Source organism: Podarcis gaigeae, assembly GCF_964106915.1.
Source record: "Podarcis gaigeae genome assembly, chromosome: 17".
NCBI classification, from domain to species: Eukaryota; Metazoa; Chordata; class Lepidosauria; order Squamata; family Lacertidae; genus Podarcis; species Podarcis gaigeae.
In genome coordinates, this window is record NC_139694.1 from 21,271,285 (window position 1) to 21,415,463 (window position 144,179).

Sequence of the window (144,179 nt, forward strand, 5' to 3'; positions counted from 1 at the left end):
TTGTGCAGAATGGCAATGGCAACTGCAGTGGGGAGCATCCTGTTGACTCTCCGTGGCCGCTGCTGACCTTGGACAGCTCGTAGCAGCTGCTGGAGAGCTGAAGAGGAGGAAGAGAGGCTGCTGCCATAGCCCAGTCCTGTGTGACACACGAGGTTTGAGAGACAGGCAGAGGGCAGGGTTACCCTGGGCAGTGCCAGATTTATGTATAAGCTAAACAAGCTATAAGGGGTGCAGGTGGCGCTGTGGGTTAAACCACAGAGCATAGGACTTGCCGATCAGAAGGTTGGCGGTTCGAATCCCCACGACGGGGTGAGCTCCTGTTGCTCCATCCCTGCTCCTGCCCACCTAGCAGTTCAAAAGCATTTCAGAGTGCAAGGAGATAAATAGGTAGCGCTCCGGCGGGAAGGAAAACGGCGTTTCTATGTGCTGCTCTGGTTCACCAGAAGCAGTTTAGTCATGCTGGCCACATGGCCCGAAAGCTGTACGCCGGCACCCTTGGCCAATAAAGCGAGATGAGCGCCGCAACCCCAGAGTCGGCCACGACTGGACCTAATGGTCAGGGGTCCCTTTAAACAAGCTATAGCTTAGGGGCCCACTCTCTTGGGGGCCCCAAAAAAATTAAAAGGGGGGAAAACTGCATATACATTTCCAAAATATAATATAACAAAACAAATAAAATAAAACAGCAACAGTGTTTTGTGTTGTGTAGGCTCCTGTGATGTATGTAATGGGCCCCGCCTGCTACAGTACCTGCTGCCTAAAATATCACTGGTTTGCTCGTTTCTTTATATAGGGTGCCTACATTCTGCATGTGCAAATGGCTTTAGATACCTATTAGGTCCATAAATTACCATATAGCATATATTCAACACACACAAAACAGCGACAATTTGTTGTTGACAAAGGACAGCTGTACATAATAAGGGCCCCATTACCTTCAGTAGCTCAGGGCCTCATCAAACCTTAATCCAGCCCTGACCCTGGGCAAGAAGAAAAGGGAAGCGGAATGCAAGGAGCCATGATTTTTGTTTTAAAAAAAGATTTGTGTGTCTGTGTCTAATCTTGCCCCTTTCTAAAATTTATTTATTGGTGTGCATTCTCCTTTTTATAAATCCGCCAAAGAATAAAATAAAATCAGAAATGGGGGGGGCGGTTTCAGGATGGTGGAGTGTGTGTGTGCGTGCGCAAAAATGGGGGATTGAGGAGATTCAGTTGGGGAGATAAGAGATGTCCCTATTTTCATCTGAGGAATGTTGGAGGGTATGCCTTCTCCGCTTCGACATGTGGAAAAGGTCCGATCTATTCTGGGGTGAAGCAGCAGCAGCAGGTATTTATGGATTTGATGTTGATGCGTCTGGTCCTTAGGACCCCGTTTTAAACCCCCTCAATCGAGGCCTGATTGTTCCATTTATTTCTGTTTTTAACAACATGCCTTTGTCCCCAGCTTCTTTGTGATGACCCTTCAGTGCTGACTCTGGTTATTCTAGATTAAGAATCCAGAAGCACACTATTAAGTGAAGTACACCATTAAATTAGTTTTAATGATGGTGAAAAGGGTACAGCAAAGGGTTGAATTTAAAAAAAGAGGAAGAAGCCTTAAAGTATGTTCCTTAACTTGTAAAAATTAGGCTTAATTAAAGAGCACCGAACGAGAGCTTCATTCTGAATGTAGCGTGGTGACCACTGATGAGTTAAATTCCCCATAGGAAGAATCTTTGCAGATTTCATGAGATCCTGCAGGGAAATCAATGACATTTTAATCTGTATTAGATGCCGTTCCTGCAGAGAGGAATCTAACCGTGTTGGTTGAAAGCTGCAGATTCAGTTCGGCAGCAGAACCTTTTTCTTGTACAGCAAGCACCCTTTTTTTACTGTTGTGGAAACGTGAGCCACAATGCAGTTTTAGTAAGATCCTCTCTATTCTTTAGCAAAAGCAAAGAAAAGCATTAGTTTAATATTTTGAGTAAGGGTAACTACAAGCAGTCTAAAGATTATTATTTTTTCTATCTGATGTTTTGAAGATTAAAAGACATCCGTACCTAATCCCTCACTGCTATCCAGACTGCATTTCAAAAAATGTTCTTCTAATTATCCAAAGACTAGGATAATGTAACATCATCTGATCGTATCTAAATTATTCTAAGCAGAAATGTTGTATTAAACAAATGCAAGGTAGAGGACAGAGATGGGAGGGAAATTTGGTTCAGTCTGCATTTCAGTGCAAAACTACTTAGTTTGCATTTCATGAAACAATACGCAAAATAAAACACAGCTATCATTTGAAATCTGAACTTCTCCAAATTTTACAGTGAATTTCTCCAAGTACATTATCCACAAAAAGTGAATTGCTACAGCGTGAAATTTGTGAGGTTGCCCTTCAGGTAGAACCAAATGTAAAAGCTCAATTGCTCACTGGTGTGGAATATAGCCATTGTATTATGTTGCTGGAATTAAAAACAACAACATTGCAGTGGCTGCCAGTTCTAGTCTAAGACCAAGGAGTTGCACTGATGCACAAAGCAATATACAGCTCAGGAAGAAGATACCTACACTGGATTTGAATATAGATATGTATATATTTACATATATATTTACATGTGTGTTGTTGTTTTCAATTGTTATTGCATCTACAGTTAAATTATATACAGGCAACGCCCAATTTGCATGGTCAATGATCGCACGGCAATTGAACATGCACAAAATAGTCTCTGCCTGTATGCAAATGCTTTGACTGTTTTTATATATGCGATGATTCTATATATGCTTCGATTGCATTGTAAATGGCTTTGGGATGCCACATACAAAGCGATTCCATAAATAAAATAAATGAATAACAACATAGAAACACATAGATTAGGATAAAGTGTGCATATAATGCATCAATGGCTGAAAATACAGAAATGTATATTAGGGGAAATTGCTTGCAAAAAATGTGTTTTAGCTAGCTCCAAACAAAAATGTGTATAATTAGGAGAAATGCACATTTTAATTCTGCAAAAACTTCATGAAGGCTTAAAAAAACCCCGTAATGCAGGAATGTGAGAATTTAAGATCGGGGAAATAAGAAACTGAGATTTCTCTATGCTGCTATGCTTTTCTTGCTAACCAGAGCTTCAGTCTACATTCATTTATTCATTGCATTTGAATCACATCTTTTTCCCACCATGGTGTCCATGGTTTTCTCCTCCTCCTCCTCATTTAGTCCTCTCAAGAACCCTGTGAAGTAGGCTTGCCATATGTCAGGAAAATTCCTGACATGTCCTGCTTTTCAGGTGTAAAAATGGCATGGGGGGAATTTTGCCAAATTGGCAAAATGTCAGGGAAACCCTACTGTGAGGTAAATTAAGCTAAGATCAAGTGATTGGCATAAGATTACCCAGTGAACTTCATGGTCAATTGGGGATTTGAGCTTTGGTCTCCCAGGTCCTAGAGTGAAACGCTCTAACCATTACACCACGCTGGCTCTCACCTGAAGTATATTTTTAAGTACAGTAAGAAATCCAGCTTTTACACGTGAAAACTTCAGCCCATCTTTCCCATTAATCCTTTGGCACAACCCTCTAATTCCAGTGCAAGTACTGCAACCAAGTCTTAGTAGCTACAACTGCGATGATTAAAGAATAATTCTTCCCCTGCTTCCCCTGTCTTCTTCTATGATTTGCCCCTTTTCAAATTTCAGATGGTAAGGTCACTGAGGCAAGAAACTGTCCTCATTCATTCTGCAAATGGCCATGCACATGGAGGATACAACATGAATGACGATGACAATAAAATAGTGTCAGTAAAATGACAACAATAACATATTGAAAATTCAGTTGGAAGGGGAACACATACCACTTCACATGCAAATGGAATAATGAGAGAATAACTGGAATTGCTTTGTTTAGTCGAGTTGCAATTGAAGAGGGAACAAAGAAGGGGAACCATAGAATAGGAATTGTGAATAATTAGCAATGTAAATCTAGAGCTTTGTGTGATTGTATCTATTGTAGTGCCAGTATACTATCCTGCTAACATATGCTAACTTTTCTATATAAATGGACAAGTTTCTCTCTCTCTCTCTCTCTCTCTCTCTCTCTCTCTCTCTCTCTCTCCAATATAAGCACATTCCTCTTTTCCACTAACATCTATATTTCCTCAATGCAAGGTGAGTTAAAAGATGTGAAGTCTCATACCCATGTTCTGGCTTGCTCTGGCCTTTCAGATTATGAAACTGTTCCCGTCTTCATATATTACACATTTCTGCTTTCTGCATGGTTTAAAAAGGTAAAGGACCCCTGACAGTTAAGTCCAGTCGCAAACGACTCTGCGGTTGCAGCACTCATCTCGCTTTACTGGCTGACGGAGCCGACATTTGTCCGCAGACAGTTCTTCCGGGTCATGTGGCCAGCATGACTAAGCCGCTTCTGGCGAAACCAGAGCAGCACACGGAAATGCTGTTTACCTTCCTGCCAGAACGTTACCTATTTATCTACTTGCACTTCAACGTGCTTTCAAACTGCTAGTTAGCAGGAGCTGGGACCGAACAACGGGAGTGCACCCCGTCACAGAGATTCAAACCACCGACCTTCCGATTGGCAAGCCCTAGGCTCAGTGGTTTACACCACAGCGCCACCCGCGTCTGCATGGTTTAGGTGTATCTTAAACCCAAAAGGTTGCCTCCTGTGTCCTCTTGTTTTAAGCACAAGGTATGTGTGTAAATATGTATGTATATGCATATATGTGCTATTTATTCATATTTTCCTTCTCTCCCTTCACCCTTTTCCAAATCCAGGGAGGTTGGTTTTTTGTTTTTTATTTTGTCTGGTGTTTTTACATTGAGACCATTCAACCCTGCAATCTTCCACCTCTGCGTTCTGAAGTCCTGCAACCCCAGCAGTGCTGGGCCATACACTTGTTATGTGATTGTTTGGGGTACTGTTACCAGACATCCCCATTTCCCAGGGACAGTCCCTGGATTTACAAATCAGTCCCCATACAAAATCCATTGAAGTTGAAAAGTGTCCCTGGATTCATTGAAAAAAATCTGGTAACCTTAGTTTCGGGTCCCTCCTTGAAGCTGGGAGAGAATGCGATTCCACAACTTCCCTGGAAATTTTTCCTGTGGGCCTTGTGGTGGAAATGTGGACCGATTGTGATCGAGGAGATGTACAATTAACCCTTCATTTAATACTGACCTACGTGCTTGCAGGAACAAGCTCAGTTGGTTCGAGCTTAGTGCTGATAATACTAAGGTTGCAGGTTCGATTCCCCGGTATGGGACAACTGCATATTCCAGCACTGCAGGGGTTTGGTCTAGATCAGGCATGGCCAAACTTGGCACTCCAGCTCTTTTGGGACTACAATTCCCATCATCCGTGACCACTGGTCTTGTTAGCTAGGGATGATGGGAGTTATAGTCCCAAAACAGCTAGAGGGCCAAGTTTGGCCATGCCTGGTCTAGATGGACCCTAAAGTTGCTTCCAACTTTGAGGTCCAAAGTTGCTTCCAATACTATGATCCTATTCTTGGAGATGGCCCAGCTGGGGCTCGATTGCTTTACTGGCTTGGATCAGGGGACTTGTGTGCCAGATGAAAGGACTATCCATCACTCCAGCTGGAGGCAGTTGAGTCATTAAGCCTTGCCTGCCTGGAGCAGATAAAAACTACAGGGCTTGAGCCAGACACTGGGGAGTTTTGATGTACACCTATGCTGTTGTGGGTGCTGCATTGCTTGGCTAGATGAAAGGTCCATGCTGCTGCCTTCCTTGAGGCTCGCTGCAGCTGGAAGGAGACATTCTCTTGGTAGTCTGCTGCTGTGCCCTTGTAAAGAAGATGGGGTGGTTGGTTGTTGGGTATTTAGTTCCTCTGTGTTAACGGTTTGTTGATTGTCTGCCTGTTTGTTTGACCCCCGGGTGAGGCTTTGCACACTTGCATCTGAGTATAAAGCCCTATCTTGTTCAATAAAAGCAGTCTTTCTTCTCCACTCATGGTCTGTTGTTACTTCAAAGATCCATTGAGAAAGAACTGTTTTGCATTTGGCAAAGCAGGCCTGCAGTGATATATTGGTGGACATGGGATTAGTTCATCAGGCTCTAGAGAAGGACTAGAGCAAGCCAGCAAGATTGAACACAGTGAGTCTGTAAATGACCGTGGAGGCCAATTCTGGATCCACACGTCCTTCCACAGTGGGGACATAGGTTTCCAGAAGCGAGTTGATCATGCTGAGGGTTTGCCAAACGTGCCTTCCTCTTAGCACATTTCTCCCTTTTGTCCTGAGTTCGAGAGTCTTCAGAGTCCATGACACCCTTTGGTAAAGGCTGTTCTCCTATTGGAGCACTCCCAGGCCAGTGTTTCTCAATTTTTGGTGTTTATGCTACATTTTTAAACATTTGCCTTGAGTGAGTCTTCAAACCTCTTTTGTTGACCATGAACACTACGCTTTCCATTTCCAGTTTGTAATAAAGTAGTTGCTTTGGAAGACGATAATCAGGCAACATGACCAGTCCAACAAAGTTCTGGCACCTGCATGAGGGCCACTCTGCCTCAGTCCAATTGAGGTAAGCTGCAGGGATGCTGGTGAGGAGAGAGCAGATCCATTGTTCTGCCTCATCACAGCAGCCGCTACTGGGAAAGACAGGGAAGAACACAGGATTTCCAAGACATTGAAAACCCAACTTGAAAATATACTGAATGGATTCATTTGCACCAAGCTTTATGAACTGGAGTTTTTTTAAATTCCCAGTTTAATATTCTCCATCATCCACACTGCCATGCTAGTTAATTATTTGTTCTTTGCCACAGGAACAGAAAGAGAGCTCCCTTGTATTGTCTGAGGGAGGACCAGGGTAAATTCCTGCTCCAGAAGAACAGCAGGAGGCCTGGACCGGAAGCACTGCGAGTGGTTTGTCTTGTAAATAATTTGGCAGCACAATGTTCCTGCTGAGTATATGAAGTGAAATGATCCTGCCATGCATTTTCAGGTAATTCTCTTTAGTAAGCTGCCCTGGGAGGGCTTTGACCTGAATGGCAGCATATAATTGTTTAAAATAAAATAATAAAATACTCCCAGTTGACCTCCTTAACACACAGCTTGACAGGGCATCCCACATGACAAATGTCTGTTAACATTTTGTCACACTGCCCTCCCCCCCCCTCTCTCTCACACACACACACACACACACACACACTGGTTACACTATGGACAACTGAGAAGGGCCCAGTGGTGTAGCGTGGGTTGCCAGTTCCGGGGCCACACAGAGGTGGGAGGGAGGAAAAGAGATGGAGTACACATGGACATTCAACATTCATCTGCATCACGCAGGGGATTGCAGCTGCGGAGATAAGAAAAGAAGAGTCATTGTGTTGTACGGAGAGGTCACTTCCTGGTTTGCATGGAGAAGCCATTTTCAGCAGAGCCCAGCGACAGAACACTCAGCTGTACTGAGGCAGCACCAGGTGTTGAAATTTTGCATCCAGGGCAACCGCCCCTGTGGCCCCACACACTACGCTACTGGGAGGGCCCATAGCCTAGTGATAGAGCGCATGCTTCCCACATAGAAGATCCCAGGTCTTCACATCTCCATTTAAAAGAATCCAAGATGAGAGGGCTGGAGGAAACATCTGCCTGAAGACCACAGAGGGCTGCTGCCAATCAGAGTAGACAATGCTGGGAGGGGAATATAGCAATGCCCTGGCTCAGGGTCAAACTAGTTAGGACATCACTAATGCAAATACTTGGTTCTAGTTGGTGGACATCTAGCAAGAACAAAAATTAAACAAACCACACATACTTCCATATGCCTGAAACTTGCCATACCTGTCCTAGATCTTCATCCCCATTCCACCCCTGTGTATATTTCTATGAGTAGACATGCTGCAGTTTAGGAACTTCTGAAATCATTTCCAGGAATCAAGCAAGAAGTATATTACACCACAAAGAGACATTTTAGCTAGGCATAATATGGCTCAGTCAACCATAACACCTCATCACTAAATCTTCCTTTGACCTTGTCTGTGCAATACAATGTCAAACGTTGCTTTCTGTGCACTTTGCAAGAGATCCTGAGCATTTTAGAGGCATGCTAGAAAGCAGAAACACTATTTTCTCCCTTCCAGCCTTCTTTTGAATAATAAAAAATGGCTTAAGAACCCTGCAGAAATTCCAATTAAGTATTTCCCAATCATAGACATGATTGATTGATTTACATTTTATTTTTCCAAAATTATATTCTGCCTGATTTTCCGAAAATTGAAACTTGAGGCAGCTAACAAAGGGAAATGTCACAACAATAATAAAATATATAGCAACCCTCAATCCCAAACCCAATCACACAGTCAAAATAGTAAAATAAAATCCAGAATCGGACTAAAAGTTCCAAACAAACGTCAGAATGAGGACAGGAGAGTAAACCAGAAAAAGAAAATAACCAGCTGTAGGCCCATTGAATCAGCTAAAGCATCTTTACCAGGTGCCAGTAGGGTTTCAGTCAGGGGACATTCCCAGCCCTACCTTTTATCAAGGGGCTGTCAGGAATGCAGGCTTCTCCACAGGTCAGGAAAAGGACTCAAGGTGCAATCAGCTTTTATTCACAAACGTTAAAGCACAGCAGAGTTCATCTAGGCTAGTCGCTTGTAGCTGAAGATGTTGCTGGAACTGGTGTTTGGGCCTTCCTTCCGTCTCTCCCCCCCCCCCCCCCCGCTCTAGACTCCCCTCTAGTTTAGCAGTCATAACCATGGCGAGGAGGAGGAGGGACCCCTGCTCTGGGCCTGTCTGGCCCGTTGCTCAGCTATGTGCAAGGCTCTTGGTGATCTGGGTGTCTGTGGAGGAGGAGAGCTGGCTGAAGAGGAACTGTCCAGCTGCTGAAGAACTGAAGTAGTGTCTGGTTCCTCTCTGACAGGGTCTGCGCTCACACTGCAACCCCGGGTGCCCAACCCTGTCCTGGAACGGCTTTCCTCTTCAGACCTCCACATGTTCCTTCAGACCTGCTTCTATCACATCCCAGCTTGTCATTTCCACAGAGTGGTCCTCCATGTCCCACCACCACTGACCTGGGTCTAAGTCTCCTTCCTCTGCGTCATCTCTGGGGCTTCTTGGGCTGGTGGCGCCCACCACTCTTCCTCATCCAGCCAGTTCCTGACACCTTGAATAGCCAGGGACTGAAACCGGAACCTTTTGCATGCAAGGAAAGCTACCCAAAACAAGGAATGTGGCTTCCAAGGGATATCATTAGGAGTTAGGCTATGATGTCACTGTGTTTCGGAGGTGTGACTATTCCAACAGATACGCACAATTCCCTTTTGCAGCCAGAAAACAAGAGCTAGGCACTCGCACTTTAGAAACGTACCATTTAACCCGAAAATGAAAGGAGTCATTCTATGCAAATTGGTCAAGTTAATGTTGCTGCAGGGAACTGAACTTTTGCGCTGACTTTTTATGTTGGTATTTAAACAGTCCCACTTAGACTTGGAAGTTCACACTTCATTAAGGTAAATGCAGTGAAGGTTGATTTCCCATTTTACAGCAAGCGACTGTTTGTCTGTGTAGAACACACCAATGGTCTGCAGCCTTTTCAGTTGGCACTAGAGATGTAATATCAAAGAATATAAACCAAATGGCAAAGGAGACAGAGGGAAAGAGGGATTTGTGAGTTTCTTCAAATACGTAACATTCTTTTCAGGAAGTCGCACAAGGTTTTTGCTGTATTTTGTGGAAACAGTCTTCATTTCAGCAAGACCTGGATAGCCTTTTTGGAAGGGGCCTGATCCTAGGCTACTTGAAGAGGCTGTGGGTGTCCCAATTTGCTGTTGAACTGCAACTGAGCATAGCTGTAGAGATCAGGCTGGGCATCATTAAGCACTTTTAATCTAAACAGATGCCCCAGCATATCTGCATTTGTAGGATAGATGTTTTTTGGCATGGAATCTAAATGAATTTAAATGAATACTCAAAGTGGGTTTTCTCAATAGCTTATAACGTACTGCTTATAATTTTCCCTCCAAATTTAACAAAGCCTTTTCATCAGGGCTATGCATATCTGTGCCAAATTTCGGGCTTGGAATGCAAGGCTGATGTTTGTTCCAGCAATGTTAAAAATATGTGGTCACAGAGTTTTGGTGTTTTTTACAATAAGGGAAAACCACAATTCTCCCACTCCCTCTTTTCATCTCTCATAATTTGAATAAAGCTGGAAAGACTTTACTCAGTCTTTTCTAAGAAGACAGAATCTTGCCCCTTCACTTCAGTTGCGTTGATTTGGGGGGGGGGGGAGTCTGAGCCTTGAACAAGAAATTGAACAAGAGCTACTGAGACTGTGGGATGTTAAGAGTTCATTTGATGTACAGAAGGGAATACAGAGGGAGCAACACCACCAGATGAAGCCTCTGAATTAGCCAAAGGTAAAGGGACCCCTGACCATTAGGTCCAGTCATGACTGACTCTGGGGTTGCGGCGCTCATCTCGCTTTATTGGCCAAGGGAGCCAGCGTACAGCTTCTGGGTCATGTGGCCAGCATGACCAAGCCGCTTCTGGAGAACCAGAGCAGCGCACGGAAACGCCGTTTACCTTCCTGCCAGAGCAGTACCTATTTATCTACTTGCACTTTGACGTGCTTTCGAACTGCTAGGTGGGCAGGAGCAGGGACCGAGCAATGGGAGCTCACCCCGTCACTGGGATTCGAACCACCGACCTTCTGACTGGCAAGCCCTAGGCTCTGTGGTTTAACCCACAGCGCCACCCGCATCCCTGAATTAGCCAAGCTTGGTATAAATACAGTGGTACCTCGGGTTAAGAACTTAATTCGTAGGGCAGAAAAAGTCCATCACCTCCTTGAGCTCCTTGGAAGGCAAGGCAGGATAGAATTGTAATAAAAAATATTTTGTGGATCTTTATGCTATACAGTGGTACCTCGGGTTAAGTACTTAATTCATTCTGGAGGGCCGTTCTTAACCTGAAACTGTTCTTAACCTGAGATACCACTTTAGCTAATGGGGCCTCCCACTGCTGCCGGTCTGCCACCGCACGGTTTTTGTTCTCATCCTGAAGCAAGGTTCTTAACCCAAGGTACTATTTCTGGGTTAGCGGAGTCTGTAACCTGACATGTCTGTAACCTGACGTGTCTGTAACCTGAGGTACCTCTGTACATGCATTCCAGCATATTGCAATGAACCTGGGAAGCTCACCAACCTGGGAAGGTTGTCCATCTAGGAGATGGAAAACTCTCCTCCTAAACCTTCATTGCCTCGAAGGATATTTTTTGGAGAAGAAAAAGCTAAGGAGCAAACCCTACACAAATCCAGAGTCCCAAACAGATGGATGGTGTCTTGTAAGTCTCCTTCCAGCAATTCCTGCGGCCAAGTTGGTGCCAAAGGTGTTGCTCTGCTTTCCTTTGGACCACGTCAGCAAGACTGAGAGGGGGGTCTTGTATGGGCAGCCCAGGGTCTCCATACACACTGCCCAGGTTGGCTCCCCAGAAAGGTCACTTCAGTGCTGCTAATGCAGCAGTTTGACTTCATCTGTGGAGGAGCACGCCATTTTCTCTTGAGACAGATGGGTGCCAACAACAAATGATAACGGCAGGCTTGAAATATCCATATTTTCTTTTTTCAGACGGGTTGCTATGTTACTCTGTTTCAGGAAAAACAACAAAGAGACGCATTTTGTGGACTGCAGTCCACTTGCATCTGATGAAGTAGGCTGTAGTCACGAAAAAATTCGTCTTTAAGATGCTGCAAGATTCTTTCCCATCATTTATCATTGAAAGGCAGGGATAAGTAAGAAAAAGGAATTCTCAAATTTATTGTCCTTTTTTTTTTTTTTTTTTTTTTTGCAAGGGGCAAATTTGTTGAGATCATTTCACCATTTTGCGGGTGGAGGCAAATTCTTCACAAGTCTTGTATGGAGGGGAAGATGCTTATCCTTGACAGTGTTGTCGGGCCTTTTAAATTTTTAATTTAATATTATTTTGACTCCAGATTGGAAACAGTGTTATCTTTAGGATTACAAGAGGCATGTTTTGTAAGGTTGGGGATGAGGGTCAGAAGTTATTTAACCACCATGGGTCGTTTGGGTAGGTTAATTCAAAATGGCAGATTTCAGAAGCAATCACCATCACTTTCCAGAGCACAGTTCTACACACTTGAAACCCGATTGCAATCAATATGATTTTAACACATGGAATGGTGCACAGAACTGCAGCTCATATATTTAATGCTTTGAAGAAAAACAAAGCAAAATGCAGACTCCCTGCAAAATTATTGTTATTATTAACAACAACAACAACTTATTTATATCCTGCCCATCTGGCTGGGTTTCTCAGCCGCTCTGGGCGACTTCCCACAAATTATTAAAATACAATAGTCGTTCAGATATAAAAAGCTTTCCTAAAGAGGGCTGCCTTCAGATGTCTTCTAAAAGCCTGGTAGTTGTTTTTCTCCTTGACATCTGGTGGGAGGGCATTCCACAGGGCGGGCGCCACTACCGAAAAGGCCCTCTGCCTGGTTCCCTGTACCTTTGCATCTCACAGCGAGGGAACTGCCAGAAGGCCCTCAGTGCTGGACCTCAGTGTCCGGGCAGAACGATGGGGGTGGAGACACTCTTTCATGTATACAGGACCGAGGGGTAAGAAATCGATATGCTGTGAAATAAAATAAGCTGTTTTCCTACACACACACCAATTGGGTTTATAAAAGTTTATGGAACCACTGCAAGCATGCAGTTATTACCTGACGCTGTGATAAGGACTTTCTGTATATTTCCTAAACAGGCTGAGGATGATCTACCAACAGCAGCAGCCGGTACAGCAGCATGGGTGGTGCAACACTGCTCTCCTGGCATCTAAACACAGTGCGTCGCTGGTGCTTCCTGGAGGGGGTGGCGCAAGGAGCAAGGCACAGCACATTGGCTTCACTTCACAGTACTGAGCTCCCTGCACCTGACCTGCACCCTGCTGCCTCTTATAATCATGCTATGTTTTGAAACCAGGAGAGCAACTTTGCCCACCTACGCTACCACAGCAGCTGCTAGTGACTGCCAGTCTGACACAATGTGCCACAGTTAGATTAAATAGAACAGGGTGGAAATACCATCGATACTACCGTAGTTTTGCATGTATAAGACGCCCCCATGTATAAGGACGGCCCCTATATCTTTTTGAACCCTAAATTGAGAAATCAATATATTAAACACCCCAGATCACCCAAACTTGTGGAGCTTTTTGAGGGGGAATTCACCCAAATTTGAGGCCGCTGAGGGAGGCAGGGAGGCAAGTCAGGTTAGAGTGAGCAACCGAGTGATAGCTAGTTATAGGGAGCAGAAGAAAGAACCAGAGCTAAGCAGGACATGAAGATGGCAGAAGCCATCTTTTTCCATGACCATATTTTTCTGTGTATAAGATGACCCCCATGTATAGGACGACCTCCTATTTTGGACTTTAAAAATTAAGCAAAAAACATCATCTTATACACAGAAAAATACAGTATCTTCCTTTCTAGGATGGCCATGTGACCCACTTTACATAGACTGTCCTTTAAAAAAAAATGCAACCAGTCCTCTATTTGAAGAGCTGTCTGCTCCAAGTTTGATTTAAAGATGAAGAGCAGAGGTCTTGAAGTAGCCCATCGGCAGATAGCACTTGGAAAGCAAACTTTCCCCCTGTGGTATTTACTACATTTAAATCATAGCGATTCTAATTTGACATCTATGTATCTATCTAAATTCACATATGTAAATTTTGTGGTAAACTGCCTTATTTTGGGTGGATGCATTTCTTATTTTTGGTAACGTGTAACCCAATATCTTTCTCCATGCAACACGTAGATTGGTAAATCTGCCGAACTAATTCTACTCTCTAGCAACCCTTGGGCATAAGATGAAAACGGATTCTTCTGTTCTTCTTGTAGGCTTTTATAATAAATGCTAATTTCAACCATACTGCACATGAATGATAAAACGAGGTGGTGAACTTTCTGCATTTTGTCAAAGGGAAGTGTTCTCTGATAATTATTCAGATTGCCTGGAGATAAGAGTGACCATGTGGGCTTATACCACATTGCAGGTAGCGAAAAGAGCAAGTAAAGAAGGAAAGCAATGTGCTTTTCAAAAGGGAAACAAAAAAGCCCAAACTAACAAATGTTAAGGAAAAATAAACCCTCGTCTTCGGAATGAGGAATGAGAACACTGTCCAACCATCTCATCCTCTGTCGTCCCCTTCTCCTTGTGCCCTACGTCTTTCCCAACATCAGGGTCCTTTATATAATAATAATAATAATAATAATAATAATAATAATAATAATAATTTATTTATACCCCGGCCCATCTGGCTGGGCCTCCCCAGGCACTCTGGGCCGCTTCCATAGAAACCAAAAATACAGTAAAATATCACACGTTAAAAACTTCCCTGAACAGGGCTGCCTTTTCCAGGGAGTCTTCTCATGAGGTGGCCAATGTACTGGAGCCTCAGCTTCAGGACCTGTCCTTCCAGTGAGCACTCAGGGCTGATTTCCTTCAGAAAACATAGATGGAGAGCCATTTTTCAGCCTGAGAGCTGAAACAACATTCTGTCAGCTGTGCCAGAGGCAAATGAATGTGGGGTGAAGGGTGTGGCTTCAGGGGAGTTTGGAGAACCAGATAGGTCTGGAGTATCTATCTCCTGTGCCTGAGATTCCCCACCGCTGTGTCAAAACTGAGGAGATTTCACCCCTCCCATATTCAAGAATCTGCTGATGTTCTCTGCTGATTCTCCAGAGAGGAGGGGCAGTTTTCTGCTCTCTACTTATTCCGCTCCAGCCTCACATCAAAGTGTCGGAGAGAGAGGCTGAGTGTTAGAGAGAGATTGTGTGTATAGATAAGGTTGCTGCTAAAAGCAGCTGCAGACACTCAGTGCAGTTCAGCATTTTTCGTTTAGACCTCATTTAGTTCTGTATATAGTTTGTATGATAGTGTAGATAGAATAAAGAAGATATTCTACAGAGCTGCTCTCCGAGTCGTTTATGCTCTGCTATACTCTGCTTTGCGGCCACTGTCTTCTTGTGGAAGTGAATCAGGTGCTCACAACTCTAAGCTGTGAGTCCACAGCACTTTGACCTGTTCCTGTGCAGAAGGTAGTCTCTGGAAGTGTTACCCAGCTCGCCTAGCCCAGTCGGGGCTGAAGTGCGTGAGTCCAGTTGGTGACACTGGCTCAAGGGCGATGCTGACAAAAACATCGTATACCCTTGCCCAACACAAGCTGAGTTATGCTCAACTGTAAAATGACTTCACAATTCCCTGTTCGTTATATCTGAGTGACATTGTTTTCTCGGGTTAACCAATAATTACAGATTAACAACCGCTCTTGTGAGAAAAAGCCCAAATTAAAATACACAGAGATTCATACTTATCCATTCTTCTCTTCCTAGCACTAATAAAGCAAAGCACCATGAAATTTATTGGGTTGGTTGAGTGGGTTTTTCGTGATGTTCACGGTGGTAATGGTGGCAATAAGCTGCTTTGGTCTCCCATGGACACCAGCTGCCCTTCATTGGAAGAGGGGCAAACCCATTTTTTTACACAGCAGATCTGCAAACTCAAGTGTACACCACAGCAAGCATTCTACCTAATGAAAAGTGGGGATCCCCCTGACCTGAACAGAAGGGAACCCCAAGGCATCTGGGTACCACCCAAACAACAACAAAAAACATAGCATACCCTCCAACATTTCTCCGGTAAAAATAGGCACCTCCTATTCAATAATAATATCAATAATTTAGTTTTTTATACCCCACCCAGCCACTCTGAGCAGCTTTCAACATATATAAAAACATAATCAAACTAAACATTAAAAATAAATCTTCCTTATGCAGGACTGCCTTTTGATGTTCGGGGAGGTGGGGAGGGTTGCATAACTCCATACTGTACCTTCCAACATTTCTCCAATGAAAATAGGAACGTCCTAAGTAAAAGTGGGACATTCCGGGATCAAATCAGAAACCAGGATGGATTCCTTAAATCAGGAACGTCCCTGGAAAATAGGGACACTTGGAGGTCCGACATAGTAACTATAAGATGGGTGTCCCACTCAGTATAAATGGTAAGGACAGGAAAAGAAGCAGTAGAAGGCCTCATGGGAATATGATAATATTCAAAGACTTAGGCCCTGTTGTGTTGCATAAGAAATGCATACTTGATTCATGACTATTTGAATTACGCTGAAGATTCCATACAGTATTCCAGATATTTCAATTATCTTTTTTCTTTTCTTTTTAAAAAATGCTTCTTTATAAGGTCAAAGTGTCTTGCAACATAGAAAACAATGAACATCCATAATGATGTAGATAGGTTCAGGAAAAGGAGTTTCATGTAAGATTTTGATGCAGACAAATAAACGCTTTCCATTGCCAAGAAGGAAAAATATATTCCACAGATTCCATAAAGAGTTTGGTGGAATTTAGTCTCCTGTACATTCAGAGCAGCATCATACCATTTTTAAACACTCATCACTTCCCCTAACAAATCCTAAGAACTATTGTTTGTTAAGCGTGCTAAGAGTTGTTTAGGAGACCCCTATTCCCCTCACAGAGTTACAATTCCCAGAGTGCTTTAGCAGTCAACCCCTCTTCCTGGAAACTCTGGGAACTGTAGCGCTGTGAGGGGAATTGGGACTTCTTAATAACTTGCAGCATCCTAAACTACATTTTCCAGAGTCACTTGGATCTGGGCCAATATTGATAATACACCCTGTTAAATAAAGTCATCAGTGAAAACTTTTATTTATTTCATACTTTGCAAATTTATAACGAAAGTATGCATTGTTAGAATGCTTGGGATGGAAGGATCTGTCACTTTTGGATCTCTTGAGTTTCTCTCTCTTTTTTTTCCAAATCTCACATTCAGTTCTCCACATTTTGCACCAATTTTCATGGAAAACCCTCTTCCGCCCTCATGAAAACCCTCCAGCGTTTTAATGTGAATTTCTCCTGCATTTTCGTATGCAGTTTATGATATGATGTGCATATTTTTGCAAGCAATTTTCCCTGGTATAATTTTTTTCTGTATGTTACTTCCACTAATATATTCACCTTTTATTGACCTTTTTCTCCAATGTGAGCATTTTTGTAAACATTGGTTGGCTGGAAAAAATTTGGATGAGTGTGAATTTCAAAGGATGGGTAAGGTTTCGCATATTGTTTAGGAAACTGCAAATTTGATAGATTCAGCTTTAAATGCATACCAAATCAAATTTCTCTTCCACACCTAATGAAAGTTGTTGGAGAGAGAATGAGGGGGAAATACCCAATACGTCTTTTTCCTTATTCGTGCCTCTAAAAGACGTTTTGGGTAATTGCCCCCTCCTTTCCCAGCAATCTCAGTTCTATGCATCTCTTCTCAATGCAGCCTTTACAAATTGTATAATCTTCTATCAACCATTTAAAACAGTCTCTCTCTGGACATCTGATGTGTACTTCTATAGTGATACCCAGAAATTTCTTCTGAGCTGGATCCATCCCACCATTTTAACAGCATTCAATTTACTTGATGAACACAGAGATGAGCACATCGGCATTTACCCTGAGCTCAGATTTCTTTTCTTTTCTTTTCTTTTCCTTTCCTTTTTTGTTTTCTCCAGCTTGTCATCCCCCCTGCCCCTCATAAATGAGGTTTATTGGCTCTCTTCTGCCTTTGATTCCTTTTCATATTTAAATTAATATTTTAAGAAGACTCGCCACCTCCGTACCAGAGTTCTCCCAAAGTTTCGATTTAGTTTTTATTACAAGCTGGGCAGCCCAGTGCCAGACTGTGCACACATATAAACAACAAGAATTCTCTCAAGGGAGTATAGAGTTGCAAGCTGCAACATCTATATGCAAATGAGGCTCTCTGTATATGCTATCAGTTACAACAGAAATTTTCCATTCAGTCAAAGTGATTTTTTGGGGGTATTTTTTTTTATTTTTAGAACCTATCAACATCACAGACGAGCCCTGAAGAAACTGTCTCCTCCTCAGAATCGGCGGCGGATATAGAACTTTCTCTCCCTTTTCCCTTTTTTTTAAAAAGCACCAACATATCCTTAGGCAAGGTTATAGCATGACTGTATAATCATCCAAAAGGAATAGCAGGTAACATTGAAAGTCCAACAGTCAACACTGCTGGAAAAGATACAGGGAGACGTTTGCTGCATCGCAAAGGGAGAAGATGCTCTGAAGAGAAACACAAACACAGGTTCTGAGCAATAAATAAATAAATGGTAAAGCTCAGAGCGCTGCATGCATGGAGATGCAGTTTTAAGCTGCTTCGGCTGCCTTCTCTGACATGGCTCCTGTGGGAAACTGGGAATCCCTAGGTTTTACAGCCTTTCATGTAGAGAAAAGCTTTAGTGCGGCCCAGTAGACCTGAAGGAGCGTCTCCACCCCCATCATTCAGCCCGGACACTGAGATCCAACTCTGAGGGCCTTCTGGTGGTTCCCTCACAGTGAGAAGCAGAGGTTACAGGGAATCAGGCAGAGGGCCTTCTTGCTGGTGGTGCCCTCCCTGTGGAATGCCCTCCCATCAGATGTCAAGGAAATAAACAACTATATGGCTTTTAGAAGACATCTGGAAGCGCCCTGTATAGGGAAATTTTTAATCTTTGATGTTTTACTGTGCATAATGTTTTCATTCGTTGGAAGCTGCCCAGAGTAGCTGGGGCAACCCAATCAGATGGGTGGGATGATGGTGATGATGATGAGGATGAGGATGCACGTCTTGCCCTCCCCTGTGTCCCTGCCAGTAAAGGTTCGGCTAGAACCGTCCTTGCCATCTTTCAGACGACTCTTGAAACCTGTCTATTTTAGACAGGCCTTTGCAATTATGATTTTCTCTGTTTAACCAACCCCTATCTACGGATGTTTTATCGGGGTCTCTAATCATGTTTTGTAGATATTTATAGACTGGTTTTATTTTATTTTATCTTGTAATTTTACCTTGATATGTACGATGAAGGTGCAGGTCATAGTGCAGGTCAAACAAATAAATGCAGGCCCTTGCATGGGGTCAGAGTCATTTTTTAGAAAATGAAGGCAGCAGCCAAATGCAGACCAGGTGCTTTACATGCCCTGCTAAGCAAAATGTGTTGTTGTTTTATTAATGAAGGTGTGGAAGACAAAGGAACCCCACGGCTGCCTGGTAAGCTTGGGGTGGGGAAGATAGTGAGAATGATGGGCTGAGGAATCAGCAAAGGTAAAGCAATCTTGCATTCAATGTGTATCAATTTTTAGGCACTTGTTTCAACCAATGCTTCACCTCAGGCTTCCACCATTGACAGGGCTTCTATGTATCTCAGTACCTCTGAGCTCAGAAAATCCAACTTCTACAGTTTCTACAAGTGAAGGCTCCCTCTTTCACTGCTTCTCTAGCCTGTTATGGCCTGCACAGATCCTAAGTTGCTTTAACCATTTCCTTCTGTGTGGTCTATCTTTGGTTTCTAGGGCTCAGCTTTATCACATTAACACTGAGGTCCAGCGTTGAGGGCCTTCTGGCGGTTCCCTCACTGCGAGAAGCAAAGCTACAGGGAACCAGGCAGAGGGCCTTTTCGGTAGTGGCGCCCGCCCTGTGGAATGCCCTCCCACCAGATGTCAAGGAGATAAACAACTACCTGATATTTAGAAGACATCTGAAGGCAACCCTGTTTAGGGAAGTTTTTAATGTGTGACATTTTAATGTATTTTTAATCTTTGTTGGAAGCCACCCAGAGTGGCTAGGAAGACCCAGCCAGATGGGCAGGGTACAAATATATTATTATTATTATTATTATTATTATTATTATTATTATTAAATCTCCCCTTTCCAAATATCATTGCTTTTTATCTGTCCCCTGTCCTAAATTGTGCTGGGGAGCAATCATGATTGCAGGTACAGTGATACCTTGGTTCTCAAACTTAATCCATTCCGGAGGTCCATTCCAAAACCAAAGCATTCCAAAACCAAGGCACACTTTCCCTTAGAAAATAATGCAAAATGGATTAATCCATTCCAGACTTTTAAAAACAACCCCTAACACAGCAACGTAACATGAATTTTACTATCTAACGAGACCATTGGTCCATTAAATGAAAGCAATAAAGAATGTACTGCAGTCACATAATGCATCAATCAGTAGCTGAGCTGGGTTCCACACAGTCACAAAAACAAAAGGGAAAAAAGCCACAAAAACGCAAAATAAATAGCAAAAACAGACAGACCTCAGCGTAACACTCATAACAGAAGTGTAACACTCAAAATGGAAGCGTGGCACTCAAACTGGAAGCATAACACTCAAAATGGAGCACGTTCAGCTTCCGAAAATAGTTCGCAAACCAGAACACTTACTTCCATGTTTGCAGTGTTTGGGTTTCAAGGTGTTTGAGAACCAAGGTACCACTGTATAGTGATGAAGGAGGTTTTTAACCCCTTTCCACTGCACAAAAGGGAGACTGCCCACTTGGCTACAAAGTGTTAGATGGGATCCTGGTCCTGATTGCAGGCATGCTCTCAACCTGGTTCCCCCCACCCTGGCATGGGTGGAGCTATCGCCCTCACGCCGGGGTGGCACCATAATCACCCAGGGCTATTGCCCAATCATGTCAAAGGGTGATAGTTGGGGGAAGTATAAAAGCAGCAGTGCAACGTGTGCCAGGCTCCTGCTTCATGCTGCCAAACACCTGCCCTCCCTCCCTTTAATTTAGGTGTCCTTTGGCCTTGCTTTGGACTTTGGTTGGTTGGCCTTCTTGAGTTGGGGACCAGGTAGGAATTTTTCCATTCGGCAAATAGGCACAGGCCACTTGGTTTTTGCCTACCTCTTAGCAATCGTCACAACTTTGTAAGGTTTGGCGCTTAGGCATCGGCTTATGGTGAATGGGGGAGGGGAGGTCGGCCATCGCCTGCCCCTCCATTTCAAGAGTATTCCTCTAAAGGCATCCAGGGCCTGGATCCTGTCCAAAGTCCGCTTGAAGGATGAGGGCCATGCCAGGCCCTTGGGAACACCAGGGGAGATGCAGGCAGGTTCCCCTGAAGCAGTTTCCCTTTGGGTGATTTACGCTTACAGACTTCCTGCAAAGGGGGCAGGAGGCAGATATAGTCTTGCCAATGCCTAAGCCAATACCACTCTCATTCCTGTAATCAATAATGTTTTGGCGAAATTTTTGCCCAAAAACCTTAAACAACATATCCGTGTCTGTGTGAATTTATTTACCCTAATGGGGGGTTGGCTTGAGGGTCTTGCCATGCAACAGTCTGGAAGCAGAACGTTATCCCACTTCCAGCTTAAAGCAGAACAGCAATGAGTGCTCGCTGCTAAATCATCCACGGCTGGAAATGCTCTTGTTCATTTTCACACAGCTCCTTCCTCACAATCTCCTTTTGCTCCCCTTTGAACCGCAGGGCTGAACTTATCCCTCAATTCAATCCATCTCTCGCTTTCTCTGTCCAATCCCTCTGCCCAAACATGCTGGCAGATAGATTGGAAAGGCAGAGCTTTCTTTTCCAGGAACAGTACTCTCCACCCCCACCAAATAATACAAAACTGTGCAAAATACAGCCAGCGAGCTAAATGCTCATTGTGAATTTGCAGCCACCTGGGTGCTGAGCTATCATCTGCAGTCAGCAAAGTGCAAGCGTTGAGCCACTCGCAGTGCTAGGGCACTGATAACTTATCCTCCAGGTCACCGACGTGCCACTACTGTCTGAAAAGGGTCCATTGCATGCAGCTGGAGCCTTTGAAAATGAGATGGCAGCCGCATGGAACATCAGCACGGGCAACTGCTTCCCCATGTTTTGATATGTCTTTGGTACAGTATGTTTAAATCTAGCTTAAAAGTGTACTATACCATTCATGTTGATTTACTACAGCAATACAGTTTGGGTAAATTTTCACATTCATTCAGACGGGCAGCTATTCAAGCGCTGATCCAGTTATTTTAAGATTATTTTAAGAATGCTATCACAGAATTAGCATGCATGGCCTCATATTGATAGACTCTATATTTCATAAGAAATAAGAAAACCACAAGAAACCCAAACTTGGAGTTTGTGGGTTCAAATTGCACATCAATCAGACCCTCCAAGTGTCCCTATTTTCCAGGGACAGTCCTGGATTTACAGAAACCATTTTGGTTTCTGATTTGATCCCAGAATTTTCTGCTTTCCCTTAGATAAAGGTAAAGGGACCCCTGACCATTAGGTCCAGTCCTGGCCGACTCTGTGGTTGTGGCGCTCATCTCGCTTTATTGGCCGAGGGAGCCGGCGTACAGCTTCCGGGTCATGTGGCCAGCATGACTAAGTCGCTTCTGGCGAACCAGAGCAGCGCAAGGAAATGCCGTTTACCTTCCTGCTGGAGCGGTACCTATTTATCTACTTGCACTATGACGTCCTTTCGAACTGCTAGGTTGGCAGGAGCAGGGACCGAGCAATGGGAGCTCACCCCATTGCGGGGATTCGAACCACCGACCTTCTGATCAGCAAGTGCTTTCCCTTAGGATGTCCTTATTTCCATCAAAGAAATGTTGGAAGGTATGGAGTTATGCAACCTCTAAGACAAGGAAACAAGTAAATATATAACCTTTAGACGACTTTGGAAGGCAGCCCTGCATAGGGAAATTGTTTAATGTTTTATTATGTTTTTATATGTGTTGGAAGCTGCCCAGAGTGGCTGGGGCAAGCCAGTTAGATGGGTGGGGTATTACTACTACTAATAATAATAATAATAATGGAATAAGATAAAGGGACCCCTGACCATTAGGTCCAGTCATGGCTGACTCTGGGGTTGCAGCACCCATCTCGCTTATTGGCCGAGGGAGCCAGCATACAACTTCCGGGTCATGTGGCCAGCATGACTAAGCCACTTCTGGCAAACCAGAGCAGCGCACAGAAACACTGTTTACCTTCCCGCTGGAGCGGTACCTATTTATCTACTTGCACTTTTGACCTGCTTTCGAACTGCTAGGTTGGCAGGATCAGGGACCGAGCAACGGGAGCTCACCCCATCACTGGGATTGGAACCGCCGACCTTCTTATCGGCAAGTCCTAGGCTCTGTGGTTTAACCCACAGCACCACCCGCGTCCCAATAATGGAATAGGATGTCCTTATTTTCATTGGAGAAATGTTGGAGGCTATATACACACCAATAACCCAAAGAAAGAAAGAGAACAAAACGGCCTAACCCATCCTCTTGCTGCCAGAGTCAGGGGAATTATATACTAGGTGTGGCTTATCTTCCCCGCTGGAAAATCTTTACAGATTCATCGCAATCATCTGCGTTTGGATTTTCATTACATATTTTTATTCTTTCACCAGACCCACGTAATGGCTGTGCAATCCAAGGTGCCTGTGTTCCAAAGAAGCTATGCATGGAGACAATAAGCTGTGGAGGGCATCCATTGTTTGTGTTCAAGGTACTCCATTGCCCCCTTGCACTTTTCCCTGCCCCCCGATCTAGGATGGAAGAAGCAAACGCAGACTGGCTGCCTGACAAGGTGGATTGCTAGCTCGGCACATCCGAGCTGAGAGGAAAGCGACAGTAATCTTTCCATGATATTTCTCCTCTCTCAGATAGTCAGAGCCCAATTTAAATGTTCCGCTGCATGTCGGTAGCTGTCAACCCACAGCATGGGGGTGGAGATGGGGCACCCCAGGAAATCAAAGCAAACTCAATTATCTATCTGCTGACAATGACAGAAGCATTTCATTCCTTGGCTCTTCACAGGCTGCGAGGGGGGGGAAAATTAAAAGCGTGAACATTTTTAATGAGAGCAATTATTGAATCATCAGTCACACAGTCCATCTGCTTCTGAGCGTTCCAATGACTAGCAAAAGAGTGAAATACTGCATTGCCTTGTGGCATCCACACAGACACCGCCACTTTCTTTGAGGAAGAGCTAATGATATTCATATATCATGCCCATCACTTTCAGTCACTTACAGTTCTCCTTTCGCTGGCTTTGTTGTATTAATTGCTAATTTTGCATTTTGACACCAACTTGGTGGAAATGTGCTGGTTGTGGCAAACACACGGGTAAGAACTAGGCCGGGTGCTGACATTAAAGGCAGGCGAATGAAATGTTCATAAGATAAGCGGATGCAGGGCTTATCTCCAATTTAGCTGGGCGTTCTGTGAGCCGAAGGAACTTTTACACCACAGCAAAGCAAGATGGACTAGGTTTTAACATTTCCTTTCCCCGATAAATCCACTTGGCTATGACAGTGTGTCGGCAAAGAAGAAAAACCCACCCCATGGAGTTCAAAGCCCTTACAGGGCAGACAGGAAAGGTTCAGAGATATGTATGAACTCAAACAGTATGATAGATCACAGCCTTCCCTCCAGATGTTGGATGCCCAGTTCCCATTATTCCTGATCCAATGCCTACGCTGGCTGGGAATGATGGGAGTTGCAGATGAACTATGGTAAATCTGAAGGCCACAAAGCCACAGAACATGGTGACAGAATCCAAACCTAGTTTGGATTTACTATCCTGAAATCCATTTTCGACTGGCAGAGAAAGTGGAGATTTGGATCTCACTTCATGGACAGTCATAGCAGTATACTAACCCTTTAGGCTGTGTGGAGAGAGTCTCTTCCTTTAAATTCCTAAGTTTATCTTAGTGAAGACCTTACTTGGAAAATAAATACAACCCAGGTGGTCAAGAAAGCCCATCAGAGACGCCATCTCCTCAGAGTATTGTGGAAGAACGATGTCAATCAAAATCTGATTACCTCCTTCTACCGGTCAACAATAGAAAGTGTCCTTTCATACTGCATTATGGTGTGGTACGCTGGTTTGACATCATCTGATAGGAAGTGCCTACAGAGGGTGGTGAATACAGCACAAGATATTATGGGCTGTCCCGTGAATCCTCTGGGTGTAATAGTGGAAGAACGTTGCCTCAGGAGAGTGAGGAAAATTCTCAGGGATGATTCACACCCTGGCCAGCACTTTCTTGATCTCCTGCCCTCAGGCAGAAGATATAGAAGCATGATTAGTCGCACCAACAGGGTAAAGAATAGCTTCTATCTGTAGGCTGTTAGGCTGCTGAATGAAAAGATAACAACTGGGCAACTGACTTTTGGGTTTAGTGGGTGTGCGTCAGTAAACAAGGGGAATTAAGACTAAGAGAGCTGAGTAGGTGGTGCTCAAGTAATCTCACTGTATACAAGTTTTACAAGTAGTGACAATAAAGTATTTCAATATAGTATCTCAGGATTTGTGTGAGAGAATAAGGAGAAGATTGGCTGTTGCTGGATAGAATTGCAAACAAATGTGATGCATTTCAGGCTTCCTCTAATAGTATTCAGCTGAGATTTACCTAGCTAACAATAGCGTACATTTCTGTGAGATGTGTTGTTGGTGAAACCTATAACAAAGCCAGCATCAATGCATTTTGATAGTTTAGGGTGGCTTTAAAAAGAACAAACAAACCAAATTATTCAATTCAGGAGCTGGGAGTAATGTGGTAGTGAGAGATTTTGGAGGGTGTGCGTGTTTTGGTTTTTACAGAGGGAAAGAGGCAGGGGGTTACAACGAAAACAGCTAAATCCCTCTTCAAGTCTGGAAACCTTTTTCCTTGTAACCTTTCATAATCCAAAACAAAACTTGTGTCTTGGAATAATACAATCCACGGCATGCGAGCCCAAATTAAAGTCCGCTGGTGAATTAGCAGCTGTTAAGTCTGAATTATTCATGATGTCCACTCTAACATTAATCCCAACATTAGAGCTAAATCCAGCGAGACCTAGTGCATGCCAGCGTAATCTCCTTATCCGTTTTCAGTGACAATACATAGAGTAAGTAAGTTATTGTGGGGTTGTTGTTGTTTAAAAAGTGTTGCATTATGATGTTTGCGGCACACAATAATTATTTGTTGCATTTTCAAACTCGGCATGATCTGATAAGCCGAGATGAAACTACTAAGCAACTGGCTGGTGTTATCAGCGTCATCCAGGTTGTCTCAAATCAATATGCTGCTCTCTCCTCTGCTCTCCTTGTCCCTGCTTATACCTCCTCAGCCGACAGTGAAAATGATCAGCATTAAGGACGAGAGGTAAGCAGTGCAATAAATAATTGAGGAGTGTGCTGCTAAAGTTGCTCCATTTGCAAGAATTAATTAAAGAGGATAAAAGTCTGCAAGTGACTGTAATCTGTTTCATTGATTTCTATGGGATTTCGGCCAATGTATGTTTACATGGAACTGTTACATTGTGCCTCATGTGAATATTCACGGTCTCGTGTGGGGGGTTTTTAGGAGACGGATAATTCTTGGAATTATTTGATGTATTATCGTTAAAGAAATCCCAAGCAGCTGATCAAAGAAATTTAGTGGTCAGCCCTAGACCCTACATAGTGCCATAGAAGGCTTTGAGGATACGTCAGGAAGCCAGACAAGACCTGCACTGTCTCTTTAACAAGAATATGGCAGCCCCAGGAGATTCCTGATTCAGAAGCAATGAAATCCAATAAATCCACTATCCAGCCCAAAGGTCTCAATTTGGCCTGTGAGGCCTTTCCCCCCAAACCAGACCCTCCTGCCCACCAGCTGACATCATATCAGGACAGGTTATAAATGCGTTATAACATGGTGCCACAAGATGGCGCTGTAGAGCTAAGCTCGCAACTCAATAATATTTTCAGTTGTGAGCTTTCCAACAGTTTTTTGCACAGCATTTGCAGAGCATTTTTAAAATAGTTGTGTAGATCTAGCGTTACAGTCGGATCCTGATAGTGCCTATCAACGCTAACAGTAAGTCCCATTTGGATCAGCTGAATTATGGAGTTCCCCTTCCAAAGCATTTTACTGAGGGGGGCCTCACCGTCTGCACCCATCAGCTCACGGGTACTGATAGTGTGTCTTGAAAGAAGCTCACAGCAAATGGTGCTTTATCCCTTTGCAGGTGCAGTTTGTATTCAAACCAGGCCTGCAAATACAGCTTTCCCCTCTGAAGACAGTTTAGTAAGTCCCATTATGTGCTTACTGGCAAATTTGCCGGGAAAATCCGAAGCCTCCCATATTAAATATCTTTTGAAAGACAAGTCAAATGATATTACACTGGCTGTGGCAAAATTTCTTTTGGAGCTTATAAGAAACAAAGATTATTATGCCCTAGAGCAGGGGTGGCCAACTCCCAAGAGACTGCAATCTACTCACAGAGTTAAAAACTGGCAGTGATCTACCCCCTTTTGGGGAGTTCAGGTCCAAGTTGTTGAACTTTTTTAGGAAGGAAAGCCCTGTTTTAGGGGGGAGGGAGATCCAGGGCAAAAATGTTGAACTTTTTTTAGGAGAGCCAAAGCTGTTGAGCTTCTTTTGGGGGAGCCAGTGATCTACCAGTGATCTACCACAGACGTCCTGTGATCTACCAGTAGATCACAATCTACCTGTTGGAAGTGCCTTCCCTACACAAAACAAAATGGCTGCCTTGGTTTCTTCCATCTGTCTGTCTGGTCGCTTTAACTGTATCTTGTTTTGAAATGGTTTTGTGGGTCTTTGGACCGCAATAAAGTTTTGAAACATGATGTGCTTATTCCCAGCAGGTGTGCAAGGGACCAAGTCCCAGATAACTGCAAGAACTAGTAAGGGCAGAACTTTTAAAAATAAAAAATGCAGTGGTGATCAGTGTCAAAGAACTTGGTATGCCAGCATACTGTGGTACCTCAGGTTACAGACACGTCAGGTTACAGACTCCACTAACCCAGAAATAGCACCCCGGGTTAAGAACTTTGCTTCAGGATGAGAACAGAAATTGTGCGGTGGTGGCGCAGCAGCAGCGGGAAGCCCCATTAGCTAAAGTGGTACCCCAGGTTAAGAACAGTTTCAGGTTAAGTACGGACCTCCAGAATGAATTAAGTTCTTAACCTGAGGTACCACTGTATGTGGAAATTTCTGTGCTGAAAAGTTGATATAGCGATAAAGATACTGAACAAGTTCGGGGTCAGGGAGGGCGAACAGGGCAATGCATAGTCTCTGCTGTGGAAAGATTAGAGCAGTGGTTTCCAAACCATGGTCATTCAGGTGATCCACAATATGTAAAAATACAATTAAAAGTCACCTAGCACAGAGCCTTACAATTGCTACTATAGGCAGAAAAAATAATTAAGATGTCCACCCTCAGCAATTTTCAAGTGGTTCATTGAACTCAAGAACAAGACACCAGCCAGGAAGCTGGGCAAAAACTTTATGGTGTTTCTTAAACACAACACAGAACACCAATCAGATACAATTAGATCCAGTGCCACCTAGTGACTAAACTATATTATGACACTATCCACACAGTGGAGATACTGCTGTTGTATCTCTGAATTGCTAAACTGCTGCAATATTAGCAGAAATCAAACATGGTTAAGAGGGAGGGGAGAAACGTAATAGCTTCTTTGAACTGTAAGGGAAGGCACAGAGAACGTTAACAAAGAATGTAATTTAATACCTAATCAATTTACTGATTGGATTTTCCATGAGATTAACTTGGGAGCCCAGAAATGAATTGCAGTGATCTCAGGAAATAGCTGTAATGACCATCCACTCTATGAGGGTACAGTCGTATAAAAATGATAATGTCAGAGATTCCATACAGCTTCTGTGGTTAATTAAATGCATTCAAATAACATTACAGGGTCAAGAATAAACCTATAATAGCAAAGGAAGTCTCTGTCAGTCAGCATGTATTACAGCAAATGCATCTGTTAATAAAAGCCATGGATGATCTCCCATACTAAGAAGGACAAATCCTGCACTCAGGTAAACATGCAAATTCCCCCTGGCTCAATAATAAGTTATGCTTTTATTAAATGCATAAGGGTGAGTTAACAACAAATTGAATATTTGCCCCAGACAAAGGCTTCGAAATAGATCATGCTCAGTGCAGCTTAGGAACAAGAGCTGGCAGAAGCAGATTTTAATTAATTTTAAGCTACCTTTCTCCCCTGGTTTTGGATAGGATGCCACCTAGCTGATTTCAAACTTACCTGACTGGTGTCCTCCTTCTTCTTCCAGAGAGTCGTGTTGTTGTTTTTCAAGTTGATCCTAAGCTCTGCACAATGGTATATATTTATAATATATATATGTAACATTTTATTTAACTCGCTCTTTTCAGTGCCTGAAATAAACTCATTAGTGCTTTTGAATGTGAACTCAAAATGCTTGGATATTAATAAAGGCAAGTGTGCTTTATAACACGAATGGAGTGCCTTTTATTTCAATAAGCACAACCAGATTCCATGAGTCTGGAGTTAGGCATGCAGGTATACCATGAGAGCCAACCGCACATGGCATTAAACATGCATTTGAATGTTGTATCCTTCCTTTGAAATCTTTTAATGAGCAGCCATAGCAAGGCCTGATCAGGTTTAGGGCTGAGATATGCAGGGAATGGGGGGGGGGGTTTAACCCTTTCCACCCATTCAACAGTGCTGATGAAAATAGCCTACCTGAAGCTCCTATTTTGTGGAGGAGGAACCCCCCCCCCCAAAAAAAAGCATGTGAATCTTTCACTAGCGTGACTCTGACAGGTCATTAGTTAATTCAGAGGGCTTCAACTAATGCATAACAAACATTGGCTACAATGTTATCTTGCACAACCCCTAATGACATGACTATTGTAGATATTAATAATATGATGGATGCATAAGAACTGACTCCTTTCGGAAGAAATCATTGTCCAGAGCCATAAAAAAAAATATTATTCAAACTTTTACTTGCAGAACTCTTCAGAACATAATCATCTAAGATACATCCAAAACATCCATGTAATGGCTTGTGCTGTCCAGGACAGATTCAGCATCTTAGAAATAAAAGTTAACTCCAGAAACCTAAACAGTCTCTCTCTCCCCCATTCCAGCCTGCCTTAGGCTGCCTAAGGCTATGCTGCTTTTGGAAAGCCATTTAAATCCTTCTGTTCTTTGCTGTGTTCAGAAACAGACTAACAGCCACCACCCTTTCAAGATGGTGAATTTGCAACTTAGTACCTTTATCACCTGATCTAAGGTTACAACACTCACATGTTAGCTGGCAGAAACAACCATTAGTTAATTAACAACTCAGCAAGAGCTCAGAGTCCACTTAGAAAATTACTGTGGATAAACCCCAATGTTAACAATACACATTTAGTCATTTTCCAATTTAAACATTAATTAATACACATACATTCTCATTTTAGTGTCAATTAAACCAATTATACTTTAAGAATGGCCAGGCACTTTGTTTCAATGAGGCTTGTGAACTACCCCTGAAAGGTTATATCAATTGATGCTTTCACCACTACTGTGGAGAACCTGTGGTTCCCCAGACAGTGTTGGACTACAACTCCGATGCTTCCTGATTTTTGGCCATGCTGGCTGGGGCTAATGGGAGCTGGAGTTCAACAACCATCCAGAGATGCTAAGATGGTTTCCTCAGATCATTGCTATCCACCACAAATGATAATCTTTGAATATATTTTCCCATATATTTATTGGATTCTGTGCTTTGCTTTAAAAAAAATCATATCCAAGATCTTGGAAGGATCTATGAATCTTGTTTGCTGGGCTTAGCTTTGCTATATAGTGCAGTAGAAAATGAGCAAACTGAGACCAAGTAATACGCAGGGCTTTTAAACCCAAGTCTCTGGTTCTTTCACTTGACTTCTGCAAAGCTTTTCAGCTTTTCTTAAGCCACTGGGACTCTCTTGTTGCCCTCATCAGGAACTGGAGAGAGGACGAGGCCATAAAATAGACCCTTAAAGACCCTTTGTCTGAAGACTTGAGCTAAGGTTTTCCAAAGGCCTATTTGGCAAACAGAGAAATTGGACAAAAAAAGACAAATTGGGCCCGACTGCGAGTAACAAGATGAAAGCTCAGGAGTTCCTACGTGGAGAAATGATCTCTGCTTATTACTGGTAAATTGGTTCACTCTATTTTAAACTTCAGCTCATGGGAATCCAAGTCTCGTTTTGTTCACAGCAGACCATGACCTTCATCAAAGTGAAAAGGGGCATGATGTGACTAATGCTCTTGCACCTCTCTTGTAGCCAGTCTATTCCTGGAGAGAGCCTGGAAATCTGAGGGAAAACACTTCTAGAGCTTACATTCTGGAGAAATAAAAATGTGGTAGAACCATGGGATGAGGGAGGAAGAGAGGGAAAGTACTGATTTATTGTTAGGTGGATATTTAGAACCCATGAGGCCTAGGTTCTGTGTGTGTGTGTGTGTGTGTGTGTGTGTGTGCAAAAGTGGTTAGGAATGTACGTGCAGAAGCCTTTATTTTTAATGTTCAATCCATTGTTTCTGTGTGATTGAGGAAAATATTAAAGCGTGCTAGAGGAGGAACAGGAAATGATATGTGGGTTAATGGCTGTGCTTGTAATAAGAGGGACTGAGGATGTCCCAGATGATAAAATGCTTGTCTCAGCATGCTGTCTCTTCCTGTGGCTATTTAGTGATCTCCATCGTAAGGTTTACTCCCCACCCCCAGTTAAGCATGTATAAGATTGAGCTGTTAAGTACGTACTTCTGTAGACTTATATTTTAAGAGTGGGATTATATTTGGAAACCATTAATTTTATATTTATTTATTTATAATTTTATTTAAGATTCCACAATAACAATAAACCAACAGTAACTAATACCTCAATTCACTACAGTTGACCATCTTTAACAATAGTTAACAAACTACAAAACGTCACTTCAAGATAGTCAACTTTTCATATTTAACGTTATCTCTTTCTTAGCAGATCCCCCCCCAAAAAAGGAGACCAAGAAAGGAAAGTGAGAAGAGAGAAAAGATTAAGAAAGAAAGAAAAGGAAAAAGAAGAAGAGGAAAAAGAAGAAATTAATGAAGAAAGGATTAAAAAAGAAAATAAATACATTTAACTTCCGAATAGACTCATTGTATTATTATTTCCATTGTTCTTTCATGCACAGTTCCAAATTACTGTATTACTTTCTTTGTTTTTATCAGTTAACAAAAACATTATGTTTCTTATTTTATAATAATCATTTTAGTTCTGCCAGGAGATGTTTATTATTACAATAATTTTCCAAGTATTCTTTAAAGATTTTCCATTCTTTCAGTACTCTCTGTTTTGGATATCCTCTGACTCTCCCTGTCATCATAGCCAACTGCAGATATTCCATCATTTGGACCTGCCACTCATTTATCGTAGGTGTTTTGTCACTTTTCCAGTTTCTTGCAATTAAGATCCTGGCTGCTACTGTCGTGTACATAAAAAGTGGTCTAACATCTTTTTAAATTTCTGGTAACATTATACCGATGAAGGTTTCAGGTTTTTACTTAAATAACTTTTTAAAATTCATTGTAGATGTTATTCCAGAATTCCTTAATGGCTGTGCATTCCCACCACAGAATCCATTAATTTTGAGAAGAACCGCCTGCTATAGGGCACCCTCTGTTTTTATCAAATGGGGTTATTGAGTAAGCCAATATTTGGGATTGCCTCTGAGAGTCAGATATGCATGGATAAAAGAACAGAACCAAAACTCGATGAGAAATGCAGGTGATATTCCACTTGAAATGAGCATAACCAATAGTTACATAAGAAACCTGGTACTGAACTTGATCCCTATTCTGGCTTAAGTGAATAACTCAACCAAGCAATGCTAGAACTGCAATATCATCAAATGGATTGGATTTGCCGAGCAATTCTGATAGTCAAATGAGAAATTTTACATAAATGGAAAGCTGCCAACCCCCAAAGGCACTCTGTCTAATCATTCCCAAACCTGAATGTGCTCCTGAAGATTTGTAATTAACCATGCTCTCTATTTCTGGTAGAAATAAATGTTGTTAATGGCAAATGAATCCATGGCTCCCTGACCTATTCTCCCCATTCCCAGTGACTCCAGGGAAGGGGTCAGTTTTATAACTCATGCATTTTGCATAAAAAATATATTAAAACTCAGTCAACTTTATAAAAAGTTTATTGGGGAGAATGTATACACCCCAATCCAGGGATCCCTCCCGGGTACATGGGCCCAGAACACTTTCAGCTGCAAGTGGTGCTGTGCTGAAAAATTCTACCTATTCCCCACCACCACCCTTCTCCATCAATGAACGAGAAAAGTCTTATATTTTACAAGTTATTATCATGTCCTCTGTAGTCACTATTCTGCAGCCTCCCTGGGTGCTTCAATCAAAGTGTGGGGGGAAATCTATTATGAAGCCACCCTTTCTTTGGGGCTTGCTCAGATCAGGAAGCATGGGGGGCAGGGAGGCTGCTCAGTACTAGGTGGGGTGGGGGAAACATATAAGCCACACTTGGCCACCTCACCATGATAAGGTAAGCTCAGAACCCCGCACCCATCGAAATTCTAAATAAGTGTGCTAAACAGAAGCCTCTTTCACAGAAAACTTTTGAAAAGCTGATTTTGGCAAAGGTGCTCTATTCGAGGAAAAGGAACGCTCTGCAAATGCAGGCCTGCATACATGGAGCTAATGTTCTGTGCACTCCTCAGTGCTTCAGCCTCAGTGCAACAGAAACCTATAAAAACTCTCATCTTCTAGTAAAGGTAAAGGGACCCCTGACCATTAGGGCCAGTCATGGCCGACTCTGGGGTTGTGGTGCTCATCTCACTTTATTGGCCGAGGGAGCCGGGACCCCTGACCATTAGGTCCAGTCGTGGCCGACTCTGGGGTTGCGGCGCTCATCTCACTTTATTGGCCGAGGGAGCTGGCGTACAGCTTCCGGGTCATGTGGCCAGCATGACTAAGCCGCTTCTGGCAAACCAGAGCAGTGCACGGAAACACCGTTTACCTTCCCGCCAGAGCAGTACCTATTTATCTATTTGCACTTTGACGTGCTTTCAAATTGCTAGGTGGGCAGGAGCAGGGACCGAGCAATGGGAGATCACCCCGTTGCGGGGATTCGAACTGCCAACCTTCTGATCGGCAAGCCCTAGGCACTGTGGTTCTTCTTCTTCTAGTAGAACCCAGTAAACCCCGATAGAAAACATTTGCTTCCAGATGCTACACTTTGTGCAGATTCAAGTGCAGAGTGTTTGAGGACCGAGACATTTGCAGGGAAACCAAAATGCTTGTTTACAAAGCTATTGTACTACCAACTTTACTGTATGCTTGTGAAACATGGACCACTTATAAACACCATCTCCAACTCCTCGAAAGATTCCTTCAACGGTGTCTCTGAAAAAATTTACACATCACTTGGAAAGCCAGGTGAACTAATACCAGTGTACTGGAAGAAGCAAAGATCACCAGTGTTGAAGCAATGATTCTTCAACATCAACTTCGTTGGACTGGTCATGTTGTGCAGATGCCTGATTGTCAACTTCCAAAGCAACTACTCTATTCTGAACTTAAAAATGGAAAGCATAATGCTGGCGGTCGACAAAAGAGGTTTAAAGACTCTCTCAAGGCAAATCCAGTGTTCCTGCTGGTGCTGATTCTGTTTGCCCAGTAAGTAGCCACAACTCTGCTCTGCTGGGCAAGTCACTTCTGTAACAGCTAATGTATGTACTGTATACCATCCCTAGTTGCAAATGGCTCCTGAAATTTTCCATGCCATTTGTGGGGAGAGAAACTTTGAAGATACCACTTCACCAAATTTATCTAGACAAACAATAAATTATCCAGAAGGTTTCAAGGGGTAGGGATCACCATTAGCATGGCAGCTGTCACAGCTAAGGTGCTAGTTGTTGTTGGTGGTGGTACTGCAAACAGCAACTGTGTAGACAGCTTGGCCAACATTTCTATGCTCTACAATGCCCCAGACCTAACATTGCCCCAGAGCATTAGGGGGAGGGGAGGGGAGAGTGGTGGTGGTTGGAAATAAAATGGCTAATGTTCCGAGAAAGTTCTGCAAGCTGAGGAAAATAGAAGGAAATATCAGGGGAAAATATATTCTGGGAAATTTCAGCTCTAATATAGATGGGGTATAATATGCATGGGTTTGGGGGAGAGAGACATATGACCCTCGAAGGTACCGCTTCAGGCTGGGCTTTTTTTTCAGCCAGAACTTCATGGAACTCGGTTCTGGCCCCTCTTTTTCTAGTAAAATAGCACTGACTTCAAGTATGTAAATATTACTTTGATTCTTTCTTGTACTGGGAGTTTTTATATGGATGTGTTTTGCCATACGTGAAATAAAGATGCACCCTTTTATTCTGTTTTGATGTGAAAGCAGTTAAAAATTGCCTCAGGTTACTCTTTTGAAATCACTGTGATATCACCAAATGAGAATTATGCATGCTTATACTCTAAATTCTGCTAGGAAAATTGCTGAATGCTCTGTGACATTTACCTCACAGTATCTTCACAGAGGGGACGCAGGTGGCGCTGTGGGTTAAAGCCTCAGCGCCTAGGACTTGCCGATCGTAAAGGTCGGCAGTTCGAATCCCTGTGGCGGGGTGCGCTCCCGCTGCTCAGTCCCAGCGCCTGCCAACCTAGCAGTTCGAAAGCACCTCCGGGTGCAAGTAGATAAATAGGGACCGCTTACCAGCGGGAAGGTAAACGGCGTTTCCGTGTGCGGCTCTGGCTCGCCAGAGCAGCGATGTCACGCTGGCCACGTGACCCGGAAGTGTCTCCGGACAGCGCTGGCCCCTGGCCTCTTAAGTGAGATGGGCGCACAACCCCAGAGTCTGTCAAGACTGGCCCGTACGGGCAGGGGTACCTTTACCTTTACCTTTATCTTCACAGATGTTAGGCAAGTCCCCATTTTTCATTTTAAAATGCTTTTGCATCCTAAAGTTCTGTCTCCGGGAATACCAAATGGCCTTTAGAGTATTCATCACCGTGGCCCATACAACTACAAGATACCTGTGGATGGTTTTGCTTTGTTTCCCTCATAGTCAACAGACTTCAAGACCCAGCTTGTTAGTTTATTTTGCATTTTTTTTCTTGTAACTGTAAAAAGTGTTAAGTTGTGGGTTGACATAGCAGACGACACAGCAAATTCTCCAAAGCAGCTCTTTATTTTGTAAGCTGGAACAGAACTAGGCTGAGGAGCTCAGTCAGCCTGCTTATATAGAGCTACAGAACAATTGTAACTGTTGCAACGTTCTAAAACTATCCAATCACTGAACGTCACTTTTCGATCCTTCATTTGCATACAAAACTATCCAATCATTGAACGTCACTTTTTTATCCTTCATTTGCTTAACTATCTACAGTATCCCCCTGCTGGCCCAGGGTGAGAACTTCAGTACATAACAAAAAGGACAGCTATGAACATCCAAGATACGGATGAGATTCCCACAGAAAATGCTTGAGCTATGTGGCAGCCACACCTCCATTCCTCTCGTTTCTGTCTCACCCATTCTTTTCCCGCCATCCCTTTTGTGCTTTGATTGGACTGCAATTTGGCATGCATAGCAAAGGGAGCATGGGAAGATGAGATCTTCGGTCCATCCACCTCAGGATTTCAGCCCTACCTGGAGATTCTGGGGATTGAACCTGGGACTTTTTGCAGGCAAAGGAGATACTCTGCCACTGAGCCATGTGTTGGGATATTCCATTCCACCTTAAGAACAGACGTGTGGAATTGTTGTATGTCACATGTCTGTTTACATTCCAGCACAGCTTGCTGGGAACTTCCGTTTGTGTATAGCTTTTGCTTTAGCTGTCTTGCTTTGGATACAAAGGAGATCAGACACGTTTCCTTTTCTCCTGATGTATGCCAAATAAACTGCTTGCAAATATGTTCACACAACTTCTCCTGCCACTTCTGCTGTGTAGTGCCCTGGATTCAGCCTAAGCATAGATGCCTGAGCTGCTGCCGCCGATATCTCTGCAAAATAGTTTTGTGGAGAGTTGGGCAGCAGGCCTGACCAGGATCACTGTCACTGAGGGGAGCATAGCTGCCAACAGGGCCAGACTGAGATGGGGAGCAGCCAGGGCAGTACAGGCAGCCCAGATCTTGCTGAGAGCCACTTCAAATCTGGTAGCTCTCCTTAAGGCATGAGGGGAGAAGTCAGATCCATTGTATTACCTGGGGACCGATCACTCTTGAGTTTTCCTGCATCAGTAGTTGAAAGCCTCACACCCTATAACCTCATGGCAGTGGAAACAGTTCTGGGTTCCCTTTGCAGTCAAGAGATTCATTGCAGCAGCTAGAAGAGTAGGGCAAGAAAAGTCTCCCCTTCAGCATGTCTGGCTGCAGAAGCGGAAGCCTTAGCCAGAAAGCAGCATTTTAATGGCTGAACATGTTGATCTTGATCCAGAGAAGCAATTCATCCGCTCAAAATTTGCCATTTTTCTCTCAGCGCTTGAATTCTTCATTTCAGCAACATCCCATTGCTGAGCACTTTGCTGAACAGTGGGGAACACGCCTGTAATTCTTGAATTGTTTGGGGTCCACATTGGTGCTAGTTTCTATCTGTTACTTCATTAATTTATCCCTGTGAACCAAATGGGAAGACGCTCTTCTCTGGTCATTTTTTAAATTCCACACAGCCATGAATTTGAAAGTCAGAATGTTGAGGGGGGCAGGGGGAATTGGTATGTCTCTGCTTTTGGCATCAAATTTTAACTTTACTTCTCCACTCTTTCAACTCTTTCAATTAAAGTAAGTAGCAGGGGGAAAACAGGCCTACTATTCTGAGGAAATCCATTATTTACAAACATCCACACAGACACTTGCTCTCTGTCAATATACTTATGGTATATTGACAGTCTGGCAATATACCATAAGTCTTTGACGTCCTGTTACGCATTCACACAGCATGAGGGACCTGGGAAGCAAAATGTCTTCCTAATGGCACTTTCTCTCCAGTTAATTTGGATCCATTCGAGTCACTTGCTGTCTCACCAGAGTCTTCTGTGTGACTTAGCACCCAACTGTTCATAGTGCCTTAAAATCCTTGGACTTTCCCCACATCCCTTTCCCTGCAGTGTATGGAAAGACATCTTGCTGTGGAGAAAAAACAACAACAACAACAACAACAACAACAACAACCAGTGGACAAAGGAAATGTCTTCCAACCTTTCCACAAGCTTTTCTGGGAATAGCCTTCAGAACCTTCCCCTGTCAAGTCATTGTGCCGTAGCCCCTATGCAGGAATCTCAGCTGAGCACTTGACTTATTTTTTAGGAGAAAGTCTACTTATGATTTCCGGGAGCAATGCACATTTGTGATTCATATTTATAAATGGCAACAGTGGCCACTGAATTGGACATAATTTGCCTGAGGGGATAATAAGGTTTTATGAGTTCTTGCCAATATTTGCTTATTTGCAGATGTGATTAGACAAGGGCAAGTGCCTTCTTAGTACCGAGACTCCGTGGAGGGAAAACAATACTTGGGAGCTTACTGCATATTAATAAGGGGGAGAAAGGCTTATGGAGATTTATATGCTTTGAAAAGGAGTCTTTAAAGTGCCACGATGAAGCATCCATACTTGATAGGTGCATTGCGGGTGGTGCACTGTCTAAAATTCAGAAAGCACTCTGAATAAAAGCAGGGGCAGACTGCAGTCTCCCCTCATTTGCAGACACCGCCACACACCCTTGCTTTGTGAGAACCACTAATGCTCCATTCTAATGTTTCGCTCTACAATGGAATAAAAAGCTGTGTATTTTTAACTGCATGTGTATGTTGTTAGACACAACCAGACAAAGGGCAAGTCCTACTTGAACCTTTTTTCGCACTGGCTGGCTGCACTCTCTGCCTCATTTACACACACACACACACACACACACAGACAGACAGACAGACGTTTCCTTAAAGCAAATGGCTTCCGTGCCCTATTGCGGCGGAATAATAATTTGTGCGTCCTTAGATTCATTTGTGTTTGGGTAGACATAATCAAACAATGGCAAATTCTATTTGAATCTCACTTGCTTGTCCCCACCCCCCTCCTCGCATCCCCTTTCTATCTGCACAATCCTGCAGCGAAAGAAAGTGCCTTCAAGGCTGGCAGCCAGCTTGAGCACATATTCGTTTGCTACAGCTCCAGCAGCCGTGGAGAGCAAATGGCTGAAAAGGAAGCTTCCCCCATGAGGTGAGCTCTTGCTTTCAGACACCCTCAATTAGCAAGGGATTCGGGGGGGGCATGTCTTGCTGGCCCTCAGTGCAAATTCCTCCCAGGGACAAAGGAGACAGGGATGCCTGTCTTCGAGAAGCCCTTGCGAAGAGGTGGCCTGCAGAGAGAACCAATTTGGGAAGGCCCCCAATGGAATTATGAATTCGTTTTAGGGATATGTCATGGATGGAAATCAGACTTTGGTGAATTTCAGTACAAATTGACCTGATATGTACCTTCTGGACTAATGTGTGGGTGGAAATTTAAGTGGCTTTCACATTTCTCAAATGTTCTTGGCTCAAAAGAAAACCAAACCCCAAAATAAAACCAAAAAACCTACACACTTTATATTGCACTTATAATTATGTGTTTGGAGAGAAAATACATTGAAAAGAATTATTTATATTGAAATTGATCGGTTCACAAGAAGAATCCAGAAGAAGTTTAAGAAGGAATGGGGAAGATTCATAATGTACTTAAGGCTGTAAACAACTAAAAACTTTGGCAGGATTTGAGCAATGCTTGTAATGTATGAAAAACTATGGAAAAATGGATTACTATTATTTTAACAAATGAGAGAAAATAAGATAAGCAGATGAAAAGAACGACTGATAATGGTAACCATGGAAGGGTAGAAGGAATTCAGTGGATTCAGAGAATCCTAAATGAGAAGGTGAATGATATGTTTGAATTTAAATTTGTTATGTAAAACCTAATAAAAATATATTTTAAAAAAGAAGAAGAAAGATTGGAATGGAATGGAATGATCAGTGATCACATGCAAAAGCAGTCATGGACAAAAACAGGCAAAGGAATCCTGGGTAAGCACTGGAATCTCTCACTGCTACGAGATGGCGGTGGTGTGTAATGGAAGGAAGAATTCACAGCATCCCTTAGCCAGACCCCTGCAAAGATGGCACACAGCCTTCCCTGGGACAAAGGTTCAAGACCCATCTAGGAAGGGGAATACTATTTTGATAGGTAGCCAAAGCCAAGGACACAGAACAAGCCATTGTGAGAGCACACTGATAACAGCAACCTCCAGCGGCTCACCAAACATGGCAAGATGTAGTGCAGAAACCGGACTTAGAGCTCCCTAGAACAAAAGGGTGGAAATGGCTTCAGTCATCTTTTACATACCTGGCCAAAAGAGAAGCAAAGGAGAGGGAGCTCCTGAGACTTGAGCCCCACAAAGCATTTCTGTAATCATGCAGTCACAGTAGCAGACAGGAATTAGACACTTCATAGGGCATTTGTCTCCCTCCTGGCTCCACCATCTCAACACCCTATCATTTAGGGAGCATTGCAACATGGCTCCCTCTCTCTCTAGCATCAGACAGCAAAGAGAAAGAACAAAGGATAATAGTCCCACTTCACTTCCCACTCTGTGAAGTCAAAACACACACCGTCATGTGATAGACAACAATCCCATGACTGCAATCAGGGAGCAGGAATTCTAACAATTACACCGGGGGGATTTGAATTGCGTTGATATGCCACCGCTCATCAAGGATAATTCATGCCAAGAAAGAGGCTTCTGCATATACAGGGTCTTCTGCCTCAAAATCCAATCAGTTCTTTGGGTTGGGTAGAGAGGCTGAACATCTATAGAGATCACATTTTGGGAGCATGTGCCAGAGGATCTTTGGATCAAGTTCCTAAAACGTAATTCTAATCTGTGTGCCTCTGTATGTATGTATATTCCAGTGAAAAACTACTCTGCACTAAGTCTCTTTCGAAGGCTGCAGAACCAACATAGTCCTGTTGTCAACTCAGTCATTTATGTGGATAGAGAGAGGTAACCACTGGTTCAGTGTAGGCAAATGTGTATGGCAAGGTTCAAATTAAGGCTGCAGGCACACTAGACATTTAAAGCACTTTCAAAACACATGTTTCCTCCTTGAAGAATTCTGTGCGCTGTAGTTTGTTAAGGTTTTGGTGCGAATTGAAACTCTGTGAAAGGACTCGCCCCCTTTTATTCCAGCTCGCTCAGTTCCAGGAGGGTGTGGGACCTTGCCACGCAACTACAGTGCCCAGAATTCTTTGAGGCGGGAAATGTACCTCAAACGTACTTAAATGGTATAGTTTGTATGCAGTCGCAGTCTATAAATAAAAGAATTATAGGCCTAAATTATAGGTCATGGATTTTTATACCGAAACTCTCTTTCTTCACAAGACAAGGATGGGTGTCATGTAGAAACAGGTTTTTGCTGGCCTATCTCAATGTTATAAGTACAACATTAGAAAATTGGGTATCTTTGCAATATTAAGATAGAAAGGCAATTATGTAGTAGCAGAATTACTGATTATTTGAGAAAAGGAACCCACAATAAATTATCATTGTTGCTTTAATTGAAATTTTTAAATGTCAGTATTTTATGTCGAGCTCAACCAGTCAAGTGGAAAATGAAGAATATACTGGACAAAAAAATAGAGAGAACAGGGCCGTTTCATCATTTAGCAGTTGTTAAGTCAGATAACTGTAGCAATGCACAGTAAATGTTTAAAACACAAAAATTATGTCTAATTTGTTTAATGTTTCTTGGAAGCAAATGAGGAAACAAATCATATTTAATAACAATAAAGCGTAATTGCACATTTATTACTGATGTAATTTGAGTTAGGAAGTAGCAGGGATTATCCTATAGTTCATACATCCTAAATCACAATGGAGCTCTTGTAATAATCAATATTTAATTAGCATATAATTACTCACAATAACTGTATTTTAGATGCAAATTAAACAGTGTGAGACATTTTGAATGTTATTTATTTGTCCTAATAGGTCATTTTACCCTGTGTTTAGATCCAAGAATTATTCTTATTGGTAAAGAAGGTATTTGCATTTTCAAAAGAGGAATATTTGACTAAAAATATGGTACAAGAAGACTGAATAATTTATCTTATGTAGATTTTTTCTCAAAATTACTATCCTATTATTTTCTTGCAACTGTCACGTAATTCAATTCCTTCAGATAATTCTTTTTAAATCACTGAAGCTCAGTGCAAGTCTATAAATTATAGGAAAGAGCCCAGCCACAGTGGGCAGCATGTAGTGTGATCCTAAGTAAGGTTATGCAGATGAAATTCCACATATTTCCATAGGATTTACTCCTTAATGTGTTTAGGGTTGCAGCATCCAATTCAGTTGGAGAACTGAGCACACATCCATAGCACTGCTGCTGCAAACTGTTATGATCCAAAAGTACTTTAATTTGAGATGGACTGTGCTTGGAAATTTCACAAGGAAATCACAATTCAGCTGTGACATGTGCCTTTTCTTTTGGAAGGTAAATGGTGCCTTTTAACTGTGGTTGCAGCATTACAAAGCAATGGCTTGTTTGCATCATAATTCAGCCTCAATATACAGTACAGTACTTTGTGAATATGTCTAAAGCTTCTGGTGCGTCAGCACCAAGAATATTGGTGGCTAAATATTGGAAGGAGGAACACATACCCACCAAAGAGGAATGGTTGTGTAAGCTGAGCGAGTACTTGGAACTTGTGAAGCTGACAGATATAATAAGAGACAAGTCAAATAAGACAGTTAAGAAAGAATGGGAGTACCTAAATAAATATCTGATGAGTCAAGGTTCAGCAGTGAAGATCTGGTTGTGTCTAGAATAACCCTGCAAAGGTAAAAAGCTCCCTGGTACCAAGATGAGGGATGTACTGAAATACAGATAAGTTGGTTTCAATTAGGAATAATGAACTGTCGTGAGACTGCCGGAAGTCCAAAGAACAAAAGAATATGAAAAATGAAACACCTAAGAAGTGTCAGCTTCTTAGGAAAACAGACGATATGTAAGAGGTAACTGTTTAAAATGTATGTATTTCGTTTGCAAAGTCTTAGTTTAATAATGAATGAATTAACACTGTTCCATCTATGATTTTCTCTTATCTTCATTAAGATTTAATTGTATTAGTTTATGTAATTTATTTTGATTTCTGCTTTTCTTCTTTCTTTTTTCTTTTTCTTTCCTTATTTGCTATTTGTAACCTTTTAAAATCTTTATTTCTTCTTTTCACGTTTAAAAGTTTTGATTTGTACGTATTTGCAATATAACTCAATTAAAAAAGAAAAAAGAACCTTCTGGTGCGCTCTTCCTTCAATCTCTTGAACGTCACAAGTACCTTGTGGCTCTTTGAGGTTCTCTAGGGCTTATGGGGGTCACAGAAGCCGACACAACATTGATCTAGCTATTTCATATTATGGTATGGGTTTTTAAGGGTCATCCTCAACAATTTCTGAAATGTGTTTTTAGTGGAACATAAAATCCCATAATTGTTATGTACTGAAGTTCTCACCCTGGGCCAGCAGGGGGATACTGTAGATAGCTTTCACCCAGGTCCACATATGCAAATAAGGGATTGAAAGTGACGTTCAGTGATTGGTTAGTTACAGAAAATGGTTACTGTTGCATTCTAGTGGAGCTCTATATAAGCAGACTGGCTGAACCCTTCAGTTCTGTTCTGGCCTGTGAATAAACAAGAGCTGTTGAAGAATCGCTGTGTCGTCTGATATGTTCACCCACAACTTAACAATAACCATAGTTTGGCACTGTGCTTATTTGCCAACAATCTGCATTGCTTGATTATAGAAATGGCGGAACAAGAAAAATATAGAGTAGGACAGAGGAAGAGGAGGAGGAGAAAAGGAAACCTGTGGTCATGTCAAGAGCTGGAGGCCAAATGAAAGACTGGGGTAATTGTACATGTGCTATGTTGGCTTTTCTCTGCTGCTGCAGTTTGTTTAAAGTTCTAGTCACCTTTCATGGGGATTTGCAGTATTTTATCTGCCGTCTGAGCAAAACTGGAGATGTAACAGAGTACAAATTATGTACCGTTTCTACAGAAGAAGATTTGGGATGGACAGGAATACCGGAGGATTTGAATGTGCTAGGTGAGAGGAAAGAACAACTTCTGAATATCAATCCTGGCAGAAGAGTGATCAAACTAACAGTATGCTGTCTGAATATAAGGGGAATAGTTGGAAGGAAGAGAAACTGAGAAAGGAGTGTTGACTCAGAAACTTGGCTTAAAAAATATGGTCTATCAGCCTGATTGTATGCATGCTTGCCTGAAAGTAAGCCCCATTGAGTCCAGTGGGATTTGTCCCAGACCCTCCAAGTGTCCCTGTTTTCCAGGAATGACCCTGATTTATAGAAGCCGCCCTGCTGATTTCATCCCGCAATGTCCCACTTTTCCTGTCTTCCACTGCCTCCCACAGCTTGGTCAAACTCATGCTGGTGGCTTTGAGAACACTGTCCAACCATCTCATCCTCTGTCGTCCCCTTCTCCTTGTGCCCTCAAGCTTTCCCAACATCAGGATCTTTTCCAGGGAGTCTTCTCTTCTCATAAGGTGGCTAAAGTATTGGAGCCTAACTTTTCCTTAGGATGTCCCTATTTTCACTGGAGAAATGTTGGAGGGTATGGAGTTCTCTGACTCCCCAAGCCATCTGAAGGCAATCTTGTCTATGGAAGTTTTTTAAAAAATGTTTTCTTGTGTTTTTATATATGTTGGAAGCTGCTCGGAGTGGCTGCAGCAACCCAGTAAGATGTGTGGGGTATAAATAGTAAAATTATCATTATGGAATGGGCTGTCCCTATTTTCATTGGAGAAATGTTGGAGGGTATACTGTCCTATTCACGTGTTAATTAAATATTGGGTATAAGTGTACAGAATAAACAGCATAGTATGTCTTCAACATAAGTGTTTTTCAACAGCAGCATGTTGTGAGTGGCTGTGTGAAAAGAATTACCAACTTTGCATAACTAGGAAACCTGGTTGTGTGGGTATTAAGTGGACCTCCTATCCCTACATTGAGCTTCCTCTAAATGAAAGTGTGCACAACACACAGTTGTTGAAAATATATTTATATATTAACAACCTTTTTTGTTGTTGTCAAAAAGTGTGGTGCTCACTGTAACAGCATCATGGTGAGTACTGACACCTATTCTTCTTGGGGGGGGGGCACTGGGCCTGCTCCACACTCCACAAGTGTACGCATTACCCACAAGTTAGTCTTCAGCAGGGCTTAAGTGTGCACAGGATGGTCAAAGACATGGGAATCTCAGAATGTTGAAAGACTTGCAGGGTCTCTCATAATATACTCAGCTCTGCATCCCTACACAAGGATACAGCTAAAATCCAGTCTGCAGTATCTTTGGGGCAAATAGGAAGCAATGTGGATTTAGGGATGAATCAGGAAGCCAATTAAGCAAACCTACGCGGACACATTTTCTAGCTAAGACAGCATTTGTGAACTCAGTTAAAAATGGAGGAGGAAATTTAAGAAGATCGTAAAACGGAAAATTGCTGCTATCGACACAGGGGATAATGAGACATTTTAATGCCATCTGCGGCTAGGTGTCAGGAAACCTGAGTATACATTGATGCTTCCTGAGGAATGGCAGGCAGCATATTTCAACTGAACCAGCAACACAGGGTAGAGCTCGTGAATTCCGTTTAATCCTGTCGTTCTTTCAAATTCTACAGGCTTTTTAAAAAGAGGTAATTCTAAACCCTTATTCGGTTTCCAGAATCTAGACCAGGGGTTAGCAACCTTTTCCAGCTGTGGGTCGGTCCAGTGTCCCTCAGACCTTGTGGTGGGCCGGACTATATTTTGAAGAAGAAATAAATGAACGAATTCCTATGCCCCACAAATAACCCAGAGATGCATTTAAAGAAAAGGACACATTCTACTCATGTAAAAACACACTGATTCCTGGACCATCTGCAGATTGAGAAGGCGATTGGGCCGCATCCAGCCCCTGGTCCTTAGGTTGCCTACCCCTGATCTAGACAGTATCGTCCCCCGTGTTTCCAGATCTTATTCAAATTGCTCTTTCTGAGTTGACACAAAGACTCTCAGTAAATACCCACGTCTTCCCCGTCTCATCACTATTTACTTCTCAGCACAACACATCATGGTTCAACATACATTTTCAAGATATTCTGAAAAGTCAACTAGTTTTTTCCTTCAGTCTGAGGAAAGACCAGATTGCAAAAAAGGACTGTAGAGCAGAAATCTCCAAACGTCCCTCCTTCCCACTCTCCCAAGGCCACCATGTTGCAAGTGAAGGACTTTATTAAAAGACATTCACTAATACCAGGGAGCGTTCCAGCTTGATTTATAACCAACTTCCAAAGCAAAAGAGAGATCTGTTCCTGTTTCTTGGCTGCATTCGCCTGGGCACTTTTACAAGAGATGGTTAATCCCTTTGGAATTTCCCATGCCTCATGATCCATTCAGCATTATGCATGTCAAATGTTAAATCATATTTCCACATTCTTAGAAATATCACCAATTGTCACTGTCTAGTGCTATTGAGATAGCTGCTTTCAGAATCTGCTCAGCTCTTAGGATTTCAATTTTTGAAACTCTCCCCCCTATTTGTGGACAGAATTTGAGGGAGGTCCATTTCATCAAATTTCTCTAGCGGGAGGATAAATTCTCCAGCAATTTTTTGTGGGGGTACTCCTCATCAGCCATCATAGGAGCCTGGCTTCTGTAAGCAACAGCGGCATTGTACAGGAATACAAAATGGTGCCAAACTGGCCACCATTTTGTATCCTCCACAATTCCCCAGCTCTAGCAGTTTCAGTGGGGGGTGATAGGTGCCACACACAAAAAAAATGTGGAGAATATTTGGAGAAAATTCTGAAAATTTCTAAAAGGGTAAAGAAAGAAATAAATCTATCAGCAAAATATCTTCTGAGAAATTTCAGCTCATCTCTATTTACAACTGCATGAAGTCCCTGCGTGGCCTAACAAATATTACTTTACTTCTGTAACACACAGCTAAAGCTCTCCTGTCCTTCATTATGTTTTACAAAATGCGAGCTATTAAAGAAGAACAAATTACTTCAAGCCTTCATAGACTGTACTTTTCAGCTGATAATTTAACGAGAAAGTCAGTCTTCATTCATGCTTATTTGCCCAGTGCACCAATTCTGTCAATTTTAGAAGAGTTCAGCATCTGGTATAGACTTCATTGTTCATTCCTTAGGCTTGTTCTTCTTTTGCTGCATGGCTACTCAGAACGTGAATTTATGTATGTGAAATTATTTGGGGGAGTACTCCTAGAGCTGTCACTATCTATTATTATTATTATTATTAATTATTATTATTACTACTACTACTACACACGGAAGAAGAGGAGGAGGGGGACACAAAGACTAAAGCCTTAGACCACATCTTCTAGAGAAGAACAGAAATTTCTGTCAGTTGCCTGATGCTTCCTCAAGACTCTCTATGCTAATTATATTCAATAAATGTCAGGTAAAAACAAGCAGTTCAGAAGAGGTGGGTCAGGGACCAAAGACTTGTTCTACCATTTTGTGCTCCTGGGCTTTGTGTCTCTCAGTCAAGCAGCAGTAACGTTGCAATCATCTTTTGCAACTAGGAGGATTTTCAAAAGCAGCTTGCTTTATGGTCCCATTGTCAGTTGTATCTGGCCTATTGATTCCAGGTACTGCCACTGTTCATACAACTCCATGGCTGGACTCTAAAATCAGGCCAGCAGCAATGTTTATCCTAGTCAATGGAAATGGTAAATCTAAAGGCTGGAATGCACTTATGGAAATAGTGCACAGCTAATTTTCTCCTGTCCCACCTCATGTTTCTTTCCCTTCCCTAATATGTCTGTTTTTGCTGCAATGTAAATTAATACCTCAAGTATATTCAGCCATAAAATGCTGCCCCTTGATTTTAAAAATCTAGTTTCAAATGAACGATAGAGCACATCCTTTATAATGACCTAAACCTAGCATGCACAATAATGCACTGGGATGATGAACTCTAAATTATGAGTGATTATGCCTAAATTCACTGCAACTTTTTTTTTTTTGACATTTTTACAGCCTGTTTAATTTTCTTCCCACCAAGCTACAGAAAGTGATTACCCGTGATATAAGCAAAGTCACACACTTGGCAAATGAATTTCTAGGTTTCCTCTCTTGCTATCCGACACTAAACGATGATTCACATCGTGTTTCCTCCCACCTTGGCTTCACACAGAAAATCCTCTAGTGGTGAGTTTGTTCCACAGCCACGTTTCTTGGTGGGGGAAACCCCAGAAATTACTCCATTAAAGAAGGTTGTTCTCTCCTCCCCCACTTCCATATATTAACTCTGACTTAGTAACGATCAGTTTTCTCCTCAGGGCAAGTTGTTAAGTCTAGCAGAAATATGGTAACAGGGTTAGCCTAAGATATTTTGCTGCCTGAAGTGAAGGAAAATACAATATCTTCCTCACTCCCTAGGCATTTACATCTTACCTAAATATGAGTGATGGTTCCTTAACCTCACAACAAGCTCACATTAGGGGTGCAAGGCAGGTTGCCTAGCGCACAGCTCAGTCAGATCTCTGCCCCTCAGCACGAGTTGCTTGGCAGCTATCTCATGTTGCCACATGGTAAGGCTGACCTTGACTGATAACCATTGTTTAGGGCATGTTTACATTACCAACTTAAACCATTTTTAAACAGTCAATAAATGCTGGACTGTAGTACTGTGCTGGGGCTGCTCTCAGTGGCAAGCTATACTCAGTTTAATTCTCAAGATTAAGAGAGGCATTACAAAGAGGCAGCAGAGAAAGAGAGAGAGGTAATGCTATTCTAGGCTGCACCAGCAGAAGTCTAGTGTCCAGATCAAGGGAAGCAATAGTCCCACTCTGTTCTGCCTTGCTCAGACCACACCTGGAGGTCCCCTTTCCCCATCTGGAATTAATTCTCACATGACATTTTGGTTTCTGGATACTTGAATACAAAATACTCAGTTGGGAATGAGACAATTCAGAGTGGCATGCATGCACTGAAGGAACTGCTTGTCTTTGTGCGATTCATAGAAGCGGCTGCTCAGTTTTTCACAGGTTGTCAATTCCATGTATTTTTCAGCAAAAAGCCCTGGTTTAGAATGCAGGTATATGCCATTTTCAACCAATGCAACTGATTTTGGAACAACATAAACGACTCTTTCCTAGAGTTTTAGGTGGATGAGATGGAAGTTGGGTTTTGTTTTTTTTTTTGTTCTGTTGAAACACAGGAAACTGCCTTACACAGAACCAATCCACTGGGCCATCTAGACTGGTATTGCTGACACTGAGTGCCAGCAGCTCTCCAAAATTTCAGGCCCCATGAAAATGCCAAGGGGTGAACCTGAGACTATTTGCATGCAAGACAGATGAGCTATAGTAATGGTACCTTTGTCATTTATCACCATCATTTGACTCTGTCTGTAAACAAACCATGTATAAGCAAGAATAAATGCCTCTTTCAAATGCATATATATGCATTTTCTAGGAGTCTTGTGCTGTTCTGCCAAGAACTCTGCAGAGACCACTTGATATTGGAAATAGAAGAGAATAATGTTTTGTTTGAGCATCCTTTGTTTCATAAGCACAATATGATTTGGGAGCTGTTTTCATTTGCCGTAGTTCAATACAATTACAGTTGTGCATCGTGTAAAACAGATCCTTCCTCCCCTGTTTGCAAGTGGATGATGGCATAGCTGGGTGACGAAAAGGCCCCTCTGTATTCTAAATGGATTACCACACTTAACACAGAAAGGCTATTTCACCCATGTTACATTATATAATATCAGAAGGAAATAATCAAAGGCCACAGACTAAGAACTAAATAAAGGGGCTCGGGCAGAAATCTACCCACACAATGTCTATGCGAGAGATGAGACAGATCCTTAATGAACTCTAAGGAGGGACAGGCAATTTTTGAAATTAAATTGATTCCTACCAGGCTCTTATCATCTTGCAGATAACAATTGCATTAAGGATAAAAGCGGGGCAGGCATGGGGTAGAAGGGAGACAGCTGGCCTTTCTCTTCTGGAGATGACTTGTGCTGGGGAGCTAAAACCCTGTGCTGGTAATAGCGATTACCCTAACCAGCCTATGGCTGACAAAAGCCATGTATCAGTTCAGGAGCAGAAGCAGTAGTCACTCTATTATTTTGCCGTGAAAGAAAAGCTGGTGTTAGCAGATAAGTGACAGAAAGCTTGACTCGTTGCCATTTCCCCCTAACAATAAGTCCAAAGAAAAGGCAAGGCTAAGAGTGTGCCATTTTAGCATAATATTACCGTCATACACATGCACGTACATAGCTGGAAGTTTTGGGTTGCAACTTTTTAATCTCTCTCTCTCCCTTTCTTCCAGTGCAGAGCCACTGTCGACAGGGAGGTTTCTCTCCTATGAAATGAGCGACAAAAATCCATCCAGCTAGGGAGCTCTGTTTGCACGGTGCTGCTGCACCTGCAACAAAGCATGTTCTCCTTCATGGAGAGCACGTGTTGCGGTGGGAGCCGCCAGGACACTCCAAAGTTGTGGGGCGGGCTAATTGATCGTTGGCCACTGATGCGATTGGGCTTCCCTTGTTGTTGCCATTTGTTGATGGACAGCCAGAAATGCTAAAACTCCTTGCACAAGGCTAGGGCTTCCTCTTTTCGCCCGTGCATCGGATTGCCCGTCCCCCCTCCCTATATTTAGGGTTGTTCGTTTTGACCTTGCTATGCCTGTCATGGGGTCGACTGCTCTTGGGGCAGGGGCCCGGTAGGAATTTTGTCCATCTGGCTGATTGGCTGGGGCCATTTGGTTTTTGCCTACTGTGTAGCAAATCGTCACAACTTGTAAGGTTGCGGTTAGGCATTGGTTTATGGTTTGGTTGGTTGAGGGGCATGGATTGGCTGTGCCTGCCCCTCTAATGCTGCTGCTGCAAGGGATTCCGTTAAAGGAATTGGGGGCTAACTATTGCTTGTCCACCCTGTCAAAGGGGCTCGGGCCACTGCAGGAGCTCCTGGCTGCATTTGGGGAGGGCTGAGGGCAGGTTCCCTGCTCCATCGCTACCCCCAAGTGTATTCCCCTTTTCTGACTTTCGCAGGCGTGCGGAATGTCAGTCTGTCCCCCACGGTGGGGGCAGATAGTTGCAACCAATGCCTAAGCAACCACTCACATGTTTGTATTTTAATAAAGTTGTGGCCAAAATTATGCCAAAAACCTTTAACTTGGTGTGATGTGTGAGTTATTGGGGTGGTCCTGGGGACCTCGACATGCAACTAAATGAAATGCAAGTTGCTTCCTACCGCTTGTAAGCCACAAGATCTAGAATCTCTCTCTCTCTCTCTCTCTCTCTCTCTCTCTGTGTGTGTGTGTGTGTGTGTGTGTGTGTGTGTGTGTGTGTGTTCCTCCTAATTGCAAGGGGGGGGAAGGGTTCAAAAATAGGCAGCAACACCTGGCAGAGTCTCAGAAAGCAAAAGGACCCTAGGCAGAAGGCTTCCGTGCCATGCCTTGTTATCTGTCTCTCCTGTTGGTGGCTGCTCGTTCATGTTTTCCAGTCCCTACATCTCTCTGACCCCCGCCTCACCTCTCATCAATTGTCCTCACTGCCCTTCTCAAAATATCCAGAAAACCGTGAACACCCAATATAACAAATGATGCAAATTAAATCTCATTTGCAAAAAAAATTGGTGCAATTTACATAATTTGCTCCCAGCATAGAAATTAGGCTTCTTTTGTGTGCAAGTTGGATTCTTTTTTAAAAAAAAAATGTAGAATATTCCTTGCCCTGATGATCATGGACACAGAAAAAGAGACTATTTATCAGCTCTTCTTTTCAAAATAGGAATGAATTCAAGATCCGATGTGTGTGCATGCACTCGGATCTAGATGCAGAGTTTTATAATGACTCTCCTGTTCTTACATTCAGCCTTGCAGCTTACAGCAGATTCTGGGACTGAGACCTTGAGCAAACAAAGTAAGGCATGTTTAGCACCTATGCATTATCAAAAAAGTAGACAAAGTGTTGTACAGTGGTACCTTGGGTTAAGAACTTAATTCATTCTGGAGGTCCGTTCTTAACCTGAGGTACCACTTTAGCTAATGGGGCCTCCCGCTGCTGCCGCACCGTGATTTCTATTCTCATCCTGAAGCAAGGTTCTTAACCCGAGGTACTATTTCTGGGTTAGTGGAGTCTGTAACCTGAAGTGTCTGTAACTCGAGGTACCACTGTATGAGGAAATTCATGGATTTCATCCTTTTACTCATGCTGTTAAAATGTTGCTTATTTTTCTCTTAGGAATAGTACCTGAAGTATATGCAGGAATCTAGAACATGGGTAGGCAAATTAAGGCCCGGGGCCCAAATCTGGCCTAATTGCCTTCTAAATCCGGCCTGCGGATGGTCCGGGAATCTGTGTGTTTTTACATGAGTAGAATGTGTCCTTTTATTTAAAATGCATCTCTGGGTTATTTGTGGGGCATAGGAATTTGTTCATTTCCCCAAAAAAATATACTCCGGCCCCCCACAAGGTCTGAGGGACAGTGGACCAGCCCCCTGCTGAAAAAGTTTGCTGACCCCGGATCTAGAATAATTTTACTCAGTTACCCCTTGAAACTTAATAGTTCTAGTAACACTGAGACAATGATAAAATCCTAGCAGGAATTGTAGCCTGATTAGCGCTGTAATTTATTATTATCAATAAATTGCAGTCTGTAGTTTCAAAGCATGAAAAACCTGGAGATTTTTTTAAAAAATTCTACCACCATGGAAATTGAAGTTGGTGACTTAAATGGAAAAGGCAACTTCACATCCACGTGACACAAAAATAATTTCACTCTTCTGGAGCAGTGGTACAGTAATGCAATATTAGACCATACTATGAGTATTGTGTGTCTCTGTTGGGAGGGGGAGGGGTTCCTCATAAGATGGTAATGTGTGTAATAACTTTGTGATGGCTAAGTACACATCATACTTTTAAAGGACATTTATTTAAGCACATGGCTTTCCCCAAGGAACCCTGAGAACTGTAGCTTATCCCTCGTTGTTGTTGTTGTATAGTTGTTTAGTGGTGTCCAACTCTTCATGACCCCATGGACTAGAGCACGTCAGGCACTCCTGTCTTCCACTTCCTCCCGCAGTTTGGTCAAACTCATGCTGGTAGCTTTGAGAACACTGTCCAACCATCTCGTCCTCTGTCTTCCCCTTCTCCTTGTGCCCTCCATCTTTCCCAACATCAGTGTCTTTTCCAGGGAGTCTTCTCTTCTCATGACGTAGCCAAAGTATTGGAGCCTCAGCTTCAGGATCTGTCCTTCCATTGAGCACTCAGGGCTGATTTCCTTAAGAATGGAGAGGTTTGTTCTTCTTGCAGTCCATGGGACTCTCAAGAGTCTCCTCCAGCACCATAATTCAAAAGCATCAATTCTTCGGTGATCAGACTTCTTTATGGTCAGCTTATCCCTCACAGCTTATCCCTCACAGAGCTACAATTCTCAGCACCCTTAACAAACTACATCTCCCTTGATTGTTTAGGGGAAGTCATGTGCTTTAAATGTACACAGCCTTTTGCCAAAGGTGACAATCCAACCTTCTTGTATTTACTGGCCTCCTAGACCTCTTCTCCAAAGTTCTGCCCCGATAGCACCATTGTTCAGTGGTATAAGTACATGATAAGTGGTATAAGTACATGGAGCCTGCAAGCATTCCAATTGGAGAACAGCCTTTACCAAAGGCTTTGAAGGCACTAGAACTCAGAACGCAAAGGAGAAACGTGCTAAGAGGAAGGCACGCTTGGCAAATCCACACCGTGATTAACTCCCGCCCGGAAACCAATGCCCCCACTGTGGAGGGACGTGTGGATCCAGAATTGGCCTCCACAGTCACTTATGGTCTCACTGTTAAAACTGTGTTTATGGAAGACAATCTTACTCGGCTACGAGTGATCGCCAAAGAAGAAGACATGATACGACTTGACAGCAAAGACTCCCTTAAAAACAAACTCCCTTTATTACAAACCTGCTTCTTATACGCTGGTCCAGAAAGAAGGCTTATGAATGGGCAAGTGGAATGTTAAGCTGAACAGATTTCATGTAAAATGTACAGACGTCAAAGTAGGTTTATTATTATTCTTATTAAAGATCATTCTAGAACTCTCATTTCCTTTGCATATGTACAGCTGTACACTAAAGGCAATCTTGTTCACAGTTTCTGGGCCATAAGTCAAATGTCACTTTCAGTCACCACTTTGAGATGTGGCAAAGCACCAACCTTAATTCAGGCAGTCAGCAATCTGCAGGATATGCCAGTTGAAGGATATGTCACTGTCTGATGTGCCTTCATCCACCATCTTCATTTCAGATGTGAAGGTGATGGAGGAAATAAGCCCCAAATCAGACAAGGAAAGAAGACTAGGCTTGTGGGTTCCCTTTCTGCATCCAGGCCAGTGTGTTTTATTATTACAGACTGTTCAGTTCAAGCCAAATTCTTATGAGTGACAAAAGTTGGTAGACTAACTGCCGCATACTCAAAGACATGAGGAAGGTTGGAATAATTTCCACAAATGTGGAGTGGTGCTTTAGAATATTACTGGGGAAAGAATGAAGGGCATAGTCATTCTCTTAGCTAGTTCAGCCTATAGCAAAATCTGGCTTTCTCCACCTGGTGACAGGGCCGTCCTAATCATAGGCACCTGGGGTGCGGGGCACCCGGGCGCCAGGCTCTCAGGGGCATCAGGCCAATAGTCCAGAGCCTGAGAGCTGGAGATGGGGAAGAGCCCGCCTGTCAGTCAGAGCACCGCGGCGGGCTCTTCTGCTCTGTGCTGTGAGTTTGGGGGCAAGCGAGACAGAGAGGCGCTGAGGCAGCTGGCCAGCTCCGCCCTCCTGCATGCCTGGGATTGGGCTAGGGCCATGGAGAGGCCTGCCCAGAGCACACTGCTTACACCACAAGTCACCCACCTTTGCTCAGTTGCCAATGCCGATGCCTCAGGCTGGTTTGTTGTGCTGAGCTCCTTATGTTTCCTGATTTCTTTTCCTGAGCAGAGATAAGCGTGGTTTCAGCTCCCTAAAAAAAAAGGTTGACAACTCTGGACAACCTGGAGGGGGGGCACTGGGCAGATCTTTGCACCCCAGTGTCACATATGCTTAAGACGGCCCTGCCTGGTGACCTCCATATACTTTGGACGCCCTCACATCATGCTAGCTAGGGCTCATGGAAGTTGTTGACCAAAACATTTGGAGGGCTCCAGGGCTGACGAAGGCTAGCATATGCCCCATTCATTTTGACGTTCTGATCTTGTTTAAGAAAACTGAACCAATCTGATGTTTCTACTGGTGTGCTAAACAGGGGCGTAGTTGGGCAACTGGCTAAAGCTGATGGAAGGCACTCCAGACCACTGAGGCCACCAGAGCCTCAAGCAACAACAATGGATTCAGAAGCACCGCCAAGCCACGTACCCGCTCCTTCAGAGAGAGTGTAACCCCATCAAGAGCAGGCAACCTCTCAGACATCCAGACTAGGGAACTATCCACTAACAGTGTCTCAGTCTTGATGGGAATGAGATTCAGTTTGTTGGTTCTTATCCAGTCCATTATCGAGGCAAAACATTGGTCCAGCACTTCCACTGCCTCACATGCAGATGTAAAGGGGAAATAGAGCTGAGTGTCATCATCATCATCATCATTATTATATTTCTACCCCACTCATCTGGCTGGTTTCCCCAGCAACTCTGGGTGGTTTAAAGTACATATAAAAACATAGCAAAACATCAAGCATTAAAAAATTCTCAATACAGGGCTGCTCTCAGATGTCTTCTAAAAGTTGCATAGTTCCTCATCTCCTTGACATCTGATGAGAGGGCGTTCCACAGGGAGGGTGCCACTACCGAGAAGGCCCTCTGCCTGGTTCCCTGTAACTTTGCTTCTCGCAGTGCGGGAACCAGCAGAAGACCCTCGGAAGAGGCTGAGCGATGGGGGTGGAGACGCTCCTTCAGGTATACTGGGCCAAGGCCATTTGGGGCTTTAAAGGTCAGCACCAACACTTTGAATTGTGCTCGGAAATGTACTGGGAGTCACTGAAGATCAGTATATTGCTGACAAGGTACTCCAAAGCTCCAGATAACCCCATACAGTGGTTTCATGTAGGTGTTAAACGGCATAGGGGATAAGATTGAACACTGGGGATTCCCACATTGAAGCCTCCACAGAGCTGAAGAGCACTCCCTAAATATCACTTTGGGAAACCACTATCCAAGTAGGACTGGAACCACTGCAAAGCATTGCCAACTCAGATGGCCACTTTAGAAGGATACCATGGTTAACAGTATCAAAAGAGACTGAGAGGTTGAGTAGAATTAACAGGGACACTTTCCCCCTGTTTCTCTTCCCCTGTCATCATACAGGTTTGGTGCCAGGGGTCATCATCATTCCCAGCAAACAGACATCTGAGCTAAAGTACCAGATTTCCAGCAAATATTGATTTAAGGAAACAATCCACAATAAATTGGACTTGCAATAAATGAAATTAGTACTTTAATTGCACTTTCTCCAAAACAATATAATCAACATTTCAAAATTAAACACTAGAATAATATTGCAACACTTTGGATTTTAAAAGCACAGGTGATTGAATCTGTGATAGATTTGTCTATTTCATTTGCGGCTGATACAAAAAGCACAGCTTGGGAATAACATATGAAGAAGTTCAATGTACGAAAAAGGGAGAGAGAATGTACTAGAATTGATCGGTGCAAAGTCTCAGATGTATTTCTGATGTAGGATCAAACAGGACACAGTGACAACAGGGTTATTTTATAATGATATTGCTCTTGTGATCTTTGCTCCTGCATTGTGCATCTCAACTGCATGAGCTGAAACAAAAAGCGACAATGAAGAATCACTTCTTGGCATGAAAAAACTTCAAGCCTTTTATTTCCTCCCAAACAATTGATCATTTTAGTTGCTTGCTTTTGGTTGTAGCATGTTATCCTTGACCACTGGTGCCAAAAGCAGGATAAAACTTGAGCAGATTCACTACGGGAAGTCAGGGCAATGCTGTTTTGATGAAGGTACATTTGTCATTGTGATCATATCTGTTATTTAGATAATCTATACCCTGCTTATCCAAAGACTGGGGGGACTTCCAACAAAACATTCCTATTTTTATATAATTAAAGCAATAAGCCAATCAATTAATCTTTTTATTACGAGGAGTATGTCGATCAGAAGGTCGGTGGTTTGAATCCCCGCGACGGGGTGAGCTCCCATTGCTCAGCCCCTGCTCCTGCCAACCTAGCAGTTCAAAAGCATGTGAAAGTGCAAGTAGATAAATAGGTACCACTCTGGCGGGAAGGTAAACGGCATTTCTGTGTGCTGCTCTGGTTCGCCAGAAGTGGTTTAGTCATGCTGGCCACATGATATGCCGGCTCCCTTGGCCAATAAAGCGAGATGAGCGCCGCAACCCCAGAGTCGGCCACAACTGGACCTAATGGTCAGGGCTCCCTGTACCTTTACCTAGTATAAATAAGTAAAAAATGACAACTTGTTTGTGAAAAGGACCCCTGGACGGTTAACTTGTTGATAATGTATTTACTTGTTGGTAAATAGGAAGTTGGAAGGGAAAGTCAAGACCAGGTGTATGGAGGCTGTGGTCCTCCACGTGTTATTGGACAACTCTCATCATCCTTCACCTATGATCATTGTGGCTTCAGCTGATGAGCATTGAATTCAACAACATCTAGACGAGCACTGGCTCCTCATCCCTGGGCACACACCCCTCCCATTGCTTTGGGGTTATTTAAAACCACACAAATTTAAGTTCAGCTGAAACGTATCAGGGAAGGTCACATTCATGCCATACATTTTAAAATCTTTCTTACACACCTATAGCACTCTTGGCTTCTCCCAAAGAATCCTGGGAACTCCAGTTTTTTAAGGGTGCTGACCTCGCAAGTTACAATTCCCAGCCCTCTTAACCAGCTACAGTTACCAGGATTCCCTGTGACTGTTAAAAGTGATATAAGAGCACTTTGAATGCATGGTGCGGGTGTGAGCCAGGTCTAAGAGAAGCCTGCATTGTTAGGAAGTAGGGTTAAGGAAGCTCTTTGAGACAAGAAGGCTTTCATGGAAATCCTGCCCAAGTGAGAAGAACACCGACTTTTGCAAAAGAAACACAAGTGGGCAATAGTGGGTGTTTTGAAACATGTGGCAATACTTTGGTGAGGGAGGACAACATGGCCATGCATGTTCACCCAACACCCACATACCAAGCCCACCCCACCCCAGGTTTCCAACTCATGGGAGCATCCTATGAATGTTCTGCATGTTCCTGTCCACCCCCCAAATCTTCTTCTGTACAATGGCTTCTCTAAATCATGGATGTCGCTGGAAAATAGGGACACTTAGAGGGTCCAGCATTGCCATTCAAATGGTGTGTGTGTGCTGTGTCTTGTTGTCGAGTGGGGGGTATACACCCCCCAAGATTTTATTCAGGTTGGCACCCCTGCCACCCTGTGTTGTGAATAGGGCAGCAGGGACCACCCTGAAAAATGCAGGTCCTGATTAGGCCCTTTTCTTTCTGTATATAGAAACTGCTTAAAACCAGTTCCCAGGGCAGCAAAACATGTTCTGAGTTAATTTCTCTAGTTCATTTGCACACTGCAGTACCTATAACATCTGGGACTCATCACACCCTCCACTTCTGCTGATCCACTTGGTCAGCAGAAAATATGATGAATGTCAGATGTTCACACATGATAAGCTCCATAGATATGAAAATGTTGCAGTGGGGGCCCCCTAATGGGTGATTCCCTTTAAGCTAGAAAAGGCAACCCAGCAAAAGGAAGGCATCATTTTAAAATATAGGGCATTTGGGGATATTGGTAATAATAGCAAGCATTTCCCCCTCCAGATCTAAAGAGATGCACTGCTGGTTGGTTGAGCACTCCTTGTTTTGTGTTGTTACAATATGGGCTCTCATGTGTGTAAATTAGAGCAGCGTCCAGCTTAAGGAAATCTGAGCAAATGTTACTACATTGTGCACAGTGAAGAAACCTAGAACCTTCTCCCACATGAATATCAAAAGCCTACTGCAAACCATTGGAGGCAATTTACAGGTTTGGCCATCTACTACCAGGAGGATCAGTCCTTTAAGGTAAAATTATACTATAGGTGGTTATGTCCTAAGTGTTTACCTAGTGCAAATCCATTGCCTTAAATGGTACTTCCTGTTACTGGCCAAGTATTTTGAGAATGACAAAATACTTGCAAACAAAGCCTTATGAAGAATGGTTGAAGGAGCTGGGTATGTCTAGCCTGGAAAAGAGGAGACTGAGAGGAGATAGGATAGCCATCTTCAAATATCTCAAGGGCTGTCACATGGAAGAGGAAACAAGCTTGTTTTATCCCGCTCTGGACTTGAACCAATGACTTCAGGTGACAAGAAAGGAGATTAGTAGGAAACACCAGGAAGCACTTTCTGACAGTAAGAGCTGTTCAACAATGGAACAGTCTCCCTCGGGATGGGGAGGGCGGGATATAAATAGAAATTTATTATTATTATTATTACTTATGTTAAAAGATTTTTAATTCTGGCCTGGAATTCTGCTCAACGATACAGCACACATTTCTTTTGCTCTAAAAACTGTGCATCGCCTGTCCCTTTGTACCCCAATTAAATGTTTCCATTTTGGATGCGTAGAACTCACCTAATAAGTTTCACCGGTATTCCCTTGACATTTTTTAAGGTGTTTCACCTGAGCACCTAGGTACTGGAGATTTCACGTGGATTTTCCCCTGGATTTGCTGAGATTTCACTAGAGATTAAAAACAGCCCCTTGCTTCTCCTGAAATCCCTCAGGTGTTTCACTAGATGAGAAAGCTCCAAATTGATTCACCTCAAATATATGAATGTAGGCAAATCTTGGCGGCAGCTTTTATCACAGAACATCAAAGAACAGGAAAACCCTGAATCTGAAGTTCCAGCATGACAGCATACCTATTTTATTTGTTAATCTGGCCATAATGCTGACACTATCTTGAACGGCTGCCTCCAGAAAGTGGTTAGCATTATTCTTCCCTCCCCCAAGAACAAAGTAGATATGCTGTATTTTACTGTGACAGCTGGGCCATTTGACTTGAGCCTTATTGCATTTGATAGCTACCTTTAGGGAATGTCTTTTCCAATTGTTTATTCTCAAAGACTCCTGTCGGTTCAAAATGTGAAAGACAATGAGAGACCCTGAAATCTGCTGATATGGGTGCCAGTCTCTGGCATATTGATGCTTCTCAAAAGAGTATTGGCATTTTATCTAGGCTGCGATAACAGAAGGACAAAATTGCCTCCAACTTCTATTCTGATGAAAGCGTTATTAATAACAATGTGGTGTTGTGTTTTCTTTCGAGACCCTACTGGATGCTATTTAAAACCTATAGAAAGGAAACACTTCCCTAAAAAGGAGAGGTTTTTTAAATTGTGTTTTCAGGGATGCTAAGATATTTTCACATGTTTAAGTGAACTGAAAGCTCAGGCATTGGAAAAAATAACCACTTCAGCCCTAACACTGTGGATCTCTTGATGGGGAATCCACGATTGTCTCCAAACAAAGGAGATGGGTGCACTGTGATCCCAGGACAGTCCTGGGATTACAGAAGCCATCCTAATTTCTGATTGGATCCCGAAATGTCCCAGTTTTACCTTTTCCTCCCCCCCTTTCCCCTCATCTCAGAGAACAATTAAAAGTGGTGTGCGGGTGTGTGGGTGCAAAAATGGAGTCCTGTTTATACTGAAAATAAAATACCTTCACCAAATGAAGGAAATGAATGGTGAATCTGGCATATAAAGCCCTTCCTATAATTTTGAAGAGAAAGGTCACCAATCCACTTTAAATTCTTTAATTGCAATGCTTCAACAGCCAGCCATTTTTTAAGGAAACACATGGCGAGTTTATTCCTTTTTCGTAAATGGAGTCTTACACTGTCTACTGAAAAGGAAGTCCCACTGTATTCAATGGAGCTTACTCCCAGGAAACTGGGTAAAGACTGTGCAGCCTTACACCGCAATCTGAAGCATTTTTACTCAGAAGTAAGTAATTAGCCCTGAGTGCTCACTGGAAGGACAGATCCTGAAGATGAGGCTCCAATACTTTGACCACATTGTGAGAAGAGAAGACTCCCTGGAAAAGACCCTGATGCTGGGAAAGATTGAGGGCACAAGGAGAAGGGGACAACAGAAGACGAGATGGTTGGACAGTGTTCTTGAAGCTACCAACATGAGTTTGACCAGTGGAAGACAGGAGTGCCTGGCATGCTCTGGTCCATGGGGTCACGAAGATTCGGACACGACTAAACGTCTAAACAACAACAAATCCCAGTGAGTTCAATAGGATTTACTCTCTGATATGTTCCTGAGCATTTTCACATTTTCATTATTACTACTGCTGCTACAATACTGCTAGTGGTAAGAGCATTTGAAGAACTAAATGAGTAACAGGCAATAGGTTCACTAGAGGACAATGCATTACTGACAGGGGAAGGGATAATCTTTCCGGGAAAATAGTATTGGCCGGCCATAGTAACTGGTCTGAGGAGTGACATCTGGATTTCACAAAGCTGAATCGGAACTGCACAATAATTATCTTCTAGAAAGGCCCTGGGCATTGTAATTTAGCAAATTGTACCTAGTCTTAAGAAATAGACTGATGGAATCGGGATGGGTAGGGGGGTGTTTTTGCCCCTCACCACACCAAATTTCATCTAAAGCCAAAGGAAGAAACAATCTCCCCTTCCTCTTCTTCTTTGCTTCCTTCAGAGCAGTAATGGATGAGAACTTCTAGTGATGTAGTCAGACTAAGGTAAGGAGAGAGAGTGGAATTCTGATCACTTCGGAATGGCTGATTTGGAGTCAGCCTGCGATGCCTTGCCAGCTCTTAAAACCATCTCAGTGAATGACCCAAAGGGAGAGCCCAGAATCGCAGGAGGAAAACAATCAAAGCAGAACAAGTCTGCTTCATTATAAATCCTTTGTTTCCTTCTGTGACCAGCATGAAGTGGACTGCCTTGTCTTGCTTTCTTTCTTTTTTACTATGCAGAGTGTCTCAACATGGCTGCTCGCTTTGTTTCATAGAAATATCAATATGTCCTTGAGCATACTTTGCAATCCCAGTCGGTAGGTGACGTACGAGCTGGTATTTGGTTTATAATTTCAAAGGTGTTGGTGGTGAGGTGTGCTGCCTACTGTTTCCATTAGTGACAATGTAGATGATTTTACCCTTACCCTCTAAAGAAATGTTGTGAGGTTCGTAACACATAAAGCCAAGGTTAATGTATTAAGGCTGTAAGATCAAGCACTTAAGTCAAGCAAATCCAAATAATTAGAGTTGCACCACTGACACCAACTCTGCCATTTTGTGCATCCTTTGATCACCACATGACCATCAAATCTCATGGAAATATATTTTTAGAATGTTAGGCATTGGGAACACACACAAAATACAGTCTCCCTCAAAGATGTCTTCTCTTCAAAGTGTGATAGTAACTTTGTTCTCCATGACAAACAATTGTAACAATTTATTAACACAGCCAAAACCACTTATTTTGCCTCTGATGTTGCTCTTTTAAAACGACTGGAGTATTTTTGTGGAAACGTTTCAAAAATAACTCAGCCCGAGGCAAACTTCAGGATGGAAATTTTCAGGCAGAACAGTTTCGAGTGTTTGGGAAAGTTATCTGCAACGGAAAAGATCGCTTTATAATGGAGCGTGCAAGGTGACTGTAAATATAGCAGGGCTATGGCTTTATGTGTTGTCGCCCAATATTGTTTCTTATCAAGAAATTTTATTTTATAAAGCTCAATAAAATAAAGCATGTCAAAGGAAAATATGAGCGTGAAAGGAATGAGGCAGTGGAGGGCTTTAGCATTCTGAAGGGAAATTTTGGATTCATTACGATGTAACGTTTCACGAGGGATTTTTCTCGATGTGGATTTTTCGTCTGTTTTGTTGCAGGCTTCCACAGTTTATCTATCACAATGGCTCTTAAAGAGCCGGCTGGGTCCAGCTGCCCGTGTACTGAGCAAGCTCAGCACAAGAGATTGCACCACCTCAACTGCTGCCATTATTCCCAATCCTCTTCATCTCCCCTGTTCACCTCTTCCTCTTCACGGCAGAGGCCTCCCTCTGTTCACTTGTTCTCTCACTAGCTGCCACATTGGTGGTGGAAAGGTCTTCCATCCCTCCTCCCTCCCAGGAAGGACCTGGCAGAGTCCTTCCCTCAAGGCAAAGAATACTTCCAGAATCTGCAGTTACACAAGCAAGGAACACGTTGCTTGCCTCATAAAAGTCTGCAGGCTCAAGAGGGACCATTTGCCAACAGTAACCTTTTGAAGAGTTTCTGACCCAGGCGGATCTTGATTGACAGGTGACTGGGTCCAGGCAATCGCAAGTTGGTCACATCCACCGGGGAGACAGTTTGACATCTTCTCAAAGTTGGAAGGTGGCCCATCATGGTGTTAGATACCACTGAGTTTTCTCCTGCCTGTTTCCCTACCAAGCAGAACCTGTTCTGTACTTTGTCTCCTCAAAGGGAGATGAGATCTCTCTGGTAAGGCAGAATGGAGACTGAGAAACTCTGGACCCCCTGCTATTATGTGGACTTCCAGCAGCAATGTTTTCGTTCAGATATGTAATACAGTGGTACCTCGGGTTACATTGGCTTCAGGTTACAGACTCCGCTAACCCTGAAATAGTACCTCGGGTTAAAAACTTTGCTTCAGGATGAGAAAAGAAATCGTGCTCTGGCGGCACAGAGCCAGTGGGAGGCCCCATTCGCTAAAGTGGTACCTCTGGTTAAGAACAGTTTCAGGTTAAGAACGGACCTCCAGAACGAATTGAGTTCTTAACCAGAGGTACCACTGTATATTTAGCATCAGATCTCCTTAAGAGCAACAGTGGTCACTTTTAGGCAAAACAGGCATGACAAATGCCTATAGCATGTGGGGAATTCAGATAGTCTCATCCTGGTCACCCCTTTAAAGCTATCTTGGCTGTGAGCCCTGGAAGTCCTGCTCCCTGCCTTGCAGGCTTTATCCCGCCTGGCAAGGGAGGACGGGGCCCTGACTGACTCCAGCTACAAAAGCTGGGACTGCTGAACAGACTATGGAGCTGGGGCATGGGGTTTTTGTTGCTGTTATGGATATTAAGCTTTTGTATCTTTACTTTAGATCTCATTAGGATTTATGTGGAAATTGTTCAGTTTGGCTCTGTACATTTTCGTGGTTTATTTACTGTTTATGACCACTTCTGTTACGTTTGTTTGAAGCTGCCTTAAGCATGGTTTGAACTTTGGAAAGGCAACCTACAAATATATATATATGTATATGTATGTGTATAACTTGTTTACATATGTGATAGTTACGGTCCATCTATCAGCATAAAAGTCAGTTCCCAACTTACATAGTAGTATATGCTTGACTGTCAATGATGGAGGTCAACATTGGCAAAAAAACCATTTTCATTCATGCCCCAGTGGTGTCCTAGAGCGCATGAATCCATTTCTCCCATATAGATGAATGGCTGTCATTCACTCCTGCAGGATGGGAAAGGAATACAGTGGTACCTCGGGTTAAGTACTTAATTCGTTCCGGAGGTCCGTTCTTAACCTGAAAATGTTCTTAAAATGAAGCACCACTTTAGCTAATGGGGCCTCCTGCTGCTGCCGCACCGCCGGAGCATGATTTCTGTTCTTATCCTGAAGCAAAATTATTAACCTGAAGCACTATTTCTGGGTTTGCGGAGTCTGTAACCTGAAGCGTATGTAACCTGAAGCATATGTAACCTGAGGTACCACTGTAAAGTGCTCTACTTGGAATCTATCGAGGACAAGGTAAAGGTAAAGGGACCCCCGACCGTTTAGGTCCAGTCGTGGCCAACTCTGGGGTTGCGGTGCTCATCTCGCTTTATTGGCCGAGGGAGCCGGCGTACAGCTTCTGGGTCATGTGGCCAGCATGACTAAGTCACTTCTGGCGAACCAGAGCAGCACATGGAAATGCCATTTACCTTCCCGCCAGAAGGTATTTATCTACTTACACTTTGACGTGCTTTTGAACTGCTAGGTTGGCAGGAGCAGGGACCAAGCAATGGGAGCTCACCCCGTCATGGGGATTCGAACCGCCAACCTTCTGATCAGCAAGTCCTAGGCTCTGTGGTTTAACCCACAGCGCCACCTTCGTCCCAACTATCGAGGACAAAGCATACCCTAAAACCAGCCCTCAGCTGCAAGGATCTTTCTCGCTGCGTAGGTCATACACAAATCATAATACACCCCCCCAGGAGTGCTTGACAATAGAAAATCACCCTCATAAATGATTGTTCTCTTGCTAGTATATAATAAACTAAAGGGACGTCATTAGGCATAGCGACAACTCTAATCAACAGAGTGAGTACTTGGAAGATATCTCAAGTATTTGTTAAGTATTTCAATCCACTATAAAATTCAATATTGTTAAGTATTTCATTCTGCTTCTCTTGGAAAAGTACTTTGGGTCCAGTTTTCATTTAATGAGCCAGCAGAATGGCTGCACCCACTTTGTGATAGGTCTTGGTGGTATTCTAATGGGGTGCTAGAATGGAGTGGAAAGGGCTGTCGTAAGTACACAATAGAGACCTTTGTATACATGAAGTCCTCTCATTCAGAGTTACATATGTAAATACCACTGGTTTGCAACTGTACACTACAAAAAAAAAAGAGTGTAGCTGTTCTCTTGATGCATGATCCTGGTGTTTTTACTGCCAAGAGGTACGACAAAGAAATATGAGAAGGCTGATGTTTTAAAATGGAAGCAACAGGGAAGGAACAAGAGACACTGCATATAGGACATCCCTTGCCAAAACCAAGCCAGTGAAGATTACAAGCAGAGTTTTATTTTCTCTGTACAAAAAGGGAAAAAACAAAAAACCCTATTTCAAATCATGTGCCTCGAATAAATTAAGCAGATCAAGCAAGTTAGTATCCAGTTACTTCATTTGAATAATGTTTACTGTTTACAGTATGTTTGAAGAGCATAAGAATATGTTCATACCTGGAAGGAGAGGAGCAGAAGAGCAAAAAAAAGAAAAAAGGTTAAGAAAATGTGTAGAAAGGTAGTAAAGAAAGAACACATCTGAACAGATCTGGAAGCAAGGAGCGATGCCCAGAAGATTGCCAGACGATGTGCCCATGACTACTGGCTAAAACTGTGTCAGAGCAGTCAACTTGCCGCTGTCAGATGCAACCATCACAAAATGTTTGAAGGCATGAAGAAAGCATTTGGACCGACAGACAGGAAAACTGCACTGCTGAAAACCTTGTTGGGAGAAAGCATTGCAGACCTCAGCAAGCAGATGGAATGATGGGGAAAGCACTATCAAGAACTGTACTGTGGTACCTCGGGTTAAGTACTTAATTCGTTCCAGATGTCTGTACTTAACCTGAAACTGTTCCTAACCTGAAGCTCCACTTTAGCTAATGGGGCCTCCTGCTGCCGCCGCGCCGCTGGAGCACGAATTCTGTTCTCATCCTGAAACAAAGTTCTTAACCCGAGGTAATATTTCTGGGTTAGCGGAGTCTGTAACCTGAAGCGTATGTAACCTGAAGCGTATGTAACCCAAGGTACCACTGTACTTGCAGGAAGACATGGTCTCTGACACAGCAATTGACAGCATCCCCACTCTGTCTAACTTGGAAGAACTAGATGTCCCTCCCTCTCTTGACGAGCCGAAGGACACCATCAACTCTCAGGCATGTGGCAAAGCCCCAGGAAAGGACAAAATTCTGACAGAAGTGCTGAAAGCCGGCTTCGATTTCTCCCTCACGGTGCACCTTCATGGCCTTCTCAGGCATTTTGAACCTCTATAAGAAAAAAGTGAGTGCCACGATTGTAACAACTACTATGGAATCTCTCTGCTGAGTACCTTGGGGGAAGCATTCACCCATGTAGTTCTCAAAGATTATAGTCACTCACTAACAGGGTTTATCAACACTTCAGGTCAACACTTGACATGATTTTCTCACTGTGCCAGCTGCAAGACAAAAATACCTGCACATGAATTACATAACCCACATGTTGAGATCTACAATGAAGGACTCCTTCCTCCTCCAACATCAGTGAAGTTGGTGGCCACAAGGGAGAGGAATGTGGTGGCTTCATAGCTTTCAAAACTTCAGAATGCCCTAAAGAGAGATATAACTCCTGTGACGTGGCTTATTTGTGATTGATATATTTATGGCCTAGGCTGAGGTTTATTATTGCTGTGGCATTTGTTTTAATTGGCCAGCTATTTTTACTTCTGTTCTCTTGTGTTGGATTTTAGGATTCGAAGGTTGTTGTACTGATGCCATTTTGCTTTGTTTGTATTGTTGTATGATGCCTTGGACAGACATTGTCCAAAAAGGTTGCAGTGGAACTAGTTCCTTTGGGGAGATAAAGAGGACCATCACTTCAGGGCACTTTTCTGTCAGGAAGTGAGTGAAACCTCTTAAGATCAATCTTCCTATTCACTGGAACACTTTCCAGGTCCTCATATATATCATTCTATGGCCAATAGCATCAAAAACTGCTTCAAGGGCTTAACTGTATGCATAGAGTACAATTTCTCCTGCTGTTTCCAAGCGTAGATTGTCAACCAGGGCTACGGGCCAATTCTCATAATGATTGTACTAAAAACTGCATTGGCACAGGACTGCAAATCATAACATTGCACTTGCACTGCAATAGCATTATTACCAGTGAAAATTATTTTGAATCAAAGGTTCCACAGTAAGCCAATTGGCTAAGATGTGAAAACATAAATTGCTAGAATTATTTTATCATTGAAAGCAGGCATTTCTGACAAAATGACACAGATTTCCACTCACCAAAATAAATAAATAAATCTGGTTTGAAAATCTGTTTTCTACTGCCAGGTATGAGATCTGTAATGAATTTGCTCAATAATAATAATAATAATAATGGATAATGCAGAATAATGAGTGCAAGATCCTTTCAGTTGTGAAAGCCATGCACAGCAAGGCACGATGGCCAGAAGTTGAAAAACAGACAATTTCTTAAAGCATGAAACATTGAGAGCAAGTAAAATTGATCATTAACTTGGTTTTTCTAGAATTATCATAATCCATAAAGTTGGCAGGGAATATAGGTCATGCACTTCGTCCTCCACTGTGTGACAGAATGTCTGTTTTAACTTTGGGTGTTCAAAGAAAAGCCTTCGCAAACTTCCAAGAAGGAAGGCTTTCAGATTTATGACTTATGGGGTGATAGACCATGGCTTCAAGTTACCTGATTCAAGCACGGGTAACTTCCACAAAATATATTTGTGGAAACAAGTTATTTAATTATAATTAAACGGGATTTGTAACCAGCTACATGCACTGTTATGGTGCTGGAGGAGACTCTTGAGAGTCCCATGGACTGCAAGAAGATCAAACCTCTCCATACTGAAGGAAATCAACCCTGAGTGCTCACTGGAAGGACAGATTGTGAAGCTGAGGCTCCAGTACTTTGGCCACCTCATGAGAAGAGAAGACTCCCTGGAGAAGACCCTGATGTTGGGAAAGATGGAGGGCACAAGGAGAAGGGGACGGCAGAGGACGAGATGGTTGGATAGTGTTTTCGAGGTTACCAGCATGAGTTTGAGCAAACTGCGGGAGGCAGTGGAGGACAGAGGTGCCTGGCGTTCTCTGGTCCATGGGGTCACGAAGAGTCGGACACGACTAAACGACTAAACAACAACAACAACAACATGCACTGTGCATCATGGCCAAAATGCATTAAATCAACAAACACCTTTTAAGCAGACTGAAAGAGAGACAGAGTGTGTGAACATATAGCGCTGTCACTTGCTAAGTGCTGTGCCCACGTGACTTAATTTCAAGGTGGTGCCCATCGCTACATCTTGAGGACGTTTAACTATACCTTGCATGAAGAGCTGCTTTGCTTTGTCTGTCCAGAATCGCCTGCTATTCAGTTTCATTGGACGAACCTTCAGTGGGTTCTAGCATTATAAGTGGGATAAAAACTTTCCCCACCTACATAATTCTATACACATCTGTTATGTCCCCTCCTACTTTCCATTTTCCAAAACAAAATAGCCCCAAACACCAAAACTTTGTCCATTATGACTCAACCAAGTGTGTGAAAAGCTACCACCTGGAACATCTTTAAATGTGAAAGAAGCACATGACACATATCTATTTCTCAATATATTTCTTTACTTATCGGACTACTTCTAAGGTTTGAGGGTGGGCTGCAGCAATTTAAAATACAATGTTACAATAAGTTGAAAATAGATTACACTTAAGAGAACAGGACAGATCTATCTAGCTAAAGCTGTATTAGATATCAAAGATATCAAAGACCTGGAAAGATAAAGAGATGTGTCTTCAACATTCGATGAAAACTACATAATGAAGATGCTAGACACACCTCTGTGTGGAATGAGCTTAGGCGATGCCACAAAGAATGATCTCTGCCAGGCTGCCATTGCTCCCAAACTTCTGAGGGAGGTGGAGTTACCAAGAAGATCTGCCCATTTTAACACCCAAGAGGTTCTGACAGAAAGGAGGTGGCATTTCACATATTTGGGACCCAAGCCATTTTGGGCTTCGAACACTATTGAGAGCACCTTGAAGTGAGCTAGCTTGGGAACCAACCAGCAGCTAATTTCAAAACAGCAACCTGTGCCTTAGGCTTGTTGACATTTCTGAGTTGTCTTCAAGGGCAATCCCATGTAGAGCTCAGCGCAATAATCTGAAAATTACTAAAGTGTGGAGTGCCGTGACCTAGGTGGAATCTGTTGTTGTTGTTGTTGTTTAGTCGTTTAGTCATGTCCGACTCTTTGTGACCCCTTGGACCAGAGCACGCCAGGCACTCCTGTCTTCCACTGCCTCCTGCAGTTTGGTCAAACTCATGCTTTGAGAACACTGTCCAACCATCCCGTCCTCTGTCGTCCCCTTCTCCTTGTGCCCTCAATCTATCCCAACATCAGGGTCTTTTCCAGGGGGGTCTTCTCTTCTCATGAGGTGGCCAAAGTATTGGAGCCTCAGCTTCAGGATCTGTCCTTCCAGTGAGCACTCAGGGCTGATTTCCTTCAGAATGGATAGGTCTGATCATCTTGCAGTCCATGGGACTCTCAAGAGTCTCCTCCAGCACCATAATTCAAAAGCATCAATTCTATGGTGATCAGCCTTCTTTATGGTCCAGCTCTCACTTCCATACATCACTACTGGGAAAACCATAGCTTTAGCTATACAGACCTTTGCTGGCAAGGTGGAATCTACACACATTAAAAAAAAAAATCTGAAAATGCTTTTTTAAAAAGCGTTTTTAAAAAATACATTGAATTTTCCATGAGGCTCACCATCTCCATCTAGTGCCACATTGTATATTACGCTTAAAACACACTTAAAATGTTGTATTTGCAGCTGTGTAGCAGAGTCCCTAGTCATCTCTGCCCCAAAGGGGCCACAGTTAGCGAACTAAACAAAGCTGAAAATAGGCATTCCGAGCCACAGAGGCCGTTTCAGACTCCAGTGACAATGGGGCATCCAGCAGTACCCACAAGCTCCAAGTGAGGAGCTATGCCTTGCGAATTGTTGATTGAGCAGCTCCCATGATTCCTGTGGCAACAGCCTCCTCAAAAATGGCAGTGACAAAAACCAATGGGGGAGGGAGAGATCTGAACTCAGGGAGTGCCTTTTTAGACATTTATGTAGGGCTATACAGTGGTACCTCGGTTTACATATGCTTCAGGTTACATACGCTTCAGGTTACAGACTCCCCAGCTAACCCAGAAATAGTACCTCGGGTTAACAACTTTGCTTCAGGATGAGAACAGAAATCGTGCTCTGGCGGCGTGGCGGCAGTGGGAGGCCCCATTAGCTAAAGTGGTGCTTCAGGTTAAGAACAGTTTCAGGTTAAGAACGGACCTCCGGAACAAATTAAGTACTTAACCTGAGGTACCACTGTACACACATAGTGATAGTTTCTGTGCTGAGAACTAAGCTCCTTAAGCATTTAGAAATGCTTGCCCCCACTTTTTCTTCTTCCCCATTTCTTTAGGGTGTGTGTGTGTGTGTGTGTGTGTCACCTCATCCATCACAGACAGACAGAAGAGATATGGGAGCCAGGGAAAAAAACATTAAAAGCCTCTGTGTTGCTTTAGGCTCGTTGCTGTTTTCCGCTCAGCTCAGTTCATCATTGCACTGTTTCATTTTTAAATGGTTCACTTACTTGAAAATGAAACTAGGAAGAAGCAAAACAAAACAGGTAGGGGGGGGGGAGAGATGAGAGAAAGCTGACAGAGGAGCAGAAGGAGGGAAGAGAAAAAGATAAAAGTTTTATTTGTGGAGGCATCATCAGAGCTGGCAACCTAAAAGGCCAGCTGCCCGTTTGAGGCATTATTATTTGGTTTAAATTTATACATAAGTGGGAGGGAGGAGGGACAATTTACAGTACTTGTTCTTCTTTACATGGATTATTTTGCAGCCTTGGATTGGGTCCAAACACAGTTGTTTTTGAATGCAGGAACATCCACTGTTCCTGCTTCAAAAGAAGGCATGGATTGGTACTTACTTCCTAGTGCTAAGTGTCCCTATTTTAGTAATGTGGTATTTCTTCCAGCAACAGAAAGGTCAGCCGTTTTCCTCCAAGAAGATCTAATGTTCCTCTTTCCTGTCTAGCTATTTTTGGGAGAATCACAGCAGGGAACAAGAACATCCTACATTCATCCTCAGGGACCTTTGCCCCTCTTTCGTTGTCTGTGACCCTGCAAGACGGCTTGCTTGCTGCATGGACGGCAAGGTAGGAGCTAAATGGAACACAAATGTCTTGCTTATCGCTCTCTGGTCTTCCCTGCATCCAGCATCACCTGCACAAAGCACAGAAATGTGTCTCCAGTTTTGCACAAGAAGTATCATGCAATGGATTCCCACTGCTTGGGAATGTGTATGGAAATTCAGCTTAACATCTGAAACACTAGCAACCTTTCTCCTGGCTTCTAGGGTCTGGTCTTACATGTGCAACAGAAGTTGATAGGAAGGAGGTGGCGGAGTCCCAAAGCTGTCGAGTGGGCTGTAGTGTACAGAATGGTGGCAGGTATCACAGTTTTGCATGTCCCACTAGGTTAAAAAGCAACAAGAATAATACCAAATACCTCCCAACAAGGAAAACAAAACACAGCAGGCTTGTTGTTGTTTAGTCGTTTAGTCTTGTCTGACTCTTCGTGACCCCATGGACCAGAGCACGCCAGGCACTCCTGTCTTCCACTGCCTCCCTCAGCTTGGTCAAACTCATGTTAGTAGCTTTGAGAACACTGTCCAACTATCTCGTCCTCTGTCGTCCCCTTCTCCTTGTGCCCTCAGTCTTTCCCAACATCAGGGTCTTTTCCAGGGAGTCTTCTCTTCTCATGAGTTGGCCAAAGTATTGGAGCCCCAGCTTCAGGATCTGTCCTCCCAGTGAGCACTCAAGGCTGATTTCCTTCAGAATGGATAGGTTTGATCTTCTTGCAGTCCATGGGACTCTCAAGAGTCTCCTCCAGCACCATAATTCAAAAGCATCAATTCTTTGGCGACCAGCCTTCTTTATGGTCCAGCTCTCACTTCCATACATCACTACTGGGAAAACCATAACTTTAACTATATGGTGGACCTTTGTCGGCAAGGGGACAGATCATTTCTTTCTGATGATTTGAAAAAGGCACCCCCACCTGTGGCTGAGAGATGCCTCTTAGGAGGGGCGTAGCGTGGGGAGGGGCAGGGGGCACAAACCTGGAGCCCCCATGCAGACACCAGATTCCACTGGGATCCCTGTGCCACCCAGGCATGCCCTTGGCTCTCCGTTCTTCCCTGCCTGCTGCCAGGGGTCTCTGGGCCCCAGAGCCCAGTCTGGTCTCACTGCACACATCCCCAGCCCCCTCGCTGAATCGTCACCCAGCCAGCACTCACTTGGGTATGGACAGAGGGAGGTGGAAAGGGGCAACCCCAGCGCAGCCCAGCCCAGTGCTCCTTTCAACTGGCGGTGGGGGGGATTGACCCTCCAAGGGCCGTGTTGATCGGTTGGGCTCCCCCCTGTGCAGGCAGGCAGGTGGTACAGTGTGGGCCCTGGCTCCAGTGGTGGAAGGGTCACTGGCACAGCAGGCTCTGTTCACCCTTTGTGCCGGGCACCAGCAAACCACGCTATGTCACTGGATCCCAGCCACTTTCCCCCCTATATGTGTATATCATGTCCATGTTCCTATATATATACTGGGAATTCAGAGAGGGAGGAAAATAGATGAGAAATTAAAACCTACCATGATAAACTGTGGGATATTGGATGTTTGTACTGCATTGCAGAAGGTATGCTTAATACCTACTGTGTCAGAGTCAGTGGCTACTACTATTCACAGAGGACAAGGCAATGAGTGACTGCCAGCCACAATGACTATGTTCTACCTCACTGTTGGAGGCAGTATGCCTCTGTATACAGCAGTACCTCGGTTTCTGAACGTCTCAGAAGTTGAACATTTCAGCTTTCGAACGCCAAAACCCCAGAAGGAACTGCTTTGGTTTTCAAACGCTTTTTGGAAACTGAACGTGCCAAGTGGCTTCCGTATTGTTTTTCGCACATTAATGCTTCCAGAAATGCATGCTTCAGTTTTCAAACATTTCGGAAGTCGAACGGTCTTCTGGAACAGATTACGTTAGAAAACTGAGGTACCACTGTAGCAGTTTCTGGGAATCACAAGTGGGGAAAGCGCTGCTGTGCTCAGTTTCTGCTTGCAGGCTTCCCATAAACCTCTGATTGGTCACAGTGAGAACAGGATGCTGGACTAGATGGGCCATTAAACTGATCCACTAGGACTCTTCTTCTTCTTCTTCTTCTTCTTCTTCTTCTTCTTCTTCTTCTTCTTCTCCTCCTCCTCCTCCTCCTCCTCCTCCTCCTCCTCCTTCTCCTTCTTATCCTTTCATCTTCTTCTTCTTCTTCTTCTTCTTCTTCTTCTTCTTCTTCTTCTTCTTCTTCTTCTTCTTCCTTGGTGATCACTCATAGCCGAGCAAGATTGTCTTCCATAAACACGGATTTAACAATAGGTCCTTAAGTGACTGTGGAGGCCAATTCTGGACCCACATGTCCTTCCACAGTAGGGACATTGGTTCCCGGGTGGGAGTTGATCACGGTGTGGATTTGCCAAGCATGCCTTCCTCTTAGCACGTTTCTCCCTTGTGTCCTGAGTTTGAGCATCTTCAAAATCCATGACACCTTTGGTAAAGTCTGTTCTCCAACTGGAGTGCTCGCAGGCCAGTTTTTCTCAGTTGTCAGTGTTTATACTACTTTTTTTTTAGATTTGCCTTGCGACAGTCTTTAAACCTCTTTTGTTGACCACCAGCACTACGTTTTCCATTTTTTAGTTCGGAATAGAGTAGTTGCTTTGGAAGATGATAATCAGGCATCCGCACAACATGACCAGTCCAACGAAGTTGATGTTGAAGAATCATTGCTTCAACACTGGTGATCTGTGCTGATATTAGTTCACCTGTCTTCCCAAGTGATGTGTAAGATTTTTCGGAGACACCGTTGATGGAATCTTTTCAGGATTTTTATATCCTTATCATGATCCTTATCAGGGCCATATTTAGGTTTGATGAGGCCCTAAGCTACTGAAGGTAATGGGGAATTTATATGTCCAGCTGTCCTTGTCAACAACAAATTGTCACTGTTTTGTGTTAAATATATGCTATATGGTAATTTATGGATCTAATAGGTATCTTAAGCCATTTGCACATAACAAAATATGTATTTTATCAAAATAATTGTTGAACTGGTTTTTTGGGGGGGGTCCAAGAGAGTGGGGCCCTAAGCTATAGCTTCTTTAGCTTATATGTAAATCCGGCACTGATCCTTATCCTCTTCATCAGTGGGTGAGAATTTCATGGGAGCAGAAATGCTCTGATGAGGTTCCTTGACCTAGAGTCTCAGGATGAAGTCTGTGGTCCATCTGCCATTTCTCAAACTAATTGTTTATCCAGACTCACAAAATCCCTTTTTTATATTTTTCATAACAAACCGTAAATTTTGCAAGAACAATTATTGCTGTTCCACCAAATCTGCTTTGCAAAACTAATGTGGAAATAGTGTTTTCCCTGCTGCAATCATCACTTGGCTCATACGTTATTGTCCTAGCAGAATTCTGCCAAAATAAAAATAATAAATAATAAATCAGACATTCTACCCAGTACAGAAAATGATAGGTTTTAAATAAACATGATGTGTTGCTTGGACAAGAAGTTTTGCCCTGCTTGAGTTTTTACTGCCTTGGACATCATTGGCCTATTTGGTTAGGAGAGTGAGTGAAAGGGTTGTCTAATGAGTCAAGAGCTGGCTACCTTCTTGTTCCTCTGGAAACAGATTGAAAAATCTCAGATGTGCAGCCATATTGACGAAGAGCTCAAGAAGCCAAAGCGGCTGCTGGGCTCCTGCGATTAAAATTTGCCTTTTCCGCACTGTGTTCTGTATTCCAACTGGAGTTCTGATGTGAAATGTCAGGCAGTGTGTGGAAACACTCAGTGTGATGGTATGGGACTACCAAAAGGCTATATTGTCAATGGAAAGCTCATTGCACAAACTCAGATGCTCCATTTGGCATTTACCCGTATTATGTGAGCCTGTGACATTAACATGCGCTTCTTTCGATGTGCATAGGCCTGGCCGCTGGAAAGGATGGCAGAGAGCAACCTTATTATGATATCTCTTGGAGCAATATTCGAAAAGCCAGAAGCTTCTGCTTCAAAAATAAAATGCACAATGGATGTTGCTTTCATGATCCAAATGCTTTAAATAATACGAAACAGGTCGGGGGGGAGGCGTCTTTTAAGCCCACATTTTTGCAAAGGCTACATGTGAAATTCTTCAAGAACATCTGGGGAAGCATGATGCTGACCCCTGAGATTCTCTTTTTTGGAACTGTAAATGTTGCCCTTTAAAAGAGAACAATGCAGCATTCTTCCCCCATACAAAGATGAAAATGGCTTATGAACATCTAGCCTTGGCTGCTTTTTAACAATACACAACATAAATCCTGTTTGGAATAATTGCTTGGACTGGGACCAACAGACTGGGTCATTTAAACCAACACTGAGCACTTAAACAAAATTATTTATGCTACTCTTACGTCTGCTACAATCAGTTATTGAACGCTAATGCAGCCAAGTGAAAGGAAGGAAAGGAAAGGAAAGGAAATTAAACTTTAGAATACTGTTTAATTTGTATACTCAAACTGATATGTTATGGCTATGAAAAAGAATGCACTGAACCAACATGTGTGTCTAAATTAAATAACAAGCATATTTTTCTCCTTCTGTTTCAGTTTCTTTGCTGCAGTTTTTTAAATAAAATGATACCTACCGATACTCATCAGCCTTTACCACACTGAACTTTCAGCTTCAAACATTATCAATCATTTAAACAGCTGGAAAACATATAGGTCTGTGTTACTGAAAAAAGGTGTCCTTTGCAACAGCTGCTCATAGCAGCAGGTATTGGTAGAGGAGAGTGCTGTTTGGTGTTATGCTCTTTGTTTTTATGTTATGTTATGGGACACAGATGGTGCTGTGGTCTAAAGCACTAAGTCTCTTCGGCTTCCCAACTGGAAGGTTGGTGGTTCGAATCCCATGATGGGGTGAGCTCCCGTTGCTCTGTCCCAGCTTCTGCCAGCCTAGCAGTTTGAAAGCATACCAGTGCAAGTAGATAAATAGGTACCACTGCGACAGGAAGGTAAACGGCGTTTCCATGTTCTCTTGCACTCGTCAGAGTGTCCCGTTGCATCAGAAGCAGTTTAGTCATGCTGACCACATGATATGACCCAGAAAGCTGTCTGTGGACAAACGCCAGGTCCCTCAGCCTGAAAGCGAGATGAGCACCGCAACCCAATAGTCACCTTTGACTAGGCTTAACCATCCAGGGGTCCTTTATCTTTTTCTTTTATGTTCTTTGTATGTTTCTATGGATAAAATCAATAAAATTATATGGAGGAGGAGGAGGAGGAGGGATCCTGTCAGATATGAACAATTTGTTTTGTAGGCTATTGTGTTGGCTGAGAGAGAAACTGCTTAATCCAGAAATAAATTCTTGCTTGGCTAATATTAGGAACAATTGTCTCTCAGTAGATGCTGCACAGGAGAATTTCCTAGTGAGTTGGGCCCATTGAAATTTCCATGGTAAAGCAAGTAGAAGAATTAGTCTTTTGCATCTGGTGAAGTGAGCTGCTACCAAAACAACCACTTATGATTCAATAAACAGCAGTTTCTCAGCTGTTCCAAGGAATGCTAATTTTCCTCATAGCTTATCAGGGGCATCTTAAAGGGAAGATCACCAGTGATGGTCAAACTTCCATAGAAAAACAATGCACAGTCACAGGGAATTGGCAGGAGTGTTCTACAGCTTCTGCATCAGGACCCAGCTCTGGGGTGTGGCTTGGCCTAAGGTGGGTTGCAAGAGCAGTACTTGGGTAGGTCCTAATTAAAGTAAACTGGATTTTGGAACGCTTTTATCATGCTGCAATCCTACACATACCTTCCAGGGAATCAGTTCCACTGAACTCAAAATGAGTATTTACTACGTATTTATTACATGCATACCCCACCTTTCCTCCAAGGGTAGTGAACATAGTTCTCCTCAACTCCATTTTCTCCCCACAACCAGCCTGTGGAGTAAGGAAGGCTAAGAGCGAGTGACTGGCCCATGGTCACCTAAAGAGCTTCATAGCCAAGTAGGGATTTGAATCCAGGTTTCCTATGTCCTAGTCCGTCACTCTGAGCTCTACACCTCATTGGCTCTTCAACATGCACAGGATCGTCAGAAATTATTATTATTATTATTATTATTATTATTATTATTATTATTATTTATACCCCGCGCATCTGGCTGGGCTTCCCCAGCCACTCTGAACGGCTTCCAACAAAATATTACAGATACAATTAAACATCAGACATTTAAAACTTCCCTAAACAGGGCTGCCTTCAGATGTCTTCTAAACATCAGATAGTTGTTATTTCCTTGACATCTGATGGGAGAGCGTTCCACAGGGTGGGCGCCACTACAGAGAAGGCCCTCTGCCTGGTTCCCTGTAACCTCACTTCTCACAGTGAGGGAATCACCAGAAGGCCCTTGGCGCTGGACCTTGGAGCTGAGGGTGGAGACGCTCCTTTAGGAATACTGGGCCGAGGCCGTTTAAGGCTTTAAAGATCAGCACCAACACTTTGAATTGTGCTCAGAAACGTACTGGGAGCCAACATAGGTCTTTCCGGACCCATGTTATGTGGTCTTGGCAGCCACTCCCAGTCACCAGTCTAGCTGCCACATTCTGGATTAGTTGTAGTTTCCGGGTCACCGTCAAAGGTAATCCCACGTAGAGCGCATTGCAGTAGTCCAAGCGGGAGATAACTAGAGCATGTACCACTCTGGCGACAATCTGCAGGCAGCCAGGATCTCATCCTGCGTACCAGATGGAGCTGGTAGACAGCTGCACTGGACACAGAAACGCAGGACGAAGAAGAAAGAACACAAAGCAATGTTCCCACCTGGGTGGAAATCTCCTAAGAGGCTGTGAAACTTGAGGAGTGGGGGCTGATTTGGGTTCATATTTAGCATGCTAAAATCTGCAGGAGTTGTGTATGTATGCCTACAGGCCCATGTCCAAAGGGATAATTTCTGGCCTTTCCCAGTAACATGCTTATAGCCATATCCAGTATATGGCTGAGTTTTGTGTGTGTTTTTTTAAAAAAAATGGTTCGCTATCTGTAAGTGAGCTATCCCTCCAGATGTACAGTTTAACTTGTGGGCATGGTGGGGAGAATCGTACTGAAAAACTACCACACAGACTTTCATAATGTGAACGACACATGCAAGCCCACCCTTAGTTTGCATACAAACCCTGTTTAGCAGTCCAGACAGAATCTGTCTCCTGCATTGTGTGCAGATCCTATGGCAATAAGCTTTATCGGGAAGCCTGGAGAAAGTCTGTTGGCACCCTCAGCTAGTTCAAAGCAGGCTCGCTCAGCCATCCAATTCGTTCCCTGTTGCGGCATCACGTGCCGCTGCCGGAATGGAAGGCATGCTTTGCAAATATATGGAAAAACCGAGTTTCCTGGGACTCTTTCCTGATGAAAAGGTTGTCAGCTGAGGCTGCAGGGAGGGGTGGGGGGGAGAATGTGTGGTTGCCCCGGCGCTTTAGATGCCAGATTTGAAATGTGTAAGTCCCAGCGCTCCTTCCTCGACGGGAAATGCGGCGCTTTAGCTCCTCTCCCAGGTCTTCCTCTCTGTCATGCTGGCTCAGTTTTGATCTCAGGCTCCCCGAGCTCTGCACGTCCCCAGCAGGGCTCTGCTTTCAACTGGCTGCAGATAAGCATAATGCAGGCGTAATCTTATTAAAAACAAATCGACAGGTTATTACAGCACTTGACTGCTGCTGCTTTAAACTGCAGAAGCATGTCGGAATGAGGTCAAGATCAAGTGCGCCACAGATGCACAATTTTCCTTGTAATGTAATAATAAAATTATTATTATTATTATTTTTAAAAAACCCTCTCTGCCTCGGCAAGATGGCTGGAAAGGTAAGAAGAAGCCAAGCTATTTATCTGCAACTCGGTCTGAGTCTGGTATGAGATTTGAATATCAGGAAGTCCTCTGCTAGCCAAGCCGCCATCTCTCACCCTGCCATTATTATCTACTATATGGGGATACTGAATACTGCATACCTTGCAAGGTTGTTATACGGATTAATTAACGGAATGAAATTTGTCATTGCCCAACTCAGAGAAGGCTGGAGGCAATCAGAGCTCCGTTTTCCTTTCCCTTTGGCTGGTGCATATAGATAGCAAAATTGGTCTCAAGTAAAGCACTTGAGATCAATTACTGCCATTTTTTAAATGGGTGTGCCAAACTGGCTTGATGAAAAAGTTGGGCCAGTTGTACACTAGCCCACAATAGTAGCAGTGGGGTGGGGACGCCAGAGGAGCAGGGGACTTGCCCAAGTTATCCGTGAAGGAGGTTTAACAAACTGAAGGACGTCGTCCTCTTTCTATGCTCCTCCTGATGGAAACATGCAGATGGGGACAGACGGTGATTCTTTTCTTGGGTACCCACAAAATAGAGGAGTGGCAGTTGAAAAGGATGGAACATACTGAATTAGTAAGTTTAAACAGTAAAATTAGAGAGTAAAATGAGACAGCCTTCAAGGAGGACTGGAAAACATATGTAAATGATGATGATGATGATGATTAAAATTATTAAAATTATTGTAAACATGTGAAACCATGCTAGCAGGTTTGGAGTAAGTACAGCAGTAAAAGTTATGGTAAGAATAAGGTGGAAGAAAAAGGCTATAGATCAGGGATCAGCAAACTTTTTCAGCAGGGGGCCGGTCCGCTGTCCCTCAGACCTTGTGAGACCCAGAAATGCATTTTAAATAAAAGGACACATTCTGCTCATGTAAAAACCTGCTGATTCCCAGATCGTCCGCAGACTGGATTTAGAAGGCGATTGGGTCGGATCCGGTCCCCGGGCCTTAGTTTGCCTACCCATGGTATAGATTAACTATAATATGCAGCAGCAGTAATAGATAAACAGAGGGAACCATGAGAGGGTAGAGGGGATGTCAAAAACAAAGTGAATGTAAATTGGAAAATATTGGATTAATTGTAAATTATATGGACTTCATATATGGGAACCCAAAGCCTATTTTCTTCGTAATCCAACAGTCCCACACATTTTGCTGGACACACATTGGCTTGGGTCAGATCCGCACCACACATGAAAAGCACTCTGATACCACTTTAACAGTCTTGGCTTTTCCCAATAAATCCTGAGTTACTGCAGTTAGCTAAGGTGCTGGGAGCTGTAGTTTTGTGATGGCTTACCCAACAACTCTCAGCACCTTTAGCAGACTATAGTTCCCAGGGTTAATTGGGGGTAGCTATAACTGTTAAAAAGCAGAGACATCACCTTGCCAACAAAGTTCTGTATAGTTAAAGCTATGGTTTTCCCAGTAGTGATGTATGGAAGTGAGAGCTGGACCATAAAGAAGGCTGATCGCCATAGAATTGATGCTTTTGAATTATGGTGCTGGAGGAAACTCTTGAGAGTCCCATGGACTGCAAGAAGATCAGACTTATCCATTCTTAAGGAAATCAGCCCTGAGTTCTTAATGGAAGGACAGATCCTGAAGCTGAGGCTCCAATACTTTGGCCACCTCATGAGAAGAGAAGACTCCCTGGAAAAGACCCTGATGTTGGGAAAGATGGAGGGCACAAGGAGAAGGGGACGACAGAGGACGAGATGGTTGGACAGTGTTCTCGAAGCTACCAACATGAGTCTGACCAAACTGCGGGAGGCAGTGGAAGACAGGAGTGCCTGGCGTGCTCTGGTTCATGGGGTCACGAAGAGTCAGACACGACTAAATGACTAAACAACAACAAATAACTGTTGAAGTGGTGTTATAGGAGTTGCATGGTATGGAAGTGACCCTCATGTTTCACGTAACTCAGAACTTAATTTTCAAATATAACGGATTTTAGTAGACTTACAGCATATTGAACACCCTGTTACTGGAACCACGTGGAAATATCTAAGAAATAATAAATAAATAAATGCACAAACACTTTTTAAATGTCATTATGAAAAGGGAGCCCAGGGCTTATGTTCTTGTAATAATGATTAGTGGTTTGGGATTCTCCTGCCAATGGAACAACACTCCTTATTCTGTTTGGGAAAATCATGTATTGCCAGGGGTTTTTTTTCAACCGGAACTTGTCAGAACTCAGTTTTGGCACCTCTCAGGTGGGCACCATTGCCATTCTAAGAGAACGAGGAAGACGCTTATGGTGAGTTCCGACACCTCTTTTTCTAGAAAAATTGCACTGTGTATTGCTATGGTCAAAACCAGGTGTGTGTGTGAGAGAGAGTGTGAGTGAGTGAGTGAGTGAGTGAGTGAGTGAGTGAGTGTACAACATCACAGACTTCCTTCCATGCCTCAGTTGCCTTTCTCGCTATGTCTGCAAATCTTTCTCAGCCTGCTATTGCCAGACGAACATTTCAAGCATAAGATTTACTGAAACTAGGCTATCTATCCATTGTAGCAAAGCTGCCACATGTCAAATGAAAACCCCCTCCCACACACACAACCGTGAAATAATTTGCCAACGATTCCCATCAGCGTCTTCAAACCTTGCAGATCATGGCGTGAGTTGGTGCCAAGTTGGCTTTCGGTGGTTTCTAGAAGGGCAGCATTTCATTTCCAAAGGTCGAATTTTGTTACAAAACGTGAACCTTGGGACACATGCTTTTGCCAATGTTCACTTTGCGCCGTTTAAATTGTCACTTCAAATTCAACTTCATACATTTCTCTCAGCAGTTTTGAAGTATGGGGTCATGTATCGGAGCGGAAGAGCTCTCAGATAACAGCACAATCCCAAGGCTCAGACATCTCCCATCATCCCACCCCCTCCGCTCTGTGTTCGTGTGAGAGACATAATTGCAAACCAGCAGATTACGCTTTTTGAATAGTCAAAGCAAACAGATTGTCAAAATTATGGGCGTAGTAAATTGTTTGAGAGCCCCTTTTGCTGTAAAGTAGGGTTGTGTTTGATCAGTGTACTGCTGAGAGTCTCGTGAAAGACGTTTCTGAGCTTCCTAATGATGGTGTGAATAAGGCATAATAAAAGGGAATACATATTTTTGGAAGCTGTGGGTGTCTAAACAGAGTTCTTGGTCCCCACAATTTGCTTCCCCTACAGGAAAGGAATGGTTGTCAAAACAGTTCGTTCCTTGATCTCATTATTAGGGATGCAGAATCACACGGGTTCGAATGAAGCTCTTCTTTGAAAAGAAATGCTTTGCGCACTTATTGTGCTGGTCCCGGGGGGGTTACCGTGAGGCGTGGTCAAAGTCCGGTCCTGGGTCGAGGGTCTGGAGACTGTCCACCAAGGACGAAGCGGGGTCCAAAGCAAGAAGCCGGGCGTGGTTGGCAACTCTGGAAAAACAGGTCTGGGTGCTGGCAGAAACAGGTTTCCAACGTCGTTGCTCCCGCAACCTGGGACTGGGCTGACTGGCCTTTATCTCCTCTGAGGCCAGGGGCGGTCCCAGCCCACAGATGACCCGCCTCTCCTGGCCTTAAGGCGAGCACTCCTCCTGAGAGAACCCAGTTCCCTCCGCCTCTCTGCCCTGAGCCTCTGCAGGTCAGGAGAGGCTGGAGGGTTACTGGACCCAGGGGCCGCTTCACCTTCACCTGACAGGGCTGGGAGAGGCGCACCTGCAGGCAATGGGCCCTCAATCACCTCCGGAGCCAGAGTGGATGCATCTGGTGTCTGCTCCTGAGGATCTGGCACAGGTGCAGGCCCTTCAGATTCAAGCCCCTGCCCCAGCTCAGCCGGCCCTGGAGGTGGGGACTCCTGTGCAGGCTGGGACTCCTCAGGTTCAGCTTCTGAATCAGATTCCCAGGCCATCACACTTATAGAGACTTCTCACCACCTCGCAGGATGCCTCCCTCCTCAGAGAAAAGAACAGCAAAGTTTCTGTGCAAGGAAGCAGAGGAAATTCATTCTGAAAAATGTACTTCTCGATGTGACTCTTAACCTGCAAGTGAAATTCACTGCTGCAGGGTGTGTCAACGGCCACCACAAGTGATGGAAAGTTCTGTCAGTTCCGGGTTTTCTCAGTTTCTCATTTTTCCAACCTTAAAATTTTGTTCTCCACATTTCAGCAGCAATTCATTTTTTTTTCTTTAAAAATATCTGGATTTTTGTGTGAATTTTCTGAATATTTGGATGCTGTTTTGACTAACGTATACTTATGTGCAATCAATTTCTCTTAATATAATGTATTTGAATGTTACTTTCACTAATATATCCATTTTTACACACAATTTCCCCCCGATATAGGCCTCTTTGTAAAACATTCGTTGGAGAACTGCATCACAAAATTCAGATAGGTGCCGATTCCTATGGAGGACTATGCTTTGGTTCTCATACTGTTTAAGAAAGGGCAAATTTGATAAATTCAGCTTTGAATGTGAACTGAGTGGAGTTTCTCTCCTTCCCTAGCCGCCTCTAGCTTAGATGGTCCTAAAAAGACACTATTTGCAACAACACTGGGTAAGTTATGTTGACATGGCAAATCCATATTCATTGGAAGTACGCCACTGAATTTAAGTTGCTGGGGAGGGGAAGGCTGGTGGGCTACTATGAAACTGAATCTTGGTCTCATCCGGAATTGCTTTTATGTTCTCATGAGCCAATGGATTTGAGTGCTTCAGAGCCACTAGCTTGTGGCTTCTGCTTCTAATAGAATCTGATGTTCACAGATTCATGGACGTTAAAAGCCTTGCGATTATTTCATCCTGGCCTTTTGAATAAAGCCGAGTATAGAATTCCAACCATTTATGTGAGCACTGAATCCCGTAATTTGTGGTTGAAACAGAGCATATCCTTCAGAATACCGTTGATTCTCATAAAGGCTTCGAGTGATTGAAAACTTACCACATCCTCTATTAGCCTGTTCCAATTGATAATCATCCTCACCGTTAAGGGGGGAGGAAAAACCCAGGGTTCCATTTCCCATATGAAATGTTATGGCTTAAATTGCCAGCAGCTTATTATACCTTTTATCAGCTGGAAGGGAAAGAGAGAAAATATTCCAGTATTCGTATTTTTCTGCAGAAGCTTCTTATGCAGTAGAAAAGACTACTAAAACTTCCACTTAAAAAATCTGAGCCTGTCAAGTACTTTAGATGAGAGAGCAACATCCCAAGTCATGACGTAATTAGCCAGGGATGGGAACCTCAGCCCAAGGGCCAAAACAGCCCACAAGGACCCTCTACTTGGTTCCCTGGACCCTCCCCAGACCACACATCCTCGCAAGCCAGTTCTCCTTTGCGCTCTCTTCTCCCCTCTGCTTTACACGGAGAAGGTCCCATCTTCAGTCCCTGGCTTCTCCACATAGGGCTGGAAGAGAACCTTCTCTGAAGTCCTGGGGAGCCTCTATCAGTTAATGCAGGCAATAACTGACCTGCAGGGACTGATGGTCTGACTCAGAATAAGGCAGCTTCCTCCGTGTCCTCGAATTCTGATCATCCTTCTTGCTTCTTGTAAACAGAGATGGATGTGTGAGTGTGAAGAAAGGATCCTGTTCTACCAAGGGGAAATGTTCATTTGTTGCACTGCCTACTTTAGTCTCCAGCTCCTCTCCACTGGCATGTGGCTCCCTGAAAGTTTCCCAGAAGGGATTGTAGCCTCAGACTGGGAAAAGGTTCTCAGCTTCTGCCTTTTGTTATGGAGTGTTTAGTAATACTGGGCAAAACCCAGTTGCCCAGTGAGGTCCACTGAAACCCTTTTGCTGAGATTCCAGTTTATTTAATGCCATTCAATGGATGTTCTACAGTGGGTGGCACCATAGTCTAAACCACTGAGCCTCTTGGGCTTGCCGATCAGAAGGCCGGTGGTTCGAATCCCCGCGGCAGAGTGAGTTCCTGTTGCTCTGTCCCAGCTCCTGCCAACCAAGCAGTTCTAAAGCACACCAGTGCAAGTAGATAAATAGGTAGTGCTGTGGCGGGAAGGTAAACAGTGTTTCCATGCACTCTGGCTTCCGTCACAGTGTGCCATTTCACCAAAAGAGGTTTAGTCATGCTGGCCACATGACCTGGAAAGCTGTCTGCGGACAAATGCTGGCTCTCCCAACCTGAAAGCAAGATGAGCGCCGCAACCCCATAGTGGCCTTTGACTGGACTTAACCATCTGGGGTCCTTTACCTTTTACCTGTATATATTAACCTCTTCCCTACTTGTTTTCCATGAATTCACAAGATAGGCTGAATGTTAAGCTTATCTAAAACTGGAATAATAACAAATTCCTAGGCTTCAGGCTCTTCAAAGTGCCTGGTCTTCTTGTAATTCTTGCAACAACTCCGTGAGGTAGGCATCCCTGCATTCATTGCAGTGAAAGGGTTGAGTGTGCGAGATTGCAAGATTTCAGCTTTAGGTTTAAAGCTCAGACTCTTGACTATAAAACACAAATGGTGCCAGAAACATACATTCAGATTTTTAAATGAGAGGTGCTGAGGCTGAAAGACTCTTCTTGATATATAGGATTCCTTATTCCCAGTCAGGGCCGTCTTAAGCATATCCGGCACTGTGGTGCAAAGCTCCCTCGCCCCCCATCCCATTTTCCAGAGTTGTCCACCTTTTTTTAGGGAGGACAGCACTGCAGGTGGGACTGGAGGAGGCGTGCAGCAGCTGGAGGGCAGCTCCTCTGGCGGGGAAGAGGCAGAGGCTGGACACGGCGCCTCCTGGCTCAACTGGCAGATTTGTGCCATGGTGGCCACGACAGACAGAGGCTCCGGGCATGGCATGGTGGATGCGCAGCATGGCGGAGGCTGGTGAGAGCAGCGAGCTGATGCCAGGAAGCACCACACCCAGCCTCTGCCTCTTGCCTGGCGCCATCCAGAACTTGGCGCCCTGGCGCCTCACACCACTCTATGGGTAAGACGCCCCTGTTCCCAGTGTCCCATGGGGAGTTGGAGCTGCTTGTGGTTATTTGTTGGAGAAGGAATGGCTCTCTGAGAACACACCAAGGTGTTATCTTCCCCTCCGGTCTTTCCATTTAGACAGGACAAAGTCTGGGCAGAAAAGATGAGCTCTAGAAAACTCACATTTGATGCCACATATTTTGAAACCTTGCAGGACCTTTAAGTGAACTTAGCAGCTGAACATTCAGAGTAAAGGATGTATCTAACTTCTATGCATCTGCCATATCTTCCAAACTCCTACTGGGGATGCAGAAGTTTAGAATCTAGCTGAATGCTTTTGACACTAGCTGAGCTTCCTTCAGAGTTGGAGCTAGTTCCTGAATGCATTTACATCACATAAATATTTTCCAAAGAATCTGATTGGCACAAGGTTCTGGACAAATAAAGGAAAGAAACACCGGGGGGGGGGGGGACATACTATAAATAAGTCAGATTGTTTTAACAAAAGAAAAAAATCTCTATGGAAAACCATGTTTTAAAAGTTCCTTGCTCTCTGGCACCATCTGGTGTTGCATGTTTATAGTGCGTTCAAATTGCTGTTTCTTTACTAACGTAGCTGAGTCCACGTCTTCAAAACGCATGATTAATATTAGAGCAGAGACAAGAACTCTCAGTTCCCTGTGCAACCGGGAAATCCTCTGCTGTTCAGTAATTCTGGCAGCAGCACTGACATCCTCTGTCTCATTAGGGAGTGCCGTGTGTGTGTGGTTGATTATATGAAAAGTTTTCTCTTTCCTGTTGTGCTAGTCATTGTGACACTGCACTCATTGCCTGATGAATAGGCATATGTTCATTTCCCTCATCTCCCTTGTCGTTGACATCCGTCTGTCTCAAGAGACAATGGAGTGCACCTCCAAGGGCTGAATCAAACCACTATGTTAACAGCACTGAAGTAGCCTCCCCAGAGTGCAAGCTTGCTTATTACCAATGGAATCGCAGTTTCCAGTGGAATTGCTGTTTTTACCCACCCTTGTTGCTTGTACTGTTCATTTTGACCATGACATCAAGAGCTAATGTGCTGTCCTCGGTGAAGCCGAGCAGAAGCCGTCCTGCAAGATTCAAAACGGGTTACTCATTTGGGAAGGCGCAAAGTGACGTAGCACTGTAACTTTTGTGCTGTCCTCTACACCAGATTGTTTTTTTTCGTCCGTGTGCATTATTCCTAAATAATGCATTCATTTACATTTAGAGCAGTTCCATTTCACTTAGAGACTTTCCATTAGTGTCAAGCCAAATTATGAGGTGGTGAGCTGATCCCTCCAGCCAGCTCCAGTGCTCAAAATAGCACAAGACATAATGATGCCTCTCTGAGCTTTCTTTCACCAACCAGCAATGAGGATGCAGTCAACTTCATGGTTTCCTGTTGTCAATGCACACGGCCATACTGAGCAAAGATGCAGGCGCTTGTAACTTATCTGGTCTGCATTTGTATGCATATTTCTTTAACCACTTACTAAGAAAATCAAATAAAAAAAGAATTTTAAGCTCATGGTGGTGGCAGCAAGAGGGAGGGCAACAATATTTTATTCCAACATTGTCATATATACAATAACCCTGTGAACTAGAAAATCAGGGGTCAGCAAAATTTTTCAGCAGAGGGCCAGTCCACTGTCCCTCAGACCTTGTGGGGGGCCGGACTATATTTTTGAGAAGAAGAAAAAAAGAACAAATTCCTATGCCCCACAAATAACCCAGAGATGCATTCTAAATAAAAGGACACATTCTACTCATGTAAAAACACCAGGCAGGCCCCACAAATAACTCAGAGATGCATTGTAAATAAAAGGACACATTCTATTCGTGTAAAAACATGCTGATTCCTGGACCATCCGTGGGCTGAATTGAGAAGGTGATTGGGCCGGATCCGGCCCCCTGCACCACCATCATACGAGGACTTCCGAGCAGCTCCTGAAGCCAGCCAGAGCCAACTGCTCCAGGCTGCTGAGACTGCTGCTGCTGCATTTCCCCGGGACATTAGATGAAATCTGGGGACGTTCCAGGGATGGAATTTGTCCGGGGACTTATTCGCAAATCTGGGGACTGTCCCCGGGAAACAGGGACTTCTGGTAACCCTACCATAATGAGCTAGATGGACCAATAGCCTAATTCATTATACAGCGGCTTCCTACGTTCCTGAAACTCAGTGCTACAGAGGTAGTGACCAATGTCCTTCCCTTCAAGCTCTGCTACCATCATTTTGTTTTTAAGCACTCCATTGAAGAACCCAATAACATAGTTAGAGCCTGCTGGATGAGGCCAGTGGATCTAGTTCTCACAGTGACCAACCTGATGCCTGCGGGAAGCCCACCAGCAAGATCACTCTGGTATACTGACATTCCTGAGGGGGTTTATATCCTGCAAGCAAGCAGGATTCAGCACTGCAGTCAGAGCCTAAACATAAGAAATTTTGTATCAATGAAAATATGGTAGCATGGCACATGCAAATAACTTCTACTCATGAGAAAGAGGGAAATTAGCATGGCAGCAACATGGACAGTGGAATGGGGCAGAGTTTTAAAGTGCAGATGCAATTGGTGGGCATATTGGTGAAACATTGAAAAACCAGATAAAGCAGGCTGAGTGGGCATGGTCTAATATAAATCCACTTCAAATATGTTATTAGTGCACCAGCAAAATGTGGCTATATACATCCACAATAAAAAAGCAGTCTGGATAGGCTCTGAATCTATTTTTGGTACTTTTTTATAGTTGAGAACTGCACCACAAAATTTGGAGTTGTGCGAAATTCAAAGGATAACTATGTTCCAATCTGCATATTAGTCTGGGAGGTGCAGATCAAGTTAGTTTGTCTTGGAATTCACAAATATCAAACTCCTCAAGTGTTCCTAGTTGTGGTTATCCCTTATAGAATTCTTCTTTCCTTGTTTCCAGAGTCTATATAGCTTAATTTCTGTATAGCTGTGTGGCTTAACTTCTCAGCCAGTCTGTTTAGGGACTGAAAGAAGGGGCTCCCCCATCCTTCTGTGGCTTTAATCTGTTATACATGAAAGAAAGAAAGAAAGAAAGAAAGAAAGAAAGAAAGAGAGAGAGAGAGAGAGAGAGAGAGAGAGAGAGAGAGAGAGAAAGACCAAATGCAGGAAAGAAAGGAAAGGAAACCTCAAAGATAAATTGTCTTTTGTGCATCTTTCATTGCTGTCATCTGTTCTATACCTGCAGATGAAGGGTTTCCAATCTTTACCGCTCCTAAAACCCAGAGGTCCTTTTCAAATAAAGAATTGTGATGCTGAATGAAACTAAGACCTGTTCACAATCTTGCACATCCTTTTCCCACCTGCCCTGCAAGGAGGGGGCTTTGACTGACTCCAGCTACAAAAGCTGAGGCTGCTGAGCATAATCTTGGGCTGGAGTATTGTTTAGAAGGTTTCGTTGAGCAATGGTTGCTGCTGCTTTTTTTGCTATCTTTAGTTTAAATTTTGTTGTGATCCATGTGGAAATTGTTCACTTTGGTTTTGTATTGTTTCATGCTTAATTTATGGCTTATGAACAATTTTGTTATGTTGTCATTATGAGGTTTTTTCCCCATGTTGTAAACCACCTTGAGCATGGGTTGAACTGTGGAAAGGCAATATACAAATAAAATTATTTATGTATGACACCACATTAGAATGCCAGGGTTTTCCAGTTCTTAACATACCTATTTCCCGTAACCACCATTGTCTTCAGTGTAGATATTGATATTGTTTCAGCTTCATTTGGGCAGTGGAAATTGACACCAAGTCTAATCTGAGGCATGGCAACACTGTAGTGAAGACAAGAGCTACTTCCTGGGAAAACCCAAAAGGCAAAGCCCAACCAAATGTGCTTCTGTCTGGCTGCCATTGTCTGTCTGCATTCTCTTCTGTTAAGGTGGCACCAGAAAGCTCTATGAAAACTGAGGGGAAAACTGGGTCAGGAGATCTAGAGATTTGTTTGTTTGTTTGCAGAGTAGAAGGAAAAAGAGTGTTTTCTTTCCTTTCTTCTTCATGTCTAGCTTCTCACTGAAGACTAAAGAAGCGACCCAGCTAAGAATATTGGAGAAGCATGGCTTTGTTTTTGATGAAGGATGGAGAATTGTTTGTTGGGCTACCAGAGCTCGAGATACCCACACAAACAAAAGTTTAAGTCTCTGAGGCCTTAAATTGGCTGTTTGCTTTGTGAAACTGTGGGTTGTATTTGGGTTCCTGCCCATGTGTGGAACAAAAGTTTTGGACTCAACATAAGGATGAAGAAAGGGAGAAGGACTTGGTGTTTAAAAGGCTTGTTCATGAGATACAGGCAATTTGGACTGGGAAGCTTCCAGGAGCTTAATCAACACAATTAATCAATCCAGTTCCTTTTCTGTGAGGCTCAGGAATTTCCTGAACTTCACCACAGTTCTTTGGAGCCTCAAAGATCACCCTGTGTGATTATTTGCACAACTCTGTTTGAACTGTGATTAGTATCTTTGGGCTAGAGAATGAGGGTTCTCTCCAGCTGTGTCCATTTATTAGTGGAAGGCTGTTTGATCCAGCAGAGGATTCTGTGAATGGAAGCAGAACAGAGTGATTTACACTTTATCCCCTTTCCTTCTGCAGCCCCCTGTTCCTAAGTGTTGTGGGATCATCCAGAATAATGTGCGAAGTATCGCAGGAGGCTCCAAGAGAAATGGGAAATATTTGAAAGCTATCTCCATCCCTGGTGCTGGAGGAGACTCTTGAGAGTCCCATGGACTGCAAGAAGATCAAACCTATCCATTCTTAAGGAAATCAGCCCTGAGTGCTCATTGGAAGTACAGATCATGAAGCTGAGGCTCCAATACTCCATCCTACTGTTGCTCATAGAAGAAACAGCCTTTTGTGAACAGAAGCACAGCACTGGATGCAACCCAAAGTAAATACAATTTTGCTGTGTAGCTAAAAATAATTAGTCAACGGGGTTTGGTGAAACTATAACACCTAGTTGCATATTGCACCCTAAAGTAGGGTGGGTGATACCTGCTTTTCAACATTGCGATATATCACCAGTGAAACATTGTGCTATATTGATATATCATGATGTCTGAAGAAAGGATGGAGCTATGTAGAGGCATGGGTAGACCCCACAGTTTTACCCACATTGTGATTTTTGCATAGCGTGCACACACACACACACACACACACACACACACACACACACACCATGATTCACAATATATTGCCAGGTCAAAAATTATGAAACCACTATCACAATATGAACTTCAAACAGGTTTTGGACGATATATCAATATATATCAACTTGGGTTATGAAGGTGCCCTAAAGACATTAAAGCAAAGATTATGGGACTTGTGACCTCGATCACATGCAGTTTGTAGTCCGCTGGCAGTAGGAATACAATATGGGCATGTCTTTAAGTTAACACCTTACATTAAAAACCTGACAGTACCAAATTATCGAAGGTTATTCTCCAAAGCCAGACTAAACGTCTTTCCTTCTACAGTGTTGGATGGCAGGTTGAGAGGAGTTCCCTACCAGGACAGACTTGGCTCGTGTGCTCAAGACATCGATTCCATAAAACATATTTTGCTGCACTGTGTGAAATATGAGCAAGCCAGGGCTGAACTGATATTACCCTTGATGGTACCTTTCCCAGGAAAATCAGAGGCTTACTATATCAGGTTCCTATTGGAAGACCAGACAAATGCTAGGACATTAGCAGTGGTGAAGTTTTTATCCGTGGTTGCAAGAACCAATGATCCCTATCTTTAAGTCAGAACAAAATGCTTGTTTAACCTGGAGGTAGGCTGTCTGAATTGTGCATTGCTTTGTAACGATTTGTTGGGTCTCTGGACCGTAATAAAGATTGATTGATTGATATCAATATATCGCCCAGCCATACTCTAAAGCCCATTGCTTTGAACATTCGCCAGAACTGTTAGCCCAATGTTATATCAAGGTGGGCAGAATCCATCTGTTTCTATTAATCCTCTGTTGGGCATTGGATCACATTAATTGACAGTCCCAGGGCAAACATAACCAGTAGCAGCTAGTGGAGCTGGGTGGTCTGTGTATCTGACCTCCTGGCAGCAGAGTCACTGCTGTTTCTTCTTCTTTGGCGATCACTCGTAGAAGAATAAGACTGTCTTCCAGAAACACGGTGTGATGGCCTGGGAATCTGATTCAGAGACTGAAACGGAGGAATCCCAGCCTGCACAGGAGTCCCCGCCTCCAGGGCCGGCTGAACTGGGCAGGGCCTTGGATCTGAAGTGCCTGCACCTGTGCCGGATCCTCAGGAGCAGGCACCAGGTGATTCCACTCCAGCTCCAGAGGTGATTAAGGATACAGTGCGTACAGGTGCGCCTCTCCTGCCCTGCCAGAGGAAGGAGAGTCTCCCCCTGGGTCCAGTAACTCCCCAGCCTATCCTGAACTGCAGAGGCTTAGGGCAGAGAGAACTGGTTTCTCCCAGGAGGAGTGCTCGCCTTAAGGCCAGGAGAGGCGGGTCTCCTGGGGGCCGGGACCGCCCCTGGCCTCAGAGAAGATAAAGGCCAGTCAGCCCGGTCCCAGGTTGTGGGAGTAACGTCGTTGAGTACCTGCTGCTGCCCGGACCCAGACCTGACCCTCCAGTGTTCCTGTCCCCGCCCAGATTCCTGCTTCGGACCTCGCCCCGCTCCTTGTGAACTGTTTCCAGGCTAGTGACCCAGGACCAGACTTTGACTACGCCAACGGTAACCTTCCCCCTGGGACCAGCACACACGGTTTTAACAATGAGTCCGTAAGTGACTGTGGAGGCCAATTCTGGATCCACACGTCCTTTCACAGTGGGGACATTGGTTTCTGGGTGGGAGCTGATCACAATGTGGTTAGAAAGAAGGCATGAACTGATTTTAATTCCATAAGGTATATTTAATAATCTACACTATAAAATCAAACTGGTTTAAACACATATACTTTCAGATTCCATTTAAAAAGACTGCCCAGAAGGAAAATCTATAAAGAAATAGACATATTTCCTTCCTTTCCCTCATGGTCAGATCCAGTCAAATTTACTCATAGGCTAAACTTGTGCATTTCTACCCAGAAATAAAACCTATGAGTTCAAGGAGACTCTGATATTATGAGAGATGTGTATAAATAGCTTTCAGGACACATTCTGAAGCAGGTTCCTTACTGGATTGCTGTCACGACCCACAGAATCACTGCTGCTCCATGTCTTTCTTGGAGACAAGTAATACCTAGAAAACCTTCTCCCATGTGGTGCTTTTTGGACATAGAACATGACTTGGACTCCCCTGGATTGCAATATACTGGCAAAGGAAGCCCTAAGGAGCTCATCAAAGTACACACGATTAAACTCTGAACATCTGTAGATGTGCCACAATAAAAATCGAACATTACAAAGGTTAGCGCCCAGATCTTATTTTAGGATCACCTCTTTGAAAAGGTGAAATAACCTGTCCCTTGTCCCAGTTCAACTGTCAATTGTCCCAGTACAGGCCTAGATAGCATCCTGTCTCGTTTGAGAAGGTAGCTGAGAAAGTGACTGCGTCAAATTCGCTCAGTTGTGAGTCCAATTTCCTGTTCATCAATTTGCCACCTCCCATGAAATTGTAGCGCTAACATAATGCTCCCCTACAATGTAAGGCGATTTTAGGCAAAAGAAAAAATGGATGCATGAATTTTGGGTGGTGAATGAGACTGCTTGTTCCATTTCCCTACAACATTTATTTCCTTATGTAAATTGTATGCTGTTTTATTTGAGCCATAAATACCTGCCATTTCAGTAAGTACGGCAAGATATTTCAGTGCCTATCCACAGCAATCATGAAAACCAGCAAAAGGACTGCCGTGGTACGCTGTTGTCACCACTTATGTAGATTGCAAATTGCAATCGCAATCTTATAAACTACCTTAACTTCCCATCTTGGCCTATTTTCTCTGTTTTCACCATGGATAAAAAGTATTTTAGCCCTGTCATATGCACTCTGTTTTACTTTGAATGGGAAATATTTTTATTGGGGTGGGAAAATCTGTATAAAAGGAACCGGATGATGCACACCATAATTATAATGGGTCTCCCCACCACCACCACCACCCCCGTTGAGTGAAAGGAAATTTTTGGTACATTCAAAGGAACAAGTTTGCCCCCCAAAAACCTCACTGACAAAAATTTCCATGGCATTGACAAGGGAGCATGTGCAATGCAACAAACACCACTGAACGTGACATGGAGATACAGGAACATGTTTTGTTATGGGATGTCCTGTGCCTTTCAAGATCACAGCATGCTGTATGTTAATGACCTAAGATCATATCCAACCTGTCACTATTTTGCAGGAGGGATGCGAGAATGTGTTGTAGATTTAGGGTTGTGCAATTCAAATGGGTCAAAGCATTCTTTTGCCCTAGAGCAATGAATCCATTTTAAACACACACACATAAACACACTCTTTTTGGGGTTAGGAAAGTGAGGGGGAAACAGGCTGAGATTTTGGGGTGAATACTATAAATGATTCTTGGGTGTTGCATGCTGTTTAAGTAATCTTGCTATATTTATACTATTGAATATTGTATGCTATTATATATTTGTTTTGCTATGTTTTGAAATTGTTTTTGAAGTGTTGGTTTGAAATCCACCCGTTTCTTTGTTTTAAACTGCTTTGAGCGTGATCTTTTTTTTTGTGGGTGGGGAAGGGGGAGAAGGCAGTATACAAATAAAATAAATGAATGAAATTCATTCAATGAATGATTAACAGACAGATATATGGCTGCTAACAGATTGAGGTTGAATCCTCACAAAAGTACTGTTTTTGGGGGACAGGAAGAGGGCAGGTGTGGAGGACTCCCTGGTCTTGAATGGGGTAACTGTGCCATTGAAGGACCAGGTGCGCAGCCTGGGAGTCATTTTGGACTCACACTGTCCATGAAGGCACAGGTCAATTCTGTGTCCAGGGCAGCTGTTTACCAGCTCCATCTGGTATGCAGGCTGAGAGCCTATCTCCCACTTGGACTACTGCAATGCACGCTATGTGGGGCTACCTTTGAAGGTGACCTGGAAACTACAACTAATCCAGAATGCAACTGCTAGACTGGTGACTGGGAGCAGCCGCTGAGACCACATAACACTGGTCTTGAAAGACCTGCGTTGGCTCCCAGTGTGTTTCCGAACACAATTCAAAGTGTGGGTGCTGACCTTTACAGCCTTAAACGGCCTCGGTCCAGAATACCTGAAGGAGCATCTCCACCCCCATCATTCTACCCAGACACTGAGGTCCAGTGCCAAGGGCCTTATGGCGGTTCCCTCGCTGCGAGAAGCCAAGTTACAGGGAACCAGGCAGAGGGCCTTCTCGGTAGTGGCACCTGCCCTGTGGAATGCCCTCCCACCAGATGTCAAAGAGAACAACTACCAGACTTTTAGAAGACATCTGAAGGCAGCTCTGTTTAGGGAAGCTTTTAATGTTTGATGCATTACTGTATTTTAATATTTTGTTGGAAGCTGCCCAGAGTGGCTGGGGAATAAATAATAAATTATTATGATTATGATTATTAATAACCACTACATAAGCAAAGCAGGATGAATGCTCATTGCTGAATGACCTGACTACAACAACAACAAAATAGGAATGGATGCTTAATGAAGACTTAAGGTTTGTGCAGACTAATTAGTGAAAGAAATAAGGACAAATGCTCGTAAATAACTCAGTGTGGTGTAATGGTACAAGTGTTGCACTATGACCTGGGAGGCTAGGGTTCAAATCTTCACTCAGCCATGAAGCTCACGAGTGACCTTGGGCCAGCACTGTCTCTCAGCTTGACAGGGTTGGTGTGAAAATAAAATGAGGAGGGGGGAACCATGTACACGACCCCAAGCATCTTAAATCTTTTTGTTGCTGCTGCTCCTGGCATCCGTCTGTCTCGAGAGACAATGGAGTGTGCCTCTGGGGGTGAAGTCAAACCGCTGGAGAATCACAGCGCCTGCAGTGGCTGTAGTGGCGGTAACTCGTAACTGCTGCCTCCTGCGTTGTTTTCTCTGCACCAGTAGCAGCACCAAGGTGTGGTGTAGTGGTTAAGAGCAGTAGACTCGTAATCTGGTGAACCGGGTTCGCGTCTCCGCTCCTCCACATGCAGCTGCTAGGTGACCTTGGGCTAGTCACATTTCTCTGAAGTCTCTCAGCCCCACTCACCTCACAGAGTGTTTGTTGTGGGGGAGGAAGGGAAAGGAGAATGTTAGCTACTTTGAGACTCCTTCAGGTAGTGATAAAGCGGGATATCAAATCCAAACTCTTCTTCTTCTTCTCTCCAGGGTGCAAGCCTGGGCAGAGTGTATGGCTACAGCTTGAGTGAAAAGGTGTACATAAATATCGTAAACAAACAAAAAAACAAAACAAATAAGTCATCAGGAGAAGTCCTAAGGCTATTCTGCAAGCAGATGTATCTTCCAAAACATCCTCAGAGTAGCTTTAGGTTACATCCACACATACAGTTAATGCACTACTTTAACTGCCACAGAAAATCATGGGAAATGTAGTTTGTTAAGTGTGGTGCTGACATTCGCAGAACTACAATTCCCAGCACCCAGGAGTAACCATGATTGTTAAAGTGGCATAGCAGGGCTTTAATAGACTGGTGTGGATGATCTTCACCTATAGCTCAGAGCTATAGGGTGAAGCTATTACATCATAGCTGCAGAGATTCCTGGCTAAAACCTATGCAGCACAACCATGGCATCATGCAATTTGGCATAGTGCTGGCTTTTGCCTAGAAAAAAAAACCCATTTCCGCTGTGACATTATCACTCAGGGTAGCGCTTTCGTTCATTTTCATTCAGGACGACACTGCTGTTTAATTATCTCTTAAGCTTTGATAACCGCATGGCAGCCACAGAATTGTCCCGTAGCCTCCGTGACATTCCCATTGTGTGACCTACGGTGTCACCAAATTGACCGCTGTTAAATCAAAGGTCTTCTGCCTAAAGGCAATTCCACCTGATGGCGTGGCTTCTGTGCCGCTTTTGAAGCATTTAAAAGCCTCTGAGCCCACATCCCATCTGACATGGGGTTTGATCATTAGGACTGCTCTATTGACATGTTAGAACGTCGGCTTGATTAAAAGGACAAACAGAAAGGAGAAGTAGAAAGCTTGGCTCCGGAAAAAGCCAAAGTAGCTGCTCTTTCACAGATCAATTATGGTGAGGAGCGCTTTGTTCACACGGCAGCCCCGGGGCACCGAGACATTAGACCGAGTTCATTCAATCTGAAAACACGAAGCCCTTTCGTAAAGCATCACAGTTCCAGGACTGTAGTCGGATTTGAGTAGAGTCGAAACCCCTCCTACATCCTGAGCTTGTTGCAACCACCTTCTGTAGACAGCTAGGCCTCTTCTCCAACTGCACATATTAACAAGGCCAGCTTGAATGGCTTTTTATCTGCTCCTGAGGATGTCATACAGAACAGAGCTGAATGTGCTCCTCCAGTTTTCTGCAAGGTTTCCCACTAAAGCAGCAGTGGCCAAACTTGGCCCTCCCACTCTTTTGGGACTACAATTCCCATCATCCCTGATATTGGTCCTGTTAGCTAGGGATCATGGGAGTTGTAGTCCAAAAAGAGCTGGAGGGCCAAGTTTGGCCACCACTGCACTAGGGGGAAGTGGGTTATAGCTCATTATTGTGGATAATGTACTCTCGAACATTACTTCAGTTAAAATAGGGACGTCCTGTTCCCTAGGGCATGCTGATCAGAAGGTTGGCAGTTCAAATACCCATGATGGGGTGAGTTCCCTTTGCTCGGTCCCTGCTCCTGCCAACCTAGCAGTTCAAAAGCACGTCAAAGTGCAAGTAGATAAATAGGTACCGCTCCGGCGGGAAGATAAACGGCATTTCCGTGCGCTGCTCTGGTTTGCCAGAAGCAGCTTAGTCATGCTGGCCACATAACCCGGAAGCTGTATGCCGGCTCCCTCGGCCTATAAAGCGAGATGAGTGCCCCAACCCCAGAGTCGTTCGCGACTGGACCTAACGGTCAGGGGTCCCTTTACCTTTACCTATTCCAGAAGAAGAAGAAGAGGAGGAGGAGGAAGAAGATTATGTTGTGTTAGGTTAGTGGAAACTGCTTGCAGTAATGTGCTAATTGGGCAAAAAATGTGTTAAAATGTGCATATCAAGAGAAATGCACACTTAAATGCTGGCAAGGTTTGATGAAGGCATCCTTTTAAAATAAGAATTCACAAACTGATGCAGAAATTTCCCAATTTAAAATGGTGGAAATGAGAAAAAACAAAACTGACAATTAAACCATTGCAGGAGCATCAGAAGCTGCCTTATACAGAATCAGGCCCTTGGTCCATCTAGCTCAGTATTGTCAGCACAGACTGGCAGCAACTGTACAGGATTTCAGGCAGGGTTCTCCCCTAGGCTGACCTGGGATTGTACCTGGCATGCAAATCCAATGCTCTCCCACCGATTTATTACCCTTCTTCTTGTTAGAATCAATTAGCCAATCATTATGGGTGATATGCAACATTAACCATACTTTGAATAGACCCAGGGAAATCTGAGTATCACTTGGTTGAGTATCACCCAATATCTTGGTTAATAGTTATCAATCAATTTGTTTCACCCCATTTCCTGACCTAAAGGGAACATTATAGGGTGTCAGAAGCAGCCACCAACTGCTCAGTGTGACACCAAAGCATTTAGCTCCCAGTGAGTGATGGAGAATGAAGCCAACTGCACTGATTATCCCAGACCCTCCAAGTGTCCGTAATTTCTAGAGATATCTCTGATTTAGAGAAGCCGTCCCAGTTTCTGATTTGATCCCGGAATGTCCCACTTTTCCTTATGATGTCCCCCTTTTCCTTACTATTTTCATTGGACAAATGTTGAAAGGTATGGAGTTATCCAACCCCTGAGCCGTCTGAAGGCAATCCTGTATAGAGAAGGTTTTTTTTAATGTTAATGTTAATGTTAACAATAATTATAATAATTTATTATTTGTACGCCACCCATCTGGCTGGGTTTCCACAGCCACTCTGGGCGGCTTCCAACAAAATATTAAGAATACATTAAAATGTCACACATTAAAAACTTCCCTGAACAGGGCTGCCTTTAGATGTCTTCTAAACGTCTGGTAGTTGTTTATCTCTTTGACATCTCGTAGGAGGGCGTTCCACAGGGCAGGGGCCACTACCGAGAAGGCCCTCTGCCTGGTTCCCTGTAACTTGGTTTCTCACAGTGAGGGAACAGCCAGAAGGCCCTCAGCACTGGACCTCAGCATCCAGGCAGAACGATGGGGGTGGAGACGCTCCTTCAGGTATTCTGGACCGAGGCCGTTTAGGGCTTTAAAGGTCAACACCAACACTTTGAAGTGTGCTCAGAAACGTACTGGAAGCCAATGTAGGTCTAATGTTTTATTATGTTTTTATATATGTTGGAAGCTGCCCAGAGTGGTTGGGGCAACCCAGTAAAATGTGTGGGGTGTAAATAGTAAAACTGTCATTATGGAACGGGATATCTCTATTTTCGTCAGAGAAATGTTGGAGGAAATGCATATACAGGCCATGCCTTGGAGATATTACAAGTTCAGTTCCAGACCACCGCAATAAATGGAATATGGCAATAAAGTGACCCCCCTTTTTTTGTTTCCTGGTGCATATAAAAGTTATGTTTACACTATACTGTAGTCTATTAAGTCGGGTCCCCCTGGCTGCAGGGGCGTGAAGAGAAAAACCCAGCTCTAGACCTAACGAGGTCCACTCCCATGGTCAGAAGAGGGCTAGCAGTGGCGAGAGGCCGGGCTGCTTGCGGCTGCATCCCTTCCAGAGAGCCAGTGCGGTGTAGTGGTTAAGAACGGTAGTCTCGTAATCTGGGGAACCGGGTTCGCGTCTCCGCTCCTCCATATGCAGCTGCTGGGTGACCTTGGGCTAGTCACACTTCTTTGAAGTCTCTCAGCCCCACTCACCTCACAGAGTGTTTGTTGTGGGGGAGGAAGGGAAAGGAGAATGTTAGCTGCTTTGAGACTCCTTAGGGTAGTGATAAAGTGGGATATCAAATCCAAACTCCTCCTCTTCTTCTTCTTCTTCTTCCTCCTCGTAAGGAGCAGTTTCTGCTAAGCGCAATAAAGTGATGCACAATAAAACAATTATGCCTGTATGAGTTTTCCAAATGGTGATTTTTTTTTAATCCCAGTTGGCATGAGCATTGGATTTTAATTGATTTTATACGTGCACTGTGCCTCTTTTAAACTGTGTGCATAAGTTTTTAAAATTGCTTTTATATTCCTTTTTGTTAGCGTGTAAGTTGCTTAAAGCTTAAACAATACAGTGGTACCTCGGGTTACATACGCTTCAGGTTACATACTCCGCTAAACCAGAAATATTGCTTCAGGATAAGAACAGAAATCGGGTTCTGGCGGCGCGGCGGCAGCAGGAGGTCCCATTAGCTAAAGTGGTGCTTCAGGTTAAGAACAGTTTCAGGTTAAGTATGGACCTCTGGAACAAATTAAATACTTAACCTGAGGTACCACTGTATGTGCTTTTGTTAAGTGAGGAAGAGCATCTTCGTAGGTAAGCAGCCCTTGTCCCCTACGTTGCCGAACAAGGAAAGAGCCTCTGAGGGAAACACATTTGTTACCTGGCTGTGGCAAGTGATAGACAGCGAAGGGCCGCGAAGGTCGGAGCAATTGTTTTTAAGCCTTCCCGAGATTCCCACATCCATTAGAGAGGCAGAGGCTGAGCACATGGCCTGGGGGGCACTTTGCAGCAGAAGTTTTGTGGCGGCAGTTTGCAGTGGCCGAGCTGAAAACAAGAAAAGAGAAGCAGCAGAGCTATGAACTAAGTAGGTCAAAAGCAAAGGAGGAAAGAAATAAAACAGAGGAAAAAGCAGGCAGCTGCAGAGCTGGGGTTTGAAGACACAGGGAACACCCCAAGACATAAACACGGGGCGGGGGGGGGGCGGAGAGACGACGACACTGGAATGTGAGCGATTTCTAGCTCCTGCTTTTAGATCCAAGTGTCATCACTGAATTCCTTATTCTTTGTGACTGGCCTGCCAGCCCTTTCAGCTGCTGCTACTTCCTTTGTCTAGCCTTTTCTCAGCTACATTTCATGGGCACTGGATTCTGGGTAACCCACCACAGAGTCCTGAAAACATCCCAGCCCCCCCCCACCCCTTGTTGGAGCAGGAATAGGGGCTTTCACAGCTTCCAAGCCATTCCCCGTCCAGACACAGAAGCTTTTAGATGGCAAAACTCAGTTTAAACAGTGCTGTACGGCTTAGGGCAATGAATGAAAAAGGAAAACATTTTTTTTTCCCCCCCTGCAAACAGAGAGGAGCTTCAGCATACTGATCAGGAAGCTTTTAAAAAAAAGGAGAAAAAACTGCAATGGTAGCAAAAGGCCCCCAAGCCTTAAGCAGTATGTGCAGCTGAACTGATGAGGAGAAAGAGGAGGCTGAGTTGTATCGCTGGAGGAATACATTAGCAATCAAAGCAAGGGCATACCCAGAACATTATGTAAGGAAATGAAAGTACATCATATGCTGTGCTTTCTTTCTTCTTTGCGCCATACCTCCCACAGATATCTGTTTCTCCGCCGCTTTTTAAAAGCTTTTATCCTTATTAGAGGCCAAATTGATGCTCGCTGCAAGCATTAACTCTGGGTAAACCGCCCATCCTGTTGACTGCTGAGTCCCATGTTCTCGACAGACCTGCCTCCTTTTGGCTAGCACTTAATTCTGAACCTGTCAGTCAGATTAGCAGTCTCCCGCAGATGGCGACGACATCCCAGGCAACCAAAGGTGAATGAAGGGCCTCCCCATCGCAGCCCAGGTAGCACAACGATGGGGAGGCCATGCGGAGCAGCTCTTTTGCGTCTGCTGGCGAACTCTCTTGCTCAGGCAATCCAGGAGCATGGAGGGAAGGCTTGGCCATTTGCTAATGGAATCACTAGCAGTCTGCATGGATTGTTATTATTCTGACGTGGTTTGCCCATGCCTCTTTCTATCTATTGGAAAGCAGAGGTTGGATGGCCATCTGTCATAAGATGCTTTAGCTGAGATTCCTGCATTGCAGAGGGTTGGACAAGATGACCTTTCATGTCCCTTCCAACTCTACAATTCTATAATTCTATGAAAATATATTTATGCATGTGCCCAGTTGTACGGATATTGCCTCACAGATAAGAGGCTTTTCCAGACAACCTGTTTATTTGACATTCATCCTAATTTGTTTACACCACGAAGATTACATGTTGGATAGACCATATCTGGTCTTTTATTATTATTTATTATTAATTCATATACTGCTTAAATGACATAATGGCTTCTAAGCAGTTTGCAACTATAAAATCTACTCGTATTTCTCTGTGAATGTCTATATAAAGTATAAAGATCAAGACATCTTTATTGCACATTCATTCCGATTTGTTTACAGGATAGGTATACGGAGCAGTTACCTTGAGCATTAATAATTCAGGGTGAACATTGATAATTAGCTCATCCCACTTTTCACTGTATTTCCCTATCACTTTCCTAACTGCAAATGGTGGGTGTTGTTGTTGTTTTTTAAAGCGGATTTGTGCTACCGGGGCAACAGGTGTTTTTTGATCTGCTTGAATTGTGCAAACCCAAAGCTATGGTACACACTTGAATCCCTGCCACATAATAGTGGCTGTCTGGAAGCATCCTAAGATCTACGGATTGTGAAAAGGAGTGAGCATACCTAACCAAAAGTTTTGCTGGATGAATGAGAGAGCTTGGAGAGACCAGACGGATGCAACCTGGAAACAAGAGCCAACACAGCACCACAAAGGAGCACACCTCACAAGCCTGCAGCCTAACCCATTCACCCAAATACCTGCAGATCTCTGTCCATAATCCCTGCTAAGACTGTTCACAAGATCTAAGGCCCCATCTGCACTAAACATTGAGGATACTAACATACAAATTTAAAGTCATGGCTCCCCCCTGCCCCAAGAATCCTGGGAGCTGTAGTTTTCTTAAGGATGCTGAGAATAGCTAGGAGATCCCTGGACGCGGGTGGCTCTGTAGTCTAAACCACTGAGCCTCTTGGGTTTGCCGATCAGAAGGTTGGCGGTTCAAATCCCCATGATGGGGTGAGCTCCCGTTGCTCTGTCCTAGCTCCCGCCAACCTAGCAGTTTGAAAGCACACCAGTGCAAGTAGATAAATAGGTACTGCTGTGACGGGAAGTTAAACAGCATTTCCGTGTGCTCTGGTTTCCGTCACAGTGTTCTGTTGAGCCAGAAGCGGTTTAGACCTGCTGGCTGCATGACCTGGAAAGCTGTCTGTGGACAAACACTGGGTCCCTGGCCCTGAAAGCGAGATGAGCACCACAACCCCATAGTCGTCTTTGACTGGACTTAACCATCCATAAAGAAGGCTGATTGCCAAAGAATTGATGCTTTTGAATTATGGTGCTGGAAGAGACTCTTGAGAGTCCCATGGACTGCAAGAAGATCAAACCTCTCCATTCTTAAGGAAATCAGCCCTGAGTGCTCACTGGAAGAACAGACCTTGAAGCTGAGGCTCCAATACTTTGGCCACCTCATGAGAAGAGAAGACTCCCTGGAAAAGACCCTGATGTTGGGGAAGATGGCGGGCACAAGGAGAAGGGGATGACAGAGGACGAGATGGTTGGACAGTTTTCTCGAAGCTACCAGCATGAGTTTGACCAAGCTGCGGGAGGCAGTGGAAGACAGGAGTGCCTGGCATGCCGTGGTCCATGGGGTCACGAAGAGTCGGACACGGCTAAACGACTAAACAACAGCAACCGTCCGGGGTCCTTTACCTTTTTTCTTTTAGGAGATTCTCCTAGGAAACTGCCACACACAAAAGGAAGAAGCCCCAAATGTTCATCGAACAGTTATGAAGATGAGGACCGCAGTTATCAAACCGCAAGAGGGAGTTGGACATGTCATTGTTAGTGCTCTTCCCCAAGGTCTCCAGGCAGGTGTGCTCTGCCTTTGACGTTGTCTTGGCATCTGTAAAATAACGGGTGATAAACTTGTCAGAGTTGCCTTGAGACTTTAAGTACCATTTGCTCTGCCTCACTGACTTGAATATAAAGAATTTTTTAGCTTCCATTCCCTACGTGAGACGAGCTTTCCATAAGACTCCCTCAACAGATGTATTGCCGGCTTCCCCTGCCGTTTAGCACTTCTGTATAAGTGGTCAATCACTATAATAACATTAACTGTGACAAATTCTCTCGGTGTTAGCGGATATAATACCATGTGCAGTTCCAGAGGAATTTTTCATTCGTCTCGCTGATCACAACCTTTGAAATATCCTGCATCATGGGCTTCCATGTGTCTTGATGTGCCGAGTGTGAATAGGAACATTTCCCCACTATTTAAAAAAGGAACAGTGCCTGCCTATCATTTCAAAAGCAGGTTTCTTTGTGCCATATAAAGCTCAGATGAAACTCTGAGTAACTAATATATCTCTGCTTTGTTCACTATTTAAATCCTGGAACAGCTCTTTAGGCCAAGTGAAGCAACCACAGAAGGCACGGTAAATTGGCCTACCAGCTGACTTAGGAAATGTGCTTTAGGAGGACACTTTGTTATGTAATGAAGGTATATTTCTCCTTAGCATACACATACCCTCCAATGTTTATCCAATCAAAATAGGGACATCCTATTCCATTGTTATTGTTGTTTAGTTGTTTAGTCGTGTCCGACTCTTCGTGACCCCATGGACCAGAGCACGCCAGGCACTCCTGTCTTCCACTGCCTCCCACAGTTTGGTCAAACTCATGCTGGTAGCTTCAAGAGCACTGTCCAACCATCTCGTCCTCTGTCGTCCCCTTCTCCTTGTGCCCGCCATCTTTCCCGACATCAGGGTCTTTTCCAGGGAGTCTTCTCTTCTCATGAGGTGGCCAATGTACTGGAGCCTAAGCTTCAGGACCTGTCCTTCCAGTGAGCACTCAGGGCTTATTTCCTTCAGAATGGAGAGGTTTGATCTTCTTGCAGTCCATGGGACTCTCAAGAGTCTCCTCCAGCACCAGAATTCAAAAGCATCAATTCTTTGGCGATCAGCCATACCATACCTATAGCATACCCTCCAACATTTCTCCAATGGAGACGTCCCCGCCAACAATTCTCTGATGAAAACAGGGATGACCTAAGGAAAAGCAGGGCATTCTGGGATGAAATCTGAAACCAGGGCAGCTTCTGTAAATCGAGGACTGTCTCTGGAAAATAGGGATAATTGGAGGTGTCTCTAAAGAGAGAGGAAGAAACTCCAAGTGTTGGCTTATCTCCCACCTCATCTTCCACGTGTCATGTGTGTGGAGTTGGGTGAGAACTTTTGCTTTTGCTATTTCCTATTTGAAATCAGCTCATGTAGGCAAGAGCGAGTGTGCTTGGACAATGGCTGGGATGACCCAGTTTCAAATCTCCACTCACCCCTGAAGGTCACTGGGTGACCTTGGCCCAGTTAGTATCTTCTAGTTTAGCCTACCTCACACAGTCATTGTGAGGGGGAAATTGGAGGAACGATGTATTTTGCTTTGATCTCCTTGGAGTAAAGGCAGGATGTGTGTGTGTATATATATATATATATATATATATAGTGTGTGTGTGTGTGTGTGTGTGTGTTAGTTGGACTATTGTATAACTGTGCTAGTGAACTTCAAATATAACTATTTAGAAGTGTGACTAAGCAGATGAAACTACATATAAGTGCAGAAGTGGTAAAACATCATTACAGTGCACTGCCCAAGGCCATGTGAGTGGTGGCTCAAAGGAATTGTGGGTAACAACAGAAGACTTCAAGTGCACCATTGCCCATAAGAACAGTGCATTAGTGACCCCTACTGTACATAATGCACAAGAGGGAATATATCAGTATTTCCCTAAATAAGTGGTTTTCTTTTTTCTTTTTTAATGTTTTTATTAGCAATTTCAACATAACAAATTATCAAAACATATCATATTCATTATTTTCCCTTTTTTACCACCCCCCATCAAACCCTCCCTCCCCTCCTGCCAGAGACTTCCTTCAGCTCCTCTCTCTGATTTTTCAGCACATACAGTGGTACCTCGGGTTAAGTACTTAATTGGTTCCGGAGGTCCGTACTTAACCTGAAACTGTTCTTAACCTGAAGCACCACTTTAGCTAATGGGGCCTCCTGCTGCTGCCGTGCCGCCAGAGCACAATTTCTGTTCTCATCCTGAAGCAAAGTTCTTAACCTGAAGCACCATTTCTGGGATAGCAGAGTTTGTAACCTGAAGCGTATGTAACCTGAAGCGTATGTAACCTGAGGTACCACTGTATTATTCTCTGCATGTCATAAAATTATACATATCCTTACATTATAGATCTACCATGTTATCAACCAATAAATTTGTGTATGTTTATTCAAAACCTGCCAAGGAGTGCAATTCATTTTGTTGTCCCTAAATCAGTGGTTTTCAATCAGTGGGTCGTGGCACCCTGGGGTGCCTTGAATGATGATCAGGGGTGCCATGGGCAACACTGGCCTCTGTCCCTCTTTCTTTCTTTTCCTCCCTCTTCAATGCCCTCTTGCATCTTCCTCCCAAAGATTTGCAAGCTTCTTGTTGCAGCAGCTATAAGCTCCCCAGGTGAATGGTGCCTCTGGTGCCTAAACCTCTGTTTGGGGCATAGGGGCGCAACTCAGAGACCAGGGGCAGTGGCAACAGCTGTCTGGAGGACTCCCAAGGAGAGGGGAGGGTAGAGGGGGCAGAGGGGACACTCCACAAGGTAGGGTGTTAGAAAAAGGGTGAGAGGCAGCCAGCTCTGCAGGCAAGGGGTGACAAAACTGGACTCCTGAGCCCACAGGGGTGCTGCAAAAAGAATGCAGTTGGTCTAGGGAGCCATGGACTCAAAAAGGTCAAAAACCTAAATGCTTTGACTCTGCATGCAAAGAGAAAGTGCTGAAAAAGCATCACGTTCCTTAACTTTGTCACTAAAGCTAGGAGATAAGAATTTGGATACAGGAAATGAGTTGCTCCATTGGGTTAGGAATTATTCTCTTAGACCAATCCGTTTTCAAAGCAGAGCGGCAGTAAATTAAAACACCATCACAACAGGATTTTGTTGTATTGATCAGCTAAGGACAGCGGAGATTTATATTCAGTCACTGGAGATGAGGAGAGGAAAGAGACTAAGACCAGCAAGAGGAAATTAAAAGGGCTTTAAAGATGAATTTCTTGTGACTGGATTTGAAGAAATGCAATTAATTAGCATTGCACACTAATGCCGCCCTTAAAAAAAAGGTGCCACCTGTCATCAATATTCTGAAACCTCTTTTATAGATTTGTGATTAACTGCCAGTTATAGACCAATTACCCTGTTCATTATCATACAGGAGCTTGTTACCAGCACCAAATCTATAAATTATGGCTGTGAGTGACACAACTACAGATTTAACAGAACTCGGTGCTGCTTGTCCTGATCCTAATCGCCATCATATATGGAGATCTCGGTGCGCCCCCAAAAGTAATCTAGGGACTGTTCTTGTTTAACATTAAGCAAATGTGCAAGGATTTCAGCATTTAAAAAATGAAATAGTTGGACTTCTTTAAAAACAACAACTGAGGTTGAAATAAATTGATAAGAGGAAACTGGAACATTGACAGATTGCAGTAGCTTGAATGAAATGTTGCAGCGTCTGTCTGGGAACAGATTTTTTTTCTGTATACGTTTCTAAAGAAAGTGAAGCCTGAAGTTTCAATAGAAACTGGAGACAATGTTATCTCTTCCACAGGAAGGATTCAATTGTATTTTGTGTGCACTTTTCTGTTTACCTACATGCTAGCTTGCTAGATGTTATCCTTCGGCAGAGATGTCCCCTTTTCTCCCATATCTCTTGCTTTTCATTGGACTCTTTACCCAAGATGGTTTATGAATCTTCACGTGTTTCCCCTGCCTTGCTTAGAAAGTCTGGATGGCAATCCAGCTGTTCAGTCAGAGCAGAATAAAAAAAATATGCTACTCTCTAGCACCACAGTCCTGAAACCATTTAACTGGGAAATTATTGATTTTAAAAAATCAAAAAGATTTCTGCAAGAGCACTTGAGACCTCAAGTTAAAGCTATGTCCAGACACACTTCATTGCACTTCTGTTCATTGTTTTCCTTAAATTTAAGTGTGTCTTTCATTCATACTTACTTCATCATACCGAAACTGCAGGCCTGGATTGCCTATCTCTCTTTTTTTGCTGAAAGAATGCTGATTCATTTCTTGCATCCATATGTACCCACAAGAAGTTAGAAGAAGTGCTTTCAGCAAAGCATGTCCTCGCTAATTGATGGAAGAACCTTGGAGCTGGATTGTGAAGTCGCCAGATTTAGCATCTGCTAAAAGAAATTAGCAGTAGGAATTAACAAAATGTTCGTGGAGAATGGGTCTATGGTGACATGGCTCCAATTCAGCATGATTTAAAAACGAAAAAAGGAAAAAAGAAATCTTCTGAAAATAAGGGAGAAGGGGCCAAGCAGAGGAACAGTGTGAGACTTCTTTTGAGACTAATTGCAGGAAGACCTTTAATGAGGTACAAGCTTTCACACAAGAAAACTCCAAAGTAGAGCATTGAACAGGAAGAAAGACAGAAAGATCACAGGATGAAATGTGAACTGCGGCAGCGCCTCCTAATGTGATCATCAGTGGCAGATTGTACTGGAAAGAACCAACCTGGGAACCATATCTGCTAGGTCTAAGTGTTCTCAGACCAAGTGGGTATATTTCCACTACGATACTTTTTTTTTAAGTACCAAAACTTGTACAAAAGGCTCCCAGACTTTATTTATTATACTCAGTTTAACATTTGCTTTCCATTGGTAGTGGCTGCTAAGAAATTAAAATATAATGTTGCAATGGAAGAAATAATTTAAACACACTGAACCCTCCAAGAGAAAGAAGAAAAAGCAGAAGATCTGCCAGCAAAGAGGTCCATGAAATCGCATTCCTCAGCCACCTATTGCACCCGAAGACTTTCTACAGTATGATAGCAACAACAATTTGATCTTCATAAAAGGGAGTTGGTCAGATGGGCCTCTCCATGGAGCAAGGGCACCACCACACGGAAAATTCTCAGTGCCACATTTTTCAACTAAGATGGCACCACAGATGCAACACTGCAGGATCTTGACCATTTGCACAGTCCTTAAGGACAGCGCTTATGGATTATGGGCAGTATGCTTTGGACACAGCTAGGAGTGGTGCTTCTAAGCCCCTTTCTTGCTACTGGATTGCCTGTGGCAGTGCCACAACTGAGTGGCACACCTTTTCATCATGGGAGCTTTGTCCCATGCCAGAGCTCTTAAAGCAAATATTGTCTCACACACCCTTCGTCAGCCTCCAGATGTGTTGGACCACCAGTCCCAGCTGGCATGGTTGCGTTGGTGGGGCTGAAGGGTGTGGCATTCTGAAACATCTGGAGGGCCTCAGGATGGCAAAGGCTGATCTAAAACATTGCTGCATTTTCAAATACCATGAACGCCATTCTTCCATGATAAAGCTCAAAGGTGTTTTCAGGAGCCATCTCACTTCAGGCTTCCCTGTAGCTTCATAGCTCATTTTGGCCTGGCAAGATGAGTCTGGACTTCAAAACCAGACTCCTTTTATGCAGCATGGCGGAGACTTTATTTTGCACATCAGTGCTAAACAGCTGCAACAAACGTTACCAGCGTCATATGAACTATATAACTTCTGCCTTTGAGATCAATACAGTGGATGCTCAGGTTGCAAACGTGATCTGTGCAGGAAGCACGTTCACAACCTGCAGCGTCCGCAACCCGCAGCGCTGCGTCTGTGCACACGCGGGTTGCGATTTGGTGCTTCTGCACATGCGCAAAGCATGATTTAACGCTTCTGCCCATGCACATGTGCCGAAACCCAAAAGTAACCCATTCCGGTACTTCCGGGTTCAGCATAGTGCACACCCCAAAATCGTGCATCTGTAACCAGAGGTATGACTGTAATAAGATCTTCCTTATTTGCATTTCTAAACCCACTCCTCATGTGTGTATCAATTCTAGCCTGATGACTGTGACATTGTGTAAGATGATCTGCGTCGCCATTTTTTAAACATACATTTCTATTCATTTTAGGAGTGTAATCAGGCCAGTTTACTTATATGAAAGCCAACAAAAATATTCTCCCCCCCCCAAAAAAAAAAAGAGGGGCACAAGCAGAGCAGGTGCCAGTGCACAGGTGGCCAAACCATTGCGAGGGAAAGTCAAGGACCTTATTATGGAAAGAAAAATGGCATGGACAAGGCCAATGAAGATAAGAGATTCCTAGTTGTCCAATAAGGCTACAGTGAACGAGGTGACAAGTATCAAGGGAAAGAAGATTCAGGACTGCAGGGTCACGGGGACATAGAGCAGCTGGAATGGGGGGCAATAAGAGCCATGCGTACTGCTGCTGATGTGTTCCTCTTTCCCAAACGCCTTAGTGTGGAGAAGGATCAGGACACACAAGAGGCAGACAGTTTTGCCTTCTGAGGCACCCTACCACCCTGGGCCAGGTGTTAATGTCAGGATGCTTTCAGCGGCTCCCTGCTGGTTGCCCAGAAAAATATAAAGACAAGGGAAAGTTTCTTACCGTCCTTTTTTATTTCAATCTTTACAACGAGAGGCTATAGAACCCAGCCTCTTGGATAATGGCGTTGTCCCAAGTGAATCTCCAACCCCCTTCTCTCCCACTTCCTCACTCGTCACTTCTATGGGTGCTGCTACATGCCCTCTGTCTTTGAGCTCTTTGCTCTCCTACTTTTAAGGCTCGCCGGGTTCTGGGAGATGGAGGATCTGGAATGCTTTCTAATGACAACGAGTCAGCTGGGTGTTGTCCCAGCTCTCCCATGATTTCCCAGATTTTCCCCTCATCTGCCTCTGAGCTACTACCTCCTCCAAACCCCTGTTGTGAATCTATACTGTCTTCGTCTTCCTCCCCCCCCCCTGGAAGTTTCAGGATGGGGAGGCGGTCTCCACCACTCCTCCTTGGCCCAGTCCCTGACATCACGTGGCATTCCCAAGTGATCTCCCATCCAGGACCTGACCATGCCTGGACCTGCTTAGCTTCAGCAGGCTTGCTGTACCACTTCCTTTAGAGCATTCAAAGCATTTCACATGAATTATCATAACCCTCACAACAACTTCATTGGACAATGTTATTATCCCCATATTTGCAGATGAAGCAAAGATTTGCCTAAGGCCACCTCATGAGATAATGGCAATATTTCTACTGGGGCTTTCTTGTTTTATCACTTGGTGTTTTTGCTGTTATCCTACAGAAGCCTAATTTGGTGCTTCATTTGACATGAAGGTGGCTCTGTCTATGGAATCTTAGCAAATAAATCTAGCATTCTGAATTATTTTGAAAAAATGTTCCTTCCTTCCTGCAGTAAGTAGCTGCAGTTTGGTACCCTGCTGTGAGGACTGTTAGGTATGATTGTGAAAAGGAATGGAAATTTGTGCTCATATGATAATTTCCTTTCTTTGGCTATCTGTGCCTGTCAATCTGCCCTGCCTGGGGAGTTTAGCTGCAATATTTGAACTTTGCTTTTATTGGCAATTATTTTGAGAATCTCTTTTCAAATACAAAGTAATGTATTTGCTATTAACAATACAATCTAATGTGATTCATATTAGGAACACTTCGCTTCTGGAATCTGTTCTCACTAGGGGAAATGACAAAGTCCCAGCTGTAACTGCAGAAATGGGGCCTTGGATCTCAAAAGCTGGCAAATGGGGATTCTCATTTGACAATTAGTAAAGACAGGAACATTTCAGATTTTAAAACATGTTCAACTTTCTTTAGATCAAATAAAATATATTGAAACTCTTTGGGAAACTAGCTATCACATGACCTAGAAAGAGAGCTTAAAAAAATCAGTTTAGTTATAGATGGGCACAATCCACAGTCACCTGAATACCTCGTGATCTGGCTTTTTCATTATTAATCACATTTAAATATATTTACATGTTTCAAGACTTCACTGAAGGTGCCTTCTCTCTGAAAGCAAATTATGTTTCACTTACAATATTGCTGTTGTTAATATTATTATTAACCAATCACCTGGCATGCATGTCTCATGGCAATGTACAAAAAATACTATAAAAGCAGCTAAAAACTAACAGACAATAACAACTAATAAATTTTAAAACAATACAAATAAATAAATAACCAAGGCAGAAAGCTACGCATCCTGCTGGGAAAGCTTGTCAGAACAAAAATATCGTTAATTATTCCTGGAAAGTGTAAATATTGCATATTGTTCCATAGAACAGCGGCAGCCATGCTAAAAGCCCTGCTCCAGGTTCTTTGAAAGCTATCACTTATTACCAGAAGCCTAACTTTAATATTCTCAGTTTAACCAAACTTTAGAGTAGAACATCTTCCCTATGGTGACAACAAACCAAAGTTAAGTTCAAAGTCCATCAGTATTTTGGATGACTGAGCTACAAGAGGCATGCTGGCACTGATTTCAGGCCTAAGACTCTCATTTGGGAAATTAATATTGAAAGATAAACTATGTGGTGTCACTGGATAACAACTGGAATGGGAAGTCATTTCTTAATTTGTCTGCATCAAGACTAGTTCAGGCAGAAAGGAGCCAATGTTTCCATGTGGCTTCAATAACCGATAGTCCCTTCCAAGTTTCAGGTCTAGAGTTACTAGACATCAGTTGCACTTATCGATTGAGGAACACATTTAATCTATTGATTCATTGCACATTTAACTCTCGATGTCACTTAAATTGAATCTCAAGTGGCATTCAATCACAGAGGTGCTAAAGGCCACAATTTCCAGAGGGCACAACATTAACTGCACACAAGCAGCCTCATCAGTGCCCAGTATTCGCCAACTTTACATGCGGGGAGAGAACTCCAGGGAAACAGAAACGGTTTCCCCAGCACTTACTGAGAAAGCCTGTAATTAGCAAGCTAATTCTAAGTCACGTCAAGGGAAATTGCCCGTCATCAATCAAAACAAATAAATCACTCCAACAGAGTCCTCTAGCCACCAAACCTGTATCAGGGGAAAACAGTTTTGGGGACTGCAGCGACAAAATGTTTTTCTTCAGCATTAGTAAACTAAAGGTAAGAATCTGTGATAGGTCTAGCAGTTGATACCATCAAACATAGCATCCTCCTGAATCATCTATCTGACTTGGGGTTGGTGGCACAGTGGTATAGCAGTTTCGTCCTTCTGGAGGGTCACAGAGCAGTATTGTGGAATTTATAGTTCATATCTCAATGTTCCATTCTGCTTCCCATACTTTACTATCTGTATGAAGCTGCAGGGAAAAGCTGTCCAGAGGTCTGGGATGAAGTGTTATCAGCGTGAAGATGACGCTCAGCTCTTCCTCTAATTCCACCAACTTATCCCAGCTGGACCATAAAGAAGGCTGATTGCTGAAGAATTGAAGCTTTTGAATTATGGTGCTGGAGGAGACTCTTGAGAGTCCCATGGACTGCAAGAAGATCAAACCTATCCATTCTTAAGGAAATCAGCCCTGAGTGCTCACTGGAAGGACAGATCCTGAAGCTGAAACTCCAATACTTTGGCCACCTCATGAGAAGAGAAGACTCCCTGGAAAAGACCCTGATGTTGGGAAAGATGGAGAGCACAAGGAGAAGGGGATGACAGAGGACGAGATGGTTGGACAGTTTTCTCGAAGCTACCAGCATGAGTTTGACCAAACTGCGGGAGGCAGTGGAAGACAGGAGTGCCTGGTGTGCTCTGGTCCATGGGGTCACGAAGAGTCAGACACGACTAAACGACTAAACAACATCATCATCCCAGGAAGACTGTGAAACTTTTAAACTGGAACTTGGAGGTCACTTTCATCAGTTAACAGAGAAGATGGAAGTGCTGTAAGTGGGAGAACAGTTAACCAGTAACCTATCAAGCTGTGAGATAAAAGTAAAGGACCCCTGGATAGTTAAGTCCAGGCAAAGGTGACTATAACATTTTAAGTGTGTTTTAAGTGCATTATACAAATGTGACACTAGATGGTGATGGTGAGCTTATGGCAAATTCAATATATTTTTCAAAATGTTTTTTAAAAAAGCATTTTCACAGCTTTTTTTTATATGTGGACCAACATGACTACATTTGTTTTGTTTCATGTTTTGAAATCTGTATGTATTGGTCCTATAAAAACTCATCCTCAGTTTCCATGTTCTCATTTGATAAAATTTACTGGTTTTCCAAAGTGCAAAATTATCACGTGCCTTGACCTTACCAAAGGTTTGTAACAGCTTTAAAGGGATTCATTTCAAACAGAACATCATGCTTTGCATAACTTAATATTGCATTCTTTGTACATCCAAAACTGGCAGCATCAGCAAAGAGAGCTATAATTGCTGTTAAAATGATACAGAGTCTATGAGAAACTACAAGATTTTTGTGTTTAAAGATTAATAATTTCCATTGGGTCTGACACTGTATTTATTATTGTCAGACTTCAGCATATCATCAGCTTTTAATACATTTACTTGAGGATATATTTTGTTTGTAATACCAACTGATTCCACATTTGATTATGTGTCAAGGCCAAAGGCTAAGGACCACTACGTAAGTCTCAAAGTTCCTGCAGGTGGTTTTTACGGCGGAATTTTAATGGAACATTTTAATTGCAAAACAAACAAAATAGGTTATGAAACAGCTCAAAGGGAAATTTATTTTCCCTTTTAAAAGTTTTAGAAAATTAGAATCTTTATCCCTGTTCCGTTTTATTCCGTCTTATGAAGAATTGTCTTGTTTGCATATATCAATACAATAAATTATCCTTCTTTTAACAGATGATGAATCCATGTGAGAGCTAGTTGTTTTTGTTCAATTTCAGGCCATTGCCTTAATATTTGTTTTTTTTAAAATGGCAACTAACAGGGCAATTCTAAGCATTGCTACTCGGAAGCAAAGCACACTGAGTTCAGTGGGGGCTTACTCCATACGATTACAACTATGATGTATAACATTTGGTACAAAGCTATTTGTCAAATTTTCTGTTGCTGTGACTTTTCATATTTGTTTTCCTCTGGTACTGAATTATAAGTTCTGGATTATTATTTTTACAGGAAGAACAGTAGTATAATGGCTAAAATCTTCTGTAGAACTGAAGTTATGCTTCCTGCCAGATTTGTTATTCATATAAAAATTCAGAGAAAGATCCAGGGTTATTTATTATCTTCAATTTGGCTCCCTCTTCTTACACAATTCACTAGCCATAAATCTCCACCATTTCTGCTCCTCTGGTGATTGAATAGGATTATATAAGGGACTGAGCCATAGGCCAGGAACAGGAAACTGGGAGCCAGGAGTCATGCGAAAGAGTCAAAACAGAGAGACAAGATTCAGTGCTGAGAGATCAGACTTTGAATTATAGCTGGAGAACTCAGCAGGGTTGGGGAGACCACAGATTTGCCAGGCAAGATCCCATGTCAACGGCCCGGTTCACTGGTGATTGAAATCCCAGCAGGGGACGTCAGGACTGGGGGCAAGATGGAGGGGTGGGAGCAGGAATGGGGATCCAGAAGCCAGGAGTCAGGAAGCCAAGAGTCCGAGGGTCAGAGAGCTGGGAGTCAAGAAGCCAAGGGTCCGAGGGTCAGGAAGCAAGGAGTCACGAAGTCAGGGGTCCGAGGATCAAGAAGCAAGGAGTCACGAAGTCAGGGGTCTGAGGATCAAGAAGCAAGGAGTCACAGAACCAAATGCAGTAGGGAAGGGAACAACTTAGGAAGGCCCCAGTCCTGCAAAGTCCTACTGGTCACAGGGCCTGGCTCCTGCATGCACACCTGACATCCCAGCTAAACAGGAAGCTTTTTATAGCTCTTCTCATAGGAGCCAATTCCTAAGAGCTGAGGTCTCTTCCATCCCCCGCCCCCCAAAATGTTGGATGTAATCCATTGGAGCAGTCAAATGCAACATTCCTTATTTTCCTAGAGTGGACACAGGCAGGGGGACACCCAGTCAGTGTAACTTCCTGTTCCACTTGTCTGGAGCATCCTTCCACTGCATGTGATGTGGGAGATGAGCACGGCCCTGGCTGACTTTATAAAAGAGCCGAGTCACGCAGCCATTTTCTCAGTCTGTTTTGTCTTTCTATTGTCTTGTTCTCTCTCTTGCTGCCATGCTGCTCTCCTGCAGCCATTTTGTAATCTTAATGTACCGTATTTTTCCGTGTATAACACGTCCCCATGTATAAGACAACCCCTATTTTATTTTATTTTATTTTGGATTGCAACATAAAAAGGGGGAATGCCCAGAGTCACTGAGCTTTTTTGCGGGGGTAACTGCTACCATTCTATGCTAGGATTCTATGGTTCTATGGTTCTATGATCGATCCTCTGATATATCCTAGCTGAAGGCCTTTGTTCTTTCGGCTCCATCACCCTCTGCTCTAAGTTAGTTCAATACAACCCATAGAGGTAAAGATAGAGGGACCCCTGACCATTAGGTCCAGTCATGGCCGACTCTGAGGTTGCGGCGCTCATCTCGCTTTATTAGCCGAGGGAGCCAGCATACAGCTCCCGGGTCATGTGGCCAGCATGACTAAGCTGCTTCTGGCGAACCAATGCAGCGCACAGAAACGCCGTTTACCTTCCCACCAGAGCGGTACCTATTTATCTACTTGCACTTTGACATGCTTTCGAACTGCTAGGTTGGCAGGAGCAGGGACCGAGCAACGGGAGCTCACCCTGTCATGGGGATTCAAACTGACAACCTTCTGATCAGCAAGTCCTAGGCTCTGTGGTTTAACTGACAGCGCCACCCGCATCCCTCATAATACAACCTATAGTAACTGCTATAACAATTTTTTGGTAATGAAAGGAGTGCAGTTTAGATATACCAATAGCAGGACTTTCGTGGGGATGTCAACGGCAGAGGGCATCCCATTTCCAAGAAAGTTACCTTCCAAATTCTGGTTCAGACAGGGACAGTAACTATCCTCTGAATTCACTTTGTGATATAATTACCACTCTTGCCCTTTCCTAGGCATTCATTGCTCCCTGGGGCCCCAGTGCAAAACATGAGTTTTACGCCCACAAGCCAAATGCCAATCAAAATGGCATCAAATGGAACTGGGAAACCTACTAGGCATTCTATAAGATTTCTCTGAAGACACCTTCTAAGGAGAGTCAAGCTGGCCGCCACCTGAGATTGTCAAAGTTTAGGTGGAAGCAAGCTGAGCTTGTTAACACTCGGCTCTTTACTAGAGAGGATGACAAGGGAAATGGAGGCAGCAGGAGGCAGAAACACCAATCTGAGCGAGCAGCTCTAAAATCAAATAAAAATGTTGACATGGAAGGCTGAAGTAGATAAGAAAATTTAACTGTTGGCCTTTCAGAGCATAGAAAAGGGAGCGATGCCTTGGACTACTTGACTGCTATATTTATTCATTGATTTTCTATGTCACACATTCATTCGATCCTCTGGGCAGTTCACAAGACTATGGAAATGACAAAATGCAATCAAAACTTATTAAAATAATTTAAAAAACCCAATTATCAACAATTATTCTTTGAAAATTAATGAAATTGCATTGTCTTTTTTCTGGGTCTGGATGGTTAGATCTTCAGGCAAAACAACAATAACATACCTCAAAGATTTTTTCATTGGGGCACTAGAGTACACTAGAATGTTCAGAGTTCACAGACACATTCCAGTCTGGCAAAAACACTTTAAGAAGATGCTAAGCAGGAACAATGTGGCTGGCTGAGGAGAGCGTGCGGCCTGAGGACTAGCCAGAGAGGCATTTAGTCCCTAGACCTGAGCTTTCCCATCCCTGATGTAGGCTTACCTTTTAAAGGGATGTGGGGGGAACTGTAGCCATCCTGCAGCCCAGATTCGCATCCCTCTTCCTCCCCCAAAGTGGATATCTACGGAACCGCCTCTCCTGGTATGCCCTGCGGAGGACCTTAAAGTCTACAAAGCGTGTTCTCCTTCATGGAGAGCACGTGTTGCGGTGGGGGCCGCCAGGACACTCCAAAGTTGGGGGCGGGCTAACTGATCGTTGGCCACTGATGCGAATGGGGCTTCCCTTGTTGTTGGGAAGAAATTAATGTTGCCATTTATTGATTGACAGCCAGAAATGCTAAAACTCCTTGCACGAGGCTAGGGCTTCCTCTTTTCGCCCGTGCAGTGGATTGCCCGTCCCTCCCTCCCTAGAATAGGGTTGTTCGCTTTGACCTTGCTATGCCTTTCATGGGGTCGTCTGCTTTGGAGCGGGGGCCTGGTAGGAATTTTGTCCATCTGGCTGATTGGCTGGGGCCGTTTGGTTTTTGCCTACTGCATAGCAAATCGTCACAACTTGTAAGGTTGCAGTTAGGCATTGGTTTATGGTTTGGTTGGTTGAGGGGCATGGATTGGCTGTGCCTGCCCCTCTAATGCTGCTGCTGCAAGGGATTCCGTTAAAGGAATTGGGGGCTAACTATTGCTTGTCCACTCTGTCAAGGGGGCTCGGGCCATAGCAATGAGCTCCTGGTTGCATTTGGGGTGAGGGCAGGTTCCCTGCTCCGCGTAACCCCCAAGTGTATTCCCCCATTCTGACTTTCGCATCGTGCGGAACGTCAGTCTGTCCCCCATGGTGGGGGCAGATAGTCGCAACCAATGCCTAAGCAACCACTCACAAATTTGTATTTTAATAAAGTTGTGGCCAAAATTATGCCAAAAACCTGAAACAAAAATTCTGTGTGATGTGTAAGTTATTGGGGTGGACCTGGGGACCTCGACACGCAAATGACATTTTGGAGGTCCCAGTTCGCATGGTGGTTAGATTGGTCTCAACTAAGGCCAGGGCCTTTTCTGTACTGGCCCCAACTTGGTGGAACGCTCTGTCACAAGAGACTAGGGCCCTGCGGGACTTGACATCTTTCTGCAGGGCCTGCAAGACAGAGCTGTTCCATCTGGCCTTTGGTTTGGACTCAGTCTGACCCTTATGTTTCCCTCCCCTTATGGTTTTGATCTAAGGGCTACTTTTAAAATGAGGTTGCATTTTAAATTGCATTTTAACCTGTATTTTAAATTGGTTCCCCCCCCCCATTATGTTTTTACTGTAATTTTACTGGTGTTAGCTGCCCTGAGCCTCTGGCCGGGAAGTGTGGGGTATAAATAAAAATTATTATTGTTGTTGTTGTTGTTGTTATCATACTTTTCAAAGTAGATATCAGAACTAATATAATGGCTAAAATTCAGTTGGAGAAGATATTCGTTGATTGCCTGGATAAGTCCTAACAGTGTCAATTCTATATATAACAGAAACAGCATCGACACGAACAGCAAACGTTTCAAAAAGGGTTGGTTTTTAATGCTAGATGCTTCCTTCTCTAGAATATTTTGGTGAAATCTGTTAAAAACAGCAACGGCAGCACAGCAAGCCAGAGGAGTCCACTGGGAACCCAACTATTGTTACAGCATCTTGAGGGATGGCTAATCTATTACATTGCAGCTTAGGCAGTTTGGCTAAAATGACAGGGGACTTCTCAGAGGTCTTCACTTTCTAGCCTACCCAGAGTCATCTGTCAGCAAATCCTTTATAGCAATGAATCACAGGGTAGTCTCCTTCTGCAAAGCAAAAAAAAAAATGTATGTCAGGCTTTGAATGCAAGAAAGTTTACCTGGCAGAGGAGAAGAAAACTGTACTGCAAATGTGATAACTTTTATGCAGGGGGAATAAAAGTGAAGAATGAAACCTCTGTTAATGGGCACCATCTTTCTAAAACACTTTGGAATCCTTCCAGCCAGAAGGTACTAAGTAAATGATGGTGAAATTACTCGACCAGTTATTATCTGCTGAAATCCTGCAGGCAAGAGATTAGTGAGCTGCATAGTCATTATATGACATTTTAAAACAAATACTTCAGATTTTTTTTAAAAAAAAATGCACCTGCTTTTTAGTATCAGACCTTAATCCTCAAGGCTACTTCATCCTACTCCAAAAAAAACCCCAAAAAACAAGTATGATAGTAGAACAGGGCAGATTTAGCTAAAAATGGATCAACATTTAGGGATTTCCCTTGGCGTTAATAGGATCAAAACCAAGCCAGTGTTGTGGCCAAACTGAAAATTTTAACCAGTGTGTGTTAATATGCTTTAGTTAAAAAAGAACAACAACCATTCATTCTCTTTGTACCTCAAAGATTTTATCGGAGAAATTTTATTAAAGAAAACAAATTTAAGACTGCCCTAAAAGTTTATACCCCATGAATTTATATCACCCCGCAGATATCTTCCGATCTGCATTCCTTCCCAGCCTCTGCCCCTTTATATTACTTTCCGTGTATCCTGGCAAATTGATTAAATTAGCAGCTGGGAAACAAAGCACTTGGGGAAGGCTCTTTTGCATTGCTCCGCGACGTGTGATGCGCTAACCCGAAGAGCGCTAAGTAACATCAGTGCATGGATGGATTCCGTTGCTTTAAAAATATTCAATTAAGGATGAATGGGTAATTAATTAATTCATTAACTGGCGAAATGGGTTACTCTGATCTTATGGAGGAGCCAGCCTCCAGTTGCTGCAGAAGCAAAAGCAGGAGCTTGAGAAACAAAGTGTTTAGTGTCAGCGGAGGGCTATCTGCACATTCACAGGATCATGAAATTGTAGAGTTGGAAGGGACCCCGAGAGTCATCTAGTCTGACCCCGCTGCAATGCAGGAATCTCAGCTAAAGCATCCGTGACAGATGGCCATCCAACCTCTGCTTAAAACCCTCCAAGGAAGGAGAGTCCACAACCTCCTGAGGGAGACCGTTCCACTGTCAAACAGCTCCTCAGAAGAGACTTGTGCTAGATGTCTTCCTGGGACGAATGCACCTTGAGAAATGTACGGCTGATGGTATGATAGAATAGCAAAAAGAAGAGTTCTTCTAGCCTAGATTTTTCTCTGACCTTGTAGGTTTTTAGGTGGAGGAAGTAGTTTAAAGGGGACATTAGATGCTTCACCTTCATTGTGGTGAAGAGATGCATGTGTATATTATTGCATTTCTATCCCACCTTTTTTCTTTTTTCTTTTTGTTAAACCATTTCTTATTAATTTTCCAATAAAAACATCCAATTAACATATCAAATCATAATCCAATTAAAATAAAAAAACTAAAATAAAAAGACCAAATTATTATTATTATTATTATTTCAGGGCTTCCCATCATCTGGACCTTGAAGCATATCTCCAAATCTCAATCCTGCCTCTCCTTCTTGTTTCCATATTTCCCACATCTCGATTTTAACGCTTTAAAGGTCTCTGTCTCTGGCTCTATGATTATCAATCATGTCAAGCATCATATATCCATTCATCCATCGAGTACAGCTTTATTTGTATCTCTATCCCACCTTTTCTCTGAGGAGCTCGAGGTGGCCTACATTGTTCTCTTCCTCCCCACTTTTTCCTCACAACAACAGCCCTGTGAGGTAGGCTAGGCTGAAAGATTGTGACTGGACCAAGGTGAACTTTGTAGCTGACTAGGTGTGTACACCCTGGTCTTCCAGGTCATAGTTCAACACTCTGGCCATTACAACATGCTGTACCGCACACTTTATTGAGTGTGTAACTCCATTTTCAAATGCCACAATAGTCATAATTTTCCTTGTACCAGTGTTAGGTCTGGGTTAGGGAGTTCAGAAGATGTGTGGATCTCTCGTCTAATGTCTACAACATTAAGAATTTCCTGTGGTGAATTGTAATGTCACAGAGGGCCAAGAGCTCACCAAATGGTTACTGAAAACATGATGGAAATATCTAGTATCTTGAAGAACATAACGTTTGTCCCCCTGCACCAATTTTTAAAACGGATAATGCATTCCAAAAATCAGTTTATTGGGGCCATTACTTTTTCTTTATATCTGAATCCTGGGAGCAGGTTATAAGCCAGAACTTTGGTCCAAAATGCAACATAGATGGGAGTGATGAGAAGTTACTACCATCAAAATTACTCCAGAGGCAACCTGAGGAACAAATGTACAACTGTGTGTAACACATCCCTGACCTCTTTTCCAACCATACACACAGCAGTGTCAATCATGTTAGAGAAGCTGTAGTTTTGAGTGAAGGTTCGGGTCTTTACCTGTTTGCCGTTTGTTATTTTTCCACTCAAAATCAACCCTCTGGCAACCTTTTTACCACAAGGAAATCTAATACATGTGTGTTTACCTTTCTACAAGAGAAGAGGAAATAAATACCTTCCTCACTTTAGATTAGAGCTGTGCTCTCAGTTGTCTTTTGAAGTAGTTGCACCTAGGGACACATTGGCCATACCTAAACATATGAAGCCCCTGTAGCTGCCTTAGAGTGCACCAGATTTTTGGCCTATCTAGCCCAAAATTGCTGACTACTCAATGGGTGGCAGCTGTGCTTCCTTCCATGAATTGCGTGTCGAGGTCCCCAAGCCACCCCAATAAAAACACAATTCACACAGAATTTTTCTTTAAGGTTTTTGGCATAATTTTGGCCATAGCTTTATTAAAATACAAAAAATGTGAGTGGTTGCTTAGGTATTGGTTGTGACTATCTGACCCCGCACAGGGATAGATTGACATTCGCACGCCCATGAAAGTCAGAAAGGGAAAACAATTTGGGGAGAAAGATGGAGCTGGGAACCATGCCCTCACCTCTCCCCAAATGCTCCCAGGGGCTCTTGCGTGGCCCTAGCCCCTTGACAGGGGTTAGGACAAAAGCATGGCGAGCCCCTGGATTCCTTTAATGGAATAGCCTTGCAGCAGCAGCATTGGAGGGGCAGGCACAGCCAATCCATGCTCCTCCACCAACCAATTCATAAAACCAATGCCTAACCGCAACCTTACAAGTTGTGATGATTTGCTACGCAGTAGGCAAAAACCAAGTGGCACGAGCCAATCAGCCAAATGGACAAAATTCCTACCAGGCCCCTGCCCCAAAGCAGACAACCCCATGACAGGCATAGCAAGGTCAATGCGAACAACCCTAAATATAGGAAGGGAGGGCCGGTAATCCGATGTGCGCAGCGAAAAGAGGAAGCTCAACACTGCGCACAGGGAATATAAATCTTCTGGCTGTCAATCACAAAATGGCAACATCAAATTCTCCCCAACGACAAGAGGAGCCCAATCACAACAGTGGCCAACTACCTTTACCCGCCCAGCAACAGTGGGATGTCTTGTTAGACCCCATCACAACACGTGCTCTCCATGAAGGAGAACACACTTTGTTGGATTCCACGAGCTGTGCTTAGAGATTGTGGGAGCTGTAGTCCAACATCTGGAGGCTGCCATCTTGGCTACAGCTGATCTGCTCTGGCTGGCAGTGGTTTTTCGCAACCTCAAGGTATGTCCTTTCCCAGTCACATTCTGTGGGGTCCTTTTAAATGGACATGTCAGGGATTGGACCTGGGACCTTCTCATAGCTGTCAACTTACAGATTTGAAAATAAGGGACAAGCAGCCTCAAAAATAAGGGATCAGAGGCCCAAAAAAGGGATTTTGCAAGCACAGGTATGTGCAACTTCTGAGCCCCTCCAAGCCAAAGGCAGAAAGCCCAGCCAGCAGCCAAACGAAGCCTCAAGCAGTGGTTCCCACAGCGCAGCAACCCGGCAAAGGGGATGCAGCAAGGAAAACCACCGTCACCTCTCCACTGGGAAGCGCTGAGCAAAGGCGAGTCCCCAGGCAACGCGGCCAATTTGATCGGCACAAGGCATGCAAGCTCCACCCCCAATCGTTCTTAGACTCCTTATTGGGTGAGCAACGCAGCCAAGCAACACAGCTGGAGCCTCTCTCCTCCCTTGCCGGCAGGGAGGGAGGGAGAGGAGCTGCTTCCTTTGAAACCTGGGAAATTTAAGGGACATCATCAATAAGGGACAGCAGCGGGACACGGTGCTGGGATAAGGGACTTTCACACCAAATAAGGGACGGTTGACAGCTATGAACCTTCTGCAAGCAAGTAAGAATGGCAAACACTGAACTGCCTGCCCAACCAGAAAGCACCCCACTCATAGACCCAGAAGCAGGAGCAAATATGCTCTTAATCACATTTTAATTATGTTATTGGCATAGCATAAATTTTTTTTGCGGGAAATTCCATTATTCCATCATCGTTTCCGCTGCTATCCCGGATTGTTAGATATCCCATAGACTGTCCCTGGGACAGGTGAGGCTGCTGATCCCTTATTTTCAAATCTGAAAGTTGACAGCTATGGTTATTGGGAAACACTATTGGCCACCTAAATAAATAAACACATAGTCACCAGTGCTGTAGCCAAGAGCAAGCTGAACCATTATTGCAACCGAATGGAGGACTGTATATGTTTTCTCCATTTGCAGGCTTCAAACAGATTCTGAGTGATGGGCAGTGTTGGAGTGACAGCTTGCAGAATGTAAACAGTATTCAATACTACAGTATTATATTTGTGAATGGCCTTCTGTCTCTTAAAAGGGGGGAGGGTGGACCTTGCTCATTCCCCGCACAGGAAAGTGTGCAAGCTCCCTTTCAAAATTTTACACAAGTGCAATAACAAAAATAAAAAAATGTGCTTCAGTAATCTTTGACTTTTATTCCAGTACTTCCCCAAATCACTTTGGATTGATGGTATTGTGAGCTAATGGGACAAACCTCTACTTTAGGTAGACATTTTGTTTTCTTAAGATCCTTTTTCTTCTGACAGAGCTTCCACTCCTATATGATAACAAGGCAGCCGCTGTTTTGAGAGTGGAATTGTACTCAAGAAGCTCGATTCCTTCCTCCCGCCTTAAAAAAACACTTATTTTGAAAAGTGTGGGAAAGCGATGTGTTGTGTTTAGAACCAGAGTGTTCTTGTCTAGATGGCAAACTATTATTTCTCTTCTTGCTCCCCTCTATCCTCGTCTTCCTTTCATTTTGTCATTTTTCAACAGTGAGTGGACATCTGCTGTTCTGTTTCCTATTTCCCAGTCCAGTCCTTCCATCTGAAACAATCTCAGTTACAGGGTGAAAGGAAAGATTTCAGGGGGACATTGCTGGTGCTATAAGAATTTAAGGTCTCAAATATATAAATTAAATGTACAAGGCAAACACGTACATAAATATATAAACCACAGGTCTGAAATGGTACAGGAAGACCATTTTGACTCTCCCAAAGTGACCAAATGTTTCTCTGCAAGGAGGGAGGAAATGAAAAAACCTCCCCATTGTCTCTGTGCTCACAAATCCTGCCTTAAGAGCACATTTAAGGTGTGAATAGGGTGAGCCTGTGACCTGCCTCAGGAATTAAGTATTTATCATTACAGAAGAATGGCCAGGCTATCCCGGTAATCTGATCAGTGACCATTGACAGGTTTTCTGCCAGACAGGATTTTGCTGTCCTCTAGGGCATAAAAATCCCTGAACCAGGTTACCTCTACTAACACCATACCTTGGATATCCCTGTCTGGTCATTTCAATCCTTTCTCCTGAAGATACACCTCTTTCTGTGATGTATGTATGATGTTTCTGGGGGTGGTCTTGAGTTTGAGGGTGGGCAATTTCAAAAGTTTAGATAAGGGCTGGCACACCTTTGTTCTGGGTTGCTCCTCCCTTCTGCTTGTGGTGAGGGGAGCACCCTGTTGCAACAGTTTAATAAAGATCAGGCTTACTAGCTGCTTTGTTTCTCAATATTCTCTGGCTGGCCTGTTATTTTCTCTTACCAATAGGGAACCCACGTAAAGACTCTATATGGGCTCTTGGATACCCCATAAGGGGGAAAGGGCAGATTTTGTTTACAACACTGAAGATCGTATGGCATTGCATTCTCAAATAGGAAAAAGTGCAGGCAGGGCTGGCCCTATCATTAGCCAGAGTGAGGCGAGTGCCTCAGACAGAAAATGCTGGATGAAGCATTTGTCTCTTGTTCTCGGTCCTTCTTGCCAGTGAACTATGTTGAAGGACCAAGCTGCATATGCAACACAACTTCTCTTGGAGTGCTAAACTAGCCTGCTGCCTCAGAAGCAGTGGAGAGTGCTATCTAGTGTTGTCCGTATGGAAGTAAGGTTCAACTTTCAGTCCCATATGGAGAAGAGTTCCATATTGGCTGTCACCTCAGACAGCAAAATGTCATGGATTAGCCCTGGGTACACAAGTAGTCTGAAGGAAAGAAAGCAAAAATCTTAATGTGTGACTCCATTATGTCTTTGAAGAAGAAGAAGAGTTTGGATTTGATATCCTGCCTTATCACTACCCAAAGGAGTCTCAAAGCAGCTAACATTCTCATTTCCCTTCTCCCCCACAACAAACACTCTGTGAGGTGAGTGAGGCTGAGAGACTTCAGAGACTAGCCCAAGGTCACCCAGCAGCTGCATGTGGAGGAGTGGAGACACGAACCCAGTTCACCAGATTACGAGTCTACCACTCTTAACCACTACACCACACTGGCTCTCCGTTGATGATCCATTACAGACCCTCCAAGCGGCCCTATTTTGCAGGGATAGTGCTGGATTTACAAAAGCCATCCCGCTTTCTGATATGATCCCAGAATTTCCCACTTTTCCTTAGGATGTCCCTATATTCGTTGCAGAAATGATGAAGGGTATGTGACCCTCGACCCAAGGAGATCAGTAACTACGCAACTTTTTAGAAGACATCTGAAGACAGCCCTGTATAGGGAAGTTTTTCAATGTTTAATGTTTTATTATGTTTTCATATATGTTGGAAGCTGTCCAGAGGGGTTGGGGCAACTCAGTCAAATGGCTGGAGTATAAATATTATTATTATTATTATTATTATTATTATTATTATTATTATTATTATTATATAGGGTGTCTCTATTTTCATCAGAGAAATGTTGGAGGGTATGACAATATGATTTAAATTGACACAATTAAGGCAGTTACTCCATGCCACAGAGAGACATTCTTGGTGTTTTCTTCTGAATTTACCTTAGGTAAAGGTAAGGGGACCCCTGACCATTAGGTCCAGTCGTGACTGACTCTGGGGTTGTGGCGCTCATCTCGCTTTATTGGCCGAGGGAGCCGGCATACAGCTTCCGGGTCATGTGGCCAGCATGACTAAGCTGCTTCTGGCAAACCAGAGAAGCGCACGGAAACGGCGTTTACGTGGTTTTGAACTGCTAGGTTGGCAGGAGCAAGGACCGAGCAACGAGAGCTCACCCCGTCACTGGGATTCGCACCTCAAACCTTCTGATCGGCAAGTCCTAGGCTCTGTGGTTTAACCCATAGCACCACCCGCGTCCCTTGAACTTACCTTAGTCTTGTTCAAAAGTAAGCAATTTTCTCAAGAGTTTCAAAATCTTCTGATATGGACAAGTTTTATTTTGTGGGTGAGAGGGGGCAGAGTTTTCCAATTATCCTAGTTTAGCTTTTTAAAATTCCAAGTGGAATGCCAAGCCATTTAACGGAACATTGATACATGGAACTACCTGAAAGGAAAATAAAATTAAAATGCCAACTTTTTAAGAAAAAAGAAAGGGGGTGGGATAATTTTCTAGCATTCAGCCAAACGGTGTGGTTCATTTCTTGCTTAAATGTAATATTCTCTCGATATAACAAAAGTCTTCTTAACTCAGTGGTCGCCCTATATGCTTTTTGGAGCCCTTGGGGGAGATAGACTTGCACTGGAACATGATATATGGCTTTAGTTTTAGAAACAGAATATGCATTTGATTTCTGCTCTTTCCTGCGAGGTTTTCCAAAGTGAAACCATGAATCATTTCCTAAGGTTGTTAGATTTATGAGCTGGAGGCCTTAACCTGGGTAGTAACCCCCCTCAGTGCCTTCTGTAGGAAGGGATTGGCTGGCGTGTGTTTTTTTACAAGAGAATGGTTAAGTTTAGCTAATTTCTGTTCCAAGGCATTGAGTTAGCCACCACTAAAATGGAAAATTGAAACGAGTCCAAGTAAGTGTTCATTTCATTTGCCATTTTTCAGATGAATGCAGTAGAACTAGAGGCGACTGCCGTGAGTATCAGAGGCTCAGCTCTCGCACCAGTATGGAGAATGGCTACACCAGTTTTCTAGCCAGCCTGGGAGCTACATGTGGAAAGTAGTTGTGCATATTTCACCCCTTGTCAAAAAAAAAAAAGTAGGCTCCAGGGAACAAGGAGTGGCTCAAACGAACCCCTGAATTTGCCCTATCTTTAGAACCGGTTATACTGATGAAAATATGAAGGAATAGAGAGGACTCATTAGGAACAGATGAACCATTATAGAACATTTACTCATCTGCACTACTGTAAAAATATAATAATGGGTCCTCGAGGAAAAATACATACAATCAACAGCAATACCCCAAGCTTCTTCTGCATAATATTACTATCTGGGAAGGACAGACACAACGTGATGGCTTGCAATTCAGACGAGAGATAGTATAGAACCCAGGGACTGGCTGAACACATATGCATCAAATGAGCCCTAATCCCTTTCCGCCACTTTAGAGCATCTCTTATCTCTGTGGCTGTGTCTCATGAACTTGAAACCCCACCAGGAGGGCTTTGGACAAATGTGCCACTTAGGGAGGGTGAGGTAGCAGATTGAAATTCAGACATGATTATGTCTCAGGAATACTGTTATTGTTGGTGGTGGTGTTGTACACAGAATCCCCACCGGAGTAGAAATCATATATTGAACAGATGGAAAGCTCTTTAATCTGAGCAGGCTGCTTTCTGAGCAGGCTGAAAGCAAAGAGTAAGGTTACCATAACTTCCATCATAGAGCTTCTGTATGCTGATGACAACGTAGTGTGTGCACGCTCAGAGGATGACCTCCAAACAATCCGAAATATCTTTGCAGGAGCTTACCAAAAGCTTGGCCTATCGCTCAACATTCAAAAAACCAAAGCGCTGCACCAACAAGTACAAAATAACCCCTCTGCAGTGCCACAAATCCAGCTCAATGGTGTGATGTTGGAAAATGTCAATCACTTCTCCTACCTGGGCAGTTATCTTTCCACAAGGGCCGGCATTGATGCTGAAATCCAGCATTGCCTTCGCTCTGTGAGTGTGGCTTTCTCCCGATTGAAGTGAAGAGTGTTTGAGGACTGTGACATTCGCAGGGAAACCAAAATGCTTGTTTACAAAGCTTTGTACTACAAACCTTACTGTATGCTTGTGAAACATGGACCACTTATAAACGCCATCTCCAACTCCTCGAAAGATTCCATCAATGGTGTCTCCGGAAAAAATTATACATCATCACTTGGAAAGACAGGCAAACTAATACCAGTGTACTGGAAGAAGCAAAGATCACCAGTGTTGAAGCAATGATTCTTCAACATCAACTTTGTTGGACTGGTCATGTTGTGCAGATGCCTGATGATTGTTTTCCAAAGCAACTACTCTATTCTGAACTTAAAAATGGAAACCATAATGCTGGTGGTCAACAAAAGAGGACTGTCTCAAGGCAAATTTTTAAAAATGTAACACCAACAATTGGGAAACACTTGCCTGTGAGAGCTCCAGTTGGAGAACAGCCTTCATCAAAGGTGTCATGGACTTTGAAGATGCTTGAACTCAGGGAGAAACGTGCTAAGAGGAAGGCATGCTTTGAGTTGGATTTGAGATTAAGAGTCTCATGCTCAATGTCAATGTTTATTATTACGGCAAACAGCCAGTGAGTCTCGTGCTCTACCAACTAAGCTATCCCAGGTTGTTGTCATGCATTCAGTAGTAGAGACAATGCTTTTTTTGTGCAAGTTTGGGCACTTTCAGCTTTGCTATGAATCCTGCCCATCCTCTCACTGAAACCTGAAAAGGCATTATTGGTACTAAAGGCACGGCTTGGCTTTATTTTCTATAAGGACCATGTTGCAATTAAATGCATTACCACCAGTGCTTTTCTTCTAGAAAAAAAGGGTGCCAGTACTCACCATGAAGTTGTTCAGGAATGTGCCACACTTTAACCAGTACTTTTCTACTAGGAAAAAAAAAATGCCGGTACTACAGAAAAAAGCACAGATTGCCACAAAATGCCCGTGGATGGAGACCTAGTGTGAAGCCACAGTGTGGAAAGGGGAATTCAAAACATGGGGCTATAATAGTTTGTGCAGGAGGGATGGAACAGAAAGAAAAAGAAATACCAATGAAATAAATATCGCAGAATATATTGACAGAATATACAGAATTAGCAATTGTGACCGCAAAAATAAGAAAGAAAGATGAAACACGGATGAGGAGTGGAAGGTGTGTGTGTGTTTTTTATAGAATATCTCAGGAGATATAATACTCAATTAAACTTGCAAGTAAGGTAAAGGTAAAGGGACCCCTGACCATTAGGTCCAGTCGTGACCGACTCTGGGGTTGCGGTGCTCATCTCACTTTACTGGCCGAGGGAGCTGGCATACAGCTTCCGGGTCATGTGGCCAGGATGAATAAGCCGCTTCTGGCGAACCAGAGCAGCGCACGGAAACGCCGTTTACCTTCCCACCACAGCGGTATCTATTTATCTACTTGCAATTTAACGTGCTTTCGAACTGCTAGGTTGGCAGGAGCAGGGACCGAGCAACAGGAGCTCACCCCGTCGCGGGGATTCGAAGTGCCGACCTTCTGATTGGCAAGTCCTAGGTTCTGTGGTTTAAGCCACAGCGCCACCTGCATCCCACTTGCAAGTAGGGGTAACCATATGAGCAGCAGTTAGTATTAAATAAGGGGAACACGTGAGATAAAATTGGAGGGTATAACAGGATGTGCAGCAGAATAAGGGTTGCTTAGAATGCCATGGAGAGATGGACTAGGAAGTCCTAAGGGAAGTGATAAGTGATGGACAATGTATGATGTATGTAGGAAAAAAAAACTTGTGGGAAATGTACAAAAATGGGAATGAAGAACCTGGAGTCTGAGACTGGGGGATGTGGACTACACATAGACCTGCGCACAATTAGGCAAAAAAAAAACCTTGTTTTACTGTTGTTACATGGCTATGTATTCCACATGTTGTGTCACCTGGAAAAATGATTTTTTGAAGGTATGTGCAGGTCTCAGCTAATAAAAGCTTCCTCTGGAGATCACATGGAAGCCAGAAGCCAGAGGTTTCCCATTTCTGATGAACATGGCTGTCCAGTTGATGCTAAAGGTGTGTTTTATGATGCCTGGAATTGTCGGGCTTCCTAGTACAAACTCTTCAATGAAATACTATCCTATTGTGATCCAGTAATTACTTGCAGTCACAGGGTATCATCAGCCACAAAGATTTTCTCATTCACTTTAATGAATTCAAAAACCTGTGCATTCACAAGGACACTGGAATATATATGAAGTCCGGGGGGATGGGGTGGGGAATTGAATAAATGATTGCAGCTTCAAGCAAGGATAAACTCTAAAATAAATATGTTCTTAATCCTATTAATTAATGCTTACCAACCGAGGATAGCTCCATAATAAGTATATAATTTTATTACATCAGTCTCGTCTTAATATTTGGTTTAGATTCCAGTGAATTTCACCCCTTAGCAAGCGTTTATTCCTATTAGATTTGGCACATGCCTGAAATGAAGTGTGAAGGCCACTCATACAACTGAATATGAGGGGCAATGAGAACATCCGGGAATGTGTATGCCTTTTCCTTTCACCTAAAAGGAAACATTTATTTTAATTTGAAAACGATTTACCAACCACTGAATTATGAAATGAATTCATTAATAGAGCACTAATAATTGAGTTGAATTAAGTGGTAGTGGCTCCCACAAACGTTGTACACCAGATGAACATCATTTAATTCAATTAATTGGAGATGCTTCTGATTTGCACCACTGTGGGAGCTAAATGTAGACCAAGCATATTGTGTGCCTTTTGGGTTTCTCATCTGCAAGTACCGTATGTATTTGTAAAGCCTGGGGGTTGGGGAGACTTCTGTGTAAAATACAGACTTGCAAGAAATTGAATCAAGGAAAAATTAGGCCCCACATCCTTACCAAATGTGAACTCTGAGGGACTTCTAGAAGCATTGAAGGGCTTTTCTGCTTGTTAGCCATTTAATTCAAGCACTTTCCTACACTGGGTCATTTGAAGGAGCCGCACTCCAAGGGCAGGAAGGACACAGGTAGTGCTGTAGTCTAAACCACCAAGCCTCTTGAGCTTGCCAATCGCAAGGTTGGCCGTTTGAATCCGCACCATGGGATGAGCTCCTGTTGCTCTGTCCCAGCTCCTGACAACCTAGCAGTTCGAAAGAACACCAGTGCAAATAGATGAATAGGTACCGCTCTGGCGGGAAGATATAGGGCGTTTCCATGCACTCTGGCACTCACCACAGTGTCATGAGCTGGCCATATAACCTGGAAAGCTGTCTGCGGACAAACACCGGCTTCCTCAGCCGGAAAGCGGAGTTGAGCACCACAACCCAAAGTCAAATTTGACTGGACTTAACCATCCAGGGGTCCTTTACTTTACCAAAGGCACATTTCTGAGAGGCAGCAAGCAACAGAGAATAATTTATGCACCACCTTTCTGTGGTCAAAATCCTTCTCTCTTACATGAAGCACCATGACCTAAATCAAAAAGTCATTTGCAATCTGCAGCATGAAGAGGAAACATTATGGACCTCATGTTCTACCTTTTATGGGCTTAAGTCACTCCTGGACTGGTAAAACTGGGCCACAGTAGCCCAGGCAATGTATTCTATGTGGGGTTTCCCTTGTGGTTGGCCCAGAAACTGCAGTTAATGCAGAATGCTGCAGCATGATTTCTTGCCAGGAGTGAGAGAACCTGTTAACCAGAAGTACCTATGTCATAGTATGTTGCTAGTGTCCTGTGGTCTGTCAGAAAGAGCATACAGCTGATGAACTAAAATAAATATTCTTACATTTTCAGTTTTGCTTGTAGGTTTGTTGCTTGAAAACTCAATTATCTCCTTCAACTCAATATGTATGTGCAAGTTTGTACATATAGATAGAATGCTGGGACTAATAAAAGCAAATTCAGATACTCAGAGTTTTCAGAAAGGCCTTTTAGTAAAACAAATCATACTTTGTTAGTCTCGTTCTCATATTCATATTTCAGGATTTCTGAATACCGCTACACAGTAATTAAGTATGGGTATGATTTTCTTGAGCAGAACACTATAATTAGAAAAGTCTTCACATACCCCAACTGTGCCAAAATATACCATCAATGGGCGGTATAATAATTCCACTTACCCCATTCCCCCTCAAAGGCTTGTTTTCAGAAGGTCAGAATGCAGCGAAGCACTGCCAGTAGAAATTAGAAACATCTATTCAAATGTCCTTTACGAGCGCAGACCAACTGTTGGTGTTCCATAATACTGCACAAATCAGCAAGGATGTGGAATAAAGCAGCTGTGGCTTATTGGGCTGCTCTATTCAGCTAACATTGTTCCTGGCTGTAATGCAGACAAAAATCCAAGTACAGGCAATTTGCATATTTCTTGTGTTATTCACACATTTCCTCTTCTTTGTGCATGTGCGTTTGTTTGTGATTGGGAGGGAGAGAAAGAGAGATTATTGCTGTTTATTTTTATGCTGCTTTGTAAACCACGCTCAAAAGTGGCTCGCAGCATTGAAAGGTTTACATGATAATTCCATGAACTATTGCAAGACATTAAAAAAATATTAAACAGTCCTATAAGCAACAGGGTGATGAAAACATCTCAGTAGGTTTGCATTAAAATTATCCAATCGACAGATAACCATCTTGGGCTGGAGTATTGCTTAGGGTGTTTTGGGTTTTTTGCGGGGGGGGGGGGCGAGTTGTTATTGATATTATTTTTTGTATCTTTCTAAGTATTTTATTATAATTTTTTGGAAATGGTTCAAGTTGGTTGTGCATTTTGGACACTTTGTTTATTGTTTATGACAACTTTGGCTGTGTTGTAATTATGTATTTTTTTCATGTCGTAAGCCACCTTGAGCATGGTTTGAACTGTGGAAAAGCAGTATGCAAATAAAATCTCCATATGATCCTATCCAGACTCATCCTCTGAGGGAAATTACCAGATTCAGCTGCCCTACACTTCAGTATTTAAATTTAATCCAATTAAATTAATCCAATTCTTTCAACAATACTGTGAATCTTGCTCAGGTTGGGGGCTGATAGTTTTTGGGTGGGTGGGTGTTGCTGGTTCTTTCAATGCTGCCCAGAAAGGTGGCCTGGAAATATTTCCAAAAAGACCAAAACAAATAAGCCAGTTGCTCTTCTCCAGTGAATTGTATCAGATATCTCGTGGACTAGCTTGGTTTTGAAGAGGTCTGCGCTATCAGACTCCTGTTTGCTTCATGTCCCAGTGAAACATCCAATTAAAATGGCATGCTAAAATGAGGGGAGTTTCATACTCTACAAATCCATTGGAGGCCAAGCAAAACAGAAGGGAACAATAAAAAACCAGTAAACAGAGACCTGAATCTTAAGGTGTCTGTTGAGCCTCTTCAGAAATACATTCCCTGTGTACAAAGTGTCACTGGAGAGAACCACTCAGGCAAAGCTAGTCCTGCACCATCCCAGCTGTTAATGAGAGAGAGAGAGAGAGAGAGAGAGAGAGAGAGAGAGAGAGAGAGATTGCTGATCATGTTGCACAGAGGGAAGTCCTGAAATTCAGAATTAAACACATTTCCCCTTCCTTGCTGCTGACAGTCTTCCAGCTATAAGACCTTATTACACACTAATTTCTGCCCGTCGGCAAATGCTTTACGTAGCATCTTGAAATTAAAATTAGGGTGCCTAACAAACCAAGAAATGCACTGGCATAGCAATGACCTGTTGGAAAGCATGACGGAGCATTAACTGCTTCCTTGCTGAGAGATTCGTAGGCAGCTCTCCTTGTGCTGAAAAGGCTGTGCAGAGAGCAGCAAACAGATTGCACAGCTGGACGGAGACCTTTCAGGAGACATTGACAGCGACTGCACCCTTTGGGAACCAACAAATACTGTTGACCAGGACTTCCGGAGGCGGCGCAAACGACAATGGCTGCCTTCTTCTAATTGTGAAGGGGGAGCTCCGCAGAAACGGGTCATCCGCTACGGCGAAGCGGAGACCCACGTCGGAAAACCACAGGCAGCGAAAGCCTGTGGCCGTGGGACTCGGTGGGCACCAGAAGCGCCCCCCGAAACGCAGAAGAGACCCCGTAAGGGGTCTCGGAACGTGGAAGGGTTGGCGCGGTGCTGTGAGTCGATCGCTCTTTCTGTGGAGTGAAGCTGCGTAGCTGCTGTCGGTGAGCGCTGACCTCTTTTCCTGGGAACATCCGATTTGAAAACAACAACCCGTGAGTAAGAAAAGAAAGAAAGATTTGGAGGCTAAATTACTGCTAATTCAGCTAAAAGCGGGAGACGCAACCAGGAAGTCCGTCTCTCGTCTCTGCTTAAGACTCAAAGCAAAGGACTTTGATGTTTGGAGCCTTTGAAGAGGCGCTAAAAAGCAATCAATCTGTACATCTATCGGAGCTGTGTTTAAGGAGACTTAGGACTTAACTCTTTGAGTGATTCACTTCTTAATATGAACTGTGCTTTACCTTTTCTGCTGGAATTACAAATCTACAGAGAAACCCAGGCAGTCAGACTGCCTATTTAACAGAACTGTCAGATTGCAAATTTTGACACTTTGTTGCTTTGTGCTGCTACAAGCTGAGTGCTATTGGAACTGTTATATTGAATCATTTTCTCTGGCACTTGCTGAGACATTGTTATGCTTTTAAGACCAACTCTGCTAACTACAGGGAAACTGAAGGTTCTTCGGAAACTAAAGGCTGTATGGACATTGTTTTAGAAACATTGGAATTTGGAAAAGTTTGGAGTTTTAAAACAATTGACCTTAACAATTTGATTTCCTCCCTCAAAACATAATTGGGCTCCCTCTAGAGGATTTTGGATTTACAATTGCATGTGACTTTGCTTTCTTTTTCCTTTCCTTCTATTTGGCTGTTTACCCTCTGGGCTGGTGGTTTCCCATGGGAACATACTCAGTCTGACCTTGACCAGTAGACAGAACTGGAATGAGTGGCACTGGGAGATCAACAAGAGCGGCTAAACCGAAAGCAAAACAAACAACTCTGACTTTAACTTCACAGCCGCGTAGATCATCTGTCCCTGCTGTTTTGGAAGTGGAAGAAGGAATTGAGCAACCTTTGTTAGAGGATATGGCAGCAGGAGGATCTGCTTCAGTATTAGACAAAATATTTGAAAAATTGGAAGCTCTAGACAAAAAAGCGGGTGAGCAAACGGCAAAGATTGATCAAAATACAGCCAGTGTTAATAAATTAACTGAACAAGTTACTTTGAATGCACAATCAATTGGCAAATTATTTGAAGCCACCGCAGAAAATCGGAAATTGGCAGAGGAAGCTAATCAAAAAACTGAAGAACTGAGGCAGGAGGTAAAACCATTGCACAAACAGGTTGGAGAACAACAGGCCTATCTGTCTATGATTGAACTACGGGCTCGGGAAAATAATTTGAGATTGAGGTCTATACCAGAACTTGAACAAGGGAACTTAATTGAGTTTCTGACAAAGGAATTTTCCAAGTTTTGGCTTTTGGAGGAAGAAAAGGACTTTAAAATTGTGACTGCTTTCAGACTTGGAAAACTAACAAGGAAAGACAGGCCCAGAGACTGCTTGATTACTTTGAGAACTAAGGAAGAAAGGGATAAAATACTAGGTCTACATTACGAAAAGTCACTTGAAATTTTGGATAGAAGAGCAGAGATTTACAAAGACATCCCAAAACAACTTTTGGACCTTAGATCCACCTATACTGAACTAGCAAAACTGTTGAGGAACAACTCAATCATCTATAGGTGGGAATTTCCCCAAGGATTATCTTTCACATTCAGAGGGAAGAAAGTGAAAATCAAAACAGCCAAGGATAAAGTAAAATTTCTGAGTACCTACGGAGAGGACCTTCAGAAAGGGATCGAAAGACCTTCAGGGTCTGGACCCTCACCTGCACCTACACCTACACCTTTGGGGTCTGAAGACCAGGAGAAAAAGATACCACCACAAGAGGAATAACAGATTTGTCCAGGATGTCTCTGCAACTTCTGAGTTGGAACATTAATGGCGCCAATTCTCCGGAAAAAAGGAGAAGAATATTTCATATATTGAAAAAGAACAATTGGACATTATTTGCTTGCAAGAAACACATGTGACTAGGCTCCACAGAAAAGTGTTAATAAACAAAAGATTAGGCCAAGAATTTATTTCTTCGGACCGAGTCAAGAAAAGAGGAGTGGTGATATATGTAAAGGAGAGCCTGTCACCAACATTTTTATTTAAAGATGAACAAGGAAGGATTTTAGCAATTGAGATACAAAACCAAGGAGAAAAGTTTTTGATATTAGGAATTTATGCGCCAAATGAGGGGAAATCGGAATTTTACAAGAAGCTGCATGAGATAATGCTGGACTACTTGAATTATGACAACATCATTATGATGGGAGACATGAATGGGGTGGCATCAACTAACATGGATAAGTCACATAGCCAAAATGTGACAAAAGATGGCAGACTACCTAAAACATTTTTTGAACTGACTGACAACATGGACTTGATTGACATTTGGAGAACAAAGAACCCCCTGGGAAGAGAAGGAACATTTTTTTCTGAAGCCCAACTGACATGGACAAGAATCGACCAAATATGGATAACTAGAGGTCTGGCACCTAAGACAAAAAAAGTGGAAATCTGCCCAAAGACCTGCTCCGACCATAATGCTGTAAAGATGGATATGAGACTAACTCCAACCGGCTCCTTCAGATGGAAGATGAATGACAAATTGTTCAGAGATCAGGAGATTATCAAAAAGGCCCAAAAAGCTTTGAAGGACTACTTTGAGATAAATTTGAACACTACGGTGGAAAAAAGAACCGTCTGGGACGCAAGTAAAGCAGTTATGAGGGGGTTTCTGATACAACAGAACACCATAAAGAAAAGAGCACAGAATGAGAAAAAAAGATAAGATCCTGGAGAAAATTAAAGAATGTGAGAAGAAGTTAAGATCGAGACCGAAGTCAAAGGAGATTTTAAGAGAAATTAAACTCCACCAAGCACAATATTCTAAATTGATAAATCAGGAAGTGGAATGGAAAGTTAAGCTAATGAAACAAAGATCTTTTGAATCGGCAAATAAATGTGGAAAGTTGTTAGCATGGCAGCTGAAAAAGAGACAAAAATTGAATACGGTCACAAATTTAGAGATTGAAGGAAGAAATATTCAGAACCCAGTGGAGATAAGAAAGTGTTTCCAGAGATACTTTAAACAATTATATACACAAGGGCCGCAAAACGAGGTGAAGATAGAACAATTTTTGATAAAGAATGGTCTACCAAGGCTGTCTCAGGAAAATAGAACAATCCTGAACTATAAAATAACACAACAAGAGATTGAAGAAGCCATTCAGAACATGCAACTGGGCAAATCTCCAGGGCCAGATGGGCTTACCTCCAAATATTATAAGACATTGAAAGACTATTTGATACATCCATTAATGGAGGTTTGCAATGAAATTATGGAAGGGAAGAAGGCACCGGAGTTGTGGAAAGAAGCTTTCATCACATTGATACCCAAACTAGAAACTGAAAAGACACAACTTAAGAATTACCGCCCCATCTCCCTCCTAAATGTGGACTACAAAATATTTGCAGACATTTTAGCAAGAAGATTTAAAAAAGTCTTAAATGAAGTAATTCATAAAGACCAGGCAGGCTTTCTCCCAGGTAGACATTTGTTTGCTAATACAAGGAATATTATTGACATTTTGGAGCTTTTGCAAACAAATATTAATACAAAAGCAGTGTTAATATTTATAGACGCGGAGAAGGCCTTTGATAACATCTCATGGAAGTTTATGAAGAAAAATTTGGAAGGGATGGGAGTGGGACGGGGGTTTGAGAATGGGATAGAGGCAATTTATTCGGAACAAAAGGCTAAATTGATAGTGAACAATGTGGTGACGGAAGAGTTCAAAATTGAAAAAGGAACACGACAAGGTTGCCCTATCTCCCCTTTGCTATTTATTTCGGTCCTGGAGGTGCTCTTGAACATGATTAGAGGAGACCGGTTGGTGGAAGGAATTCAGGTCGGAGCGAAACAGTATAAACTTAAAGCATTTGCAGATGACCTAGTTTTGACCCTACAGGAGCCAGAGTCTAGTACGAAAAGGGTATTACAATTGATTCAGGAGTTTGGTCGGGTGGCGGGATTTAAACTTAACAAGCAGAAAACCAAGGTTTTGGGGAAAAAATTGACACCTTTAGAATCAGAAAGGTTTCAGAAAGAGACAGAGTTAAATGTGGTTAAAAAAGTAAGATACCTAGGGGTAAACATAACAGCGAAGAATATGAGTCTATTTAAGGATAACTATGAAAAGTGTTGGTCTGAAATTAAAAGGGATTTAGAAGTTTGGTCAAGATTGAAACTTTCCTTGTCAGGACGAATTGCTGCTATAAAGATGAATGTATTGCCAAAAATGCTGTTTTTATTCCAGACTTTACAGATTGTGGATAAAATGGAGTGTTTTGGGAGGTGGCAAAGAGATATCTCCAAATTTGTCTGGCAGGGCAAAAAGCCCAGAATTAAGTTTAAGATACTAACTGATGCTAAAGAAAGAGGGGGCTTTGCCCTGCCAGACTTAAAGCTGTACTATGAATCAGCAGCTTTCTGCTGGTTGAAAGATTGGCTGCTTCTTGAAAACACTGATGTTTTAGATTTGGAAGGATTTAACAACGTTTTTTGGATGGCATGCATATTTGTGGTATGACAAGGTTAAAATTCATAAGGCTTTCAAGAACCATATTGTCAGGAAAGCAGTGTTCAATGTCTGGATAAAATATAAAGACTTATTGGAAAATAAGACCCCAAGGTGGTTATCACCAATGGAAGCTAAGGCCCGGAAAAGACTCAATATGGAGGTCAAATGGCCGAAATATTGGGAAATAATAGAAAAAGATGGAGATAATTGGAGGTTGGAGAAATTAAAAGATAAAGTGCGAGATTGGTTGCATTATGCTCAGATCAAAGAAGTTTTTAAGTTGGATAAAAAGATAGGATTCCAGGTGGAAAAATCAAAGTTAGAAACGGAATTGTTAGAACCTAAGACTAAGGTACTTTCAAGAATGTATAATTTGCTGCTAAAATGGAACACACAAGATGAAACGGTCAAATCGGCTATGATAAAATGGGAACAGGACATAGGGTATAATATTATGTTTGCTGACTGGGAAAGGTTATGGACCACCGGATTGAAATTCACGGCATGTAATGCCTTGAAAGAAAATATTATGAAAATGATATATAGGTGGTACATGACCCCAGTCAAGCTTGCAAAAATATACCATTTGTCTGATAATAAATGTTGGAAATGTAAAGAAACTGAAGGAACGTTCTTTCACCTCTGGTGGACCTGCCCTAGAGTTAAGGCTTTCTGGGAAATGATATATAACGAGTTGAAAAAGGTATTTAAGTATACCTTCCCTAAGAAACCAGAGGCCTTTCTTTTGGGCATCGTCGGCCAGAGGGTGTTAAAGAAGGACCGAACATTTTTTATGTATGCAACAACAGCAGCAAGGATACTTGTCGCTAGATACTGGAAAACCCAAGATTTGCCCACACTGGAAGAATGGCAGATGCAACTGATAGACTATATGGAGCTTGCAGAAATGACTGGCAGAATCCGAGACCTGGGAGAAGAAGTTGTGGAGGAGGACTGGAAGAAATTTAAGGACTATCTACAAAAATATTGTAAATTGTATGAATGTTAAGAAAGATGTAAGATTATCAACAATACGGCACCAATAAGTTAGTTAAAAGGAATATGAAGATAAATGAAAATATAAGAAAAGATAAATTTTGGGTAAATATTATGTTAAAATTAAGCTTTTAAGGTCTGGGTTAAATTATCTAAAATTAGGGATACAATATCAGAAAATTATAAAATAAGAATTGAAACAAGGTGATAAATTGCTGGGTAAAGTTCGAAAAACTTGGAACGCAGGAACGAGAAATGCGAGGAAGTCCAAAGAAGTGAAGAAAATGTGGATATTGGAAAAATTATATGTTATTTTGTTTGTTTTTTCTATTGTACTAAGAAAATCTTTAATAAATATTTACAAATACTGTGGACCAGCGCTTAAGGGGGCAGTACCACCCCTGGGGAGTGGTAGGTTCAGATTTATTGCTTTGTTGAACTTATTAAATGGTTTTAATTGGATTTTTGATGAATGCGCTATTAATCGTTACATAAAAAAATCGTTTTTTATGTTATTACCTTCCTTAGAGAGTCATGCAAACCGCCATTTGGAATAATGCTTTTTATAGGGTAGGGGGAACTTGGGGTGCTTTCATGGACTCAAGGGGGGTGGCTCCCTAAAGTTTGGGAGGCATTGACAGGCAAACAAGCCACACTGCAACCAAGCAAGCTCTGGAACCCCTAATCTCTCACAATGTCAATAAGAATAAAGATATAACTATATAACACTGGTCTTGAAAGATATACATTGGCTCCCAGTATGTTTCTGAGCACAATTCAAAGGGTTGGTGCTGAGCTTTAAAGCCCTATTTGGCCTAGGCCCAGTAGGCCTGAAGGAGCATCTCCACCCCCCATTGTTCTGCCCTGACACTGAGGTCCAGCTCCAAGGGTCTTCTGCTGTTTCCCTCACTGCAAGAAGCAAAGTTACGGGGAACCAGGCAGAGGGCCTTCTCAGTAGTGGCACCTGCCCTGTGGAATGCCCTCCCATCAGATGTCAAAGAAATAAACAACTATCTGACTTTTAGAACACATCTGAAGGCAACCCTGTTTAGGGAAGCTTTTAATATTTGATGAATTATTGTATTTTAATTCTTCTTCTTCTTCTTCTTCTTTGGCGACTACTCGTAGCCGAGTGAGATTGTCTTCCATAAACATGGTTTTAACAATGAGTCCATAAATGATTGTGAGGGCCAATTCTGGATCCACACATCCTTCCACAGTGGGGACAAAGCCGCCCAGAGAGGCTGGGGAAACTCAGTCAGATGAGCGGAGTATAAATAATAAATTAGTAGTAGTAGTAGTACAAAAAAGCAATGGTGTGGTCTAGGGCTGGCAAGGGGTGTGGCCTAAGGAGAAAGATTGGGGAGTAGTTGTGATGGGGAGAGAGGCTCAGGGGGCCACATTTTGCATGTGGGCCTGAAGTTGCCCACTTAGAGCGAAGTAGCTAATGAGAATCAGACTCTAGAATGGACTTTACTTTTCCAGCAAGCTCTTCAGTATCGAGAGTAATGGACAAGAAGGTCACATATAAACACTCAATCCAATCTGTCTATTTGGTCAAAGATTAGGGAGGAAATCACCTCTTGTAACTGTAGGTATATTTTAGCCTTATTGGTTTCACCAAGACCACAGTGGAATAAACCTCGTTACTCTTGAGTTCTCTGATTGCCTTCACTGGATATTTGAATCGATATGAAGTTAATGTAACGTAATGTACCCGAGTCCTATTAGTGCGCTAATTTGAAGGTATATTTTTATTCCAAACCCTCTTAACCTCTGCCGTATACAAATGGTTTCATTTGTCCCAGAGCAGCCCTTGTCACATAGCAAGCATGTCGGCATTTTTTATGTAAATGGAAATTATTTTAAAACGAAAAACAATACAAAATACCAACCTGTATTCCTGCTGATAGCTGAAAGAAATGGATGCTGTCAAGGGGCTCAGATCCATTAGCAAGTCCATCACAAGCTCCAGTCCAGATCACCAAAGTTCAAGTTCATGGCTATGCAGAGTTTTATTTTGTGGTCTCGGTAGCAATTTAAGTTCATACAAAGTTCATACAAAGTTCTGGTTACAAACTTAATTTGTTCCGGAGATCCGTTCTTAACCTGAAACCGTTTTTAACCTGAGATACCACTTTAGCTAATGGGGCCTCCAGCTGCCACCGCGCCACCGCTGTGCAATTTCTATTCTCATCCTGGGACAAAGTTCTTAACCCGAGGTACTACTTTTGGATTAGCGGAGTCTGTAACCCGAAGTGTTTATAACCCAAGGTGTTTGTAACCCAAGGTACCACTGTAATTTATTAACATATTATCACAAAAGTTGGGTGCCACCACTACTCTCTGCTGAGCTGCAACAAGATTCCATGGCGTTCCAGGATCACCCAGGGTCTGTGTTCCTTTGGAGCCACGGCAGAGAATGTCATGGCTTTAAGAAATGTGGTTTATTCACCTATTTACACCTTCAGTGTGCATGGAGGGAGTCCAGATCTTACTGCATGGTCATTTCAAGAGGGGCTGGTCCCCCACAACAGTGCAGCCCTGGAGTCCAAGGCATCTCTCCCAGCCAGCCTTCAGCCATCTTGCCCAAGATGAAGACCAGTTTTCCTTCTTCCTCCTTCCCAGAACACCTTCCTAAAAACTCTCTTTTCCTGTCACTTCACACACACACACCACCCCCTTGGCTATATCTGTCTCCCCAGGCCAAAATATTCCTCTCAGGTGGCCCATCAGCCCCTTTTGCCATGTGAACAGATCTGTTCTTCATTAGGCCAGCCAGACTGGTTTGCTAAGCCAGCCCAGGGATTCCTTGTCTGGCGCAGTTCTGCAGTTTGTACTTTCATCCATATCCCAATTACGGTAATCAAAATCAAAATTAATTTTTAGGGGTTTGGGGCGGTTCCCCAAATCTATATCAATACAATGGAACCCTCCAATATAACAAGGGGGAAAGAAGCAAAGAAGGGGAGTTGGGTAAGAGTGCTTTGAAAAAAAAGGTAAAGGACCCCTGACAGCTAAGTCCAGTCACGAACGACTCTGGGGTTGCGGCGCTCATCTCGCTTTACTGGCCAAGGGAGCTGACATTTGTCCGCAGACAGTTTTTCCGGGTCATGTGGCCATCATGACTAAGCCACTTCTGGTGAAACCAGAGCAGTGCATGGAAACGCCGTTTACCTTCCCGCCGGAGCAGTACCTATTTATCTACTTGCACTTTGACGTGCTTTCGAACTGCTAGGTTGGCAGGAGCTGGGACCAAGCAATGGGATCTCACCCCGTCACGGGGATTCGAACCACCAACCTTCCGATCGGCATGCCCTAGGCTCAGTTCTTTAAACCACCCGCTGTTATTTCCCCATCCAA